Raw genomic sequence first — 123,623 nt, forward strand, 5'->3', positions numbered from 1 at the left:
TTTCAGCAAGAATCGTTCATCAAAATACTTTTGGAAAAATATGAAAAAAGACGAACACAAGAAATAAATAGGGTAAATGACGACTTATACTTATTGACGACATGACTGCCTGTCCATGGATTATTCTTCATAGTTAATTGTGTAAGGCTATGCTGTTTGACCTATGTGATTGTATAGATGAGTAGGGTTAAGGCCTCATTCAAGTGCTGGTCTATGTTAATCAATAATTTAGGAAAACAGTCTTCCTTTTCTCCTTCTGTCTCCCTTTTTTTTTAATGTATTTGTGCTGTTGCATTGGTGATTTCTCTTTTCATTATATCAGGCTGAAGACTATTTGCCAAAAAGCCTATAATTTTCAACAAGCAAAGTTATTGGTTACGAAAAAATGGCATTTAGACATTTGTGACATATACTTTTGTCTGCGTTTTCGACGCCAGTCACCTGAAAAAAAAACACAATTAAGATAGCGAAATCACTAAGCCGTTATCACAATTTGGTAGGCCTGCAGCAGTGAACAAAAAATTAATATCTATGGAAGAAGTAATAGAAGAAATATCTCATAAAAATGTCTGTAGTATTTAGTGCTCGAGAAGTCGATGAAATACGCCCTTTAATAGAAAAAATAGCTGACAGAATCCTTGGTCAATGTGACACTACAATATTATCAGCTATATCTTCATCCTTGAGAAGTGGCCATGACAAACATGGTCTTCAAGGTAGGTGCTACCTTCTTGTGAGACTTCGAAAGGATTATTTAGGCTAGAATATTGTATCAAATCCCAGTTTGAGGACATATTAAACAATTTAATAAATCATAGGAAAAATCATAAGAACCTTGAGATTTTGGGGTTGGACAGGCCTGATTGCCCCTCTGATTTTTGCCCTAAAGCAGGTCCAGTTTCTAACAAAGATTTCTACGAACCTTCAAACTTTTGTTTTTCTTTTTTAAGGTTTTTGAATTGTTGTAATCCCTTGTTAAGACATATACATTTTTTTTTGCAATTACCAGTTGTTTGCTCTTTATGCAGTTTAATGTCATTTCATACCTACGTCTTTTCAAAATTATATGATTATTGAAGCTAGTCCGATTTATAACAACAATAAACCTATATATTAATCTTGAAACTTTTGCTTTTCTTTTTTAAGGGTTTTGAATTGTTGTAATCCCTTCTCAAAATAGAGAATCATCATTTGTAATAATTGCAAAATTTTTGTTTCTTGGCCCTTGCTACTGAGTTTATGTCACCGGTTGCCAAAAAAACTATGTTTTATCAGTTTGTGAAGAAGTATTCATTGTGATACCAGGGATTGAACTGTGAAACCTCTGATCAAGAGGCACAACTTCATCCTCTACATTATCACAAGGTAAAAATCAGCAACAACAGTACTCAAACTCAAGTGATAACAACCAAAGGATCTTATAAACATTGTAAATCCACCTATTCAGGCTATAAAAAATTCTAAAAGATAAAGTTCTAGTTTAGCTACTTTTTGTTATATCAGAAAAGGATTAGGATAGGAAAACAAAACTTTTTCTAATGAACCAAGGGTCAAAAACATATTTTGGGAATGTATTACCAAGCTTCCATGTTAATCCTTGTCTGATTTCTAAATATTAAGAATTTGCCTACTTGACAGGTTTATACCTATTGATATTATGACAAAATTGTATTTTACCTTAATTTTCAGTTCAGTTTTGTTTTCTCTGGTTTTAATTTTGAAAAAGTAATTCTTGCTAGGGCCTATTTGAGGAGTATTTTTAACCATATCAATGGGCTTTATCTACATTTAGGAAATGTATTTGCAGATCTTTGTCTTGAGGGAGAAGGAGTAGAGGTGGGTACTCTAAAATACCTTCCTGGGATATACTTTAGTCTGTAGACCCATCCCTAAAAGCTTTGTTTTCCTAACCTAACCCCTTTCTCAGATAGCAAGAAGTCACTCAACTAGAATTTTACCAAATTTTAAGCCATATCAATGGTTATTTTTTCAAAATTTTGGAAATGTAGGCTATTTGCACATCTTTAAAACCTTATAAATTGGGATTAAGCAAAGCTACAAAGCTGAAAATAGTTATAAAGCAGCAGATCTATTTTGCAAGGTTTTACTTTTATAACTTAAGTATTTTTAAAGGTTTTTGAATTCCAGGGCCCTCTAGAGGGAGGAGTATAGGTAGGTATTTCACAATACCTTCCCATGACATACTTAAGTCTATAGACTACCCCTAAAAGTTTTAATTTCCCAACCTAAAATTTTTTCAAGATAATGTAAAGTAGCTAAACTAGAATTTTACCCCAAAGAAACTTAGTTATATGAAAGTAGCCTAATTAATTGTTTCCTTCTTTGCAGCCCCAAATAGGCCAATAGGCTACATTGATACCAAAAAGCAGTCCAGGCTACTAAATAGCTTATAAACACAATAAAAACAAAAGATGGTACTAATCTATTGTATAAAACACACTCAAGAAGTGAAGTTTGCTGACAATAAAATATGAGTAAAATAGAATACTTTATTAGCCAAATTGTGAAGGTCATTTGTGAATTATTAAATTGGAAGCTTTGACATTGGCTGACCATCTCAAAGACAAGAAAAGTTCATTATTAACACAATTCACAAAACAGTCTAGGCTACTGAATAGCTTATAATCACAATAAAAACAAAAGATGGTACTTGTCTATTGTATAAAACACACTCAAGAAGTGAAGCTTGCTGACAATAAAATATGAGTAAAATAGAATTCTTTATTAGCAAAATTGAGAAGGTCATTTATGAATTCTTAAATTGGAAGCTTTGACATTGGCTGACCACCTCAAAGACAAAGAAAAGTTCATTACTAACACATTTCTTGACCTAGTTCATTTTAGTTCATTAAAATACTGCAACAATGGACACACCATGACCTACCTGTACAAGAAGCAACATTTTTGGAAGTACAACACTAGACCATGTCTATGATTTGTGATTTGCCAAGGACTGAATAACAGGCAATCATATTTTTCAAGGATAAGGGATTGGTGCCCAAAACAGAACACTGCATCAATGGAGACACCAGACTTTGTACCCTTACAAGAAGCAACATTTTTGGAAGTGTAACACTAGGCTATGTTTGAAAACCATCAATTTGTGTGTCAATACATTTTTCTAAAAGTAAAATACCATTTGTTACTGTAGTTTGTTTCATTTATTTCTGGGTTAACAAATTGTCATCTTTTCCTGGTGTCAACAAGAGCTAGGCATTTCTAAACTAATTGTTGTCAATTGAAATAATTACCTCTGTGAAATGTGAGTGTTTTCTGTGCAACAGAAAAACCATTTGCAGAGTCAACAGAGGAATTTTGCTAATAAAGTGTTCTATATTTATGATATTTTTTTTCATTAGCATTGACCAAACTTATCTTCTTGATTGTTTTTATATAACAGACGAGTACCCAAAAGACATTACACTTACTAGATGCATATATTGATTGGCATACACATTGATTATCCTGTGTATATTAGAATTTTGTTCATAAGTAAGTCCTTTTAATCTTTCATTCTGTTTGATTATATATATTAGAACAATGATGAATAATCTAATAGTTATAGTCTCCATAAAGGAGCACTAGCACACTTTGCCTCACTCTACCTCCACACCCCCTCACAACAGCCAAATATAGCTTACAGCCCTAATTAGACATATTCATTGAACTTTCAGTAACAAAACCCCTTTTCTTCTTACTTCCTTGTTTTACTATTGCTGTTAAATTAATAAAAAGAAAGTAGGGTTAAGTTGTAGAAGAGCAGATCTCAAAAGCAGACATGCTAGAACAAAAAGGGAACAGAACAGACTTTTAGATTGATAATTTTATTTACATTCTCATGATTTTGATCATGTTTTTAAGATTTCACACCCAGCCCATGTTCCCTGATCAGTGTTATATAGGACATAATAATTGTTGAAAGCTGATTCAAAAACAGATAATGATAGAGACAAAACAAGGAAATTTTGATGTTTATTACAAAAGCACAAATTCCATCACTTTCTTGTTGGCTTTATTATATAGACTACCTTAAATTACAGCTTGCAACAATGTGAGGATTTTTCCTTTTGAAACTCCATAGTTGATGTTTGAAGTTGTTTTCATTGTAGTTTAGTGACCAGGTGCAGTTATGTCATCTATAGCTTCCTAGTTGAGATTACACTCCCTCAAGGACCACTCAGTATCCAGCCTTTGTTTGAAAATGTCATCAGATTCTTTAGTAACTGTATCTTCAGATAGATTATTCTAACTCTTGATAATTTTTGAGGTAAAGAATTGAGTATGGAGTCTGGATAGGGTGGACTGTTTAACAAGTTTCAGCTAATGACATCTGTCTCTTTACTTAGGACAAACAATAGGAGATAATGCCTGGCAGAGTGTCAGCCCTCATTCACTTACACGTTAGAATGGCATCACTCTATTTCTCCTCTATACAAGTGTTGGTAGTTTCAGCTTAGCTAGTCTTGCAGGGTATGAAAGCTATTGCATGCTGGATATCACTTTGGTGGCATGTCTCTACACATCTTCCAAAACTTTTATGTCTTTTTTAAGACATGGGGGGCTAGAGACATTCCAATTCCATGCTTGGAGCAAACAAGTCCCTTTTACAGAAGAGTAATGACTTCAGGGGAATGAATGGAAATGGTACACTTAATCAGCCCCTAAGTTGAACTAGCAGCAGACTTCTTAGCATGGGTACTGAATCTTAGTCCGTTTTCAATGGTGACTCCAAATTATTGCTTGTCATTTACTGAGGAGATTGGTTGGCCTGAGAGAAAAACAATAGCAAAAAGGATTCACTTTGCTGGAGTGAAAGAAATTACACTTTGAAGCATTAAATTCAAGAAGACAAGCCACATCACATTAACCAAGCAATCTAAGTTATTTTGTAGTGGGCATAATCTTCACATGACAATTTTGGTTTGAGAAGCTTTGTGTTATCAGCATAAAGTGTTAATTTACTTTTTGATAGTAGAAGGAGCATCATTGATAAAAATATTAAATAGTGTAGGACCCAAAACACTTCCTTGAATAACTCCTCTCAAAAATTGCATAGAAGAAAGAATATGGTTGCCAGAGCAATTAGATAGCTGAACATACTGAATTTGCAGGTGAAGAAAGTCAAGGATCCAGAGCAGGGATTTCTCTTCAAGCTTGATTGCAAGTTGCTTGTGAAAAACTTTATCAAAGGCTTTAAAAAAGTCAAGTAGAGTCATGTAAACATGCACCCTAAGATCAAGTAACCTAGTGATGTGATCACATGATTCAAGGAGATTGGTATCAATAGATCTTCCTGAACAACAGCCATGCTATGAGCTGTGCAAGAAACTGTTTGCTTCAAGATGTCTAATAACTGCAGAATTGACTATTCTTTCAATAGCATTAACAACTACTGATGTAATGCTTATAGATTAATATTTTTTTTAACTGCATCTACACCTTGATAGCTAAAGATTATTTCAACTGATGAATAAACAGTTTTGAGGGAATTTGGATTTTTGTGTGAAATTGGAATACAAATATTCACTCTCAGTAGAATTTAAGTGGAATAAGTAAAAACTTGTTCACAAGGATAAAGGATAACAATGACTTAAAAGTAAATTTTTAGATAGTAACTTAGAAAGCTTTTAATTTGATCAAAGTTCAAAATCCAGCAATGTGAGAACAGATACATCTCTTTTTGCAGAAGAGAAGATGCAAAAATCACCTAGTAAATTTTTTTTTATCAAAAACGAAAACAGCTCTGTTTTGTTTTGTAGTAACTCTTTTTAGAGTTTTGGTTACTGTTGGGTCAAATTATTTACCGTTCTTTACCATGAATTGTATGATTGATTGTCAAACAAGGATATCAGGTAGTATAGTAAGAAATAAAGATCAACAATTTATAAAAAAAAGTGAATATATAATATAAAAACAATCTGGAAATATTAACTGAATTTTTACTTTCAGCTATAATATAAATTTTTTTATGGATCATGTTTTGGTATTGCTTCCATTTTAATCAGCTGTTGCCTGAATTACTTTCAGCTATTACTTTCAGTTATTGCCTGAATATAGTCTATAGCTTAATTAATAGCTTTAAATAGCTTAATGAGAAAGGCAGAGGGGAGGGGCTGCAATTTTTATGGTAAGAAGATTATATTTAGGCAATATTTGAATGGCAAATTCAATTACACCATTTTTTTCCGTTGTTTTTATTGCAGGGTTAGCCTTCATGCAGGGTTAATTATTGCTCAAGCATTAGAAGTTGTGGAGGTAGGCCTAGGTATTTAAAAAAAATTTCCAATGTCCTAATTTGAGCAGAATATCTATTCTATAAAATTTCATTCACTTACTACAACTTTCCACGACTGCAAAAAGTCCTAGACTGCAGTTGAACCACTCAAACAAGCATGGACGCCCACCAAACATATTGCAGGGAGGAGGGCACTAGAGTAGCAATGGTGAGGATAGGAGCGAAATACATTTGAAGATAAAAGGTGATATGCAAAATAAAATTCTCAAGGAAAAAAGAAAAGTACTTCATTTTTATGTACCAAATGAAGCAATATACAACAAATTTTTCAATAGTGGTGGTGTATTATACCACCAACACTCAAGAAATGAAGTTAGGTTAATCCTAATGAAAAGAACAAAACATGATGAAAATATATCAGTTTAGAAACGAATTTGGGCTACATATTTGCACATTAGAGGGGTGGGGTTTACTTGACCTAAACTAACCTTATCCTCACCCTCAAAAGGTCTCAAGTAGTATATTCATCTAATTTATACCTCTATAATGAAAATACATCCAAATTTATTACAAAATCCTGTCTCTGCATAGGTACCATGCTTTCCCTTCTTCATTTTAGAATAATTTTTCCATCTAAGTCTCTTATATCTTCAGACCTTTGAAAATTAAACAGCATAGCAAAAGAAAACAAAATTTAAACTCATGGCCTATCTGTCTAAAATAACCCTCTTTGCATTGATGCTCATAATTACATTGAATGTAAACATGTTCAAATGAAATTCTTTACCAGGAGTCACAAGAAAATCATTGATGAAATGATATGATCTCGCAAACATTGTGATTTTACTAGCATAGGAAGAAAAGTCCTTAATTCGATTATTATGTCTGGTTTTTGATGTGTAGTTAATATTTGAGACAAAAACTTCAAAAAATAGTGAAAAAATTATGTCAAGTTAAGTGAAGGGATAGTTACTAGGGATGGATTGTCACTAGTGATAGATCACTAGGGGTGGCAACCCTGAACAAAAAGGGATTTTTGAGGAACTTATTTTTTTGTGAAGGCAGATTTTTGGGGAAATCCCCCAAATTTGGGGATAGTGGAAGCACTGGTATTTTCAGACAGTATCTGCCAACAAATTTTACTAGGCCATGAAAACTGCCAAGTGATATTGTTACTATTCTACCCCAATTTTTGCATGGCAGAGCACAACTTGTGTTTTGACAGATTTTCTTTGAGCAAAAATTATTTTTATATGTAAAAAGGTATCAAACAGTTTGTGATAACAAACTGTAAATAATGAGCGACCAGACTCAGTAGTAACCAAAACTCTAAAAAACGGAATTTTAATACCAATAGATAGGCTACATCAAAAGAATCAGTATGCTGATTTTAAATGTATAAGTTTTATCAAGTTTAGTCTTACCCATCAAAAGTTATGAGATTGAGAAATTTGCTTTATTTTCTAAAAGAGGGACAAACACCCGCTAAAAGTCATTGAATCTTAATGAAAATCATAGCATCAGGCTCAGTGTTTCAGAGAACCTGATCTTTCCAGAGAGAAATTTTTCATGGGGGAAGAGAATTTTTCATGAAGTGGAGCCAGTTTTCCCAGCATTATTCATAAAATGATCAGAAATTAAATAAAAAACAAGTTTTTTCTACTGAAAGTAAGGAGCAACATTATAACTTAAAATGGCGTTGGCAGTATAATACATAACTAACCTTTAATCTATCACGCACTTAATTATTATGCATTTAATATTAATGTATTATGCCCAAAACTTAGAGTAATTGAAAATAAAACTCAAACTTAATTGCAGAAAATAAGAGTAAAGGGTATCACCTTAAAGGGTCCATTTAGTTTCTGAGTGAAACAACGGTTATATTTTAAAAGAGCATAAAAAAGGTCTCGAGTGGTATGTCCACAAATTTATAGCTCGATAATGAAAATATCTCCCAATTTATCTCGAAATCCTTCCCCCCCTCCTCTCTACATACTTTTCCTTTTTCATTTCGAATTCATTCTTAATCTAACTTTCTTATATTTGCAGACCTTTGAATATTAAACTGAATAGCAAAAGAAAACAGAATTTAAACTCACGGTCTAGCTGCCTAAAATAACCCTCTTTGTATAGATGCTCAGAATCCAGTTCCAGTTCCAAAAATTGTAGGGAGGTATATGGACTAACAACAAGTCCTTTCACCTCTTTGACATCTTCTTCAGAAAAACTAGCTACTGGAAGCGCTATTCTCCTCCAGTCTGCGAACAATGGATATATACGATTATGAACAATAATACACTATTATTGATTGTGGGAAGTGCGAGTACCTGAGCTACCTGTCCCCAGCAGTTTAAGGCACAAGGCCGGCCGGTACCAATACGGCTCTTCCTACTCATTCCAGCTCTCTTCTGCACAATCAAAAACTATGGATAAAACGCTTCCCATTAAAAATTGACTTCTTCAAGCTTTAATCCTTATTAAACAATATTTCTCTTCTTTAAGGTATCAATTGCTGCCTTAAATATCTTACGATCAATTTCCCATGGCAGGTTAGAATCCAGGATAGCTGTATAAGTATTTGGAATCTTAGCCAAGGAGCAGAAATGCTTAAGAGCAACAGTCTCCTCACTCTGAGCCTGGCAATCAAATAAAATATGCTGGATTGTTTCCTCTGTTGAAAAGCAGATTCGGCATAAAGGGGAATGATGTAGCTTCCAATTAAATAACAAGCTATTTAGAAGTAGGGCACCTGATTTCAGTCGGTAATATAGCACTGTATTTAATCTTGTATGAAATGGAGATAACATTAATGTACTGTGATTAACTTTGGATCTTTGCCTGATAATATCTCGTGAATTGAGGTCAGAGGAAGGACTAGGAGATAACATGGAAGCCTTTGCTGCTAGAGAATCAGCCATATCATTATATTTTATACCTTTATGACTAGGAACATGTTGAAAATAAACTTCATTTTCCTTGATCTTAAGATTAAGAAGCTGTCTTCTAATATTATATAAATCTTTGTCATTAGCAATTCTATTAATATTTTGGATCAGTAGTAATGCTGATTTAGAGTCGGAGAGACAGAGTATATTTTCAGATTCAATGTTATAATTTATAAGAGCATCCAAGGCCAGGCGGATGGCACATAATTCAGCAGACAGGATAGAAGATCCCAATGGGAGAGGAGAATAAATATTCAAATTCAGGGATGGGATACATGCTCCTGCTCCAGCTCTTTCCCTCTGGACAGATCCATCAGTATATATTTTTCTATAGTTGGGGTAAGCCTTTGAGATGTGTTCAGCCAAAATAGTCTGGATCTCATAATTAGGAATCAAATCTTTACTAATAGAAATAAGTTCTACTTGACAGCTTGGAGGACTCATTTCCCATGGGGGGGACTCAGTAAAGGGATATGCATGAAGCGAATGTTGATTCCAGTTTGGGACCTCCAGTTGAAACTGATTCCATGATGAATGGGCATTGGGACAGGCTGACTTCTCAGCAAAGGTATGTGCATATACAGCATGCTTGGCTCCATAAGCCTGGATTTGCGAGAAATACTTTATCCTTAGACTAGATGCTCTTTCACTTAGGGACACCAATCCCGACAGTGTTCTTAACTTTGACAGAGGAGTATGCTTATGCACACCCAAAGCTATTCCAATAGCAGAATTTTGTAAAGATTCAAGGATTTTGAATGAGGATGGGAGACGAGCTGAAAATATTTGAATCCCATATTCTATATTTGAACGAATATATAATTTGTAAAAATCCAAAATAATCTTTGGGTGACATCCCCACTTACTTCCAGCAAGTCTTTTTAGAATACAAAGTCTCTGAATAATCAGAGATTTCAAAGAATTAATATGTTCATGCCACTGCATTTTAGAATCCATTAATAAACCAAGTAACTTCACTGAATTGCAATATGGGATCTCCCTTGAGAAAATTGTCAGTGGATTAGGAGGATCTAGAGTACCATTAGTAAATATAATGGCTTTAGTTTTACTGATTGATATTGGGAAGCCAAATGCTAAAGAGAATCTCTGGACTAGACTTATATCCTGTTGAATAAGGCTTTGAAGAAGGCTAATATCCCTTCCTGACTTCCAAATGATCAAATCATCTGCATAAAGGCCAAATGATGCATGAGATACTTGAAATTCAGAAACATACAAGTTGAATAGAAGAGGACTCAATATTGCACCTTGAGGAAGTCCTCTCGTAATGGGGCATTGCTCACTTCTAGACTGATTTACTTGAACGTAAAAATATCTATCAGTTAGAAAAGACTTTATAAAACTTATAAAAGGATACGGGAAGTCAAGATTTATTAGGATTTCCAATAATTTATTGTGGACTACATTTCCATAGGCATTCGACCAGTCAAACAGAACAGCCATTGTGACATGTCTTTTTTTCAGGGAGTTACAAACATCAATTTATAGCCGGGTAATGTTATCTAAAGAGCTATGTCCTTTTCTGAAACCTGTTTGTTCACTAGGAAAGAGATTGTTGACTTCAGAAAACCACTCAATTCTTGATAAGACAAGCCTTTCCAGAACTTTACTAAAGGAAGGTAATACTGATATAGGACGGTAAGACTTGAGATCATTAGATGAATAAGAAGGTTTTAAAGCTGGGAATACCTGAGCAATCTTCCAGGCATCTGGGAACTTTTGACTTGACCAAATAAGATTATAAAGACTTAAGAGGGCTGTATGAAACACCTTTGGGGACTCAAGAATCCACTTCATATAAATACCATCATAACCTGGGGAAGACTTGATGTTAAGAGAATTAAGTGCTACACAAAATTCATCTTGGGAAAAAGGTTTCATCAGAGTACCCTTATAAGAACAGGTAAGAGGGAGATTACAAAAAGGAGGTCGGCTGGGATGAAAATCTGAGCAATCGTTTTTAAAAACATTGGTAAACAGATCTGCCTTCTTTTTATCTGATACAATTGGATATCCATCCTGAATGATATCATATCTACGGTCATCATTAGGCTGCTTTCCACTATTTAGTTGGCTAATGAAATTATGGACCTTTGAAATTGGGGTTCTAAAACTGATACTTGAGCTGAAATTCAGCCATGTACTCTGTTTAGCTCTCCTACAAATTAGTTTCACCTTAGCACATGACTGCTTATAAAAGATTGCTGTTGACTGAGATGGGTGCTTTTGAAACATTTTACGAGCCTTTCTTTTTGCCAGAACTGCAACCCTACACTCATCATTCCACCAATTCTTGGGTCTTTTGGAGCCATTGTAAAAACGTACCCTAGTCATTGGAATTGCCGATTTAGCTGACTCCAGCAGGATTGATCTCAAATTAGACTCAATGGCATTAATATCATAATTAGGAGAAACAAAGGAAAAATCTACTTCATTTAATATCTCACGAAAAAGGGACCAATTACCTTTGGAGTTGATAAATGTAGGGACGTATGGTTTGGGAGTGTAGCATAAATCTTGAAATGATGTAAGAATTGCACATTGATCAGATTGGAGGGACGACACCTTTACCATCTGAACTAAATCATAATATGAAGAAGGACCTAGAAGCAAATCTATAGTTGAGAAAGAGTTAGAAGAAATATTATACCTGGTCTGAAAGTCAAATGGAGTGAAAATCAAGGTGTCAGGAAAATTGGACAATATGTACTCTATTCCTCTTCCTGCTTTGTTGCTACCAGCTGATTGTTCCCAGAGAGGACTGTGGGCATTAAAATCACCAAAAATAAAGGTATTATTACCTGATAATTCTGTTTCCAAGATACTTTGGATGTCCTTACTCCCACATGGATTATAAAAGGATTTTATGGCAAGATGGTTACCATTAGCTAAGGTAATTAATATGCCTACAACATCTATTTCATCCCTGTAGATAGTTAAGGGTTGAGGGGAGTGTTGGATTGAATCATGAACAAAAATTGCCACACCCCCTCCCTTTCTGTTAGTTGATCTATCCTTCCTGTAGCACTTGTACCCAGGCATTTTGATTTTCTTGTACTGATAAAGATTAGTCTCTTGTAGACAAATAATTCCAATTCTCTTATCATTTGCACATTGGATAAGGTCAGCAAGTTTATTTGAATTTAAAGAGACGCAATTCCATTGTAGGATCTGCAGCTTAGTTAACATAGGAAGGGTTGAATAGGTGACATGCATGATATTTTGAGAGAATGGATGATAATTCTGTTCCTATTTCATTGAAAATAGAATTGGAAAAGTAGTATTCTGCAATTTCTTTTGTTATACTGGCTTTTTTATCTTTAGCCATATTTGATTGTAATATTAGGTCCACTGATGCAACATATTTAATTAAATTAGTAATATGAGGTCCAACTCTATCTTGCATAGTTATGGCTTGAGTAGAAATATTAGGAAAAGCTGCCACTCTTTCAGACCAAGATTTAGGCTTAGTTTTAGGATTGTTGCGGGATGGACTAGCTTCAGCCATCTTGGGATGCTCCTTAGCCAATGGAGAGTAAGAAGTCTCAGTAGGAGGTATGAGTGCCTGATTTGGGTGGTTCTTGTGGACCTGTAGCCAGGGTTTTTGAGGAAGGGCTAAATTCCCTTCTTTGGCCTCATTAACTCTTGGACCTGATGGTACTTTGGACCGCTTGGCCAGCTCCATTGCAGCTATTGGGAAAGGAACATTTTCTTGAAGAGCAATCTTTAAAACTTTAGCTCGTTGAACATATTTAGGACATGAATTGTGATCTGTTGATTGATGTCTACCATCACAGTTTGTACATTTAGGCACTTCAGTGCATCTACTTTCTGTAGACAAGGAGTGATTACCAAGGCAATTAGGGCACCCTGGCACAGAAGAAGAACAATACTTAGATGAGTGACCAAGCTTAAAACATTTTGAGCATTGAAGAGGTTTTTCTTGGTATATTTTATGAGCTTTTTGCTGACCAAAAAGGAATACTGAGTCAAATTGGGAACTAGCAGGTAAGATAAAGAGGACACTCTTACTACTTCTTGTTCCCTTAGAATCTAGTTTGCCCATACGATGAACATCCAGAACCTCCAGCATTTCCCCCTTATTGTTCATAAGGCCATCTTTCAAGTCGTCATTTGACAGTTCCAATGGTATGTTGTACAGTACTATTTTCTGAGAATTTTTCAGGGTTGGTTTCCACCATTCAGGTGTAACAGGGATATTGCCAATTTTATTTAGGCTAAGGGCTTTGTAGGCTTCATTTCTGTCTAGAAACATAACCATTAGTGAACCATCTCTGTTCACATTCACAGTGAAGCTGCATCTAAAAGTTTTGAAAAGATTCATTCTAATGTTAGTAATATTTTTGATAGAGAAGGATTGATCTTTTACTGTTGGAGTAAAAAGGATAATGGATTTGTCCTTTATCTCCACAGCTGGATTTGGGTTTGAGAGTCCCATTATTTCAGGAGGACTCATAGAAGGTTTTTTTCGTTTCTGTTTTCTGCCTACTGTCTGAAAATCCTCATTTAGCAGGTTGTCAGTTTCAGAGATTGGTGGCTCAGAGACAGTAATCATGGTTTCATTCAGGCTATCATCATTGGATATTGGAGATACAACAATAGGAATATCAGCTTCTGATAACCAATTAGATGCTTGGCCCCCTTCCCTGAGGGGGCTAGAAGTGTTAGGAAACATTGGGTTCAGGAAAGGGAAATTCCAGAAACTCTAACCACGCAATAGATTTATATGAAAAGGCAAAATAATACTTCTCAAACAAAAGGAGTAGCAAGAGCTTTAGTTCCTTTCACTCAGAAAAATAAATGAAATCAATAATATAAATTTTACATCAATTGATTTCTTCTTTTCTTTTCCGTTCTTCATTAAGCCCTGAATTACACTGAACGTAATTGTGTTCAAATGAAATTCTTTACCATGAGTCACAAGAGAATCTTTGATGAAATGGTATAATCGTATAAACATTATTCTTTTACTAGCATTGGAAGAAAGGTCAGTAATTCAATGATCTATGTCTGGTTTTTGATGTGTAATAAAGAATTGAGACAAAAATTTCGGAAAGTAGTGAAAAATTATATCAAGTTAAGTGAAAGTTATAGTCACTGGGAGGTGGGCTTGCACTAGTAATGAATCATTAGGTGTGGTAAGCCTGAACAAAAGGGATTTTTGGGAATCAATTTTTTTTCGAGGACAGATTTTTGGGGAAATCCCCAAAAATTTGGGGATAGTTGAAGCACTGGTATTTTCAGACAAAATCTGCCAACAAATTTTACTAGGCCACAAAAACTGCCAAGTAGTATTGCTACTATGCTACCCTACTTTTTGCACAGTGGAGCGCAACTTGTTTTTTTGACAGCTTTTCTTTGAGCATAAATTATCTTTATATTCAAAAATGGTATGTGAGACAAAATCTGCCAACCAATTTAAAAACTGCCAAGCAGCATTGCTGCTTTGCTACCCCACCTTTTGCACAGTGGGTAGTTGGGTTAAGTGAATAAAACTTTCAAGAATGTTGCCAGAGCCTAACCTAACTAAGCCATGGGAAGGTCTTTTAAAGTATTCAACTTCACCCCTTCATCCTCCAAAGGGCACATATTTTTGATGAACTTGCGAAAATCTTCTGTTATCAAAATGAAACTTGTAAAAATGAAAGAAGGGGTAAATTGGCACCCCCTACTGTGGCTATCTAAATTCTTGCATTGTTACTGATACCATAAAAATACGAAGTGATAAGTCTTTGTAGAATAGGAATTATGAACTGAGACAGGCAAGTGGAATCGAGATTAGAATCAGAGTAGGGAAAACTGTGGCGTAATCTCATCACTAGCTTACAACTTGTTTTTCCTTGAAAGTAGCCCTTGCCAAGGTGGCTTCAAGGACTTAGAGTAGGATCTAAGTGAAACTAAAAGTTCTTTCTTTGTCAAAATTTAGAGACTATATACCTATTTTTGGTCATATCATGCCTTGTAAGTAAAGGGTAGAAGCAGGAGCTTGGAAATTCATAGTGAGGCATCATTAGTGCCATCCCTTAAAGTTTCAACACATTCTGTCCATAGAAAATGAAACTACAAAGGAAAATTAGGATCAAATTTTCCATATTTGTATTTGGAGATGCAATTCTTTTGACTGCAGTAAGGGATTTTCCCCTGTTTCCTCATATTTGCATGTATAGTTCAAAAAGTTCAGTTCTCTGTTTGGTTTAGGCCTTGTTTTGCTTGTGTTCTTGTCAACCCGTGTTTACTTAAGCCTTCAAAAAAAGGGGAAAATTAATCAATATATGAAATTGAAGGAAACTGCAAGGTACTCTTCTTGCACGGTACCTTGCTGCAACAAGCCCTTAGTTTTTTTCATTATAATTTCACTTCGATTTTAGGCAAACTGGAGCAATATCTAGATAAATCAGATGCAAAGAAGTTGTCTGAAAGAATGTTTGAGATGATTCGTGATTTAAATTTAAACAGTAGAAAACGACCAAAAGATGATTCAGACAATTTAACAAGTAAGAAAAGGAGGGAAGATGCTATTCCAGAACCTGGAAAACCAAGCCCTGGTCAACTTACTGCAATTCAGGTTAGTATTTGTTGCTCCTTCAGCTTTATTTATTAAATTTCTTACTTAAAAATTTTCAATCTTAACTTATTGTTCAGTGTTTTCACCAAAGCACATACTCAATTACAGTAGACATGGAATCTTAAAGGGGTCAAATCCTAGTCTTTATTTCCAAAAATTTCTGTGCATGTTGAGTTCGGATTTTGTTCTTGCTTCTCTAAAAATCATGTGATTTTTAAAATATCAAATAAGCAGGTTAGAGTAGATTTTAAATTGGATTGTAAATGAATATGTGTACAAATAAGTGCACCCAATCAGTAATATATGATTATCAGGCTTATCTTTGTATTTTGTAGGGAAGAACTAGATGGATTGTCAAATTTTGTATCGCCCATGCATGGATTCAAGTAAAATTATTTTCTTTCAACAAATTAGTTTTGCAGACAGATTGAAATACTTATCAATTCTTCCCCGTGTTTTTTATGTTACGTATAGAGCTATAGAGCTTACTGATTTTTTTTCAAATAAAAATATGTAGCAGCATTAAAATTTAAGACGAATATAAGTTATTTTGTATTTGAGGGGGCTTCTCTAATCTTATCCCTGCTGATAAGGCATCTTTTTAGTCGCCCGTCTCTATATCCTCTTGGTTCGTTGCTTACCTGTAATATAAGATGAAAATCATGTTCAAGAGTTACAGTCTTCAATAGATTTATAAGTTTCAGGGAAGTGAACATTAAACCTACTAAATCCACTTTTTCATGTTGGAGGACTAAAATTGGTGTTTTCACGACTTCATTTGATAAATGTATTTTTCTCAAAGCACATAACCCAAATTTTGAAAAAAATGTAAGAGATTTTCTTGGGAGGTGGGGGGAATAGGGCTCTGACAACGCCACAGGCACTGTTCTTTCAATAAGTCTTGGCATATTTCCCCATGCCCATCCTACATGCGGGCTTTTTCCAAGTATGTAATAGTAGGTACAACAAATAGTATTGTTTTTATTAATTCTGTGTTTTTGTATTTTCATGCTTGCACAGTGCTTAATGCTGCATTGCTCTTTTTATTTATTTTTTTTTTTCATTGTAGATCAAAGAAATGATGGCAAGTGCACAGCGTATGATTGAAGAGAGAAAGAAAGCTCTTCAGGCTTCTGGTATACATATTGGAGCTCCTGCAGCAAATGCTTCTGCTGAAGATAAGGCAAGAAAAATCCAAGAGCTTCAGGTAATTAATATTATTTACATATTAAAAGTTAGAAATCCAAAATATGGCATTCGGCTTACTGATTTTATCTTAGATTAAAATCTCCCATTTGTTTTTTCTCAATGCAATAGTGTGTTCCAGTGTCATCGTTCCTCAGATCATCCTCGTTCCTCATTGGGAATGATTCCTCATGAGGAATGATGTCAGTGTCATCAATCCTATTGTTTTGTAGCTATGTGGTGATTTGGAGGATTTCATATGCTATACAGAAAACCCTATATTTAAAGAAAAATGTAAGCCTTGAAGCACTGTAAGGAGCTCAACTATCACTGGAATATGTGAGCCCAGATGCGACTTAATTAAGCTCGACGATTAGGCAAGGACGGTATATTGAGCATGCAGAAAGACTATCTCCCAAGGTGCTCCATAGATATCAGGCGTGAAAAATTGCTTCAACGGGATCAATAACAAATACAAGTTTTTTTTCAAACCATTTTAAAAACCAGTTAGTTCAAAGGTCATATAGTGGGTGTCTAGTTTTATTTATTTTAACTAGTTTTGTCTAGTTTTGCCTTTTTGTCGCCTTCCTTCGCTTGGTGGATCTGGCTCTACCACCCTCCTGCCTTTCCCCTTTTGTGCATCTATAATAAATTTCTTGTTTGAAGCTATAAAGATTGCCTTACTTCGGTTGACATAGCTGGGTAAGTGATTTCGAAACTAGAAATGAACTGGTTTAAGATTTTAAATGTAAGCCATGTAAGAATTTCAGACTTTAAATGTCGTTCCAAATTCCCCCCCCCCCACCACCAACATTTTCCAAATCAGTTATTACATTTGCCTGTAGGATTGAGCAAAAAGAGGAAGAAGACGAGGAAGGTGCGTAAAATAGCGTGAAGAAATAAGGATTTTTATGCCTAAGATAAGTAAAGGATTTTAATCTAAGATAAAAATGAGCAAATATAGTTTGTCTAAGTAAAGGTAAAGGATACGGCATTAGACTTTACAGTCCGCACCGGCGGTCCTGATCTCCGTTTCTTGGCCCTTCAGCCAGGAAGTGCAATGGGGGGTTGGGGGTCAGCCATCCTGTGCTTTCGCACGCCCTTCCTGTTTACCTTCTCCAGATTTCTCCAAGTACCCATTTAGAGCTGGGTCGACTCTGGCTAAGCTTACAGAGTCACGCCACTGACCCCCGTCCCAAACTGAAGAATTGGGTACACCGGGATTCGAACCCGCGTCCTCTCAGACAAGGCATCCCGAATCCAGCGCACAAACCCGCTCGGCCAGGACGGCTTTTTATTAAAAAATAAATGAGCTGTTTGTCTAAGTAAAGGATATCAATCTAAGGTAAAATCAGTAATTTTAGTTTTATGTCACTAAAATATTCAAACCGATTCCGTGCGTATCAAGAAAGTTCCTAATGTAATGTATTTAAAAAAAAAAATAATTGAAGGTGTATTTATCAGAAACAGCTATATATTAATGCAAATAAATGGGCAACCTTGTGCTTTGAACTTTGATGTTAGTCAACGATTGTTCTCTTTGCGAATTTTGTGTGTGAAAAAAGGTGAAAAAAGCCTCATCTTCAGGTCAACAGTGCAGGGTCCTTTTAACTTATTTAAGGATGGTATTCCTTGTGAGCATCGACAGCGACCACAATAAGTATGCAAATTAAGAAGACTAGAGTTATTTGTCCCCTGTTCATTCTGTCCTACAAACTTAGATTTTAAAAAATCCCCTTGAAAGAAACACGGTCGCAAGTAAGTTTATGTGTCTCAATAAATTTTCTACCTTAAATTAACACCTTAAATTTTCCAACTATTTGTAAGCTATAACCATAATTCAAAAATTCCATCTTAAAACACAATTTTCCTCATCCAATCCAGATATTCTCTCTCTCTCTCTCTCTCTCTATATATATATATCTCTCTCTCTCTCTCTCTCTCTCTCTCTCTTCTCTCTCTCTCTCCTCTCTCTCTCTCTCTCTCTCTCTCTCTCTCTCTCTCTCTCTCTCTCTCTCTCTCTCTCTCTCTCTCTCTCTCTCTCTCTCTCTCTTCAAATTCAGCTCTGTTACAAATATTCTGCATAACTTCCAATTCAAGAGTTCTTCAAATGAATCTTGATTCGTTTTTGTCGTTTTCACATTTTCCACACATACGTGCAACACTTGTCATTAATAAACACAACATGATATTTTTCGCTTGATCTTCTACACAGAAACATAGCTTTCTTCTTTTCTTCTGCTTACGTCGCTTTTAATTCCTCATTTTAGGTAGTTCCGTGAATCGTGTAGGATTCTGTGGATCATCTATAATGCCATGAGCTATGGAATTTAGGGGATACTCTTGTCAGAATTAAAAAGTGTTAAAGCAGAATACAATGAAGCCAGGTAAAGGTAAATTATATAAGCTGGAAACTGGATACAGTTTCCGTCAGATCAAAAACCTGTGCGTGGTAAAGTTTTACACAATTAAATTTGTTCCCCCCCCCCCATGGGGGGGAGTGTGCAACTTTGCCAAATGTTTGCCAAATGTTTTTTTCTATATTTTGTAGAATGGGTCCGGTTTAAGCATCGGATTAAAATTAAAGTAGTGTTCAAAATACTTTTCAGAGAACTTTACCTCTTTTTGATTGTAGGCTCAAAAAGTGTATAATTTGAGATTTTCAGTGAGATTCCAAATATGTGTGGATTTTATCCCACCCTGAGGGTGTGTCTGCCACCTACAAATAAAAGAATATATAAAGTATTGCCAGGGGCTTTTTTTCAGGGAAAACGGGTGTATCCCAATGTTGCCCTGTCCAAAGAAATAAAATCGAGTTTAACCTCTTGATTCAACTCTGTAAAGTTACAAGAATCTTTTGTCATGAAATTCGAAAATCTCTAAAATAAAGAGTAATTCCTTAAATAATTAAAATGTTTTTGCCATCAGATGTTCAAAACTAGCTCATATTAATGATGAAATAAATGTAGTAGAGTGAAGAATCAAACTGATATTTCTGTTCATAAAGAAAAAAAAAATATTGGCAAATTCAAGAGACACTTAAACAAATTCTGAGACACTTTTGACTCAGAAAACATATCTCTCATCAGTTTTTTATTATTATTTTTGTTTTAACTGAATTTGGGTCGTTTTATTTCAGTCTGGAATTCAATCAAAATTAGCTTTGTCCGCTGTGAAAGCCAAATTGGATCAAATTGTTCAGATGCAGCAGGTAGGAAAGCCGGCTGCTGTGAAAATTGATGAATCAGGGAAAATAACAGATGTTGCTGGGAACGAGATTAAAATTCCTATTCATGCACCTACTCTAAAGGTAATTTCTTTTAATATTCACTGTACTTCTGCATTTAATTACTGATGTCTGTTGATACCATATATATATATCTATATATATAAAAATAAGTTGTCTGTCTGTGGATGTGTGGATGGATGTGTGGATGGATGTGTCAGGTGACGTCACCTGAAAAAACTGGATTAGGTGACGTCAAAACTGAAAAAACTAAAAAAAGGCAAAAACTACAAAAAAAAACTAAAAACTAATAAAAAAAATAAAAAAGCTAAAAAACTAAAAAAACTATAAAGGTAAAAACCAATAAAAAACTAAAAAAAAACTGAAAAAACTAAAAAAAGGCAAAAACTACAAAAAAAAACTAAAAACTAATAAAAGAAGTAAAAAAGCTAAAAAACTAAAAAACTAAAAAAACTAAAAAAAGGTAAAAAACTAAAAAAAATAAAAAATAAAAAAAAACTAAAAAAAAGGAAAAAACTGAAAAATAAGCTAAAATAAAGGTAAAAACCAATAAAAAACTAAAAAAAAAAGGAAAAAACTAATAAATGACGACACTCAAAGAGAAAGCGACCAGGACAAAAAACTAAAAAAAAAGGCAAAAACTACAAAAAAACTAAAAACTAATAAAAAAAATAAAAAAGCTAAAAAACTAAAAAAACTAAAAAAAGGTAAAAAACTAAAAAAAACTAAAAACTAAAAAAAAACTAAAAAGGTAAAAACTAAAAGAACTAAAAAAGAAAAAAATAAATGACGACACTCAAAGAGAAAGCGACCAGGACAAAAGGAATGTTCGATTAGCAATCAACAAAGCACCGGGACACAGGGAGTATAAATGACGACCAGGACACAAGTAAAAAAAAAAATTAACAAAACTAAAAACAAGGTAAAAACTACAAAAAAACTAAAAAGAAAAAAAAACTAAAAACTAATAAAAAAACTAAAAAATCTAAAAATCTAAATAAACTAAAAAAGAAAAAAAAAGGAAAAAAATAAAGGAGAAAAACAAAACTAAAAAACGAATGTATATACAGACCGGTACACCGGGATACAAATGACGACCGGGACACAGGGAATATAAATAACGACCGGGACACAGGGACACAACTACAACGGGGACACCGGGGGAAACAGGGGGATATAAATGACGACCGGGACAAAAAACTAAAAAGAAATAAAAACTAAAAACTAATAAAAAAAACTAAAAAATCTAAAAATCTAAATAAGCTAAAAAAGAAAAAAAAAGGAAAAAAATAAAGGAGAAAAACAAAACTAAAAAACGAATGTATATACAGACCGGGACACCGGGATACAAATGATGACCGGGACCCGGGACACAGGGAATATAAATGACGACCGGGACACAGGGACACAACTACAACGGGGACACCGGGGGAAACAGGGGGATAACCTGACAATCTATTTATATGCAAAGACAATGGGACAGCAAAGAATGTTGTATATTCGCAAGTTTTACGTAGTTAAAACCATATATATATATATATATATCTATATTCACAGGTGGGACATAGGGACACAACTACAATGGCGCGTAACTATTATGGCGCGTAACGACTTACGCGCGCGGGGGGGCTTGGGGGGGGCGCGAAGCGCCCCCACCAACTAGGTGTTGGGGTGGCGCGAAGCGCCACCCCAACAGCTAGTATATATATATATATATATATATATATATATATATATATATATATATATATATATATATATATATATATATATATATATATATATATATATATATATATATATATATATATATATATATATATATCTTATGTGCCAGAAGTAGCTTTAGAAAATGTAATTTAGTATTACTAGATTACATGGAGATAATTAAATTAGTTTTAAATCGAATTTGTAGGTCTCGTACAGTTCAAGGTTTACAGGTAGAAGGATGGGTATCTGATGGCTGCATTTAATTTAAACACATTTTGCATAATGTGTGGTTTTCTTGAAGCGTAAGGTTAGGCAATAGTTTCGCCTGAATGGATGTCTCAATAGTCGTGTTTAAAGTAGTGATATCCAACATAGCTGAATGTCGGATCTGTTCAGTTGAGCTAGGTTTTATTTTTGGTATTGCCTAATATATCTAAATTGTTTTATACCATCGCCTTCTCTTTACGAGGTTTGACAAAAATAAAGAACAGAAAATCTATTCTTAACTTGCAGCACGTGACAATAGAAATTGTTCGAAATGCTCTTTTTCTCATTCTAGACATTTTTCCAAATACCTTTGACACAGATTGCAATTCTTTTTTACAGATACTGTCTTAGAGCACACTGACGTTTCAGTCACAAATAAAATGAAAGTTATAAATATCAATTAAAATTCACAAGTTTAGACAGTGAAAAACACTACCTTACATGTATTTCTTATCCGATATTTATATATTATTGTTTCATTTTTTAATTTGTTTTTCATGTACTCCCTATCTCTATCTCTTCCCTTTGAACAGTATCGATGATTGTCCATGTAAACACTGTATAAGGAAGTAGAATTACAAGAAATTAATTTCACCGTGTTTAAATTGTCAAATTGATACAAGTTTACTACTACAGTTGACAAATTAATAAACAAAATTTTATTCTTTGAACATTCCTTTGAAGTTTATTTGTGTATCTCAATTAAGTGGTACTTCTAGTCTAAACTACTGTTGGGGCTTTAGAGGAGCTGTTTCTGGCTTGGTGTTCGGTTTAGGAGTATGGTTATATATATGAGATTGAAGAATTCCAACCTTTGATTAAAGCAAGTAGCCAAGGACTCCATAGGAACACAAGTACGTAAATACTATTTTGATCAGTCGTAGTCCGATCAGTACAGTCGTAGGTTATAGATGCATTTTTCTTGAGTTTTAAATGTACAATAAATTGCAGTATTTACTGTACAAACAATAAACAAACTAATTTGTAGGGGGTTATATTCAGAAATTCTGGTGTGTTAGGCACTGTTCAGTTAAAATGGTATTCCCATTTTCTTTCATTTAATATGACTTTTTCCTGTGTTCTTAATTTCCATATTCCATTCCAGGCGAACTTACGGGCAAAGCGACGCGAAGAATTTAAACAGCAATTGCAAGAGAAGCCAGTGATCGAGGATACTTCTGAGGCGTTTTTTGATCCACGAGTAAAACAGAAACCACAGTTTCGTCTGAAAAGGGGTTTCAACTTCCACGAAAAGGGAAAGTTTATCAAAGAAGCTCAAAGCTTGAGGACAAAGGTATTATAATTTTCCCAAAAACGAAATAAAGTTCAGAGAATAAGGGCTTTTTGGAGGCACCGACTGGCTATAATATGCCAAGAGTTACTCTTTGACATGCTACAGATAGTAAGGACAGGTATTTTGTTTGTGCTGCTTTACAACAAGAGAAAGGAAAAAAGTGTTCATTTCGAATTCAACTTCACTCGCAAGTAATGAAAGAAAGTAATTTATTTGCTTTATTAATTGAAATTAGTTGTGGATTTCTTTGTTGTTTAATAGGTTTGATTTCCATCTTTCTGCCTAGTATCATTTTCTGCTTATTAGTTTCAGTCGTCCCTGTTTGAAATTTGCGAGTTCTGTTACAATCTTAAAGCACCTAGGGCATTAAAACAAGATATTTTTTGTCCCTCGGCTTTGTCTGAAGTCGGTTCATATCTGAAAACCGGGATTGTCTGCAATTTTTATGTCTTATACAAATATTGAGATTTTTCCTTTGCGTAATTTAACTCCTTTGTAGCTACACTGAATCTTGAAAAGAAGCAAGCAGAGACTTTTATTGTTTACAAACCAGCCAAACAAACGGTTGTAAGACTAAAAATAAAAGAATAGAATAGCATAATTGACCTTTCTAAAAAGGTGTTTCTTTAAGTAGGTCAGTTAAAGTTTGAAGTGTTTAATTTATGTTGAATAATGTTAATAATATCCATATTAATGCGTAACTTAGATTTATTGCAGTGTTTGTCCTTTGCTACAGCAAATAGGGAAGTTAAAGTTTCTGGGTCTCCATGATGTTTTTTTTTTTTAAGTTTTTGCTGATTTCTCTCACATGTTCCTTATTTTTAAATTTGGCACCCGCTAATGCGGGGCTCCCACGACATCATTATAGTTAATAAAGTTTTTCATGAAAGTGGAAATCATAAGGTTTGTCCCACTCACATAAGGATTTTCCCTTTTTGACTTAACAGCAATTTTTCATAGAAAGTCACTGGAATAATCATACGTGGAACTGAGAAACCATCTTTAAAGTTTTTTTCGTTTTAATTATAAATGAAAATATTTTTTCGTGTAACTCTTTTTCTTTTAACTAAGTGCAGTATTTATTTATACACTATTATTTATGTATATACTAATTTGTGTATGGTTTACTTGAAATTTTCCTCAATTCTTCATCTATTGGTTGAAATTTCTCTCTAGAAGATTTTTATGTCTTGTATTCGCAGTTGTGTGCTATCCTGAAACTGCTAAGAACAGGAAAGACCTGATACATTATGTACAAACGTTTATTGACAATATGTGCCGTCATTACGCTTCTCCTGCGTTCGTAGTTACCAGCGATTTCAAGCAAACTCTGAAACAATGGGTGCCCAGTATGCTCGACTTGCAGCAAATTGTTGAAATTCCCACCCACGAGAGTGGTAGTACACTGGATCTCATACTTACCAACCTTTTTGACTATTACCTCCTTCCCCGATCCCTCGGTCCACTAAAAAGCTCTGATGACTTCATCATTCTGTGGCAAGCTTAGAATACTTTCCCAGACCAAAGAAGAAGAAGTTTACAACTCGACCCGTGACTAAGGAGTCTTATCTGTTCTTTCTGGAGATTGATAGGAAACTTTTACTTTGACGAAATTTGTTCATTTACAGATATCAATCTCAAAGTTGAGTCACTAGCTTTTCTACTCCTGCAGAAATATCATGAACATTTCCCCACTAGAACAGTTGTGGTAAGCAACAGCGACAAGCCTTGGATAACAAAGGAACTTAAACCCTAATTATGGCACTCTGCAAACTGCACGCCGGTGTTCAAACATTGCTGCGAAGAAACATCGTAGCCACATTATGAAAGTTAATAGGACGGCTCAGAAAGCATGCGTTCGCGATAAAGTGTCGCCACTTCTGACGGCTGACCACCGACAATGGCACTCTCAGGTGAAGCGGCTATCTGGTGAGAGTGTTAGCAGTTACCTGAAGGTACAAAAGGACGATGGAACTTTTCTATCGTCAGCTGAAGTGAACACATTCTTTGCAAATACATGTTCGACTTACTCACCACTCACTGAAACGGATGTCGAATATCTCACAGCGGACCTTTTGGACTACCAGCTTGCTGAGATACCTGAATATGCAGTTTGTAGGGAACTGCAGAAGTTAAAAAAGAACTGTGCTTCATATCCAGGAGAACTGCCAATTAAACTTATAATTCAATATGCACCATTCCTAGCTAAACCTTTGCCGTTTGTAATAAATCAGTGCTTCAGAGATCAAATCATCCTTCAAGCATGGAAGAGAGCATATGTCCGAGTTATACCTAAAGTAAAGTACCCGAAATCATATGAACAAGTTTGTCCAATTTCAACAACTCCGAATCTCGCCAAGGTCACTGAATCTTTTATATATCGTGTACTCCTGATGCAAATCGACCCTTCCCTAGACCCTTTCCAGTATGGCTGTTTGAAAGGAAGCAGCCGTACCCATTACCTTGTGCCTCTCTATCACCTGATACCTGAATGGCTTGACAGGGAAACACCATAGTAGACCTTCTGCTCGCTGATTACCGTAAATTCGTCTTAATTCGCCATATCACTGACTTATAAAACCTGAAACAAATGGGGGCTAGAAAACAGACTCTGCTGTTGATCGTCAATTTCCTCAGAAGCCGTTACTAGTGTCTATTTACGCTTTTTGCTGGAGTTCACAACTCTGAATGGCTGAGATAAAGTGTGGTGCTCCCCAAGGTACCAAGCTGGCTGCCTTACTGTTCTTGGCTGTGATCAATTATGTTTTCGTTGACTTTGATGAACGCTTTAAATACATCGATGATCTGTCCCCCTTGCTCAAATTTCTCGTGGATAAATCCCAAGCAATACTCCAGTTCTAAGGTAAATTGAGAGACAGTTTCACTGATCAGTGCAAAAACAATGGACTTCAAATTAACGTCATTAAAACAATAGTGATGTGTTTTAATTCGCTTCAAAGGGGCGTAGTTTGCCCTGAACCAGGGTTCCCTATCACTTCAAATGTAGTGATTCTTGGAGTGACGTTCAGTAATAATTGTTCTTTCAGTTATCATGTTTCTAACCTAGCGAAAAAAGGCAACCACGCTTTACGATCACTGACTCTGACGCTGAACTCCGACGACTAGATTTTCCAGTGAATCAGTTGCGACTAGCGTATATCTACTATTTGCGTCCCTTGTTAGAATACACGTGCCTTGTTTTGGGACCACTGGTGCACAACATTGACTACTTAAGTGGCGATCTTGAGGCTGCTCAAAAAACCATACTGAGTCCCAATATAACACGTATGTAACTGCAGCTGCAACGCTGAAAATACTAACGCTGAGAGAGCGGAGATTCCATCTCATGTGCAAATTTTGACAGTCGCTCCTCGCTAGTGCAAAAGACAGTACGTTGTTGCCTCCTCCTATTGCCCCCTCCTATTGCCCCCAAAGCCAATACTCGACACACGAACAAATAAGAAATAAGAACAAATAAGTTCGAGCCAATAAAATGCGGAACAAATCTAATCAGCGATCCTTTTATTTTATTTCATACAAATGTAATTAATCATGCTTAGTTTTGTCCTTTTTTGTTGTAAGAGATAGCGTTATTTGCTGAGGCTCTTGCTAATACTATGAAAGCTGTATTGAAATAAATGAATCTTGAGCTTTATGGATTTTCTTGAAAAAGTGAAGTAAAGTTCAACGTTTTTCTGATAGCAATAAAGTCAATAAAGTTCTGCGAGGAAAACTGTTAATTAACTTTGTGGACAGCTTTATTAACTTTATTGACCCATGGGAGCCCCACATAAGTGCTCTGAATGCATGATGCTATATGGAGATCTTTTTTCAATAAAAATTAAGTTTCTGGGTTTTCTGATTTAAGATTCACAGGGTTGTATAAGTTTATATTTGACCAATTTGAAAATTCATTCCTAGTGTCTTTGGTACTTTAATGGAAATGACAAAGAAATTTAGAATTTTACCAGTCGTATTTGCAGGATTCACAGACAAGAATCTAAAGAATTTGGTTCTCGAAGCCCCCCCGTTCTCTTTTTGTCTCTTTCTCTCACTCTAACGCTCTTTCTCTCTCTTTAAAACAAGAATTGCGAACTTGTCTATGAATTTAAGTAATATATCCGCTTTTATTCAGTTGTATAGTAACACCCTTTTATCATGAGACTGATTCTACTGATAACACCCTTTTATCATAAGACTGATTCTACTCTTTACCTTTCCTTTTGACTGTTTTTTTTCATTCGATTTGACTTTTTTTTAGTTAATTTCTTCAGTTTTTTTCTTCGCTGCCCAGTTAGTATCTATTAAATGTGTTCATCAGAAGTGCTTTTTACGATGAATAGTAAAAAAAAAAAACCTTAGAGATTACTAAAAAATAAACATCTTAAGGGATTTTGTTTCCTTAAACAATGGCATCCATGGCAAAGGAAGATTCCCAGAAGTAGTATTAGTATTGTCTGGCTAATTTTGTCCTGTCTCTTTTCACTTTGCTGTGCTATGGCTAATGTCTTTGCGAGGATATTATATCAATGGACATAGCTCTGGACCCAATGTAAGAACCCATTTAAACCACCCTCCAAAGTTTTCAGGGACACAAAATCAAGAATGGTATTACGCTTTTTGTTTTACAGTCAGTTTTAATTTGAATATACTTCTAGCTCTCTTTTTGTTAAAATCTATACAGCGTTGTCATATATTGAAGGTTTGGCTTAAGAATTATGATAAAAAAAGAAGGGAGGGCATTCATCGATTAGAAAAAGCTATCGGTTTGAGGAAAATGGAGTCATAAACTTTGCGGACTGTATCACTATTTGGAAAACTCCAAATTAACTTATTTTCTCTATTTCAGTTTATGCCCTGTTGTTTTTCAGGCAAAATTGGAAAAACTGCAATCAGAAATCTCCCAAATTGCAAAGAAAACTGGTATTACATCTGCAACAACACTAGCGATGACTGCTGCCAAACGTCCTGATCGAGTAAAAGAGCAAGAGGTCATCCCAGATGTAGAATGGTGGGACTCGGTCATCCTGAATTCCCCAACCTATGAAAGCGCAGAAAGTAATTTAAACAAAGAATCTATCACTCAGTTGATCGAACATCCTATACAGATGAATCCACCCAGTAAGTAAATAAATTTCAGAAACGCTAGAGCTCTCTTGGGTATAAATTTGCCGTTTAGCGGACCAATTTCATGTTTGAAGAATAAGCACATGGAATTTTGTGTTTACTGATGCACGTGAGTGTTAAAAATTCTGATAAATATCTTTCCATATAAAAAGAGATGTACAGACAAAACTAAACAAAGAAAATAAACGGATAAATATTTTCCATAACAAAACTACTAAAGTAGATGTGTCGAAACAATTGGTCAAGATGATAAAAGGACCTAACCACCAATAAACCTCTTCTTTTAACCTCGCTTTCGATTCTTTATAAGAGATGAAAAAGTCAGCAGGAGAAAACTTATGAACAATCCGTAGGTTTGTGTGCCGCCTTAGCAAAAACAGTGCTAATAACAGTGACGAAAGAATAGAATTCATATCTCACATATCTTGAATATTAAACAATGGGCACTGACCTGACAGAAAAAGATTCGAACGGCCGCAATAAGCTGAAATATTCTTTCCAAAGGTTAACATGGTTTATCTTTAATATCAACAAATGCAGAATCACGAGGAAATGATTTTAAATCGAACTTTGGTGATTAGCTTGTAAAAAAGATTCATCTGTATTTAGTTGAAAACCTTACCCTAGAACTTAGTTTTTCCTGTGTCTCAAGGGTGCAGAGGGTGTCAGTGAGTAGCCTCCACTCTTCCCCTAAGTGGACTGCTGTGTAAGTGTCTTCCCACTCGGGGATGAAACTTGTCTGAAGGGCATTTAGTGGCAAGAGTGTATCTTTTTAAATGTTGGTAGTTCATATACCACTAATACTAACAACTTGCTGCAGCACCAAGCCGCCTGAGGCCAACACAGCTACGCACGTTTCTCCTCCATCCCTATCTATTTAAAGTCTACCTCTTTACCAAATCCCAAGAGGTTCCAATTTCTGTTAATGTTTTCCTTACAAAATCCACCATTCTATTTGGTGACAACCTGCTCTTCGTTTGGCCCTAGGTGGTTGGCCGACAAGGACGATTTTTGGTAATCTGTTCTCCTTCATCCGTGGAACTTCTCCTTGCCGTCTCAACCTTTCTCTCATTATAGCCCCAGAAAGCGAGATTGAATAAAAATTTTCGTACAGCTTACTGTTTGAGATACAGTCAGTCAGTTGGGTACCCTAAACAGTCCCTAGGCAATTTCTCTGGAAAATATCTAGCAAATCCTCCTCCGTCTTTCGGAGTGCCCACGCTTCAGAACCATACAAGACCACTGTCATCACTGTAGCTTCTAATATTCTAATCTTGGTTCCCAGATTTATCTTCTTACTCTTCCAAACTTCTTTCAATTGTGAAAAAAATACCTTGGCTTCGACTACTCCACTTTTAACATTTTCGCTACACCCATCGTCATCGTCTTTGCTAATAATACTTCCTAGGCATGTGAATCTGTCCTCTTGATCGATCTTCTCGCTACCCAACATCATCTCTTCACCTTCATTTATTCCTAGTCTTAGTGACTCGTATTATCTTGCCCGTGTCAGAAGATAATAATGGATTACAGGATTTCTTTTTTATGAATATCGTCTTTTTCTTCTTTTCAATGGGTTATCGATAAATAAAAATATCTTTTTGCCCTTGAAGGACGATTTCCCATGCTTTGTGTCGATGAGACCCCAATTCTTTGCCATAGTTGAATTTTGAAATTTGTTTTACATTTGATATTTGTAGACTTGAACTCATTTCAGCTTTTGAGTTTTTCTGAACAACTTTGATCCTTCCAAAGGCCAAATTACCTTGAGTAGTGAAAAGCAAAAAAGGATATCCTTGGAGCAATGTGACTTGCTTGGTCAAGTCAACCTTGACCAACTTCAATTCAAGAGAGTAGGTCAGATTATTGGTAATTGACAATGGGAAGGAGGTTGGGTGTTCTGAAATTGGTCCTTCTGGATAATCATGGGAGTGAGTCTTTCCTCTTTGCGCAGGTATGTTTATAAGTGCTACTGCAAAAATACCCTAAGAGCTTTTGGTTACGTGTACCTTACAATAAGTGAGTTCAGTTTCTGTCTTACTTGATCATTTTTACAAAGGCAGGGATTTTGAAATGCTGACATAGGTAAGTAAGAATAAGCCTAGTGTGTATCTTTTAGTTTCTCTTTTTTTTTCTTTTTTTTTGTTCAGTTCAAAACCAAAGTGTTTAATTCATGTTTTTAAGTATTTTATTCAAAGTTTAGTGCAAAATGACAAAATAATTTTTGCTATTTAGTGATTAATAATTGCGTTTTAGAAGCCGTTTTGTCAAAATGCATGCTGTGACACATGCTATTGCAGTAATGTGTTCTAAACATATTTGCGAACATACGCGAAAAGAATTGGTTTATCATTTCATAATTTATATAAGGGCTCGTGATTTATAAGGGCTATGATGTTGATTTCTAAAACGGTGACTGTAAGGATGATGTATAAAGACTCATTTGATGTAATTGGTTTTCTATTTTGTTTAGTCAACTTCGAGGCAATTATAGTTGTTCTAAGAAGTCTTTTTCCAAATGAATTTACACCAGGAAGAAAAAACCCTGCATGCTCATTCCACCGATATTTAAACTTCTGAAATGTCATAAATTTCTTTTTCTTCTTTTCAACCTTTCACTGAATGACGCGTTTTGGTTTTCACTTTGGACGAGTTCATGTTAGACCTTTTAAGCTATTATATTGTTTTTCTGGCATTTCAGTAAATCAATGGATTTAATCTAAACAATCATGGCCTCTAATTTGCAATCATAAAGCGTACTTAATTATATGCGTCATCGGATTATTCATTTTAACTTGAATTTTTTTGTTCTGGAAGTTATTTCTGTACACATGATGATTAATTTAAATTTAATATTTACTTTCCAGTGGCAAATTTGCTGCCAGGTTTCTTACCTGTTTTCTTAACGAAGAAGGAGCGGAAGAAACTACGAAGAACTACTCGCCGAGAAGCATGGAAGGATAAACAGGAAAAAATCCGGCTGGGACTTGAACTACCTCCTGAACCAAAGGTTCGCATGCTCTTTCAAATACTTATTCACCTTAGTTTATCTCTTTGTAAAAGCTGTCCGATTTGTTTTAAGACTTCTAAATAATTAAAAACAAAGCTTTTTATTAAGATTTTTCTTCTGCAGTTACTCATTAGCCCCCTAAAATGAGGAAGTCTAGTGACAAGAATTCTAGAGGGTCTTGGTTACCCATGCAAGGAGGCACAGAGTGAAAACTCAAAAATCATAATAGTAACCACTCTTCCTCTGTTTTGACAATTTAAAAAAAATCCCAAAAAAGTGTTTCAAAGAAAAGTAAAGAGTGATATTAAACTTCAGACCAGCAAAAATAAATTATCTATAATAATTCAAACTAAAAACGACCAGAAATTACTGTTAAAGAACAATTGAAACCCAAAACGAACATAAATTAAATAAACAATCATAGCAAACAAACGTAAAACAGGTACTAATATAAACTAGATCTAAGTTGTATGGGCAACGTCAGGTATTGCGGCAACCTTTGTTTGGCTTCGCCGAGTAAAGTGTTGCGAGAGCAACACTTTGATTTTGTTCCCTCGATCCGATTAAACGCTGAAGTTGTTAATCTGTAAGGATCTTAAAATAAATACTAGGTACATCAACTCGCAAAAGTTGCAAACCCCTCATCGCTGAAGATGATTGTAGTCTAACAGCCGATTATTCCTTACAAGTCCCCTACATGTCTTACCTCTGGAACCAGATTGGTCTTACCATCAAATACACCAGAAACAAATAATAGGTACACCAACTAGCAAAAGTTGCGAACCCCTCATTGGCGAATATGATTATGAGCTGACAGCCAACTGTTGCTTAAAACTCGCCTATATGTCTCACAATTGGTATCGGCCTGTTTTTAGTTTCAGTGGGTACCTTACTACTAAAGCTTGTCAAGCCCTTTAATTTTTCAAACTGGGATATCTTATGAAGGAATTTTTCTACCAAAAAATGGATGACATATACTTTGATCATCTCATCAAGAGCTATCGACTGCCATCGAAAAAAAAAGTCTATCTGTCTTAGTTCAGAAGTTGAGTTTTTTTGTCGGAAGCCATGTTTCTAACGTCATCACATAGAAAGGAGCAAAGGATAAACTCCAATTTCCTTAGCAATGAGAGAGCTTTTAAAGTTTAAGAGGCGCATCTGATACCATTTCTGCATCGGCCTATTTTTGCGTTTCAATGTGTACCTTACTACTAAAGTTGTCAGCCCCTTGATCAGCTCATCAAGAGCTATCGACTGCCTTCAAAAAAAAAAAAAATCTATCTGTCTTAGTTTAAAAGTTGACTTTTTTGCCGTAGGCCATGTTTCTAACGTCATTACTTAGAAAGTAGCAAAGGATAAACTCTTATTTCTTTAGCAATGTGAGGACTTCTAAAGTTTCAGAGGCACGTCTGATACCATTTCTCTACTGCTATCCCATGTGCGAAAAAACTGAATAATAAACTCAGTTGAAATCACGAACAGAAATGGGTAGAAACAATAGATTTTTGGCCCCAGGCAAGAGTTCTACGAAGCTTTCCAAAATGCAAAGTCATATTCATCAATCCGGCCTAGGGTCCACACTTTCCGTAAAAACTGCAGAGGTTAGACCCTTACCACTTTCTAGGAATAAGCTGAATCAGGGTGATAGGAAAAAAAAACGTGACAAAACCAACGTGTCGCTCTCGCAACACAATGAATGAATAAATCTTAAAACGAGTAAAACTTAAATTGAATATTTAAATCAAACTTCAAACGTACAAAATCACTACTAAAAAGAGAGGCCAATTCGGAAAGATGCAAATTTAAAAAAGTAGTGAATAAAATCCAGGATATCATCGTCGTTTTTGCTAAAAGTCGTAATTGGAATTCTCATGAAATTATCTTTAGTAGTTCCACTCTTACGGTTCGATGTAAACAATTCTTATCTACCTTATGTTAGATAATTTTTTTTTAGATTTTTCTGGATTTTATAGAAAAATAGATTTTTTATTATTATTATTATACTAGTAAAGCAAGTTAAGAATTCCCGTGTGAAGGGAAAGTCATACAGTTTGAAAAAGTGATGGTTAAATAATTTATTTGGAACAGCTACTATATGCAATAATCTTTTTTCTTCAAGTTTGCTATACTCTTTAGACTGAGTGATAATGCAGACCAAGTTATAAGAGAAGAACAGTGTGGATTTAGAAAGGGTAGAGGATGTGTCGACCAAATTTTCACTCTTAGATTAATAATTGAGAAGTACCTAAGTTATCAAACACCTTTAGTCCTCAGTTTTATAGATTATTAGCAAGCGCTCGATTCTGTTGATAGAAGAGCTTTAGCGGAGGACTTACCCTTGTTTGGTTTACCAGACAAATACATCAGAGTGATTAGTACCGTGTACGAGAATAACACTGCTGCGGTTAAGGCGGGAAATGAGGTTGGCTGCTGGTTTCGTATTAAATCAGGAATTAAGCAGGGTTGTGATATATCCCCCCTTATAAGCATTATTTGATGGACTTTAAGGAACACAGGAAATACAATGAGAGAACACGAAATCAAATGGAGTGGAAAATTTTTCCTGGGCTTATATTATGCTGATGATTTAAGCTTTCTAGATGAAAGTGTGAGCAAAATGAATGAACTTTTAGAGGTTTTGCGAGTGCTGGGTGCTAGAATAGATCTGAAAATTAATGTTAAGAAGACTAAGTCACTAGGGCTAGGAATAAGTGAAGCTGAAAAATGTGACGAACAAATAAACATTCAAATGGGGATAATTCCATTTATTTAGACAGTGCAAAAGGTACAAAAGTCTAAATATTTCGGTCACACATACAGCGACCGTCATCAGTAGAAATACTGAAGTATTAAAATTAAAACTAACATATTTATATAAAACAAAAAGAAAGAAACTTTCGGGTAATTCACAAAATAATGAATTTCCGGGTTATTCACCAGATATTTTTCAGAGAGAGTTCAATGACAAAGTTCACGCTATGTCTTGATGTAAAAACATCTAGCGAGTCACCCGGAAGTTCATTATTTTGTGAATGACCCGAAAGTTATTTATTTTGTTTTGCATCAAACAGTTCGTGGTAACGAACTGTAGTAAGGAGCGACCCGGTTCAATAGTAACCGAAGCTCTAAAATACGGAATTTTCATACCAATAGTTTAGTCTTACCCATCAAAAGTTACGAGCCTGAGAAAATTTGCCTTATTTAAGAAAATAGGGGGAAACAGCCCCTAAAAGTCATAGAATCTTAACGAAAATCGCACCATTAGATTCAGCGTATCAGAGAACCCTACTGTAGAAGTTTCAAGCTCCTATTTACAAAAATGTGGAAATTTTTTTTGCCAGAAGACAGATCACGGATGCGTGTTTATTTGTTTGTTTTTTTTTGTTGTTTTTTTCCTCAGGGGTGATTGTATCGACCCAGTGGTCCTAGAATGTTGCAAGAAGACTCGTTCTAATGGAAATTAGAAGTTCTAGTGCTCTTTTTAAGTGACCAGAAAAATTGGAGGGCACCTAGGCCCCCTCCCACGCACATTTTTTCCCCAAAGTAGCCGGATCAAAATTTCGAGAATGCCAATCTGCTTAGCTTAGTCGAAAACATAATAACTATGTCTTTGGGGACAACTTAATCCCCCACAGTCCCCAGGGGAGGGGCTGCAAGTTACAAATTTTGGCCATTGTTTAGATATAGTTATGGTTATTATGAAGTGTACAGAAGTTTTCAGAAGGACTTTTCGGCGTTGGAGTGGGAGTGGGTCGGGAGATGAGGTTACGTGGGAGGATCTTTCCATGGAGGAACTTATCATGGGGGAAAAGAATTTCCATGAAGAGTGCGCAGGGTTTTCTAGTATTATTTAAAAAGAAACAATGAGTAAATAAATAAAAACTTTTTTTCACCTGGAAGGAATGAGTAACATAAAAGCTTAAAACGAACATAAAATATTACGTATATAAGAAGGTTTTCTCCTTCACAATACCTTGCTCTTTACGCTAAAGTATTTTTAGTTATTTCAACTATTTATTCCGCGGCCTTTGTGATTCAGGGGTCATTCTTTAAGATTTGGGATAAAAATCAAGCCTTAGTGTAAAGAGCGAGGTATTGACGAAGGGGCAAATCCCCTCATATACATAATAAAAATACACAACTATAGAAGTTCGTTACGTAAGTTAATTCGCAAGGTACGTATGTTTATTACTAACAAAAATGTTCGCACAAAAAAAAATCAAAAAATCTAATTGTATTTTTAAGTAACGGAAAATTGGAGGGCAACTAGGCCTCCTCCCCCGCCCTTTTTTTATCAAAATCATCCTATCAAAACTGAGAAAGCCATTTAGCAATAAAAAACATTAGTATACAAATTTTGTTTTAATTATTCATGTGCGGTGAGCCAAAATCAAAACATGCATTAATTCAAAAACGTTTCGAAATTAAATTAAAAAAAACATGTTTTTAACTGCAAGTAAGGAGCGACATTAAAATTTAAAACGAACAGAAATTATTCCGTATATGAAAGAGGTTGTCCCCTCCACAATGCCTCGCTCTTTACGCTAGAGTTTTTTATTGTTTTAAAAAGTAGAGTTGTGAGAAAGAGTAAAACTTTAGCGTAAAGAGCGAGGCGTTGCGGAGGGGACAACCTCTTTCATATAAGGAATAATTTCTGTTCGTTTTAAATTTTTATGTCGCTCCTTACTTGCAGTTAAAAAAAACATGTTCTTTTTTATTTAATAAATATGTTAGTTTCAATTTTAGTACTTTAGTATATCCACTGATGTCGGGCGTTGTATATGAGACCGAAATATCCAGACTTTTGTATCTGTTTCACTGTCTACAAAATAGATTTTTGTCCTAAAACGGCAATGTGGTCCGAGAAAAGGATACCTAATTTAAGGTGTTTCGTCGAAGATACGTCGTATATATGGGGAAATGAGAACAACCAAGTATACAACTCTAAACTTAACATTTCGTTTACAATTAGAAGACATAAATGGCCTTGTCATCTTTATTGGAAATTTATTTTACAGTTAGGAAAGATTAAAGACAAAAAATTTACATCAAGACTTTGAATGAACTTTGTCATTGAACTCTCTCTGAAAAACATCGAGTGAATAACCCGTAAGTTCATCATTTTGTTAATTACCCGACAGTTATTTATTTTGTTTTGTGTAAATATGTTAGTTTCAGTTTTAATATTTTAATATTTCTACTGATGACGATTGCTGTATTTTTGACCGAAATATTCAGCTTTTGTATCTGATTTCATTGTCTAAATGAATGGATTTATCCCCATTTGAATGTTTATTTGTTCGTCATAGAACTGTCTGAGAAAAAGATACGTAACTTAAGGTGCTACGTCGAAAAGGTGACGCTGGGTAACGAAAATATTGATCAGGTGGACAACTTCACTAACCTCAGTAGTATTATTAGTAAAGACGGTGGAAGCAGTGAAGATGTTAAAAGCAGAATATCCAAGGTTGAGGGTGTTTTTTTTTTCGCGGTTGAAAAAGTTTGGAAGGGAATGAAGATAGGTCTCTAAACCAAGATTAGCATAATAGAAGCTACAGTGATGATAGTGGTCAAATATGGCTCTGAAGCATGGATGCTCCGAAAAACGGATGAAGGTTTGCTAGATGTTGTCTAGAGAAAATGCTTACAGATTGTTCTGGGTACCCGGCTGACTGACCATACTTCAAACAGTAGGCTGTGCGAAAAATGTGGTTAATCCGGCGTTCTAGGGCTGTAATGAGAGAACGTTTGAGATGACTTGGGTACATTCTGCGGATGAAGGATGACAGATTGCCAAAGATTGACCTTTTCGGCCGACCGTCTAGGGCTAAACGCAAAGCAGGTCGTCCTTGGTCGGGGTGTGAGGATGGCATAAAGAAAGATTTAAGGGAAATGGGAACTTTCTGCGTGTAAAGAGAATATTTTGGGATGGAATAGGATCGTGCTGGCCTCAGATGGCTTGGTGCTGCGGTGAGTTGTTGGTAGTGGTAGTAGTAGTACTACAATTGTCAGGAGTAGAACCTTGAAAGGAAAATTGCATAGTTTAAGAAAACTTGAGCTACAAAGATGGTGGCGCAGATACAGTATGCAATAATCTTTTTTCGTCAAGTTTGCTTTCTGTTTGTATTAAATTTTTTCTGCTACAGGAATTCTCTTATCTCTCTTTTTTTATTGCACTACAATTTTTAGTTAGGAGTAGAACTTCAAAAAGAAAATTTCACAATTTAAGGAAACGTGAGCCACAAAATTAGATGGAACAGCTACAGTATGCAATCATCTTTTTTCTTCTTTTTCATTGTATTTTTTATTACTAATATTCAATGTTTCCAGTTGAGGATATCCAACTTCATGCGTGCTCTCACGACTGAAGCAACGATGGACCCGACGAAGATAGAAGCTCACGTTAGAGCTCAGATGGCTAAAAGACAAGCTAAGCATCAAGCTGCTAACCAAGAGCGGGCACTTTCTATTGAACAGAAGAAGGAGAAGAAACTTAAAAAGTATACAGAAGATACATCAATTGTTGTTCATGTTGCTGTTTATAGGTAGTTTTTTTTTCTTATTTACATTGTTAGAACTTGAGCCAGAAACAATTGAGCTAATGGTGATAAGAGCAATTGACCATATTTTAGCCCAGCACCGTCATGTAGATTAGTTCCGGTTAGTCCTCCTTTTCCTCACCACCCTCAGAGGTCCCGTACCATTCAGGCTTAATGCATAAGACAAGAGACCGTGTACAAAGTTTAAAAAGTGGTATTTTTAAGGGGAAATGAACTTCCTTCTCTTTTTTTGTATAGAATGCGACATTTTTCTCTAAAATTTTGCCATTATAGATGACAGTAAGGAAATAGTAAGGTAAGGGGACTCACATAAAGTGATGTACAGTGAAGTTAATTTCGTTTTGAGTCAATAAGGAGACAAGATGAGAAACCTCTAAGGTACTTTTTGTGTGTAGACATGTTCTTGACTGAAATGTAGAAGTGTGTTTATAAACAGCTGTTTTACTGTATAATATTTAATATATTTCCTTGATTAATTTCCCTCAGAAATGAAAAGCTAATTCAGAAATTTAAGGACTGCAAGGTAGGAAAAAGGTATTATTGTAAGAAAAATGTTTTTTTTACCTCGAATATAAATAAATACTTATAGTCAAGTTAGGATTTTCGTTCTGCAGGATTTTTTTTTTTTTTTATTCGGTTAACTAGTAGACGAACCAAAATAGTGTTTTATAGAAATTAGAGTTGTTTTTGTTTTTTGAGGGAAACTGTCACCTCTTTGCCAATGACTAAATACCGAAGAAGAGAATACGCATGGGCACTATGAATTTTCCCTTAACATTGAAATAGACGCCAGTTAGTGATTATTTACAAAGTAATGCCCTAGGAAACCATTCCACCTTTTCCGGTATAAATTAGAAATGATGTTGTTGAATATAAAATACAATGTAAAATAAAATATTTCAAGAATATGCACACTAGTTTGGTTCTTTTTAAAACGAGAAATTCTAAATTACAGCTACAAACCAAACTAACCTCTTTTTATTTCTTTATACTAACTAAAAGGTCTTTTCTGACCAGCTTTTAATGACGTGCTGTAAATTCAAGGCAGTTCTCAACTTAAAAAAAAAAGTTCCAAGCTTTAAAATAGATGTCGCAATGCTAGTGATTTGAAGTGAATATCCTGAACAAACTAGTAGTTTGATATAATATCATATGCGGGAGTTCTTGTAGTTTATGATATATAGAAACTAAAACAAAAAAGGAAATGGAATTTCTTGAATCTGTACTTTTAGCTTGATGTTTACAATGTAAGAGACATTAAATTTGGCGTAATTTTTTTCAGTTGCGGGAATGCTTTCGTGGTTTACTTCAAAGCTTGTAATAAAAATTGTTTCTCTTCTTCATCATTTTTTATAAGTCTTTTAAACTCTTGAAACCACTTTTCTCCTCTTTTAGCTGCGTCGTTTGTAGCTGCAGGCCTATGTACCAGCATTTTTGCCTTGTAAGGTAGGGGGTAGAATTATTGCCGGTGCTGAAATCTGCTAATTCCAATTTTTTACTAAGTTTTCATTCTTTCAAATCATCCGATCGGGATTGATCAAGGGACATACGCTCAACAATGCTTGATTTTATTGTCATGGGACACTTCGTCTGAAAGTAAACTTAGACCAATGAGTTCCTTTTAGTGTACTTTTTCGGTGGTTGGCGTATCTCAAGGTCTAACTGCTGGTAATTTTTCACTATCAGTGTCATTTCTATTAAGTCTATGGACTCAGCCCTTGCATGGTTCTTGATGTTGTCAAAAGTTATCACTATCGATTGGCTTTTGAAATATTTATATTCGGAACAATTCATAATTTTCAATGATAATATGTTTCCAAATCGTCTTCAATCTCATGAATAATAATATCTTAGGAGAATTAGAACGTTCAAAACATAGGGTCAAAGTATTACTCAATTAATTTTTTTATTTATTTATTGGAACTTTGCTTTAGAACAGCACTAAGAAAAGGCGAAGCTCTAGAAGAAGAAATAAACCCAAAATAACTTACGAATACAATATTTACGATTGTATTATAAGAGGTCAAAATTAATCTCGCTCAGACCTCAAGAAGAATCCACTTTGTTGTTACAGTAGAAATAACTCAGCTCTTGTCCACAAACTGTCCACATTTTTGACCCAGCCAAAAGTCTCATGTATTTGTACGTACCTGAACGAACAGTAAGCTTTTCCGTATTTGTAAGCCAGTATCATGCACTAAAAGTGCTGTAGACAATTGGGGTTACAACTCTCGAGAACGGACGAGCCAAAATATGCTTGTTGAACTTTGATTTAATTGCTACCATTTTTTGAGCAACTCATACGAAGGATGGAAATAAATTGCATAGCGACGAGTAGTCTTGAGATTGTCAAGTCACCGGTGTAATGCGAATAATACAGTGCATGTGATGGCAGCTGTAAAATCTCTTTCCTGCGGCTTGTTTTGAGTAGACTACTAGCTCCTTTTGTATTTCCTGTGTTCTCAGGTGTTGTATTTAAGAACCGAGAACTCAACTGGTGTACTGGTTATCAGGATTGTCCCATCCCAATGAGAAATAATAGATCGATTTGCGCTCAATGAGCTTTCAACTGGCTCAGAAAATGGTAGCCTTGTGGCTTGTCTATGCCTGTAAATTGTGCTTCAGTAAACAGGAAATTCATTTGGGTCGTGTCCAAGGACAACATGTTATTACAGTCATTAGTTGACATTTTCACCATAGGTTAGGATGCTTTTTTCTTTAGTCTCAGGTGACTAAAGACCTTATTTTGTCTCAGGTCGTCAAGTTTCCTTATCCAAGTAGTTCAGAGGTCTTTTCATCCATGAGGCAGGCGGAAAATCATTATCGGAATCTTCCGCTTAAAGAAATCGAATCAGACATATAGAATTGCAAAGGTCAGATTTTACGCGGAGTTGAGGATTGTCGAACTATGGTTTTAAGCCCCATTCACAGTGAGATTTCGCCAATACTAAAATTCAAACTGAGGCACTAACTACCAAATTTTGTCGAATAGCGTAATAGGTTTATAAAAAAAAAGAAGTTTCTTGAAGACTGTAATGTCAAATCACTCAAGCTTAAAAGGAAAACGCGCTTATGAATTATAGGCTGATTAATGTTTTTCACTAGACCTATAGTTTTATTTGACCTTTTTTTAAGCCTTAAGTCTAAAATAATATGATGTCGCTTAATAAAGTGTGTATTTTTATTTTTGCTTGCCATTCTTTTTATTGTTTCTACCAATGATTACGTCATTATGTTGTTTATGTTTGTGCGTTTTTATTATTTTATTCCCTTGTAATGTCATTGTACTTGTGGCTTGTTCTATGCTGTAGAAAATAGAATTAGATGTCAAATCAATTAAATCTGATTAAGTTTTCTTTTAATGCTAGCCTGATTTAGTCGTTTTGCATTTTTTCATATTTTATCATAACAATACTTAGTAATTTTGAACTTTTCGATTAAAAAAAAAACATTCCTTTAAGATAAGGATCATAATATTTTTAATCCATATAAAATAAAAAAGGAAATTTTTCTATGTATCTTAAACTTTCTTCCTTTTTATGAAGTATTGCCTAATCATGTAAATACGATAACACATAAATTAACGTCAATCAATCAATCAATTTATTCAAAAGAGACAGAAAAAAATTACAGAACTTTAGACCCCCGCAAAGGCTGTTTGGCCTGTTAGAGTGGGAGACTAAACTTAACATTAAATAATAACCCTAAACTCAAACAGAAAGGACAAGAAGAAAAAAAAAATAAATTAAACAACACTAAAAACTACCATGCTAATAAAAATAAATTAATTAAAAAACATTAAAAAAGGAAAGATAGAGGGGGAAAAAGAAGGGAGGATAGAACTGACTATCTTGGCATAAGAGGTGGTTGGTTAGCCGTTTTTTAAATTGTACGTAAGAATGACATAGCTGAATTTTAACTGATAGTGAGTTCTATATGGTGGCACAACTGAAAACTGGATTGAAATCTGATCTTATGGTTTTGCTTTATGAATGAAAACGTCCATGTCATTTCTGAGAGAAAAAGAAACACAAGATTCTTTTTGTAGTTCAGAATTTAAAAGATGTAATTGTTTGAAGAAATTAGGGAAGAGTCCATGAAAATACTTCAAAATGAAACAAGAGGAAAGAAAGATATATGTGGGTTGACCATCCGATAAATTCATGCTGAGCTGGTCTGTTACCTCAGATGCTAATTTAATTGCTCCGTTATATATTTTGAAAACAGGAAAGGTAAAAGAAGAGAATGTTGATAGCCATACTGTTGTACAGTAGTACATATAAGGTTGAATGAGAGAGTGTAAGAGGATCTTTATTATTGAACCAGGGAAACAATGACGAAGCTTCCGAATAACTCTTAGGTTTTTGAAGAGCTAAATTTTCACGAGAAAACAGTAATGTTTGAAAGAAAGATTTTTGTCCAATAAAATACCCAGGAATCGAACATGTCTATCAGGGGACGAGTTATATCACCATGAGTGGTCGAAATAGTTTGAACCAAAGGACAAGAAGTATCTGATCTGCAAAAATTAAGTAGACTAGATTTAGGGCAAGGCAATTTGCATCGAACCAAGCAAAGGTTCTTTGTAGACCGGAATACACTTTCTTGATAAGCCGAGGAATCTTTAACTTCTGAACACCCAAGGGTACTATCATCTGCAAATGCAAATAGTACTGGTTCTTGAGCTGCGTCACTATGTGGAACAAAATTGTAATCACAAACACTACAGCAACTTCGTTTAGTTTGTTCAGATACAGCAATAAAAAGATCATTGATGAATATATGGAATAAAACAGGTCATAGGACAGACCCTTGAGGGACACCAAAACCAACATGGAATTGATCTTGAAGATTAGCGTCAACACTGATCTTTCAGATAAATAAGTTTCAAACCAATGATAACTCTTTCCCCGTATCCCGATGTGTCCCATTTTGGAGAGTAGGAAAGTATGTGATATCCTGTCAAATGCTTTTCTGACATCAAGGAAAATCGCGGCTTGAATTTGACCCTCATCAAGTACCTTGTGAATGAACTTCAGCAAGGTCATGCAAGCATATTCTGCTGTGTTTAGGGCGAAAACCAAACTGATTGTAATGGAAAAATTATTTTTTATCAAGAAATGACAAAAGTCTAGAGTACATAAATTTTTCAAAAATTTTACTAAAGGCTGATAAAAAAGAAATTGTTTGACAGTTAGAAGAATCAGCTCTAGAACCCTCATTATCAATAACAACTAATCTGGCAGATTATAGGGCACTATTAAAAGTTCCATTCAAAAATGATAAGTTAACGAGAAGGGTGAGGGGAGATAGAGTTAGAGGGTAAAATGAACTTTAAAGCCTTGGCAGGAATTTGGTCAGGTCCACAAGAGGAAGATCCTATTAGCTCAGAGACGATTCTTTGGACTTCAATCTCGGAAACCGGATCCAAAGCCATCGAATTTTGCCAAGTAGGACCGAGGTACTTTTTAAAGTCACTGGTAGAAACAGCACCAACCAAAATATCTTCGGAAATTAATTTTCTTATGGATGCAAAGTAAGGGCAAAATTAATGCACTATGACCTTACTGTTAGTTATTACTAGCCCATTATAAATTAATTTATTTGGCCCATTAGAATTAAGTTAATTTCTTTCAGAATTGGGATGAAGAACTGTGTTTATAAGTTGCCAGGTTTTTCTCATATTCTTGCCGAATTTGGAGAACATCTGGGAGCCATAAATATACTTGGTTTTACGAATTAAGGAATTCAATAAATTTCTATATTTTTTATACTTTTCAAGATGTTGATGAGAGTTAAAGGACTTGAATGCTTGTCACAAATAAGTCTTTCTTTTTGTACTCTTAAGAAGAGCCGAAGTCATCCAAGAGGCACGTGGAATTGAATACTTGGAAATTTTAGCAGCTGAGGCTACACATCAACTATCGACGAAGGCCTCTTTGACCAGATCATAGAATTGATGCAAAAGACTATCAATAGACCGACTTGAATCGGTGAGAAACTCCCAGGAGGTATCAGACAATCGAAATTTAAACTGTTTAAGTTGATGCTGTTGGTAACAGACTGGTAAATTATAAGGAGTTGAAGGAACTGAAGGTAGACCAGAGACTGAATAATTTGTAATGCATAGAAAGTAGTCAAAGATGCCAGACGTTATAACAAAGCTCGAATTGGGCATTAAAGTAGAAAAAATAATGTCGATTAATGTCGCAGATGTGTCAGTAACTCTAGTGGGAAAGTCATACAAGGAAATATATTGAATGATAAAGCAGAGGACAAAAAATCATAAGAAGTTGTAAATGAAGTTTTTAAAAGGTCAATATTGAAGTCTCCTGAAAGGATAATTTCGTAATTACTTCTCCATATTTCAGACATAACCTTGTCAAAATTCCTAGGAAAGAAGGTATCGACCCAATTGATGAGCGGTATATTTCTCCAATGATAGTTTTCTTGTTGTCAATCAAAATTTCAATGAAAACAGACTCAAAAACTTCATTCAAATGCTTACACAGATCACTACGCAAAGTATAATCTGGTTAATCAGCAATATAAAATGCTAAGTCACCTTTTTTTCTCTCCAATCTATTTACAAACTCAAAGTTATATCTCTGAAATATCTGAAAGCATATTATTGCCCTTGTGGCGAAATGTTTCACAGAGTCCAATAATCTGAGGAGGAGAGACTTCAAATTATATAGAGAAGGAGAGAGTGCTTGAATGTTTCAATGAATAACTGATAAATTAATACCAAAATTTATATTTTTGGTCATGTCATATCTATAGACACAATTTGCAGTAGAGTTACTAGTCAAAGAAGAGATGTTAGGTGGGGTCCCAGGTTAATCATCACTTAAATTTAAAACATTTAGAGGAGTCTTCTCAGGCAATTTAAATTGAATAGGAATATAATTATCAAAACTAGAGCGATCGTCATCAACAGCTGTCATTTATAAGAAGTGGATGTAACAAAAATCTGGATATAGTTAAAGAAGAATGTGCAGAAAAAGGAAGAATGAACAGATAATTAATAGAAAAATTATTTGTGCATTGATCAAAGAGTAGAATTATGGTATGAAAAGAGAAACAAAAAATCATTAGTAATTTAAAAAACAGCGAGGTAGCACATAGCTATCAAGCCAAGAAGTTTGGAAGAGAAACTTAGAAACTGAAAAGATAAAAAGAAAGAGAGAGAATTTAGTAGCCTATAGTTGATCTATTGTATACAGAAAAAGAATCCAAAGAGAATATAGAAAAAAACTCATTGGAAGACAGGCAGAAGGGAAAATAATGAAATTTCGGGGAAAACCCTGAATAGAAAAAGGCAATGAAGTAAAAGCAAGACTAAACATATAAGGAGCGTACAGCAAACATGGAAAGACCATACAGAGAACACAAAGAAAGCTTTTATTATAAGAAGTTTGTAAGTTTATAAGAAGTTAATAACAAAAGCTATATTTTTTTTTGTTAGATTTTTATTACATTGAATTAAATACCTCGTTGTGATTCTCTCGAGTTTTCAAGAGTTTAACAAACAAACACCACGTTTTCAGTTGTTCGAAAACTAGAATAGAAAGGGCTTTTGTGATTTTATTTGAAGCTTCACTGTTTCTTAAGTTTGCAATTAAAATTGTAGTTCTATTTCTAGGTTACGAGATTTGAATAATCCAGCTAGAAAGTTCAAAGTAGAAACGAATGCAAAGCAGCTTAATATGACGGGGATAGCCCTCTTGTTCAAACGTGTCAATCTTGTTGTTGTCGAAGGAGGACCTAAGCAGCAGAAAAAATACAAAAGGTAATATCAGCTTACATTGGCAAAATAGCCGTTATGTAAACATCATCGAACCAGACTGAATTCTGATGTGAAAATTGTGCGGTAAATCAGTTTTATGGCACTTGGTATTAACCAAGTGACATATAGCAATTGCGTATTCTGTCGGTCTGTCTGTTGGTCTGTCGGTCCCTGTTTTGCTACTTTAGGCACTTCCAGGTAAGGAAGTGCCTACTTTGCTGCTACTTTTGGCAGACGTATCAGGGACCGGACCAGATTAAATTAGAAATAGTCGTTTTCCTGATTTGACCATCTGGGGGGGGGGGGAGTGGGGGCCGGTTAATTCGGAAAAAATAGAAAAAATTAAGTATTTTTAACTTACGAACGGTTGATCAGATCTTAATGAAATTTGATGTTTGGAAGGATATCGTGTCTCAGAGCTAATATTTTAAATACCGACCGGATCTGGTGACACTAAAATCTTGGAAAACACTTAGAGTGAAGGGATCGGGATGAAACTTGGTGGGAAAAATAGGCAAAAGTCCTAGATACATGATTGACCTAACCAGAACCACTCTCTTTGGGGTAGTTGGGGGTGGGGGTTAATTCTGAAAATTAGAAAAAGTGAGGTATTTTTGACTTGTGAACGGGTGATCGGATCTCAGAGAAATTTGATCTTTAGAAGGATCTTGTGTCGAAAATCTCTCATTTTAAATCCTGACCGGATCCGTGACATTGGGGGAGTTTGGGGGGGGGGTCTAAAATCATGGAAAACGCTTAGATTGGAGGGATCGGGGTGAAACTTGGTGGGCAAAATAAGCAGAAGTCTTAGATACGTGATTGACATAATTGGAACGGATCCGCTCGGAAAACGTGAAAATTGGGGTATTTTTATCATACGAATAGGTGATCGGATCTTAATAAAACTTGATATATATAGAAGGATATTATGTCTCAGATGCTCGATTTTCGACTCGAATTGGATCCGGGGACATAGGGGGTCGGAGGAGGGAAGCAGAAATCTTGGAAAACGCTTAGAGTGGAGAGATCGGGGTGAAACTTGACGGAAGAATAAGCACAAGTTCTAGATACGGGATTGACATAGGTGGAACGGATCCATTCTCTTTGGAGGAGCTGGGGGTGTTAATTTGGAAAAATTTGAAAAACTGAGGTATTTTTAACTTAAGAACGGGTGACCGGATTTTAATGAAATTTGATGTTTAGAAGGAATTCATTTCTCAGAGCTCTTATTTCAAATCCCGACCAGATCTGTCGACATTGGCGGGAGTTGGAGGGGGAAATCTTGGAAAACGCTTGGAGTGGAGGAATCGGGATGAACCTTGGTGGATAGAATAAGCAAACGTCCTTGGTACTTGATTGACGTAACCGTACTGGATTTGCTCTCTTTGAAGGGAGTTGGGGGAGGAGTTCAGTGATTTGGCGAGTTTGGTGCTTCTGGACGTGCTAGGACGATGAAAATTGGTAGGCGTGTCAGGGAGCTGCACAAATTGACTTGATAAAGTCGTTTTCCCAAATTCGACCATCTGGGGGGCTAAAGAGAAAGGAAAAATTAGGAAAAATGAGGTATTTATTACTGACGAGTGGGTGATCGGATCTTAATGAATTTTGATATTTAGAAGGACATTGTGACTCAGTGCTCTTATTTTAAATCCTGATCGGCATAAAGCCTCTGATTTTCCTTTTAAATCAATATATTGATTCTTAGAATTTTTCAGAGCTCATACCATATGAGCTTTTGACTCTTAGCTCTTCTTGTCTCGTCACAAGTGCCATATGAGCTCTTAGCTCTTGTTGTTTTTGTAAATCCTTCTAAATTTAAAAATAGCAAGATCTCATATTATCCCCCATTGAACACAAACTTCTTAGACATTCCGACTCTTAGCTATTTAGAATGCTAATGGTTGACTATCCATAACCCAACTTCTGTGTGAAGTCTAACTTAAAAGAAAACCCATTGTTTTTATTAGTCTAAATTTGACTCTGTATTAATTTGATTTCAATTGCATTGTAAGCTATTTCATTGAGTTTATATTTGTTTTTTTCCAAATTCAGAGTTTGAAAGGTGGATTACGTCCACGATTTATGACTATTCTCGTGAATTGGCCTAAATGTTTGCTAAAATGAGATATTGTCTCGGAATCAGAATAGTGTATTTTAAAATAGCTTTCGTAATCTTATGAAGAATATCGCAAACTAAGTGGCGCTGTCTCTTACAATCCTAGTCCTTGGAATTTTATTCAGGGCACTCGCACAAAAGTTACGAATGAATTTTTGAACCGGATAGTTCTACAAGGTACTTTCATCCTTGTAAGACAAATAAGATGGAAACAGGGGGTATAAGATACCAATTCTTATGACTAGTAATGAGAAATTGGCCAAAACGTATTATTATGGAAATGTAGCGATTTCTAATGGATTCGAAGATTCATGAGCAGGTTTGTAAAGAACCACTTTTTCTCCAAGGATGATTTTAGCTGCTCTTTTCTAAACTCTTGCACATTCTCACTTAGATATCAGTATTATGTATTTGAGGATATGCAAACTCAAATATGCATTTACACTAACATACTAAATTCCTCGGATTTAATTGTGACAGACATTAACAAATTATTAATGTACCTTTTTGTTCTCTGCATATAATTTCGTAAATTACCCCCCCCTCCTCCATTTTTAAAGAATTAGTTTTTTGGTTTACAGATGACGCCACTCATCCTCACTTCTCCTGCATTTTCTGGGTTTAAATGATGCAACTTATCCGACAACTATTCTAGGCCGTTTCAACTAGCGTCAGACAGCATTTGTTGGATGATCGGGTTTTCGGATAGTTGATTGTGGAATGCTCGATCGTGCTTCTTTTTTCAACGATTTTCATTTATTTAAATAGTTGTACAGTATGTAAAACATGAGCTTTGATACTTAAGAATATGTAAAGAAATTTACTTAAGAGAGAGGAGAGAAGTTCGCATACGCCAAAAAGGTTAAATTATATGAAAATTTCAGGATATTACCAAGAAAGTCACAACTTCTCGTCGCAAGTCTGTATCTTGGAGGTTTCTTTTATTATGTTGATAGGATCTACTTCAATTATATAAATTAAATAATTTTTTTCGTTTTGGACGAAAAATTAAGTTTAACGTCAATGTTTTCCACCGAGTAGAATTTTTCTTCGAATTTTGTTACTACGAATGATGATGGGGAAGCGAGATTCTTCTAAATTAATCCGTAAGTGGTGTTGATCAGGTATAGGACCAAATGTAAATTTATTGTAGGTTACACATGTTGAGACCTATGCAATATAAAAAAAGTTTTTAGGGGAATTCATCATTGACATTAAATTTGACGGAATAGAATGTTCTATGGTCGATCAGCGAAATAATTTATAGTTTATTGCACTCTCAAAGTTATTATGAATGCTAGATAGGCAATAGTTGGATTTCTCTGGGACTTGAGTTCGTTTTTTAAGCTTCCTGGTACGGATTGTTAGTTGCTATTACCCGTAGATTTCAATTTTCTATTCGGCATCTAGGACCCCATGCATGGAATTGTTTACCTACGACTTTAAGAAACATGAATAATTTTCGTGAATTCCAGTGGGATTGAAGCTATTTTGCCCTAATATTTATGGTTTTGATAATTGAGTGGACCTCAAGTGGAGCCAAGATGTTGGTTTTGTTTTCGTGATACCGGTCAAGGGGTTTTAGTTTCTTTTTCTTTTGTCTTTTTTGAAGTCGAGTCCCGTATCGATCGAAATGCAGGGTAATTGAATACTTTTCATTTTCCTCTCCTTTTTCGTATTGTTTTTATTTGTATGTGTGCTGGGGTTGTAAGCCCAAACAAGCTTTGCTTCCAGCCATTTGCTTGTTTTGTTTTGTTTATTTATATTAATAAACCCATCTTTCTCTCTAGTTAATGTCAGTGCGAATTTGAGGTAAAAATCTTTCTGCTTTTAATTATTTATAAGAATGGAACTCCTATTTTAATGAGTTGGGCTTTTGTTATATTTTTTTTTCAGTTATCATTTGTATTTTTTAGGTTGATGCTTGACCGCATCAAGTGGACAGAGGATGCAGTTAAGGACCGAGCAGGGAATCATTTTGGTCAAAACTCATGTAATTTGGTTTGGGAGGTTAGTAAAAGTTTCATATTACTTTTGAAAGAAAAAATAATTGGTATTATAAGCTTAAGTAAAGATCATAAGATTCGGAAGAAGATGTAACCACATGAAAATCCACAATGAAGAAGAGTGGCACGAAAAGGGGTGAAGCGGACACATTAATTTTAGTTCACTGGTATTCATTGGTCAATGGAATAAAAATTACATATCAATCACAACTTAGACTTTTTATTTGTTTAAGCATATTTTTTTAAGTTGGGATTTTTATTTTTATTTCAAAGTCAACATAATTCACAGCTTAAAATTAGTTTTCTTTTTAACACATTTTTAAAGATCTTAAATCATTAAACGTCCTTTTACCCTGCAGCATAGCCTGTAAGCTGTGGAACATCTTTAAACTCCAACCATTTGTGTACATAGGCTTAAATTTGTGTGTATTTGCGAGGGGGGGGCGGAGGTCAGAGGAATTTCCCTGGCGAACTATCTTAAGTGACTTTGACTATCTTATGTTTTATCTATGCTTGTATTCTTGCTGGCATATACGCAGGGAGGCCCGAAGTCTGAAGTTTTTTTCAAATTTTTTTTCTTATAAGCTCGTTTCCGTGTGTCTCTCGTCCCTAAAAAAAAAAAGAAAAAATCCGATTTTATGTCTGTTCTGTTTATCCTAGTTAATTATCAATTTATATCATAAATTAGATTTCTTCAAATATACCCTGGTTTTACACTGAAATACCCAGTCTTGGTCGGATATATTATGAAGAGAAGGGAGTGGGACTTATTTGCCAAGTTATTTTTGAAATTCTAAAATGAATATGATTCACCTTCCTAGTTAATTTCATCCGTCAGTGTATTACTGGCAGCAAAGCCTGTCGGATAAGAATATACTAAAATTTTGTTATTGGTGCTAAAATAACGAGTATGATGATAACATCAATTCTAGAAATGAATAGGGAATCTTAAAATAATAGAAAAGATATTAATAGAAAATAATAGAATAATAATTGAAAATAATCGACTTAATAATAGAAAATAATAATAATAATAATAATAAAATAATATAAAAGAATTGAAAAGAAAGAAATAATAGAACCAAGAACTATCCAAGGGAAGAAAGGGTAATGATGATTAGATATTATTCACACTTTCTAAAAAGTCTGGCACGTTTAAATCTTACATTGCCTTGGTGCCTTAGTGTTACCTCAGGTAGTGATTGTACTTTGACCTTGGAAAGTCTTTCCAAATTATAAGGAGTAAAGTAGAGCATCACTCTACGGGGTTATTTCAAAAAAGAAAGGTGGCATATGCTATACCGCCTTTCCTTAAAGAAAGCAACATTCACCTTTTGGGTGCTTTCATATAACCTGGTTTACCATAATGATTATATTTCGGGCTTTCATTTGTATGAACACAGTCCTACCATTAAGCTTTCCATTGATTCTGCAGGGTAAGTGTGCTCTGATATATGGTGTCTGAAGGAAATTTAAACTCGTAAGATGGGAGATTTTTTGTATTTAAGGGCAGCCGTTGACCTAAGCAGTGATGGTAATGTTTAGCTTGCTTGGCTGTGCTACTAAAAATACCTAATTTAAATTGAGACAAAAGTATTATACCCAGGATCTGAGTATTTGGGATAGAAATTGACAAAGGGATAACAACAAACACCAGGAAAAGAATAAGGTTACAAAAGATGAGCTACTATAACTTGAAAAAATGAGGTATTTTTAACTTCCGAACGGGTAATCGTATCTTAATGAAATGTGATGTTTGGAAGGATATCATGTCTCAGAGCTCTTATTTTAAATCCCGGCAGGATCTGGTGACATTGGGGGGAGTTGGTGGGGGGGGGGGGCTAAAATCTTGGAAAACACTTAGTGTAGAGGGATCGGGATGAAACTTGGTGGGAAAAATAAGCACAAGTCCTAGATACGTGATTGACATAACCGGAACGGATCCGCTCTCTTTGGGGGAGTTGGGGGGGGGGGGGTTAGTTCTGAAAAATTAGAAAAAATGAGGTATTTTTAACTTCTGAAGAAGTGGTCGGATCTTAATGAAATTTGATGTTTATACATTGTATACTTATTTACCTATGCTTTTTTTCTCGAAAACGGCTCCATACTTTTTCGGGAAAATCGGCATCATGGGATATTCTGGCCTAAAAAAACGATCTAAATTGGTCAGAAGTTTGAGAAAATTCGTTCAGAGCCATAGTTTTAGAAGAAAAGAAAATTATATGAGTGACGTCGTTTTTATATGCATCAGTATCGCAATGACGTTGTCACACAAACGTCACACTTATTTGGAGAAATTGAAGATTTTCATACATGGAGAAGCTTATACTAAGTTATCTAAAGAGCAAAAAACCGATAATTGCAAAAATATTTACATATATTTTGACAAGGGATTACAAAATTCAGAAAAATTGGAAAAAAAAACAACAAAAAGTTAGAAGCTTAGTAAACATCGTTGTTAAAGAAATCGGACTTTTGGTAATAATAAAAACATCTTTGAATAGAATCAGATGAAAATACATTAAATTGCGTATAGAGCAAAAGTTAGAAGCTTAGTAGACATCGTTGTTAGAAAAGAAATCGGACTTTTGGTAATAATAAAAACATCTTTGAATAGAATCAGATGAAAATACATTAAATTGCGTATAGAGCAAAAAACTGGTGATTGCAAAATATTTGTATATATTTTAACAAGGGGTTACAACAATTCAAAAACCTTAGAAAAGAAAACCAAAAGTTTGAAACAAATTCGTTCTGTCTGTTTCAAACTACGGAGTTCTTGAGATATGTGATAAGATAGATGTGTTAGAAGGCAGATTCAGACAGCGATCTGAAACACACGTAGGTTTTCAGTTTGTGAGTCGTTGTTAGTGTACTTTTTAGTGTTTGCGATGATAAGTGTTTTTATTATAACGAAAGCTTGTTTAGTAGATATCGTTGTTAGAAATTGGACTTGAAATTGAAGCTAGATGATTTGATTCTTTTAGGGAACAGTCAAGGATAGAGCCTTTGGTCCGATGCAATTCAAGCTGTGTCCTTCGGAAGCTTTTGCACGCGAGTTTATGCGGAATCACGGAGTTGAACATTATTGGGATGTAGCTTACAGTCAAGCTTTGCTTGAAGACACGCAGGAAGAATAATCCATATATAAATTTTGTATATAAATGTGTTTTTATAAACTGTCAAGTGATTCAAGTATAGTCTTTTTAGTCATTATGCTCTTTTTTTGTATTTCTGTCAAAAAGATATAAATTACAGGATGTTCCCTATTTTGAAAAGGAAATTGCACATGAATGTAGTATGGAGACTCTACATCCTCGTAATAGTGCTAGGAAAATACACAGGAAGTTTTTTTCTCCCTCCCCCTGAAGGCACCTTTGAGCTTACCACTACTGTACGTTATATGAACATATACAGCAGACTTGGAGATACGGCCTCTGAGTCTTATTATCATAATCTTTGGTGTCACTGGTTAACGGGAAGTTTTTGAAGAAGCAGTCTGACTGTTTAGCATAAGTGCTACTTTGCTGGTCTCAACCATCAATTGAACTGGAGTCGTTGAACTGGAATTGCTTGATTTTTGAAACAGTTAGCCTTTGGACAGAACAAACTTTGGTGTTGTTTCTGACAGATAGCAAATGCTAATCCTGTATTTGTGGATCTCGCCTGGAATCCAAATTTTTCTTTATAAAAAAAGAAAAAAATCAAACAAAATCGGCACCACGAAAATTTCTAGTTCCGCATTTATTAAAAGGTTCTGATCCACTAATCACTTGACCATAGGTGATTGCTTTAGAGGCTGGAAAATATAGAAGTAAAAAAGAAAATTTCACCATTGGAAATGAGAATTTTAAATAAGCTTCTAAAAATCTACACAGCGTTCCTCTTAAACAGTGATTTCGCTCATAGGAGCAACTGTTGCTTTGAAACATTAAATAAAAAAGTTTTTTTAACTGAAAGTAAGGAGCGACATTAAAACTTAAAACGAACAGAAATTACTTCGTATATGAAAGGGGCTGCTTCCTCGTCAACGCCCCGCTCTTTACGCTAAAGCTTGACTCTTTCTACTAACTCTTCTTTTTAAAACAGTAAAAAACTTTAGCGTAAAGAGCGGGGCGCTGATGAGGAAGATATACGAAGTAATTTCTGTTCGTTTTAAGTTTTAATATCGCTCCTTACTTTCAGTTAAAAAATCTTGTTTTTTTATTTAATTTCTGAACGTTTTTGAATCAATGCATGTTTTGATTTTGGCTCTCCGCAGAGGAATAATTAAAACGAAATTTGTATATTTTTTTGGCTAAATGGCTTTGGCTTTCTCATAGTTTTGATCGAATTATTCTGAGAAAAAAGAGAGGGGGAGGAAGCCTAGTTGCCCTCCGATTTTTTGGTTACTTAAAAAGGCAACTAGAACTTTTATTTTTTTACGAAAGTTTTTATTAGTAAAAGATATACGTAACTTATAAATTAGCTTATGTAACGAACTTCTGTATTCTCATGTTTTTATTACATATATGAGGGGATTCACCCCCTCGTCAGTACCTCGCTCTTTACACTAAAGCTTAAATTTTGTCCCAATTCATTAAGACTGACCGCTGAATCACAAAAGCCGTAAAATAAATAGTTGAAATGACTAAAAATACTTTAGCGTAAAGAGCGAGGTATTAGGAGGAGGCGAGCCCCTTATATGCATAATAATTTCTTTTCGTTTTAAGTTTTAATGCAGCTCCTTACTTCCAGCTGAAAAAACTTTTTCATATTTATTTTTTTCATTGTTTTTTTTTTTAATAATGCTAGAAAATCCTGCGCTCCCTTCATGGAAATTTCCTCCCCCATGACAAATTCCTCGATGGAAAGTTCCCCCAGCATATCCCCCTATTTTCAACCCCCTCCCCCCAACCAAAAATCCTCCTGAAAACGTCTGTACATTTCCCAATAACCATTACTGTATGTAAGCACTGGTCAAAGTTTGTAACTTGTAGCCCCTCCCACGGGGACTATGGGGGAGTAAGTTGTCCCCAAAGACATAGTTATAAGGTTTTTTGACTACGCTGAATAAAATGGATATCTCAGAATTTTGATCCGTTGACTTTGGGAAAGTAATTAGCGTGGGAGGGGGCCTAGGTGCCTTCCAATTTTGTTGGTCACTTAAAAAGGGCACTAGAACTTTTCATTCCCGTTAGAATGAGCCCTCTCGCATCATTCTAGGACCACTGGGTCGATACGATCACCCCTGGGAAAAAAACAACAAATAAACACGCATTCGTGATCTGCCTTCTGGGAAAAAAATTTACAAAATTCCAGATTTTTGTAGATAGGAGCTTGAAACTTCTACAATACGGTTCTCTGATCTGCTGTATCTGATGGTGTGATGGTTTAAAATAAGGCAAATTTTCTGAGGATCGTAACTTTTGATGGGTAAGACTAAACTTGGTGAAACTTATATATTTGAAATCAGCATTAAAATGCAATTATTTTGATGCAGCTATTGGTATCAAAATTCCATTTTTTAGAGTTTCGGTTACTATTGAGCCGGGTCGCTCCTTACTACAGTTCGTTACTACGAACTGTTTGATAATGAGCCGTTGAAACATAATCAACCTATTTAGAAAAGCCTCTATTTAAGGTCAGTTCGGATGTTTTTTCAATCACATGACGGGTTAAGTAATATCATACGCAGAATAATATCGCTGCCTGTAAAGAGGCAATGTATTATTATAATTTTTACCAAGGCACTCCGCATAGAAGGAATTGCCGTAGAAATTTAGAATGAGGCTCATTTGATTGGAAATTTAAAGTTCTTGTGCCCTTTTCAACAGTCAAATTGTAATCAGAGGGCAACTAGTCTCCCCCCCACGACCTCTTCTCCATATGTATCTGATAGAAATTTTTAGATAGATCTAAAGATCATATAAAAAGGCCTGGGTTGACACAACCCCCCAGACCCTGAGGCCAAGTTTTGTATGCCGTGGCCCGGCAGGTATGTAAGGTTGCTATGGAAGGGCGGTCGTATAAACTTTAGAGAAGGATTATTTGATTTTGTATTGTGTTTTTTTCTGATCAAGTCACTTCGTATAGAAGCAGTTGTCGCAGAAACCTCAAACGAAGCTCATTCGATTGGAAATTGAAGGTTCTAGCGAGTTTAGAATGATTTTAGGCAACCAGTCCCCCCTTCACGCTCATTATTTTCCAAGCACATCTGATCGAAATTTCGACAGCCCTTAGGGCAAGGGCCATTAGTTACACACTAATTGTTCAGTGTCAACGTATTAAGTTTTCATGCGAGGGGTAGTCGTATAAACTTCGGAGGATACTCATTCGATTGAAAATCAGAAACTATAGTGCCCTTTTAAGAATTAGAAGTAATCGAAAGACAACTACCCCCACGTCCTCTTTTCCTCAAATGTATCTAATATAATTTTTGAGATAGCCATTTTGTTCAAAATAGTCTAAAGATCATATAAAAAGCCCTTCAGCGTTGACACAACCCCGCGGAACCTGGGGATAAGGATTGTAAGTTATGCTCCTGAGAATGAGGTTTCTATGGTTGTATAAACTTCGGATTAGGCTAATTTGATTGAAAATAAGGAATTCTAGTGCCCTTTTTAAGAGTCAAAAGTGATTGGAGGGCAACCAGTCCGTCCCCCATTCATCCCCATCATTTCCCGAAGAAAACAAATCCAACCAAAATTTTGAGGCAGCTACTTTGTTCAACATTGTTGAAAAGCTCAGTAATTATGTCTTTGGGGATGTCAAGCCCCCACAGCCCTCAGGGCAATGGCCGTCCATTGTTTACATATAATGTATGCTATTGAGGAAGGTGGGAATGTTTGAAGTTTACTTAAGAAAAAGACGAAGGGTATTCAGATGAGCTTTAAGAGAATGTTGATGGGAGTGTTGAACTAAATAAAAATACGAACATCTGAAGAACGCTGAGAGGAAATTTAAAATAAATCAAAACATACTATGTGCATACAGACTGCTGATACAGGCGTATCAGCAATATTTTTAGAACGCCTTAGCATACCCAATATGAAAATTCTGGGGCATCATGAGAAGGATGTTCTACCCACCAAAAGACAATATGCACCTGCTGCTATGGCATTAATGCTGCTGCTACTACTGTTACTACTAGTAGTAATGCAACGCAACTACTGTTCCCACTACTACCATTACTACTATGTTCCTAATAATATTAAGGGTACACGTATGAAGGTAAAAAATTCACAGAATACTGAGGGGGAATTCGAACTAAATCAAAACAAACTATATGTATGCAGATTATCAAAAGAGCGTACCTAAAGAATGGATTTGGGTGTAAAGTTGGTAAATTTCAAAGAATGCTCAGAGGAAAAGATCAAATGTTAATATGGGCATGCTACTACTAACACTACTACCTACTTTCATTACTAATTCTACTGCTACTGCTACTGCTACTGCTACTAAGTTATTCCAACTTTTACTTCAGTTGCAGCTACTTATAAGGTTAAGAATATTAAGACTTATATGTTTTATAAACTTATATGTTTTAATCGGGTTATATGTTTATATGTTTATATGTTATATGTTTTATAACATTTAATCTTATATGTTATAAACTTATATGTTTTACTTATATGTTAATTAAACTTATATGTTTAATATTAAGAATTATATGTTTTACCTTTTTTTGCTGGGAATTCTTTGGATCAATCATGGAGGAGAAAGGATCTCTCCTGGTCTATATTCCGCAGATTTTTGACGAAGTAGGGAAAGGTCGTGTCGACTTTTAGTAAATCTAGAGATCTGGATTTAATTAATATTTGAATTGAAGAAAGAATGTGTGAATAATTTATATATTGTAATTTACCCCCCCCCCCCCACCCTTTGATATATCAATCGCCTACTAAATAACTCTCTGGATAACGATGTTCTTTATTTGTAGATTTTTGTCATGCTTTATATATATGTTTTGTTTCAAAATGACCAATATTTTAAATTGTATAAACCCATATGGCACTTCTATGTTTAATAATTGAAATTCTATAGCATCATTTTATCTTAATCATTACCGGAATCTTGCGTAAAATTGAAGCAATTTGTGCGAGAAGATTTTTATTTTTTATTGACCTTGACAGTGTTCGTATTTTCTATATTTGGTTTTCTTTCCAGGTCAATTTTTTTTGCTTTATGATTCTTCCTTTCTTTTTAGCAGACAAAACACTATCAGTGCGGGAAGGACGTACAAAATGAAGCAGCATGCTAATAATGAAGGAATACGGCTTAAAAACTGGTCCACTGGTGAAGTCCTTTATGATACACTGCATTCGACAAGTAACGTCAAGGTAAGCTTTTTATTTTAACTTGTGTCATAAGCAGTGTGTACACTCTTTAGGTTTCTGACCCAGGTGTTGTTTTTTCTTCTTTTTGGTATACCTTGGCTTAAGACTCCTCCCTCCCCCCTAGGGATTGACAATAATTTTGCAAAAATCTTCCCGATTCTACTTACAGAACAGAGAAAAATAAGAAATTCTTTTTTAAAAGAACATAAGCAGTGATTACTAATCCACGCGATTGTTATTATTTAGCCTCATTTAAAGGCCTTAATAAGTAATAAAATTATTCTGACCTTCCTGCTTTCTACTCATTTCTTGGTATGTGTTGCAGTGACAACATTGTTCTTGATCTGTAATGAAACTGTTTTTCTATGTCCACTCGGAGATGATCAGCTTAGCATGAGCGAGATAAATGGTATCTATGCAGGTATATTTTGTATAAATATTTGATGTGTTGAGGTGATTAGGCTAGGTATTTGATATAATGGGTCCTGGATGGCATCCTTTCCATAATTCTCCGTTGCTGTTTCCATAATTTTGTTACTAAAATACTATATTTTCATCATATTTTAGCAGATATAAAGTAGCACTTTTTTTTTATTTTGTAATGCAAAAAGCAAGTATATCGGAAAATACAGATTAGCTTTGATCTGTAGCATTGTAGCGGATGGAGGGAAGAAGACTGAAGCCTCAAAAGTACGTTTTAGGCTCAGGTTATGTTCATAGCGATTTAGAACCAGTGATTGATCTATTATATCCCACTGAAAGGGAAATTTTAGGGCTAACAGTGCAATATGGGTGCTGTGGGGGGGGGGTAGTTCTTCTATTGCAAAAACGTAGATTTTAATGAAAAATGATAGTTTCCGAAATTGATTCATTAAAAGCTGTACTTTATCCTGAAAAAGGGGGATAAAACGCCCTAATATCAAGGATAATTCTATTTTGCTGTGGAAAGCAAACTCTCTTTACAAAAAAATAACAGTACAATCGCTAATTACTTCAAAGAGGGGAAAAAGTTAGACAGTAAATGGATTAATAATTGGGCAGTGACTTGACCGGATAATTGCATGCTGTAAAATCCCCCAAAAAAGGCTTCACTCATGTATCTAGATTATTAATCAATGTCCCATTTTTGCTAGGAATCCCAAGAAACCATGGGGAAATTATACATTTCACAAAATTTCAGGGGGGGGGGGTGGGCCCGAAGCCCCCCTGCGTATGTGCCAGTATTTTAGTATGTACATAAAATATATATCTTGGATGTACATAAATAACATTATCCCTATCGAAGATTTTCTAGGTTTATTTATTACTGAATCATCAATATTTAAAAACTGTTCAAATTTTACATTATATGTTGAAGACATTGGAAAAATTTTGGACCCTCAATTGGCGCTTGCCAACGCAGTCATGATGAAAAAGCGTTCTGCACAAGGGTCATTCCATAAGTAACGAGACAATTCGCTGTAACTCGTAGACGATTTATTTAATCAGTTCAAAACTTTCGAAACCTTTCAACATTGTCTCCGGCAACATTTATGTACCCGTTCCATCGCTATTCTAATTTATGCATCTTTCTTGCATGAAATTCTTTGTATTGATCTTGAAGCCACTTATGCATCTGATTTAACTTTTCAATTGGATCGGAAATGTTTTTTGTGATCAAAGCCTCTTTATGGGGTATATACAAATGAATGTTTGAAAGGCAAGGTTAGAATAGTATGGGTATTTGGAGCGACCTTCCTCCCCAGTTTTAAATAATTTCTTGGTTTATTAGTACCACATGTGGAGACATATTGCTATGAAGAAAAAATTACACTTTCAGTCAAGAATCCACGACGTATGTTTAAATGACAGGTTTTATGTCATGCTTACAGTATTCCGGAGTTCACAGGAACCTACCTTTTGTGACTGTCCTGAAAATAAACGAGTCAGTAATAATTAGTGTTACAGCTATATGCTCACAAAAAGTAAGCCTTTATATTCGAACGAAACGTCGTGGACTCTTGACTAGAGGTGTGACCATTCTCCATGAAAATGTTTTCCCACATGTGTCACACACTAAATCCAAAAACAGTTCAAAACTGGGATTAGAGACCCTTCCAAATCATCCATACTGCCCTGACTTTGCCAACACATGCTTCCAACACAATAAAGTTCTGAATATTTTGTTTTAGAAAAAGAAAACTTTGTATCAATTTTGAGCGGATTGTATCAATTGACGAATGATAGATGGACTTATCTGTCAATAAATGATCTGAAATAATTTTTATATAAATCTAAAAAGGGCTTATGCCAGATTTGCCTCTCACTCTCTCGGACTATCTCTCTTGGCTTTTTCTACAATTAGCCATGACTTGATACGCACAACTACTTAATTTTGATTTAAATCTGGCCCTGAAATGTTTGTCTGACTCGTAAAACCGAAACAAAAATAGATATAAACAGATTTTTATGCGTTTTTTGATGTTTTTTTGTGCATACATCCGAATGTGGATTTTTTCTTTTTTATTAGTTAATTATATTCTTTATTTATTCAATATTTATTTCTTTTATAGGCTTTGAATTGCCGTTCAACAATATGTACTGCAAATCATATGAACACCATTAAAGAAGTGAAGCCCATTAGGACTGGAGACGCAGTTTTGGACGATGCTAAAAAGTTTATTGACGAGTTTTATGCTTCCATTGAAAAGTGAGTTTCTTTTTCTTTTTCGCAATGTAAATCATGTGTCATCTTTATACATGAAGATGACACATCTTTATAACTGAAAATATGCACAGGCTCAACCTTAGAAGGGACTAGATTCTTGGAAAGGATGAAGTTGAAAGTGTAAGCACTTTCTCCCTATTTTGTAGATATTCTAAGGGGGATCTGCCTTCTTTTTGCAGGTATGGCATATGAAATTCAGTTCCTGCCATAAGCTAGTTCAGGGTATTATTATTTTGTATCACTTCAAACTTGATTTCGCTGGTGATGGTGAAAAAGATTGTATTTTTGCTAGGTGCATAGCCTTACCTCGTGAGTTACACTTGATATTTCCGACCTTCGGCCCTTGTTGATGTAACTTTAACTTCATGCATGAATTTTGACACTACTTTATAATATCCTGCGTTTGCTTACGTATTCATAGACTAAATGAGCCAATTATATAATAGATTAATCTTCATTTTTGCTAATGCATAAATTACTATTTTATAATTCCATATGCATCGTTTTCTGCATAAGTAAATTTTTAATGTTTTTGGTGTTGGAAGAATCTGTATAATATATATAGTAGGAATAATAATTATACATGGTAAATTTTATTTTTTCATTTTGCCATATACCATCTTTCCATTTATATTCTTAAACCTTGTACATAATTTTGACGTCACGTTATAACGTCGTACATTCACTTAATTACAGACAAAATAAGCCAATTATAAAATAGGATCCTTGTTTTTCTTAATGCTAAAATTAATCTTTTATAATCTAATTTACATCGGCTTCTATATGCGTAAATAATGTTTTCAGTGTACGAAAATCTACAACTAGTAGTTGAACCTGGCAAACTTTTTTTTATGTTGTTGTATGTCATTTTGTCATGCGTAATCTTAGATATAGTACCTTATGCCTAGCACGAGTTCTTCAATGAAACTGTTGAGCATTTATAAGATCATTTTGAGCATTGGGGCTCTGTATGAGGGATTGGCTGTTTTTCTAATACAAGCCACACATCATCACGAACCATAAAAAACCATCGGAAACAGAGCAATATCAATCATGAATATGACATTTTCTCTGCTATAAAACTTGGAACTATCGGTGGCTTGGAGAATTTGTCTGTGATTTGGTAACTTGATAAACTATAACTCTGATTTTAACTTCCGAGGTCTATAGTTTCCACAGACTTCGAGTTTGCATGTGAGAGTGTACGCATGTCCACGCTCGTCCAACTCTCAGGTTGTAGTAGATTAAAAAGAATTTTCCAGAGAGGTAGGGGGGTCAAAATGCGAAAAAGAGTATTTTCAGGCTACTATATTGTGACATTCAGGGTGTGGGGGAAGCAGAGGTTTTGAGACTTCGAACCATTGTTACGGGGAGGCACCCTGCCCCCCTTTTTTTCTATTTAATGCTTTTTTTCTGGTCCAAAAATTAGAGAAAGTAACTTTAGGAGAAACTTTAAGATATGGATCTGAACTGTCTAATTGACTTGTATTACATGTGCTGTAGGACATTTTATTAGTTATTAATCAAGCGTTGTTGATTGCAAACTATCTTTTGCTAGGCTGTAAACGCTCGGAGTTGTGCTTCCAACTTGGTGGTTTCTTTCACAAACATTTGTGAGCTGTGGAATGTAGATGTTAATGATGTGCATAGTTTTTTTTCTCACCCTCATATTCTCTATTTCCTATTACCTTAGCTTAGCGGGTTGTTCTTCTTCATCATGTGGCATATAAGCCAAACAAAACACTACACGTCTATAACCAATTAGTCTATAACCCTCATATTCTCTATTTCCTATTACCTTAGCTTAGCGGGTTGTTCTTCTTCATCATGTGGCATATAAGCCAAACAAAACACTACACGTCTATAACCAATTAGGTTTTTCAGAATTATTGTGACTACATCTATTGAACTTTACTTGGATAGTTTCCAATTATTAGTCTGGGCACCAGGAAAATGTAAAATATACCTTGACGGGATGGGACAAGTATGATAATTAGACCTCCCCCCCTCCTGCTAAGCCGACCATGCTGATTCGAAAATTATCAAGGGCACTTGCTTGCAATGGGTGAAACACTCCAAAACTTGATATTTTATTATACTTTTGTTGTTTCATGCAAGAAAATGCATTTTCCGCAAAGTGTGAGGTGCAGTTTTCCGCTCAAGTACGAGATAGAAATGCCTAGAGGCCATAAAATGTCTTCATAGCAAACTAACACGATTAGTTAAAAAAATGGCAGCAATAACGCAGGTAAAGAAACTAAACAAAGTCAGAATTAACACTATTTATTTATTTTTCACATTCCCAAATTCATAATGTTTTTTTCTTAGTATCCCTCCATTTCAAGTCGCGCACAGTTATTCCTCGTCTGAATCAGCCTCGGCCTCGCAGCACTTCCCACAACAAGAGCACAAAATATCGCAACTTCTGTCTGCGCATAGACATTTTTGTCCACAAGATTTACACTTGGAATATGGCGAAGTTTTCTGAATAGTGGATGGCCAAGCCGGAAGGGTTGATTTAATGTGTACTATGCATCTGTTCTTCATCTCCCGTCCAAAACTAAGCGAAGAAAGATACGAGGGGCGAGGCATAAGGACCTGCAGCATAATGGGACATTGGTAAATGCACCGTTTCGCATGTAAGGCAAAGAAGCCGTCGGTTTGAGGCAGGTTCTTCAGCGTTTTCCGGCGAAGGGAACAAGTGAAAGGAGGTCATTCAAACCCGAAAATTCCTGTAGGTTTCTGTGTGAAGCGATCAAAATCTCACAATGCAGCTTCATAATATCTTCTTCAAGCTCAACTACTCGGTCGATTTCTTCCAAAATCATTTGAGCAAGAGCAGATATTCGAGGTAACCACGGCACGACTGCTCTAAGGATCGTCTTCTTTTCTTTGAAGAAAATGAAGCTCAAAATATCACAACCCTTGAAACAGTGCAAAAACGCAATTGAATTCACCGTAGACGGTGGGAGTCTATCTGGAAGTTTAGTGATTGAAATGACTTTGTCCTGCAAACAAACCAACCCATTAGGAGTGGTCTTGTAAGACCCCGTCCTGGTACAGAACCCCGTGTGCAAACACATTAGGAGTGCAAAAACGCAATTGAATTCACTAGAGACGACGGGAGTCTATTTGCAAGTTTAGTGATTGAAATGACTTTGTCGTGCAAGCAAACCAACACATTAGGAGTGGTCTTATAAGACCCCGTCCTGGTACAGAACCCCGTGTGAAGAGTGACACGGATATCTGCTTCTTCATGTATGCTCCTCAGTTCAATGGCAAATCTCTCGCAGTTGACAGTCTGGATACCTGGAAGCAGGTCAACTACTTCAGTTCCATCTGCAAATCCTCCTCTTTGGTACTCTGGAAAACATGCATTCGATAAGCTTTACTTTACTTTGATTAATTTTACTTTAATTTCAACTTTAGTTTTAATTTTGTTTTTCAATTTAAATTTTAATATAGTTTTAACTTTGTTTACTTGAATTTTTACTTTCTTAACTCACTTTAATTGCTTTACTTTAAAGCTTTGCTTTAATTACCCACAATTGTATTTGTCAATAATATGTCTGCTCACAATTTGGTTAATTTGGAATTTAGGACCTTCATGAGATAGCTAAGAAATAAAAATACCATTCAATTCAGAGTTCAATACTATATCTAAATATTAACGATCATTTCCTCTTGAAATTCCTTGAAGAAATTTAGTATAAAGTTGGAGATTGTTAGTTGACCCTGTAGTGAAGGATACAGAGGCCCTGCTAATAGAACCCGAATATACAGTAAAAAGTTATTTGTTTGTATCCTATTTCTACTAGACAGTATCTGATTATTGACTGAATGATCATTGCCCAATTAAGCGAATAATATTCAATAAAAAAACAAGTTGTTTTTATCAGGGGAACCTAAACTGTACCTATACCAAATTTAGAAGATATATCTCTGATGGGACTCCGTACATCCTCTAGATTCTATTAATCAGTCTTTCGGGGGAGACGAAGGGATTTGGGACCAGGCTATAGGGTTGTGGGTGGGGTGGCCTAGACCCCAAATTCCCAGAAAGCTGAAGATTAAAACGAAATCAGGCTTTCCAAATTCTGGTAACTGAAAATTTCAGAATTTTCTAAATTATGTGAAATGATTATTGTATTCAGATAAAGGATTAAATTATGAATCACATGGTCTGTTTATTTATATCTATCTCATTTAGGCCTGACTGGATGTAATCCATTTAGTGGATAGGAAAATCCTTTCCACTGAGTTTCATGACCAACTTTGTGTCAGTTCTGATTCCTGGTGAGCAAGTGCCAAAAATACAGCTATTGGTTTGCCAGTCAAAATGGTTTGGACATGGATCAAGAGAGCAAAAGAAAACTGACATTATATGGGCCTTAAGCATAGAGAATTGTAATTTCAGCTTCAGAGGAATGCCCTTTCACTCAAGACTTTTTGAATAATGGAAAAATTACTCAATGAGACCAAGTGATGACATGCAAAAAAGGCCTTACTCACAAGTAACATCATATGCTATGCAACCTCCACTTAATTAACCAAAAACTATCGCCAGGAACTTCTTTCTCCACTTCTGTTGTCTTTATTCGGTCTTGATACTAAAGCAACAGCAGTCAAAACAAAACCAATCTTGCTTTTTTCTTCTTAAGAACACCGGAAAATGACGTGTGAAACCGGCGTTTGCGGCTTTTGCTCGCTAGATAACGATTTTTGGGAAATCTGAAGTTCAGATCCAAATTTAAAAGACTTCCCCCCTTGTTTTAAAGGGCAGTTTTTGTTTTCGGTATCAGCATTTTTTTAGGTTATGTTTTGGTATGTGTTTCATAATAACCCCATTCCGTCGTGCACCCTTCTTGAAATAAGCGTGATAGCCAAGCGTGGCGTCCTGACTATATCTTCATTTTTGGAATAATAAATGCATGCTCTTGGAGTGGTAATTAGCCCATAATGGAGATGGAGTTCTGCCTCTCTGATATTCTGTATAATTTTTCTGGTGATGGTACATGGCTCCTATACCGTTGCTATACATGTCCGCGTCTCTCCCAGCAACTTTCTAAGATTATAGGCGGCTTCTTGAAAATGATGCAGATTAGCCTCCAAAATTCTAGTCCTTTGGCATATATGCTGGCATCAATATAAAATATGTTTTGAAGCTCCCTCAAAAAGATGTTTTAACAGGGTTAAAACTTCATTCCAAATGGGAGACGGTAGTCCCGCTCCTGTATTTTCCCAGTCAGATCTTCATCAGTTGCCAAATGTTGTTCGATTTGTTTTCCTTCTTTAATGTGAGTCTTTCTTAGGCCAATCTCTCCTTGAGAAATGAAACTGATTTCATGCCACCAACAGCCTCGACAGCTTCTCCAGTTATCCCACTTTTGCATAGTAGATGGAGAAATTTCTTATCAGGGTTATGTATCCTAGGGCTAAGGCTAAGCATCTCTCCTGAGTTATTCACCTCCTCCTTGACCGACGATGTCATCTTTGCATCTTTCCTTTGTTATGCTGCCCTCTAATTTCACCAAGACAATATCAGGAGAAAAGTTCAGATTGTCTTATATAATATTTGGTTCCATAAGAAGGACAACATCTTCATCCTTGAGGGTTTTTCAACCACCTTTGCTGACCCATACGATGATCAGCTTTACGAAATCAGTAAAATCTCTCTTTCTTTTTGGTGCTCCAGGAGCCTTTTTTTCTCTTTACTATAGGTCGCTGGTTTGCTGAAGCATTCTTAGGGGTTGCTTTTCGTATATGGTTAGCATTATCTCTTTTTTAACTTTTGGTTATAGCCCTTATAAAAGGGTCACAAGTTTTTTGGAATTATAAATGCATGCTCTTGGAGTGGTAATTAGCCCATAATGGAGATGGAGTTCTGCCTCTCTGATCTTTTGTATAATTTTTCTGGTGATGGTACATGGCTCCTATGCCGTTGCTATACTTGTCCGCGTCTCTCCCAGCAACTTTCCAAGATTTTTGGCGTCTTCTTGAAAATGATGCAGATTAGCCTCCACAATTCTAGTCCTTTGGCATATATGCTGGCATCATTATAAAATATGTTTCGAAGCTCCCTCAAAAAGATGTTTTAACAGTGTCAAAACCTCATTCCAAATGGGAGACGGTAGTCCCGCTCCTGTATTTTCCCAGTCAGATCTTCATCAGTTGCCAAATGTTGTTCGATTTGTTTTCCTTCTTTAATGTGAGTCTTTCTTAGGCCAATCTCTCCTTGAGAAATGAAACTGATTTCATGCCACCAACAGCCTCGAAAGCTTCTCCAGTTATCCCACTTTTGCATAGTCGATGGACAAATTTCTTATCAGGGTTATTTATCCTAGGGCTAGGGCTAATCATCTCTCTCCTGAGTTATTCACCTCCTCCTTGACCGACGATGCCATCTTTGCATCTTTCCTTTGTTATGCTGCCCTCTAATTTCACCAAGACAATATCAGGAGAACAGTTCAGATTGTCTTCCATAATCTTTGGTTCCATAAGAAGGACAACATCTTCATCCTTGAGGGTTTTTCAACCACCTTTGCTGACCCATACGATGATCAGTTTTACGAAATCAGCAAAATCCCTCTTTCTTTTTGGTGCTCCAGGAGCCTTTTTTTTCTCTTTTTCTATAGGTCGCTCGTTTGCTGAAGCATTCTTTACGGTTACTTTTCATATATGGTTAGCATTATCTCTTTTTTCCCTTTTGGTTGAGTCAGGTTGTCAGCTACTGATCCTTTCCTGTAACTCGCCCCTGGGATCCAAGAAGACGCCCAAAGAAAGATACAAAAAAGCACTTGCGACTGGGCGGGTACATAAAACTCGTTTATAGAAAAAAGCTAATATTGCAGCCATGACAACTGAAGATTTTATATCGAAGGTTAACTTGGGCGTCTGTTCATTCGCGTTATTATTATTTGGTATTATTTGTCTCTTATTTATAGTTTGTCCTAGATGAGACACATTAACACTGACAATGTAATGTTTTATCAAACAAATCCTAATTCGTAAAATACCAATGAACAATAGTTGGGGTGGGATAACATACACGTTGCTTTAAGATTTTTTTTCACCCTCCTTGGAGGGGAGAGTGCTGTGTCAAAAAGGAATTTCGGTCTCTCCCAAACGCAAAGTTTTCAGTCATCTGTATTCAAACATATCATATACCGAAAAAAAGATCCAATACTAAATCATTCCTAATAAATTTTATCTTTGCAATTTTTACGATATATCAAAAATCTTTGCAATATTTGTGTTTTTTTTTTACCAATAAAACTGATTTGTTTAATCTTGAAGAAATTTTCATGTCGCCCCAGAAATGACTTAATATATCCAAGGGACTAAGATCAAACAATTCTTGGAAGCAAACTGTAGTTAAGGAGTGACGCGGGTCAATAATAACAGAAAGTCTAAAAAACGGAATTTTGATACCGATAGATACATCAAAAGAATTAAATTTGTATGCTCATTTCAAATATGTAAGTTTCATCAAGTTTGATCTTACCCATAAAAAGTTACGAGCCTTAGAAAATTTACTTCATTTTGGAAAAAAGGAGAAACACCCCCTTTAAAAGCCATAGAATCTTAATACAAATCACACCGTCAGATTCACCGTATCAGACACCCCTGCTAAAGTATTTTTCTTTTTACTTTCAAAAGATCTATTTATTCTAATTAAACGGCCTTTGTGATTCAGGGGTCATTCTTTAACAGTTGGAACAAAATTCCAATTTTATTGTAAAGAACGAGGTATTAACGAGGGTGAACCTTTTCATATGCGTAATCATTTTTGTTCGTTTTAAGTTTTAATGTTGCTACTTACTTTCAGTTGAAGAAACTTGTTTTTTTATGTAATGATAACCTGGGACCATTGGTTCGAGATGATTACCAATGGGAAGACAAAAAAAAAAAAACATATAAAAACACTTCTGTGTTCATTTACACAAAACGTAATTTTGTATTTTACACATTAGAACTTGAAGTATCTACTGGGGCTGCAGGGTTCTCAGATATGTTGATTTGGCTTTATTATTTTCATCAAGACCACTTGCCCTTTTGTTGGTGTTTTTCGCTTTTTCTGAAGATCAGGTAAATTTTTTCAGGCTCTTGAGTTTTTTGGGTAACCTGAAACTTGATGAATATTGCATATTTAGGATCACTAAAAAAATCAAAATTTTTCTACGTATGTACCACTGTCAAAACTACTATTTTCGAGTCTCGGTTACTATTAGCATGCGCTCCATATTCACTTACTGTTCGTTGCCACGAACTTTTTGAAATCAGCACCTTTTTTTTTACAATATTTGCATTCTCCAGTGAATGATTGACCACACGAATGAACAAAGTGCATTCCAATAAAATACATAAGAAAAGGATTTCTTAGGATTTTATAAACATGAAAGAATGAAAGTCCTAAAAAAACCTAATGTAAACTTTTCTAAGGAAAATTGTTTTGGCCCTATTATGGTTTCGGTACTGCTATTATCATGGACACATATTCTACTGTTGGGTTTTTAATTTTCAAATTATTTTTTCTTACGTCCAATAGTCTGACGCCCAGCTGTGTCAAACATTCCACCAATATGCAATCTGTTATGCAGTAAAAACCAGTCACATCTATCTCGCTAAATTTTTGCCTATTATTTTAATTTGATACTTACCACTCTACCAGAAGTGGTTTTAGCGGGACAGATGAGGGACTTGCCCCGGGCGAAAAAATTTTGGGGGGTATAAACTTTCAAATGAATGACATAAGAGTTACAAAGATTTTGCGATTTTTAAAATTTCATTTTAATTGAAATAAAGTAAAGGGCGCGGTTGGCAGTGGACATAAAGAAATTGAATCCGAGATTTTTAATTGCCCATGTAAAGTAAGAAAAGTCAGAATTAAATAAATAAAAATTTCGTTGATCAGTTTTGTTGCTAATAAGTAGCAATTTTGTTAGAAATTGTGCTGCAAGGTTTTGGAGAAAGGGAGAATTCTAATCAGGGTTTTTCCCTAGGTGCAAGAGGGGCCAGGACTGCCACTACAATTATTGACTGCGTTCGAATATATTAGAGTGAACAAAGACGTTCAGAATTATCTTTTATTTATGTTATTGCAAAGAATGCAATTTTGATGAAAAATAGGGTGTGATTTTCGTAACTTTAATAAATAAAATTTACATTTTTTTTTTGGCAAGTTTTAATTCACAAAAAGATACATAGTAGTAAATCTAAATATGTGTAAACAGTGGGCAAGTTGCTTAACTTGTGACCCTTTTATAAGAGCTATGTGGGGTCTTGTTATCCCCAAAGGTATATCTATAGGGGACTAAGGTATAGAAATGATTTCATTGTTAGAAAACAAAACTTTTTTGAATTTTACACCCATCTAGGATTTATTTTTATCTTAAAAGGATAGGATGAAGGGCTGGCTGGCGTCATTACTGATCTGCTATGTGGGTGTCTATGCGTGAGTTGGCTGTTTGTTGAGGATTTTAAACATACTTTTTTACATTTAGGTATTTCAGCTAGCTTCCAGGTCCCCCTCACTTACTTTGAAGCGAGTATTATCTGCTCAGCCGATAGGGGTGTCATGAAGGGGCTACCTTCACTCATTGTCGCCAGGCTTTGCTAAAACTACCATTATCAGCTAAAATTGTTCATAGCATGTAAATTCACGTCTCTTTTACAGGAATTCAAATCGATGAAAATGAAGGGGGGGGATTGTAAAGTTTTTTTTTTCTATTTTGTTAGAATATACAGAAAAATTGTATCTATCAAAGTCTAGGGTGGAGGTAAGACGCTATTGTTTTATTAATTTCTTGCTTAAAATAACAAAAACTGTGTTTTCAGAATCTATTGGGTAATCGCCTCTCCCATTTTATTGACTCCACTGGCTTCATCTTGTCCTTCTCTTTGAACAAATTCTAATGGTGCTATATCTAATAATTCCAGTATGATAATATGCAAGTTGTAAGTTAATCTCTTCAGAAGACATAACTCCTTTTGGTTTAACTTTTTGTCCCTTCAAATGATCAACATCTTCTCCTTTCATAGACTTGTTAACAAACACAAATTATTTTAAAACCGTTTTCAAGTAGTTGATAAATTAAGCGACTAAGCTACAATACATTAAGCTAATTTCCTTTTTTCAAGACGTTTTGGTGGAGCTCAAGACCCTAAAAAGAAAAAAAAAAAAAATGTCTTCTTTCACATCTGATTGCGATTAAAACACAAATGAACATAGGATTTGTGACATTCAAAGAAAAAAATTAATTTATGGTCTTAAATAGAAACTTTCTGGAGATTGGGTGAAATAGAGGAAGCGCATTGGAGCCGGTAAGACTTTCGCCTGAAATTACGCTGTAAAAATGTTGAAGTTGTGCCCTTTGGTTGTTATTCTTTACAGCACATATTTTGTCTGAACAAAATGTGTAAGGGAAATCATTACCGCCGTTTTGGTACAAGGAGGATCAGAGATCCTGACTATCTCTGTGGAATTCCATAAATGAATAAAAACCGAAATGAGAAATGAAAAAAGGGTTTGAGACTTGGAACCATTGTTTCAGGGAGTCACCCCTGCTCTTCTTTCCTGTCCAATGTTCGCAAGTATATCGATGAATTACCCTAATTTCAAATCTTCTTTGTGTTGAAAAGTTGTCATTAGCAGATCGTTATTCAAATAATATATGGCTGTTTTGTGTACCTGACTGCTGCATGCACACCTCATACAAGCGATTGTTACCAAAAAGGATTGCAACAATTGCTATTCTCCTTCCACTGATTGCAATGAAACACTTCCATTGTAAATGCCTCCATGTCTAAATGAAATAAAAAGTTTAGAAGTAATTTAGTTTCTAGTTCTGTGAAAAATTGGGGTTTCGCCCTATAGGCGATTTGCACCCACCCTATAGCTGGGAAGTCTTTAAGTATAGTGTTGTTAATTGAACTATTTTTGTGTAAGTTCTTGGCACCCTTTTTTACAAATCTGGTTTAATATTGAAGCTCCCAGGTTCTTATTTTGCACACTAGTACAAAATAAGGTGAATACATCATAGATGACTAAATTCCAATCTAAGCCTATGCCTCCTTTGTAATTTAATTTAATTTAAAACGTGATACTTTGAATTTGTACTCGAATCTTTTCAAATGGTAAATTTTAAAAGTTTGCAAAGTAGCTGTTTGGGCCATTTTTGGTTATTTTTGCCTCTATTGACAACAGGAATTCTTGATAAGTATTGATGAATCTTAAAAAGAGGATAGTTTCAGGCTATATTGAAAAATATTTTTTTTTTTTATAAGAGTCATGCTCTCTGAGCATTTACTTGTCGCTTATGGTAAAAAAAAATATATTAATAGATTTGGAAATAACCGATAACTGATTTTTTTTTATTCCCTGTTTTTCACGTCATTAACGTCAAATTACATACTTGTGATTTTTCCCATAAGAAAAAAAGAAGATACCATTTAAAAGTACTGAAACTGTAATCATAATGAATATTGACTTATCTTCCTTGTCTACAATTTACTTATCTGTGGTGGCATTTCTACTCTTTGTGGGGGCTACTAAAATTCTTTGGTCTCATCATGCTAGATTTGGATCTGCTGAGCATCTAAACCGTTGGAGCGAAATTAAAACGCAGATCGAAGAATCAGATGGTTACATCATGAAAACTGAAGAATTGAAATATGGTGCTACAGTTGCCTGGAGGAATTCCCCACGTTGTCCTGGACGTATCCAATGGAAAAAGCTACAGGTACAATTCACAGTTTTAAACTTATTAATTTAAGATAAATAGACTTGCTTTGTGGAAGAACAGTTTAGTTTGTCCACATAGCTAGTCTTAAAGCCCAATTTAAAGCGTTTAATAGTTTTTTTTGTAACGTCCATAAAATATGCATGATTGGCTATTGTGTAGCATTGATTAACTCCCCGTCCTTTTCTTTCAAATGCAGTATCCTCCAAATTCTTCTTCCTCTGACTAAAATAACATCGAAAAATTTCATAGAAGCCCTAGAAAATCTAGTTACCGCTAATTTTTTATATTAAACTTTTATTGATGTTAAATAAGTAACCGCTTAAATAAACTACCTAGTGCAATTGAATAAGCTGGAAGGAAGAGTCAAGACTGAAAAAGAATAAGAATAATGTTTCAAAAATAAAAGTTGTGTGTCCAAAACTGGTGGGGTACGCTAGATTTGGAAGCATGCACAAAATTCTGGTTTAGTCCAAAAAAAAGGAAAAACCAACAAAAAAAAGAATGTTTTATAATTTTGTCTCAGTTAATCATAAATAAGAGATGACTCGTTTATTTTCCTTTCGACCAGCAGCTTCTACAGATTTCTGTCCAAGGAAAAGCTCATCTGCCACCTAGTCTTCACACACCTAATTACTGCTTTGCCATCTGTAAATGTCATTGTTGAAATTTTACCAGATCAAACTCTTTTAAAATAAATATCAATGGAAACCATTTCTTTCATTTATTTTTAACATATGATATTAGTAAAATAGTTTAAATATTTTTTTCTAAAATTATTCTTTCTTAATTTATCTGAGTACGATGAAATCCTTTGGCAAAGTATTATACCTAAAATACTCCCCCGTCCCTATAATATCCATTGCAATAGCTTTCTTCTATTACTGGACAAACCAAAATGTTGATGCAAAACGCAAATTTCTCCAGCAGTTGCAGACCAGCGCTGATTTTGTTGTCTCTAAGTACCCAAGCGCAGGACTTTTTCTGGTTTGTAATCCCAATGAACTTACGATGAATTCAATATGCTCCTCTCTAAAAGTTAGGCAAATAGTTAAAATACCAACAACTAGGGGAAATTCCTCTCTAGATGTCATGCTAACTATCTGAATAATTCCTACAGTCCCCCCTCAGCTTTGCCTCCATTGGGTAAGAGTTATCATTTTCCCCTCCTCCTGTCCCCCTTTTTAATTTCAAATATACATTCTCAGTAACTTATGGCTCTTTCCACCCTCTTCAAAATGCTGGCCTTTTTTCTTTCGAAACGTGGTTGAATACCGAGGATTGGTCTGATATTTATAATTTTGCATGGTCTTCGTGAAAAAGCTAAAGCAAAAATATATAATTTCTTTCCCAGAAAAAAGATTTAAAAAGTCCTCCTGAACAAGTGACAAACGTAATACAACGTAAATACGTAAAATTTGCCTGATCCTACTTCAAGAACAAGGTCAAAGAATTGTTTACCAAAAAACTAAGAATTTGGTACTCCGAGGTAAAAAAAAGTTATGTGGTAGGAGTCTATACCAACTTGATTTCAAATTACCTGAATCCCCAGAAGTTACTGGTAATAATCTTAACAAGTTCCTGTCTTATCAATTACCCATTAATATTCTCCCACCTGCTTTCCCCTCCATATCTCCGTCTCATATCAAAAGAAAAATTGGGAAACTACAAAAAACAAGTGTTGCCCTTTAGATATCCCTTTTCTTCCTATTAGTGCTTTCAGTGACTTAGACTTAAAGCCCTTGTCTGTTATTTTCAGGGAGATTACTGAGTTTGGCCAGTATCTGCAAATTTGGAAACAGGGACTCATAACCCCCTTGAATAAGAAAGGCGGAAAACCTAGTGTTGAAGGTGTTCATCCTATTTCACTTACTCCTATGTTCTCTAAACTATATGAAGATTCCTTGGAGATTGGGTAAAGGAGAAAATCCTACCTTTTACTGTCCAGAGACAATGCGGGAATATCACATCCGCTTCTACTTCCCATTACTTTTTTTTCTTATTGACTCAATTGGAAAAATTCTCGAAAAACCTAATTGCTGGCTAAATTTAATTTCCATTGACCTTCAATAAGCATTTGACCTTGTTAACCACAATATTTTGGTTGAGAAATTTGTAACTGATTTCAATATTGATCCTTTCCTGGTTAAATTGGTTGCCTCCTTTTTATCAAATAGAACACAGGAAGGCAAATATCAGAATCGTTATTCCAGTCCTCGCCACGTTCACAATGGATTACCCCAAGGTACTCTCCTAGGTCCCTCCTTTTTTCTGTTACTAACGGTTGTTGGAACCTGCTTCCGAAACTTTGTAAGCAACCCTATGAGTATCCTCAATGATATTGCAGATGACGCTGCGGTCTTAGACATGAGAGTAAACCCCTCTAAATCTATTATAATGCCAATACGTTTCCTTAAAACCTCACACCTTTTCCTCAACCTTATTCCTCCATATATTTCTGTGTCTTCCTTTAAATTACTTGGGATTGCAATTTCATCTAATTTAAAGTGGGATATCCACGCTAAAAATATTTCCATAAAGCTAATGCGTCAATTTAACGTCCCCCCCCCATTCCATTCTTTACCGATCTGTATTTCCTTTGTCCGTCCGCATCTTGAATATGCATGACCAGTTGAGCATCCTGGCATGTCTCGTGATGAATCAGAAAAAATTGAATCTATTCAAAAAAGAGCCCTGAGAATAATTTTTAAAGAAGCCAAGGTACCATCCGCTCCTTCTAAAAAAGACCAAGCTGGGAACTCTTGAGCACAACAGAGGAATGTTTCGCCTCCGTTATGCAAAAAGAAAAATGCAATAATAAACCTTCTTAAGGAAAATATTTTCCCCAAGAGACACTCCCTATCCAGACACCACCTGCCATGCACTGTGTCTGAATCCGTTCGTATCTTGTCCTCCATTCGCTGCTTAACATCTAGGTATGAAAAAACCTTTTCCCCATTCATTACTTATAAAATAAACCGCTAGTTTTCCCTTTTTTTCTTTGGTACTTGTGATACCAAAGTTTTGTGTTCGTTTGATTCTTTCGTTCCCTCTCATTTGTTTATATGTTCTCTTTTAAACCTTTCCAACGCTAGTTTTATCTCGCTCTTTTTTAGTTCTCTTTTAGTTCTTATCTTTTTAACTTTCTTCCATTTTAAAGCTTAATTTTTCTTGTCTTTCTTTTTTTTTTACTAATGAATGGCTTTGACTTTCTGATTTTGTTGTTTATGTCATTGTTTAGCCAGTTTTTTAGTTGTTGTGCTACTTTTTTTTTTTTTTTTTTTTTTTTTTTTTTATGGTTTTATGACTCTGAAATGCGAATTCGGTCCTTCAGAGCTTGTGATAGACGTTTTTTGAAATTAAATATCTTTATCTTATCGTTTTTTTTTGTTTTTTTTAGTTGGTTAGTTAGTTAAGTCTGACATTTATGTCATTAATCTAAATGAATATTGTTATTATTACTTGTTTGAGTTGTCTGTGCCTTTTTCTAGAATTACTTACATGATAAGGTGATTACAAATTTTACCTTTAAAAAACGAACATGTATATCAAAGTCAGACTTAAAGAAGAAACTTGAATTCGTTACTAAAAGTTAGGAAAGCCTCTACTTTGTTATAATTTGAGCTAACAGATATCACAATTTTTGGATTTAAGCTTTTCTGAGACGCTATCCCTGCATTTGGAAAAAATACAGTGATTAGAAAATTTTGAAAATCTTGCAGAAATATTTTCTTTTTTTATAATTCATGAGAAACTGTTATTGAAATGACGGGCCTTCTGTTGGTAAGAAACCATACACACGTCTTGTAAGATATTTTACCGTGACATTTATGAAGATTCACGTCTTGCAATACATTTTCTTGTAGCGGCTGCAATATCTTTTTTACGCCTTAACTTCAGTATAATTTCGTAATTTTATTTAGATATCAAGATTTTATAAAGTGTTCAACTTGAGTATTAAGCGCTGAAAAAGCTTCAAATAAGATTAGTACTAGTATGGTACATATTTTATGGTGCTTTGTCGTCAACACGGACTGCAAAGTTCAGTTCACAAACAATCTTGCTTTGTGTGTTGACGGAGTGAAAGTTAAGGGTGAACGGTAAACATTTAAGGACTTGTGTGTAGTATGTTGTTTTTTTCCCTATTTCGTTCTGATGAGTTTGAAGGTTTGCATTTGGCAATTTCGGTTACAAATCAGCTTAAGGAAAAAAGGTACAAGAGATTGCTTCAGAGTAGTTTTGCAGCAAAGTTTATAAAAATGAATTAGTTGTTAGTTGTATTTGCTCCTCTGGTTGGTTTTTACATCAAATCTCATCCCTCTTTTAGGTATTTGATAGTCGTCATGTTGGTACAGCACAGGGAATGTTTGAAGCCATGTGTACCCACCTACAATACGCCACAAATGGTGGAATTCTACGGTAAGATTTTCTCCCTTTTATAAGTGTTTCTTCTCAAATTATGGTATTATCGTATTGTTAACTGTACTTTCGGAGGCTCTATCAAATTTTAAAGCTAGTTAAGCTGGGTAGTGTATTTGAAAATATAATCTGTGACGATCTGCTATTGAATTTCACCATTGGAAATTGAACTTTTTTACACTATGATTGTAATTTGAAAAAAAAAAAACTGTTTAGACTGTTTAGGACATTGACTAAGACATGACTAAGGAACACGAGGGAAATTTTTCGTACGAGACATAGAGGTTTTTCTATTGAAAAAAAAACCTGAATCCCTTAAGCTTCCAACTTGTGTACACGGGAAACAAGTAAAATTTACTCTTTTTTCGTCGCGATACCTGGACATGACGGTGCCTGATATTTCACTTGTCTCTTACTAAACGAATCTCACAACTAGATTTTATCCTTCTGCTGAATGCTCGTTTACAGGATTCAGCAAACAATATAAAGTAATGTCCAGATGTAACGTCAAACACGACCAAAATGGTTGTTATTTTTTCTTCTCACTCTGGTTGTAAAGAGACCAGTTGTAAGGCAACGTTTCGTAGGTTGCTATCGTGCGAAAATTGGAGTGTATTTTTAGGTTTGTCTTTGTAGTGGTTGCTTTTGATTAGCCAAAAGTCTTGACTACTTTGACTTGGCTAAGGACAAACTGCTTGGGAATTGTGGAATTACTCATGCGCATCACGTATCCAAAGTAACTCCATCGTCGCCTTCATTTGTTCCTAATGAGAGATGACTGACCCTTTTATATTCATTGCGTTCCTGTTCATTATCTTGTGAGTCGAGGGGACGCAAGCAGTCGACGGGGGCACTCGTTTTCAAAACTAGATTCTTCTCTCTTCCTTTTGGTTGAGATGATATATTTCTGACGCGTAGAGTCGAGGAGGGGGAGAACACTTCTATCAACATGAGAAGCTTAAGCCGTTGGGATTAAGTGCTTGATCTCCAAAGTCTTTTTTAGCTTTCTGACGGCACTGCTAGTCTGTGCATTTCTGGTGATAGCTTCTTTGGATATAGATCCCTTTTTCTCAATGTGTCAATGTGTACCAACAACCCAAACAAGGTTGTGAGTATCTGTGAAGATCGTTTTCATAATCTACTCTCGGAAATAATCTGTATGAGTATGGAGAATTGAAACTTTCGTTCTTTCACAGAACACACAAGAACACATTGTGTATCTCCTTGAGATTTTGTAAAGCAGAAGATGAATAGGAAATTGTGTGTTTGTAATTTAGGAGTGACAGTTCGTAACCCTACCAGAAGGGCTCTAAATTTGAAAAGAGAAGGATTATGATTTACAAGACCAAAATAGTGCACTTTAGGCCCACTATTTTAAGACATTCCTGAAGATTTCAGCCTGCATCGGGGAATATGGGTTGTAGGTAAATTCAGGCTCTTGACCCTAGTGTTTGTCAAACTATTGATTTTGAAAAACACCTTTTTTGGTATTCCCCCCCCCCAAAAAAAAGAAAATTGGAATAAAAAAAAGTGAGCCACTTCTTACATTTTGAAATATATTGCCCCCTCCCTATTTTTTTCGTGAAATAGTACGACTGGTCTCATTTTACTTTTAAGAATGTGTTTTTGGGCTAACATTCCATGTATTTCCATCTTGAAAAGACCTGATATATTTTTTGCGTTCTTGTTCGGTGTCTTTTGTGTTTGATGCCAAGTATTGACACTTGTGAAACAGAAAACATCAGAAAAAACACGGATGAAAAAAATAAATGTAAAACAATACCAAGTTTAATAAAGCGGAATCAAAATAGCGGCAGAAAAAAAATATTAAATAGAAGGAAGAATTAAAAACCGATAAAGAAAAATGAGACTCTCCCTTGTCACTACAATAGTGAGCAGGTGTATTGTCTTTATTTTCATTGTTTCTGTTTTACAGCTTTTGAGGCTGGATTTTGGAATTATTACTTGCCTTTCATGTTTTATTGTTCTCTTATTAAATTTATGCTAAATAGTTTTTAATCATGGCTTTTACTCTTTAAGATCAGCAACAACGGTGTTTCCACCCCGTCAAAAAGGAAGATGTGACTTTCGTGTGTGGAATTCTACTATGATTGGATATGCATGCTATAAACAACCTGATGGTACCCTTCTTGGAGATCCTTTTAACTTGGAGCTGACTCAGGTCTGTAAAATTTAAGTAAAAAAAAAAAAAAAAAAAAAAAAAAAAAAAAAAAAAAAAAATCATAAAAAACAAAGTGACGCGTGTTTTGTCCCTTTCAATTTGATTTTCGCTGCTGATATTTTTTTTCCTGTATTTTTAATGTTTATAATTGGTTCAGCTACTAGTATGCAGTGTGAAGCAGCTGATTATGGATAGAAAAGCAAGTTACGAGCCTGAACAGTCAAATGAATGTTGCCCATTTTCTGCTCTGACATTGCTATATTGCTAGTTTATTATAGCATATATGGTTATTGAATTATTAACTGCCAGATATTAACAGCAAAAAAAGATTTATAGTAGTTTTTGCAATACTATTGAGTGGAATACAATTCTCTAGCAGAAGTTGGTAACTTTAGCTCTTCAGATTAAAACAAAAATATTAAAAATATTTTATAATATAATTTTTGTATCTCTAAATTCACTCTAAACTAATTTTTGTGTCTTGCTACCAAGAAAGATTAAAACTCTAAAGACAAAAAATAAAACCATGACGTAAAAGTTGTGTTTGAGTAGTTATGAAATCTCATGAGCGGCCAAACTTTTTTGTTTTTAGTGAACTTGCTATTAATTATTTAATTAGGAACAAAGGTGTTCATTGGTAAAGTATGCTAATTATTAACAGTTTTCAACACAAGTTGAAATTTGGGAAAAGTTGAGAATGAGGCAAGTTCTTTAGCGTAAGATTGTCCCAGCTGATATTGAATCTGGTTTTTGATTCTAGTGTAGCACTGTAGCATTGTCGTGTAACAGTATCTTGTCAACTACTGTCTGCATACGGTGCTTTGATTTAAAAGACTAAACACGTGCAATCTACTAAGCTGACTGTAGATTAGCAGTGCTTGCCGACTATAATTATTATTGGATTTTGTTTGGGGGGGGGGGAGATATAGGCTAGAAGAGTATTAATAAGCGCTGTCGATTCACTGATAACATCATAAATGCCAATTTAGAAAAAAAATGCTGCTTCACAGAGGTGTAGAATCGAAGTTTTTTAGTATTGCCATATATTGAACTATTCCTTTGCTTCTTGGCAATCCCGTTCGTTTGCAATTCTGTACAAGTCACTTTTTTTGCAACCTCGAGCTTTTGTCTCTGTAAATTCATCTATTTTGTTCAGTTTTCTGAAAAAAGTTGGTGCTTTGTCACATTTTGCTTTTATAATTATTTAGCCTTAATAATTCGTTTTTGATTTTTAGGCTGCTCAAAAGCTTGGTTGGGCTGGAAAAGGGACGAGACAAGATATATTACCCCTCATAGTTCAGGCTGGTGACGGAGAAGCGCATTTTTTCGATATTCCAGAAGATTTGGTTCTTCAAGTACCGCTTCGTCACCCCAAGTAAGTAAAAAGATCGTTATACTCGTTGCCTTCTAACCTTCATAAGATTTAAACTGGACGAAAAGAAATGGGAAACAAGGCAAAACTAAATTTTTAGCAATTTTACATCGCTGTAATAGGACTGCTACAAGCCAATACTCCTATTATGGCTTGAATTTAAAAGCCTTACAGGGATACAGATCTTTCCATTTAGTTTGTAATAAGATTGTCGCTAGAGTTCAGTATTCGACATTTTATTTCGGATTAGTTGTATCCAATTTTATCAAACAGTTCGGTGTAACGAACTGTAAGTAAGGAACGACCCTGCTCAATAGTAATTGAAACTCTATAAAAGGGATTTTGATACCAATAGATACACAAAAAGAATCAGATTTTTATGTTGATTTTAAATATATAAGTTTCAACAAGTTTAGTCCTTCTCACCAAAAGTTACGAGCCTGAGAAGATTTGCCTTATTTCCGAAAAAAGGAGGAAATACCCCCTAAAAGTCATATAATCTTAATGAAAATCACACCATAAGATTCAATGTATCAGACAACCGTATTATAGAGGTTTCAAGCTTCCATCTGCAAAAATGTGGAATTTTTTTTGACATCAAGAAAAAAAAAAAGAGTTTTTTTTTTTTAACTGAAAGTAAGGTGCAACATTAAAACTTAAAACGACCAGAAATTATTACCTATATGAGGGGTTTGCTCCCTCGTCAATGCCTTGCTCCTTGCGCTAAAGTTTTCTTAGCACTTTCAAAAGAGCAATTTATTCTAATTAAACGGCCTTTGTGATTCAAGGGCTATTCTTAAGGAATTGGAACAAAATTCGAACTCTAGCGCAGAGAGCAGGGTATTGACGAGAGGGCGAACCCCTTCTTTACGTAATTATTTCTGTACCTTTTAGGTTTTAATATTGCTCCTTACTTTCAGTAAAAAAAACTTGTTTTTTTTTATTTAATTAATTAGAAATCAAATTGATTGGGGATAATTAAGACTTGACTAATCGAATCTAATTTTAGTACGTGCGAAATTGTGTCCAATTTTAGTGTGTTTGATTCAGTTATAATTGTGCCCAAAGGAGCAATTGTTTTTAGTATGAAGTATGACGGCACTAGACCCTTAAGGTCCAAACCGGCGGTGCTGATCTCTGTTTCGTAGCCTTTCAGCCAGGAATTACAATGGGGAGTTGGGGACACCCTTCCTGCTTTCCTTCCCTAGATTTCTTCATATACCCGTTTAGAGCTGGGTCGACTCGAGGAGAACTTTTAACATATTGAATTTAGAAGATGAAGAAGATGCTTCATTTTAAAGGAAAATTGAAAGAAAATTTCTTAAATCAGTATGCATTTTAGTTTTGTTGCTTTTGGAGGAGATTTGGTTCTAGTTAAATTCAGTTTTGATTTCTAGTTGGTTTTTGAGTGTAATCCTACAGTATCACATGGTGTGTGGTTGCTGCCCCCTTTGTATTATTATTATTTTATATTTTTTCTTATTTTTTATTTTGTATTCTTTTTTCTTTCTTTCTTTCGTTCTTTCTTATTATAGTGAACTTTAATGACGTAGGGTATTCATCCCACGTCAAACGTTTGGTTTTGGGTTAATCATATTTATTTTTGTTCTAAATTGTTGTTAAAATTATATAAATATATCAATATATATAAAAAATAACTATCTTAACCTTGAGTCCATTTTCCTTTCTATGAATTCCTTATAATTTGTTTTTTAATTTCTTGATCAGATCTCGAGATTTATTTATATTTGGTTAGTTAAGTAGCCGTTTCTTGATTAATTCCTGACCATTTACTGGGTCAGGTGATAGAATATATATATATATATATATATATATATATATATATATATATATATATATATATATATATATATATATATATATATATATATATATATATATATATATATATATATATATATATATATGAAATCTTGTATTTGTGCGTGATCAGATGTGTGATCACATAGAGCATTTGACCCGTGCATTTTTTTTTTCGTCCGACTTTAAAACATTAAAACCATTTTCTATATATTCTTTGATTTGAATACATATTTAATTTATTGCATTACAATATGTCAGCTGTGTCCGAAAAGGCTTTTGATGATTCCTGACCATTTCATATAGTGTTTTGTGGTCCAGACTGACAAGTTAATACGTTTTCGATGTACCTATTCCAGAAGGATTGTATTTACGTTTTAATTTACTTCATGTAATGTAGAAGCACTTCGATTCTAACTATGAAAAAAATACAATTTAAAAAAAATTAATAGGGCTTAACAAAATTCCTTTCTGTTACTAGGAGGCGCGGAGCTTTTTTACTGATGTTTACAAAGTATTTTAAACTCCTTCACTTTTTGGATTTTGTAGATTCTCATAGATTAGTCGACTTGACGTTTTAGTTTATTTATATTCAATTTGAATATAAAAACGGAACTTTAACGCTTCTATTGGCGACATTCCCAGAATCTTTTGGAAAACCGTTACAACGAAGAGAGGTGCTTAAATGTTCAGATTCGCCAGAAGGTAATGGGCATGTGACAGTTGAAGAGCACATACGATAAAATCTTTCCACCCTGCAAGTTCTAGTAGAGTAATTTCTCTCCGTGCTTTTGATCTTCAGAAGTCTTTAGCTCTTGCTTTTAATTGTCTAGGTCTACCGCTAGATCTTCTAGATTCAGTATTGTTACCGTTATCTCTTGTATTTTATCGTGTTTTAACTTTCAGAATTTTTTTCTGCTTCGTCAATCAAAGAAAAGTATGCCATGAAATATCTTATTGTGATGATCAATAACAAACAACACAAGTTTAGTTTGGTTGGGCTGTTGATTTCTCATAAGTAACTCTAGATTTTTTTTTAAATTTATACATTATTGAGATTCGAATGACTTTTTTCTCAAGTTTTTTTTTCTTAGGTGGTAAATTTATCCAACTTTAAGGTTTCCCAATTTGAGATACATTGAGTAATTTATTAGAGATTTTTTTAAAATGCATTTTGCTTATTTGTTAAAATTTATGATGACATTGAAGAAATGTAATAAAGAATTCTATTGTTATTTTGCGATGCATTGTGTATGGCCAGTTTTGATGATTTTGTTTCACTCTACACTCTCGAATTTTAAAGCTTAAGAAAATGTATTCATTTGAATTTTTGTATGGCATTCTTTTCAACGTTCTCTTTATTTCAGATATGAAAAATTCACCGATCTTGGCTACAAGTGGTTTGCCCTCCCGGGAGTGTCATGCTTGAAATTAGACTGTGGTGGTTTAGAATTCAGTGCGATACCCTTCAGTGGCTGGTACTCGGATTCAGAAATAGGATCACGTGATCTAGGAGATAAACATAGATTCAATCTCGCACCTGTAGGTAAATCAAATATTTTGGGTTAGAAATTCGATTTATCGCTTCCTGGGGGATTCAAGTGACCAAATTAATATTTTTTAATCACCTTGATATTCGATACGTTTTTTTTATCCCCCTCCCTCCCTATACGACAACCTGCAACCACAAAATTATAAGCCCCTCTACCCGCCGAGTTCTGCGTTCTTGTTACTTCGTCTTTTTGGACGTAATACCTTATATTAGGTATTGTTTTTGTTTTTTAAGACCACACTGCCTTTCAATGACGAACAAATAAAAGTTCAAATAGGGCTAAGTCTTTTTATTAGACAGTGAAAACACATATAACAAATCGGGATATTTTGACCTCCTACATCAATGGTCGACCACCAGTGGTCGTATACAATCAAGTATATAACTTTAAATTCAACAACATTTCTCTTGCAATTGGAAGAAAAAGAAGTTTGTGCCACCTTCATTAGAAATTCAACTTGCATGTTGGCAATTTTAAAGAAGAAAATTTGCCACTCAAGACTGAATGAACCCTGTTAATAAACTCTCTCTGACAAATCTAGTGAACAACCCGAAAAATGTTTCTGACCCGAAAGTATTTATTTTGTTCTGTATAAGTACGTTTGTTTTAATTTTAAGGCCTTAGTTTTTCTGCTGAATGACGACCACTGGTGTTTGTGGTCGAAATATCCAGATTTTTTATATCTGTTTTCACTGTCTTTTAAAAGAACTTATTACCATTTCAACTTATATTTGTTCGTTAGTTTGTCGTGCAACTCGGATGTGCTTACGGATAATAATAAACTGATTTATAGTATAAAATCTGATCTCTTGGGTAGTAAAATTCTGCTACTCAAGATCAGGATAATTTTACATCTCTATCTTTGTGAATTATACTCTTTATATTAGTATGTTACTTTGTACGTTTTATTCTTTGATGTTACATATTTAAGGGGTTAGGCTGCTGAAACAGTCTCATTGTGTCAACAAGTGTTAGAAAAGAAAACAAAAAATAAAAATATGACTTTTAGTTAAGTAAGCTTAATTGGTGGTGTAAGGTAGTAAAAAAACAAATATATTTGTAAAAGCAAAAAAAAAAAAAAAAAAAAAAAAAAAAAAAAAAAAAAAAAAAAATAAAAGGAAAAGTAAGAGTCATATTTTCGGTTTCTCTTGGCCAAAATAACCACTAAAACAGTTCTGCACAAAAGTATTATTTTCCCCCCTATTTTCTGTTTGCATATAATGTCGTTTCACGGTAAAAGCTGTTATTGTTCAGTTAGAAGGGACAGTGGTCTTTGGAACGAGTTCATAGTATCTATGTGGAATCTAGATAGGATTAGTCTTATAGAATCTAGATAGTAAATATTATTTCTTGTGGTTTGCTAATAGTTTTTGCAATATCTAGGTGATGGCTGGTATCATGGGCCTGAACACAGAAACAAACGAGAGTAATTGGCGAGACTTGGCCGTCAGCGAGCTGGTTGTCGCTGTAGCGCACAGTTTTCGGGTAAGTTTCTCTGCTTTTCTCTTGGCAATTATCAATGACATTTTATGCTCTTTAGTCAATTCACTCTCATACTTAGCTTGAAATTGATGTCACATTTTGTCTTCTTGTTGTTAGTTTCCATATTTGCCTGCGTCATACCAGTCGTTTTATCTAACTAATTAAGATTAATTTATGCTATCCCGCCGTATTAGCTACAATAAGTGGTTGAAAGTTAAAAATAATTTTCCTGTGGATATGTTTGTATCTTTTCTAGAAAACAAAAAGCTTGCTTGCAGCTCCTGATTTTTAATTTTCCGCAGGCTAGGGAAGCGATATTACCATGCTACTTCCCCTAAAAATTAATTGTGTATAATTTTCTTTTCTTTATGTGAAGATACTTGTAATTGTGTTGCGGAGCAACACTACTGCTTTCGTGGTTTCTTTTTTTTTTTCACCGTGATCAGCGACCTGTAGCTCCGAAGTGGTAAGAGTTAAAAATTTGAGATTTTTCAGAGGGAAGGGAAACGTGAAACAGAGTAAAAAAATTCCAGAGAAGTTCCTAAAATTTCTAACAGTTTTCCATAAAAAAAAATAAAACCGTTTTTTTCTTAGAAACTGTGCGTTCGATGTTTGGCGTCAAGTTAAGACGACCCTAGCTTCGGAAATAAACTTGTTAGAAATACAGTTATGCTGAACTCATTTAGAACTTTCATTTGTCTCTTCGAGAACCGGAGCACAAAATTCCGTAGCTCTTACAGATTTCCCGGAAATAATTCCGGAAGAGACCATCTCGTTCCGATTTTTTTTTGGAATTTTCTCAAATTTTCGATTTTGATGTTTCTTAAATTTTTATCGAGTAGTGCTATGAAAAGTATGCAAGAAGAAGTGAAGTGCTCTATATACCAAGTTGCTTCGTTCTCTAAGAAATAATTTCCGAAGTTTCGACGTTCTAGAGGTAACTTCGGTTCTGGGCCAGCTAGAATTTTTTTTTTCTCGTTTATTTCTGGACTAGCTAAACATTTTACCAAACTCAGTTTAGTAGGAGCTCGAAATAAAACCGTATCAAAGATGCTTCAAGATAACAATCGAAGCCGCATTAGAAAAATGTCCTCTGAAGGTCATAATGGAGACTGTTGCTCCGCAACTGTGTCCCGTAGGGCACAGTTGCACGTGTTGCTCCGCAACTGTGCCCTAAGGAACAGGGCACAGTTACTGCAACACTTCCCGTTGCACAGGCAACGGAGGTCTAGTTTTTGAGCCAAACTGACTGTTCGGTGTGTGAGTTGTACCTTAATTGTGTCTTGGAGGTACTGGGGTGAATGATACAATTCATTGGGCTCGAAGAGAGATTCCTTGAGGAATTGAGTTTTGTCAGTACAAGGAATAATGGGATGAAATTACTAAGCTATTGAATTTAACAGGTCATAAAAAATTTAACCATTGAGCTTGTTGTTGCTAGCCTTTTTTTTAAACTTGGATTTAATGGATTTAGACTTAAACTTGGCAAGGCGATTGATTCAATTTATAAATTTAGACATTTGCACTAATTAAAACTCAATTCAACGTTAGTTGACCAACAATTTGCCTAGAATTACAAGGGAAATAAGTGTCCAAAAATTGGCGAATAAGAATAAAAAACGGGAGGTTTTTGTGTCGAACCTTGTCCATGTATTGTTATAGATTTCAACATGTAGGCACTGGTGTTCAAGTTGTCTCTTTGAAACAGTAAACGTTTTGTTGTAATATTTAATCAGACCTTTGCTATTAGGAAGCAAAAATCACCATAGTCGACCATCAGACAGCTTGCGAGACTTTTATTGAACATTTCAAGAGCGAGCATGAAGAGAGAGGTGGATGTCCCACAGATTGGGTTTGGGTCAACCCGCCTGGATCATTTACAACTCCAGTTTACCACCAAGAGGTTTTATTCTACTGGATCAAACCCTTGTACGGCTATCAGGTATGTGTAGAAAATTGGTCAATCAAACGGCTATATAAGGAGGGAATGAGGTAAAGGTTAGAATAAAAAATATGCATTTTCAGTGTAAAAGTTCTGGATTTTAGGTTTTTTTTTCCTGTGAAAAAAGATGAGGGGGGGGGGTCCTGAGACACATCATACCCAAATGGCCCCTTGTACCTTTCTAATCTAATAACTCCCTTTTCTAATCAATTAGCTAATCTAATTATAAGCTATAATATAATCATCACCCATTCCGTATTTATTTTGTATGTCGTATTTGTTTTGAGCAAATTTACAACTCTATATGAAAATTTATTGAAGCTCAGTAATTTTTAGGTTAACAAAGTGTTTTGGACCGTCAGAGTGTGTATGGGGCAACCATAAACTGAGTGAATTCACATCAAAGGAGACAATGTTTGGTTAAAATCTGCTGAACTTAGCTGTGTAGTGGGGATTGAAACTTGCAGCCAAGCCTACACAGACTATCAGTGTATGTCTTATCTGTTGCACATCGCTCCTTCCTTGGTTTATTCTTAATAAAGATCTATCATCATAAAATAGAAACGATCTAGAACTTCAGAAATAGACTAAAATACTAACCTAATAGGAACTCAAATTATCTTATTAATTTGCAAAGGTTTTTTAATATATAAACTCCTTGCAAAAAATTACAGTAATGTTAATGCACTATACAATCTGGTACACATCTAGGATTTTTGTTCGAAGGGGGTGGGAAGGGGGCTAAAAAGATTATTGTTCGGGAACGGGAGTTTCAGTTTTTTGAGAGGGAGAAGGATTTTTGTTTAGAGTCTTTAGACAGAAGTTTACCACAGAAAAGCGGTTCGAGAGGGTGTGGGTTACCAAACGAGCTTTTGTTCAGGTTGGAGAGCTTACTTCCATTTTTAAGTCTAGTTTTCGAGTCATAGGAAGAGTTGCAGTTTTTTTGTATGCGTTTTTATGACCAATTTACGAGTTAGAAAAATACTTGGGAGGGGTGGGATTCAACCCCGGTTCCCCCTCCTGCTGCTTCTGGACTCAGCCCTGTATACAAATATGATACAATCTAGACATACGAAAAGTTATGACAATGCGATAGGAGGGAGGAAGGGGGGCACATACCCCTTGACTGGGTATTAGATATAAGCTATTTATTTTGATTATTATATATATACTAGCTGTTGGGGTGGCGCTTCGCGCCACCCCAACACCTAGTTGGTGGGGCGCTTCGCGCCCCCCCAAGCCCCCCCGCGCGCGTAAGTCGTTACGCGCCATATTAGTTATGCGCCATTGTAGTTGTGTCCCTGTGTCCCACCTGTGAATATAGATAGATTTATATATGTGTTTCAAACTACGCAAAAATTGCGAATAAACAACATTCTTGGCTTTCCCATTGTCTGTGCATATGCAAAGCCGTATGTACTAATAATGACGTCATATACAAACGCTCTTTTTACAAACAAACAAACATGCATCCACATTACTCGTTTTTATATAGATAGATACAATACAAATTAACTGCGTAAAACTTGCGAATAAACAACATTCTTTACTGTCCAATTGTCGCTGCATATAAATACATTGTCAGGTTTACCGACCCTCGAACATGCAACGTACAATTGTCCATGGGAAAAACAATCAGGATTAAGATCTATACCACATTTTTCTAATGATTGACCTTGAGCTTTGTTAATGGTGATTGCAAATACTAATCGAATTGGGAATTGCAATCTTTTAAATTGAAAAAGCAGATCCGTTGGAATCATGGGAATGCGATGAATAAGAACAGACTCACCCTCATAAGGCCCTGTCAAGATTGTGGCCTCTATTAGGTTTTCCATTGTTTTTTTTTTTACGGCAAGTCGCGTGCCATTGCAAAGCTTTGGTGGGTTGATATTTCTTAAAAGTATTATTGGTACGCCTATTTTTAGTTGTAGCACGTGTGGTGGAAACCCTGAAGGATCTATGGAATTTAAAAATTCAGATGGATAATTAACCGCTTCATTTGGTTCCAGAACTGTGTCGACTGACTTGTAAAGGACTGCCTGGTCTCGAATCTTGTTCAAAACAATATTGTTGATTTCGTGGACGTCTATATTTTTGGGTGCGAGAATCGCTCTTTCACTTAGCCATTTATTATTTTTATAATTTTTTAGAATATTCGGAAATACTTTTTCAATCAATTCATTTTTGGACGTCACTAAATTACAGAAATCAGCAGGTAGTTGTATACGTCCTGAAATTGAGTCTACTGTTTGACCAGAGTCATCGTTTTGCAATCGGACACGCATATTTGTAGTTAATTTTAATATTTTTACGTGTGCCTATAAATTAGAATTTTTTAGGCAAGCATTCATTTCGTCTGCAGGAGTTAAACTACGTAAAAATTGCGAATATACAACATTCTTGGCTTTCCCATTGTCTCTGCATATACAAAGCCGTATGTACTTATAATGACATCATATGCAAACGCTCTTTTTACAAACAAACAAACATGCATACATACAACTCGTTTTTATATAGATAGATAGATAGATAGATAGATAAAATACAAATTAACTGCGTAAAACTTGCGAATATACAACATTCTTCGCTGTCCAATTGTCGCTGCATATAAATAGATTGTCAGGTTTACCGACCCTCGAACATGCAACGTACAATTGTCAATGGGAAAAACAATCAGTATTAAGATCTATACCACATTTTTCTAATGATTGACCTTGAGCTTTGTTAATGGTGATTGCAAATCCTAATCGAATTGGGAATTGCAATCTTTTAAATTGAAAAGGCAGATCCGTTGGAATTTTGGGAATGCGAGGAATAAGAACAGCCTCACCCTCAAAAGGCCCTGTCAAGATTGTGGCCTCTATTAGGTTTTCCATTGTTTTTTTTACGGCAGGTCGAGTGCCATAGCAAAGCTTTGGTGGGTTTATATTTCTTAAAAGTATTATTGGTAGGCCTATTTTTAGTTGTAGCACGTGTGGTGGAAACCCTGAGAATAATATCTCGAGGTAAAAACTGATCACCGACCATAACGATGGCCACTTCGTCGATAGTTGGAGTATTGTATCTACGCACATGTTGGCCAGGAGGCGTTTTGTCAGCGGAAATAACAATTTTATGCGTATAAGTAGGCATCAAATTGATGGCTGTTTAGAACAGACGCACTAAATTATTATTTTCGTGGAAAAGATGTTGTAATTGGGAAACGATTGTCCTTTCAATGTTGGGAGAAATTTCGCAACGTGCATTCAATTCAGAATTTCTATCACTGATGAAGTACAATTGTAAAAATTTATGATTCTCGCCTGAGAATGGTAGAAGAGACCCTGCTCTATGATAAATTTGCCCTTTTAATTTGAAAGTAGACATAAATTGATCTGGATTTTCAATTTGGGCTCCAAACGACGTCATTTGGAAACATGAGTTGTATTTTCTGATTCATTTATATTCCTTATGTCCCGGTGTCCCGGTCGTCATTTATATCCCCCTGTTTTATATCCCGCTTATTTTTCAGTTTTTTCCTTTTTTTAGTTTTTTTTTTACTTTTTTAGTTCTTTTAGTTTTTATTGCCAGATTTTTTAACTACTTCATTGTCTGTCTTTATAACTCTTTAAAAATGTTCCATGAGGTTTTTGTCAGCTTTAATGATTTGAGATCAACAAATCGTCAGATATAAAGCGAAAAGTCTTTTATATAATTTGCTCAGTTTCTTTCCGACGATTTATTTATTTTCTAATTTTGTTTGCTTAATAAACAGGAACTTTGCTTTGTGGGTGTGTTTTGTTGACATCCACTACAAAATTGTTGAAATATAATCATAGAATTCTTATATAATGTAATTGTTCGCCCTGTTCTTCTTCAATTTCTTTTTAAAAATTTCCTGTTGCTTATTTTCCATATTTCTTGGATTTGGGCTATCTACTACACATAGCCTTACCGACATGGTTTTTGTTAAGGATGCAGCTGTTTACCATGTTATCTTTTGTGCCTACTTATTGTTTTCACGCCCCTCCCCCTCATAGAAAATCCATTTAACTAGGTAGGGTTATATTTAGCCCATCTATATTATTTCACTTTTTAGGGGTGAAGGGTTGTCTGCGGAAGAATAGCAGTTCATATTTCTTTGCTTTGCATGTCAGTGTTAATTTGATCAAATAATTTTCTAGAGTGAATATTTTGTGAAAAATGTACGCGTTTTTTCTCAGTTTGGTTGAGTAATCATCTGTGCCTTTGACAGGACTGCAGTCTATGAATAAAACTGAGAGGTCCAAAACTATCCCATCTCCAAAAAATGAAATAAACGTTTATTGGTATTATTTTGTGATTGTCATTTAAAATGTATTTCTCTCACGGCTACCATCTAGATAAAATGCCGTTTTGTTGGAAAGGAACATAAATGGGTATTTTCTCCTACTCGTTCACAAATCGTATTATTAATTGAAGTAAATATATAGACCGGTCCCAACTTTTGAAGAACCGCCATGGAAAGTCCAGAGCTGTTGAATTTGAATGGGAGTCGTTTTTGGAGATTTTAAGACTTTAGCGTAACCAGCGACTGATTAAGGAAGGGACAGGTCTCCTCCTATACAGAATAATTTTTCTTGGTTTAAAGTCTTAATTAGCCTCCTCTCCTCCAGTCACAAAACTTTAATTTTATTCAATTTATTTTATTTAAAGCATTCTTATGAAATAACACAAGCAAGCTAAAATGAATGAATAACTGAAAAGGCCGAGTGATTGAATTGACGGTGTTATGAAAATAAAATAAATAAAATGAAAGGAAAATTAATGAAAATCCAAAACATCATATACTAAAAATAATTTATAAATCAATTGAGTCAGTTCCAATATGTTTTTTTTATTTGGTTGGATATCGAGAAAAGCTCTATTAAGGCAGTACTATTTCCGATTATCAAGGGTCTATATTAAAACTGATGTAATCCATCGCTGCCAAAAAATGTACAAACTGTTGCCACAGTAACAAGACTTCAAGGGATTGGTCCAAAGTGCTTCCAAGGTTTAAAGTCATTTTTGACGTGTAGATTCAATTTTCAGAGATTATAACAGAAGTATTTATTTTTCAACGTCTGGGAAAATGCCTAATTTATGCAATTACACGAAAGAATTCATGCAAAGCGACAATAGCTATTTTCTTGCCTTTCAACCAATATAGATAAAATATTTGGTGCTAATTAACTATGCTAAGAGCCGGGAGAATGCCTCAAGAAGAAAATAAAGAAGTAATTGAAAAATCACCCCACTTGAACAGGAAAGTATTGCTAAAACTGTACTTTTAATATTCCTTAAAACTATTTGAAAACGCTATGTTTTCTGTCTCGACTCCCCCTCTGAGGATAAATATGCTTTTATAAATTTTAGTTTTTAGATCTGCCTTTTCTCTTTTCTAAACCGTTCAAAAAGGTTTTCTTAGGTCAAAATTCCTTAGTTCTTATAAAGTTATTCTGATTAAGTATTGTTGGTTACATAGAAATATTTCAAAAATCCATTTTAATGCTATATAATACATTGTCTCATCTTGTTTTTTTTTCTAATGTATCTTATATTTTCTTATAATTTACTATATCATACAGTATATGCATAATATGTTTTACTTTTGTCTGGTCAAATTTGAATACCTCTTGAGTTTTACTTGAACTACCGAGTGGGTAAGGACGATTATTATTGATAAATTAGGCACTTTTGTCGTCGCATATTAGATGTAACATCTGAGTAGACACTGATAAGAAGCAGAAGAGGGCAAGAATGCAGTCCCTTGTATTTGAGTTAAAGCGAGAATAAATTAAATTTGTGATCACCTGTAGTTTAAAAAACGAAACTAATAGATATAAATATAATACATGAAAATTGGTTTTTTGAGCACATCTCGAGTTTCTTGAGTATATTCCAAATTTTTTTTTTCACTTTTTTTGTCAAATATGGGTTACTATTTCTGAACAACAGGAGTTAAATCCTTTACCCTTTATCAGTTATTGTATTGCAACAAGATGTTCAATAATTTCTTAGACCTTATTAATGATTAAAGTAAATAAAAATACATAGGCAGTAACAAATCAATTAAGTCAGTGCACGCTGACAAAAAAGGGTGAGGTTAATGAATAAAAAATAGTAAAATTTCTGCGTCTGCTTCGGGAAGTTAATTACAAGAGGAAGAAGGATAAGAGAAAGTAAAAAATAATATGATAAACGGAAAACGTGGAAAAAATCAGGACCAGTCAAAGGTAATTTGATACTATTAAGTACGAAAAGTTTGATGAATGACTGCTTAATGTATGAATAAGATTCTTAATTTCGAATTCGCGTCTGGAAGCACTTACTAACGGCCGAAAAAGTGAAAAAGGAAAATGACTAAACAGAGAAAATAACAAAGAAAATGAGAACATTTGAGATTAAATACTTTTCAATATTATTAAGTTTAAAAAGTTGAATGAGCTGGGTTTTTTTTTATATTCTTCCAGAAATGCGTTGATTTCTCAAATCAGTATTGATATCCTCGACCATAGCTCAATGCTGATTTAAAAGCCTAATTTAACCCAAAATTCAAAAACTTCTGTTATCTATCTATCTATGGCCACAGGAACCACAGATCTTCCTTGAATGGGATGGCAAAGGTAAAAAGTAAAGATGTAAAGGAAGCTGGAACTTAATGGGTGAGGTTAAACAGTGCCAATATGAATTGATTGGAGTGGAGGGAATGTTGTGCGACTATGTTGGCCTCATACACCCTCGTGCTGAAGTAATTTGATTGATATCCTCCACAAGAAAGTACTTTCCAGGAGCTAATTATAAGGAGACTTGTGAAATAGGACATTAAATTGAACGTATGATACGATTCATCTGTAATGCAATAGAGCTAAAGCTGAAATTTCTATTGAAGTAATTATTGATTAGTATTTCCTATTTCCAAAATGTTTAAAGTTTGAAGACAGTGTGAAGACAGTTTAAAGTTTGAATACCAGCTGCAAAGGGTTACATAATGGTGCAAAAAAAAAAACTCGGAAAGTTACGACCTATTGCTCTTAAACATTGGGGCTGGATTGTAATAACGACATTAGACGTAGTCATTGAGCTCACTTTTTAAAGAAAAATTACATTTTGAAAAATCAGATCAGTGATAAAAACTATTGGTGGTGGCAATCCTGCTGAGGACCTCTCCTATTCTAAGGCTTCTTCCTTATGTCTACTGCTGCTACTACTATTAACTACTCATTGCAGCACCAAGCCACCAGATTCTAACACAACTGCGCCCGCTCCTCCATCCTAATCTATTCAAAGTCTAATTCTTTGCACCCTTCCGAAAAGTTCCCATTTCCAGTAAATCTGTACGACGTCCTCCCACCCCAACTGCGGACAGATTCCTTTAAATGGACAATCTTCAGGGATCTGTCATCTTTCATTCGCAGAACGTGCCCCAGCCATCTACACCTTTCTCTCACTATAGCCCTAGAAGGCGAGACTAAACCGTATTTTTCTACTTTAAGTAAACCCTCGAAACTACTATAGCAACCTATACTGGTCAACCTAGAATATATATAATACCAACTTGCTAATGCCTCAAACCAAGGTAAATATCATTGATTTTTTTTTTATTCGGCAATTCACTGGCTAGGGGAATATTCCATAGGATAAATTTGGTCCTGGTTCCATAAACTGTATAACAATTGTTTGCTTCATTTTAATTTCGTTTATAGTTGCGGTTTCCCTAGTGAAAGACGATGGACATATACTGCCACGTACATTAATAAACTGTTCACACTAGTAAACATTAATAAACTGAAATAGACATTAGTAAAGGCAGTGGTCCCTTATTTCATTACAAGTTCATTGTTAAATTCCTCTTAAAACAATTTTCCCTTTAAATTCTTTCGACACGCCGTTATGAATCGTGTTTCCGTGTTGGTGTTGGTATTTTGGCAATTCCGTGGCTTCGTGAAAACCTCACCCCAAGGCATCTCCCTCCTCGCGAATGGCTCTCGCGACAAGTAGTTCAACCGGTGCCAAGAACTCAACCGACACCAGCACTACTTACGTAAGTATTTTTGTTGTCTTGTTTGTTAATATTTTTAATTATTTCTACATTTGTCAGCAATTGTATGTATCTATTTGCTTTACTTCATTATTCTGTTTGTTTGTTTTGCTTTTTAAAGTTTTTTCCTTTAATTTGAACTTAAAGTTTTTTTTAAATCTTTTAATTTGACTGTGAAATTTCGAGCAGTATATTAGTTTGCATGACTGTGATTTTTATATATTTAGTGCCTTATATTTTATGATGACAAGAACTACCGCTGTTCGGCATGACCCTGTAAGGCCTTTGATAATGAAATATATTATTGTTTATCGTTGTATCCTTTTTTAGATTCAAACAGGAAGTCAAGATTCCGACAACCATCTTGATCTTGGTTGGCTTGCTTATGCTGAATGTCGTCTGTCCAATTCGTGTAGAGAAGGGAAAGATGGTTTGGCCAAAATTAAACCCCCCAACATTTAGAGGTCTCTGGCTGGAACCCAATAAATATCTTTATCCTGGTAAGTAAGCAAGCTATAATATACAGATAATTAACACTATATGTGTAAAACACATATGCAATTGCATTTAAATAATTTTTCGCATCATGTACTTTATGTGCAACAAATTGGATTTTCCAATGCTTCAAATTCAAAATTCTGTCAAGTTTATAGTGGCATTTGGAAGTTAGGCAATTTATATGTTTTAACGGCTCCTAATGAGTAATTTTAAAATTAGTACGTTTTATATATTCAAAATAAGGATCAATAACAAATCTTGTAGCTGTGTTTGCTGCAACTGAAACCTTTTAGGGTTTTGTATTCTATAGTAATTTCTATTTTGGGGGATCTTTTGACTCGTTAAGTACACCTAATAAAGGGGATGACCAAGGATGATCCCAGGAACAGGAGGGATCAGTTTTAGTACTTGAATTTATGAATAATTCCATTTTTACGCTAAAATATCTGAGGTTTATTGGACTTAATGTAATGGATCAATTTTAGAACTCTATTGAATGTACACCTTAGACTTTAAATAAGTTGGTATTGGAGGTATACTATTTTGAGATCTTGCTCATTATTTTATGTATCTTTCGGCTAATTCTTTTGCAATCAATAATTCTTCTTTTCAATGTTTTTTAACCTTCTAAGAACAATAGTGAATCTTCAAATAAATCAATTTGTAATTTTTCCATAAATGAAATATGTTGCATATGTGATAACAATTAAAAAACATTAACGCTCGAATTATAGGATAGGAAATTACTGGTGAATTGAAAATTAATTCTTTATCAGTATCTTAAGTTTTTCAAACTATAATTAGGCCTATTTGTTCTGACAGGATATTGTGGAACTTTCCATTAGGAGATCAACACCTCCTTTGTTTTCTATGCATTGAAATTGACTATCCATGTATAAGACGGTTTTCATTGCAGAGAATGGAAAGTATAGGTCCCTACATACTACTCAGAATAAACCTGCTTTTATTGGTATTTCGGGGGAAGTGAAACCGTCAAGATCGGCCACAGTGAATGATCAGAAAAAGAGCTTCTGATCACTTTCAATATAGGTCCGCAAACACTATACAAGTAAAGTTTCTTTTTGACCATGATGCCATGCTCCGATCAGTGACCCACGATGCCATAGTTTAATCCATTCCTCGTGCTCAGCCAATAGGTAGTCAGGTGTCAAAAAGTCATGGCGCAATCCATATTAGCGGTCTTATAAAAGGACATTTGACTTGAGGTACTAATAAAGTGTATGATTGGAAACATTTTCTTAAAGTTTCCCAGTGTATCTGTCTGCTTCAGGATCTGTAATGGAGTTTCTCAAATCAAAATAGGGTTGGGGTCTGTCCTTTTGTTGCACGTCTTCTTAAACTTTAGACAGAGTTCGGCTACCATGAAGCTATGATCTAATCCGTTAGCTCCATTATGGGCCCAAATATCTTGTAGACTCGATCAATATTCTTTGCATATGAGGCAATGATCAATCTGCAACGTCCACAAGTACTTACACAAGTCTCCACGAAGAAACATAGATCTACCAACTACAAGGTCATTCATTAGGGCAAAAGCAACCAGATGTTCCCCAATTTCGTTTCTTTGATCCAAACCATGTTGGCCAAGAACTTGGTTTATTTCAATAGAGAGAAGGTTACTATCGATTAATGACCTGGTTTTGTAACTTAATCTAGTTCTGGGTAAAGCTGTACATGATAGGTTTTTCTTGTTTTGTTCATTCATTAGTTTCAGAACTAAGACTCAGTCACAATTATGGCATTGGAATCCTTGATCTTTGGTTAAATTTCTTAGCGAAACTTTGAGCTTATGTTACATTTAGGCTGAAAAGAGCAAAGTTAAATATGAATTAATTCTAAATGACAGGTTTTACTATCTCTAGCTAAAAAAGATTTTTGGTGCTCGTCAACTGAAAAGAAATTTAAACTCTACCTTGAAATAATTACCATGATTACTTGAAATATACTTTATTCCACACTTAAATGCTTAAAATGCAGCCCAAAACTTGTAAGTCTTACTAATCCATTAAATGACTCCATTTAATCCATTAAGCCACTTAATGCCTTTACTTTGAAATACAGTCTGGGCTACAGCGGTAGCTAGCAGCCTAGCAAGAGACGAATATGTTCGATACTAAGAAATATAACAGCTCATAGGTCCTAATAATAGTGTCTGATCAAAACAAGAAATTCCCTATTAGAGCCACCTTATCCGAGACCCTATATAGGAAACTTATCGTCCCTTGGTTCAAATAGCGAGGAAAATCTAATGGCTTGAACAAGAAAAAGTGGTTGCAACCCTATATTGTGGATCGATAATATTTTTTTCTTATTTTTTTTTCTTATCCTCTGCCACAGCTAACGGGATCCTGGAATATCAAAGTAAGCTGTTTAACGGCTCATTTTAAATGAAATTAATGTATTTAAAACCTATCGTAGTCAACAAATATTTTAAAATAAAATCAAATTTTAATAAAAACTACATTTTATATAGCACTGGAGTAACAAGTGTTATTAACATCATCTTGCATACATAGATAAAAATAAATTGTTTTACAATATAAAAAAACCTGTAGACATAGTTATGCAATTACAATAAAGGGAAAAATTCCAGTTAATTGACTTCTTGCTATCTCAGAAAGGGTTTAGGCTAGGAAAATGAAACTTTCAGGGATGAATCTACAGACTAAAGTATGTCCTGGGAAGGTATTTTGAAGTAACTACCTCTACTCCTCCCTCTAGAAGGCCCTGACCTTTGATGACTTTTAAAAATATGTGTGCTATAAAAGTGAAACCTGGTAAAATAGATCTTCTGCTTAATTGAAATGCAACACAATTGTTCATAACTTTGCTTAATTCCATTTATAAGGTTTCAAAGATATGCAAATACTTTTCCTACATTTTGAAAAAAAAACAACATTGATATGGCTCGAAATTCTACCCAAATAACAGGAATTGCATTTTCAGAACTAAAGCCAAAGAAAAAGCAACTAGTAACTGAAAGTTAAGGTAAAATGTTGTTTTGTCAATATTTCAGTAGATATAGACCTGTCATGTTGGCAAATTTCAGGGCCCTCTAGAGGGAGAAGGAGTGGAGGTGAGTCCTTTAAAATACCTTCCCGGGATATACTTTAGCCTGTAGACCCATCCCTGAAAGTTTCATTTTCCTAAAGTAAACCCTTTCTGGGATAGCAAGAATTCAATTAACTAGAATTTTACCAAAATATGTGTGTTATAAAAGTGAAACCTGGCAAAATAGATCTTCTGCTTAATTGAAATACAACACAATTGTTTTCAGCTTCATAGCCTTGCTTAATTCCATTTTATAAGGTTTTAAAGATATGCAAATACGCTTCCTACATTTTGAAAAAAAAAAAACAACATTGATATGGCTTGAAATTCTACTCAAATAACAGGAATTGTAGTTTCAGAACTAAAGGCAGAGAAAAAGCAACTAGTAACTGAAAGTTAAGGTAAAATGTTGTTTTGTCAATATTTCAATAGGTATAGACCTGTCATGTTGGCAAATTTCAAGGCCCTCTAGAGGGAGAAGGAGTGGAGGTGAGTCCTTTAAAATACCTTCCCGGGATATACTTTAGCCTGTAGACCCATCCCTGAAAGTTTCATTTTTCCTAAAATAAACCCTTTCTGGGATAGCAAGAAGTCAATTAACTAGAATTTTACCCATATTTTTAAAGGTCATCAAAGGTCAGAGCCTTCTAGAGGGAGAAGGAGTAGAGGTAGTTACTTTAAAATACCTTCCCAGAACATACTTTAGTCAAATTTTGTGTTCATTTTCCATATTGTTGTTCGTTTAAATCTATCAACCTTGCCTAATCGCTCGCAACTACTTTGCAATGCTGTCAAATTAGACAGTTAGCTAATTCTGTATCACTGTCTTAAATTAAACTAGAGAGCATAGACAGAAAGTATGTAATACAATGTATTAAATGCAGACGTCCAACTGAAATAATTGATGGTACTAGTCAATTTGGTGCTTTTCCTCGTCCATTCCTTGTATCTCAAGATTATAGAACTATCCTCAGTTCTATAATTTTGTTTTTCAAGTGCTAACAAACTTTTGTTGGGTCGAGATTTTCTCTAACAAATCGTTTTATTGTGAAGAAAAAATCGCTGACCCATTTAAAGCACTAATGGAAAATACATGACAGCTAGTATTTCTTCAGTTAACAAACATTTTGTCTATTTTCTTGCAGATCTTATAGGGAGAAAAACTAGCTTAGCTAGCTATGTTGGATTTTTTCCAAGCGGACATCTTTTTATTTGCACCTATTTTATGCTTTTCTGAACATTGTTTGCAAACTGTTTTTGTTTGCTAACTTTTGTTTTCCTTGGCTAATTCAAAATTTTTATTTAATATTAATAAACAACATCGGAAACAGCATTGAATTGTACGTAATGAACCTTCAAGAATAAACAAAAGAAAGGCTAGAGGCAGACTTAAATCAAAAATGGGTCTACAGGTCTACCCCATTGTTCATAAGGGGTTTTGTGGGTAAGCCTGCGTTTCATCTGCAGCATCGTCATTGGCCAAATCTGTTTCGAATGGGAGGTAATGAATTTTCTCAATTCACTGGTAATTCCTACTCACTTCATTTGTTTCAAAAATAAGTAGCAGAATGTGCACTCATTTTATACTTCTTGTGTTCGCAGCATTTATACAAGTAATTCGAGCATTTATACCACTTATTTAAGAAGTATTTTTTAACTAATGTAGGAAACATTTATAGAATTAATTAGTCACCCAGCAAGGGTGTGTTCAATAGTATTGGATAGTTTTTTTCACCTGAGCGGTATTGGATAATACACTTTTGGTTTTTTCAAAAAACCACCTAAATTTGACTAGTTGTTCCATTTCAACTACTAAGCTCAGTAATCAACGATACCAGACTGTTTCAATATTTTCGTTTTATAAGTGCAAATTGAGATCAAATAAAGACTCTGGATCTAAGATTTTAGAGCTTGTAAATGTTTAGAAAATGTCTAGAATTTTGCTACAAAATAAATCCAACCTTATAGGAAACCAAAACAGAGTGACCCTTTCCTCTTTTAAATATAAAAACTCAGCCTTTATTCTCAGCCTCTTATGGCGGAAGTACATTCTTTTTCGACATCCAGGAGGTATAAACACACACATTCAGAAACAAAGACTCTGAAGAAACTTTCAAGGAAAGACACAACTTCGATCAAATAAGTCACACTATCATGCTATTATGGATAAACGTCGTCTAGTATAAAAAATGTGCTCTTTAATAGTTCCAATTGAATCTATACACTACTTCCAGATAATAGAGACAATCTCTGGAGTGTCCATGGGAAACACAAAGTTGGGATTTAGAAACTTCCGATAAACTCATCCCCACAAATTGATTCCATTTTGATGAAACATTGGCAGCATTGTTTTGAAATAGGACCAAAAAATATTCAATCGACGGACGTTACGCAAGTCAGGCCGTTCAAATTAACGAATGTTGCACAGAGTGGGCACAGCAACTAAATAACAGAATTTGGGGGGGGGGGGTATCTTTCATACCATGTTGAACGCTAGGGTTTAGTCCGGGTGAATGAAGACAATTAAGCCAACAGTTGGATCTAAAACAAAGCTAACCGTTGCTGCCGATTTAGCCAACAGTTGAAGGCAAAACTAATACATTTTCGGCGGTTACAACTACACCCAAAGCTGCATACAATTAAGCCAACAGTTGGATCTAAAACAAAGCTAACAGTTGCTGCCGATTAAGCCAACAGTTGAAAGCAAATCTAATACATTTTGGGCGGGTACACCGAAACCCAAAGCTGCAGACAATTAAGCCAACAGTTGGATCTAAAACAAAGCTAACAGTTGCTGCCGATTAAGCCAACAGTTGAAAGCAAAACTAATTCGGTGGGTACACCGAAACCCAAAGCTGCAGACAATTAAGCCAACAGTTGGATCTAAAACAAAGCTAACCGTTGCTGCCGATTAAGCCAACAGTTGAAGGCAAAACTAATACATTTTCGGCGAATACAACTACACCCAAAGCTGCAGACAATTAAGCCAACAGTTGGATCTAAAACAAAGCTAACAGTTGCTGCCGATTAAGCCAACAGTTGAAGGCAAAACTAATACATTTTCGGCGGTTACACCGAAACCCAAAGCTGCAGACAATTAAGCCAACAGTTGGATGCAAAACAAAGCTAACAGTTACTGCATAATAAGCCAACAGTTGAAAGCAAAACTAATACATTTTCGGCGGGTACACCGAAACCCAAAGCTGCAGACAATTAAGCCAACAGTTAGATCTAAAACAAATCTAACCGTTGCTGCCGATTAAGCCAACACTTGAAGGCAAAACTAATACATTTTCGGCGGGTACAACTACACCCAAAGCTGCAGACAATTAAGCCAACAGTTGGATCTAAAACAAAGCTAACAGTTGCTGCCGATTAAGCCAACAGTTGAAAGCAAAACTAATATATTTTGGGCGGGTACACCGAAACCCAAAGCTGCAGACAATTAAGCCAACAGTTGGATCTAAAACAAAGCTAACAGTTGCTGCCGATTAAGCCAACAGTTGAAAGCAAAACTAATACATTTTCGGCGGGTACAGCTAAACCCAAAGCTGCAGAGAATTAAGCCAACAGTTGAATCTAAAACAATGCTAACAGTTGCTGCCGAATAAGCCAACAGTTGAAAGCATAACTAATACATTTCCGGCGCGTACAACTAAACCCAAAGCTGCCGACATTTAACTCAACAGTTGGATCTAAAACAAAGCTAACAGTTGCTGCCGATTAAGCCAACAGTTGAAAGCAAAACTAATACATTTTTGGCGGGTACACCGAAACCCAAAGCTGAAGACAATTAAGCCAACAGTTGGATCTAAAACAAAGCTAACAGTTGCTGCCGATTAAGCCAACAGTTGAAGGCAAAACTAATACATTTTCGGCGGTTATACCGAAACCCAAAGCTGCAGACAATTAAGCCAACAGTTGGATGTAAAACAAAGCTAACAGTTACTGCATAATAAGCCAAAAGTTGAAAGCAAAACTAATACATTTTCGGCGGGTACACCGAAACCCAAAGCTGCAGACAATTAAGCCAACAGTTAGATCTAGAACAAATCTAACCGTTGCTGCCGATTAAGCCAACACTTGAAGGCAAAACTAATACATTTTCGGCGGGTACAATTACACCCAAAGCTGCAGACAATTAAGCCAACAGTTGGATCTAAAACAAAGCTAACAGTTGCTGCCGATTAAGCCAACAGTTGAAAGGAAAACTAATACATTTTCGGCGGGTACACCGAAACCCAAAGCTGCAGACAATTAAGCCAACAGTTGGATCTAAAACAAAGCTAACCGTTGCTGCCGATTAAGCCAACAGTTGTAGGCAAAACTAATACATTTTCGGCGAATACAACTACACCCAAAGCTGCAGACAATTAAGCCAACAGTTGGATCTAAAACAAAGCTAACAGTTGCTGCCGATTAAGCCAACAGTTGAAGGCAAAACTAATACATTTTCGGCGGTTACACCGAAACCCAAAGCTGCAGACAATTAAGCCAACAGTTGGATCTAAAACAAAGCTAACCGTTGCTGCCGATTAAGCCAACAGTTGAAGGCAAAACTAATACATTTTCGGCGGCTACAACTACACCCAAAGCTGCAGACAATTAAGCCAACAGTTGGATCTAAAACAAAGCTAACAGTTGCTGCCGATTAAGCCAACAGTTGAAAGCAAAACTAATACATTTTGGGCGGGTACACCGAAACCCAAAGCTGCAGACAATTAAGCCAACAGTTGGATCTAAAACAAAGCTAACAGTTGCTGCCGATTAAGCCAACAGTTGAAAGCAAAACTAATTCGGTGGGTACACCGAAACCCAAAGCTGCAGACAATTAAGCCAACAGTTGGATCTAAAACAAAGCTAACCGTTGCTGCCGATTAAGCCAATGTTGAAGGCAAAACTAAATTATTTTCAGCGGGTACAACTACACCCACAGCTGCAGACAATTAAGCCAAAATTTGCAAGTAAAACAAAAATGCAGATATAGCAGCTATGCTAAGTCTGTTTTGGCCAAAATAAAGACATCTAGGGTTTGATCTATCTCTTGAGCTATGAATCTTACAAAAGGGTTGATATCACCAAGTACACCATCTCTTATGGCTTGAAAATATTCATCCTTCTTTTCTTTTTGTATTATTACGAGCGGATATTTGGCCTTCATTAAAAGGAAGTTCATGAGTAGCCTGGATACTCTTCCGTTGCCATCCACGAAAGGGTGGATGAATACCAACTTAAAATGAGCCAGTGCAGCGTACTTTATGGGATGTAGTCTTCTGGCTTCATCTGAGTTGAGCCACTTGATAAATTCCTGCATTCGGTTAGGAACTTCTTGGTAAGATGGACACTTACGACCACCAACATAGACCTGCCCACGTCGATAAACTCCACTCTCCTTCGGATTTACTAATCCCAAAACATGGTCGTGCAATTTTAAAATTACAGCTTCGGAAATTTGTTCTTGTTTTTTGAGTAGACTACTTCGTAGATAATTTACAGCAGTTTGGAGTCCAATGATTTCATTAACTTCCAAAACATTTTTATCGGATACGTCCTGACCTTCAAGCACCATACGTGTTTGTGCTAAATTCAAGGTATTTCCCTCAATAGACGCTGTGTTGTGGATATATTTTTATTCATTTTCAATTGATACTTCTCTCATCTTCTTTGATAATTCAATTGTAAGTTCATCTGGAACTATTAAAATCTTATCTTTTTTATTAGCAATTTGATGGAACAGACACTCGTCTAGTTTTTCTACTCTAGCCTTTGTGTTTTCGTAGTTTTCTAAAGCTTTGGGATGGCGAGGATTTTCGTTTAGTGCTTTTAAGTAACAGGAGTTGGCTAACATAAAGTCATTTTTTGCACCCTCTAGATATTCACCGTAATCGTTCAAAATATCTGGATGACCAGGTGCCAAAAATAAAGCTTGCTGGAATAAGTACTCGGCCCTTTCCTGTCGGCCGTTTTTTGCCATTTTGACTGCATGGTTTCTTGCAGCTATTGCCTTTGTAGTATTCTCCTCTTTTTTGACTTCTTTCACATTTTCTTCTTTTGTTTTGACTTCCTCATCGAGTGTTTGGGCTCTTTTTTCTGCGTCTTTTTGAGCATCTATAGCGGCTTCCTCCGTTTGAATTTGGTCCTTCGAGACTGGGGAATAACTGGTCTTATCTTCATTACATGGCTTGAGTTCATTCTCCTGATTAGTAGATGAGCTCATATCTTCTCTTGGGTCTGATTTTGATTTTACATATTTTCCTAATGTCCAGCAAATTGCGCCACCAGCAAATACGGTTGAAGCGCAAATAGCGATACTTTTAATACTTATCATATCTTCTTGTATATTTTTGAAGTAATTGATGAGGAATCGCAAGTTATATATAAAAAATGACGTCATAATTGTTATCCAACTATGATGTTTACGTGGGAATTGATGTTACTGCTTTATAACTAAAATGACGTCAAACTAACAATTATACCATGATGCATTCAAGAAAGAATATACAGTGAAAATGTCAAAATACACCGGAGATATATGAACCTCAATTGATCTTTAATGAACGTTTTTCAAAGAAAAGGATATTTAAAAAAATAAGCCATTTTAAAACCGATAATATTTTCGATGAATTTTATAGTTTACTAGCTGTTGGGGTGGCGCTTCGCGCCACCCCAACACCTAGTTGGTGGGGGCGCTTCGCGCCCCCCCCAAGCCCCCCCGCGCGCGTAAGTCGTTACGCGCCATAATAGTTACGCGCCAATGTAGTTGTGTCCCTATGTCCCACCTGTGAATATAGATAGATATATATATATATATATATATATATATATATATATGGTTTTAACTACGTAAAACTTGCGAATATACAACATTCTTTGCTGTCCCATTGTCTTTGCATATAAATAGATTGTCAGGTTTACCGACTCTTGAACATGCAACATATAATGGTCCATGGGAAAACAATCTGTATTCAGATCTATACCTCATGATTCTAATGATTGCCCTTGAGCTTTGTTGATGGTGATTGCTAATCGACCATTCCCTGTCCCGGTGTCCCGGTCGTCATTTACATCCCCCTGTTTCCCCCGGTGTCCCCGTTGTAGTTGTGTCCCTGTGTCCCGGTCGTCATTTATATTCCCTGTGTCCCGGTCGTCATTTGTATCCCGGTGTCCCGGTCTGTATATACATTCGTTTTTTAGTTTTGTTTTTCTCCTTTATTTTTTTCCTTTTTTTTCTTTTTTAGCTTATTTATATTTTTAGATTTTTTAGTTTTTTTATTAGTTTTTAGTTTTTTTTTCTTTTTAGTTTTTTTGTCCCGGTCGTCATTTATATCCCCCTGTTTCCCCCGGTGTCCCCGTTGTAGTTGTGTCCCTGTGTCAAATTTTTTTAGTTTTTTCCTTTTTTTCTTTTTAGTTTTTTATTGGTTTTTAGCTTTATGTTAGCTTATTTTTCAGTTTTTTCCTTTTTTTTTAGTTTTTTTTATTTTTTATTTTTTTTAGTTTTTTACTTTTTTTTAGTTTTTTTAGTTTTTTTAGTTTTTTTTTAGTTTTTTAGCTTTTTTACTTTTTTTATTAGTTTTTAGTTTTTTTGTAGTTTTTGCCTTTTTTTAGTTTTTTCAGTTTTTTTTTAGTTTTTTATTGGTTTTTACCTTTATTTTAGCTTATTTTTTCAGTTTTTTCCTTTTTTTTAGTTTTTTTTAGTTTTTAGTTTTTTTAGTTTTTTTAGTTTTTTTAGTTTTTTAGCTTTTTTATTTTTTTGATTAGTTTTTAGTTTTTTTTGTAGTTTTTGCCTTTTTTTAGTTTTTTTAGTTTTTTAGCTTTTTTATTTTTTTTTATTAGTTTTTAGTTTTTTTTGTAGTTTTTGCCTTTTTTAGTTTTTTCAGTTTTGACGTCACCTGATCCAGTTTTTTCAGGTGACGTCACCTGATCCACGATCCACAGATCCACAGACAACTTATTTTTATATATATAGATAGTTTTTTTTTTTTACTTATGTCCTGGTCGTCATTTATACTCCCTGTGTCCCGGTGCTTTGTTGATTGCTAATCGAACATTCCTTTTGTCCTGGTCGCTTTCTCTTTGAGTTTCGTCATTTATTTTTTTCTTTTTTAGTTCTTTTAGTTTTTACCTTTTTTAGTTTTTTTTAGTTTTTTAGATGAAAATTTTTTTTAGTTTTTTCCTTTTTTTCTTTTTAGTTTTTTATTGGTTTTTACCTTTATTTTAGCTTATTTTTCAGTTTTTTCCTTTTTTTTAGTTTTTTTTTATTTTTTTTTTTTTAGTTTTTTACCTTTTTTTAGTTTTTTTAGTTTTTTTAGTTTTTTAGCTTTTTTACTTTTTTTTATTAGTTTTTAGTTTTTTTTTGTAGTTTTTGCCTTTTTTTAGTTTTTTCAGTTTTTTTTTTAGTTTTTTATTGGTTTTTACCTTTATTTTAGCTTATTTTTCAGTTTTTTCCTTTTTTTTTAGTTTTTAGTTTTTTTCGTTTTTTACCTTTTTTTTAGTTTTTTTAGTTTTTTTAGTTTTTTAGCTTTTTTATTTTTTTTTATTAGTTTTTAGTTTTTTTTGTAGTTTTTGCCTTTTTTTAGTTTTTTTAGTTTTTTAGCTTTTTTATTAGTTTTTAGTTTTTTTTGTAGTTTTTGCCTTTTTTTAGTTTTTTTAGTTTTTTAGCTTTTTTATTTTTTTATTAGTTTTTAGTTTTTTTTGTAGTTTTTGCCTTTTTTAGTTTTTTCAGTTTTGACGTCACCTGATCCAGTTTTTTCAGGTGACGTCACCTGATCCACACATCCACAGACAGACAACTTATTTTTATATATATAGATTTAGAGTCAGAAAGACAAACATATCCATTAAGTTAATTTGCGTTAAGGTAGGCGGGTAAAAATACTCCCCCTCCCCTGATAAACTATGAATATTTTTTTCCGCTAATAAATTATTAGGGTTTTGTCTCGCACTATGACAGCTGCTACAGCAAGACCGAGGTAATACCCAGTACTCAAACGGTATCTAATATTACATTAATTTCTGAGTAAAATGCATGCTTCATAGTCATAAAGACTAGTTTCTTGACCCTTGACATGATGGAGATAGTTAGAATTGGCTTAAAATTAACACTAGGGTAGTTGAAATTGACTGACTAAAATATTGGAATACTTTTTTATAACATTCTAACTCGAACAAAAGTCACCTTTAAATCATAGCCAGGGGTGACTTGAAGCACCCAGCCCAGAAGAGAGGACATCCCTTCATTTACATGATTCCTAAGTCGCATGATACAACTCATTAGGATTTATACATTAATCCCTTATTATTCATATTTATGAATGGAAACAAGCAAGAAGCTAAAACAAAATACCTCATGCTTAAATGCGTAACTATGAACTGCTATATTTGTACGGGTATATTGAAAGATCTCTTCTTGAAAGTGGACAGCCGCTGGACAATCTTATTTAAGTCAATAGTAGTGTGTGAAATAAAATAAAAATATGAAAAATATGACAGGGCTCTAACCTATCCAAGAAATCATTACAAAAATCTTCAGCAGGATTTTCTTTTCGCTAGCAAAATACGCTAGCAACACTTTTAGCAAAAGGTCGCTAGATAAAGTAAATTTGCTGGACTATAAACACTTAAGTCTTGTTAAAAATTTGACGAATCAAGACAGATCTGACCAAAAAGTCCAGATTTTTGTCAGATTTTTTTTTTAATTTGAGCCTTAAAATGCATCATGTGCCCTTAAAAACCTCCTCTCATATCCCTCAAACTATTAGTTATGTAAACCGAATCTTAAACAGAACTCCTTCAGCGCGTCATCAGGATTCTTCGAGATCAGGTTGGCAGTTTCATTTCAACCCTTCTGCCTTTTCGAAGACAATATGGATTTCTCAATGGGAGGCTAGGAGACAAATGTCACTCACGTTTTACTCCTGAGATCCTCATTTATCTTTTAGGCAAGATACCTCACTTCCCGGCCCCATCTCAGTGAGCTAAGAGAAGACTACCACTTTCAATAACATGCTAATGTTTTAATTTACATTTTTTTGCACGTATTTTAGCCTATGTTGGAACTTGGCTTCTTTTTTTAAACGTAAATGTCCCTTATTTCATTCGGATGGGTCCGAAGGAGTATTTGCCCTAACTCGTCAAATTAAAAGCAATATTTATTTACTGTTTACAAAAAAAGGTTCGTTGGAATTTGGCTTCTTCCTCTAATCACTTCGCTTGGATGGGAAATCTTACAGTTGCCACAACATCTTGTGTGCCACCGTTACTTCACTCTCTATAGTAAGTCAGTTTGATTCAAAAGGTTTCAGTTTCATCCAACAGGTGTCAGTGTCTTTTCTAAAGCTTCGGTGAAATTAAAATAGAAATATGGATAATAGCCATTGACGATGAAAAAAATGCCAAAAAAATTGAAAATAAAAACAATAAAAAAAACATTGCCAATAAGAAAGGCTCCTTGAATTACGAAGAGTAGGAATAATAGAACAAAAACTCTTAAATAAACTTCATTCCCCCGGAAATTGGAAAGCTAAAAAGGGTACAGTTGATTTCTCTTAAAAAAAGAAAAAAATCAGGTCAATTCTTATTAAAAAGCTGTTTAAAATTAAGACCATATTCTATCATATATATGTATATATACATATACATATATATATATATATATATATATATATATATATATATATATATATATATATATATATATATATATATATATATATATATATATATATATATATATATATTATATATATATATATATATATATATATATATATATATATATATATATATATATATATATATATATAAAATATATATATATATATATATATATATATATATATATATATATATATATATATATATATATATATATATATATATACACACATATATATATATATATATATATATATATATATATATATATATATATATATATATATATATATATATATATATATATATATATATAATCATATATATATATAATCAGCATACGAGGGGAGCCTCCTATTCAATCCCTTAGTTTTTATGCAAAAGTTTTTAGTGCTTTAAAAAAGCTTTACAATTCCAATTAAACCCCCCTTGTGTTTCACGAGTCGCTCTTAGAGAATTGTGACAAAAAGTGAAATCTTAGCGTAAAGGGCGAAGAATTATAGAGGGGACTACCCCCTCATATATGGAACAATTTTTGTTCGTTTTAAGTTCAAATGTTACTACTGACTTTCCGTTGACAAAAACTTGAATAATTTCTATTTGTTTTAAGTTTCAATCTTGCTCCTTATTTTCAGTTGAAAAAAATTGCTTTGAATCTTAAACAGAACCACTTCAGCACGTCGTCAGGATTCTTCGATATTAGGTTGACTGTGTCATTTCAACCCTTCCACCTTTTCGAACACAATCAATTGGATTGTGGCACCCTTGAATAAAAGTATTTTTTTTTTCTTTTGAGTACATACTGTTTTGTTCGGTTCTGTTTCAGCTGTTTGTGCGTTTCAATAAATACCTGTCCGGGTCATTTAATAAAGCAGCTTTGTTTTGTCAGGAAATTAAATTGGTTTTATTGTCGTAATAAAATAAATTTTAAGAAAAATATTCCCTAAAAAGATAAAATTCCTAAAAAGACAGAATTCTTAAAATTCCTTAAAAAAATATTTTGAAACGGTCTCTTGTCCACTTTGGGCATCTAATAATAAAATAATTAAAAAGCTTCCCAACATTTTACCTCAGCCAATTCCATCAAGACCTTTTTAATTAGAACTTTTTTTTTTAAGAAAAATCAACTGCACACTTTTTACCCGACCAGGCCCGGGGGAATGAAGTTTATTTAAGAGTTTTTGTTCTATTATTTCTACTCTTCGTAATTCAAGGAGCTTTTTTTATTGGCAATGTTTTTTTTTCATTGGCAATTTTTTTTGCACTTTCTTTCATCGTCAATGGTTATTATCCGTATTTCTGTTTTAATGTCACCAAAGGCTTAGAAAAGACAATGACACTTGTTGAATCAAACTGAAACCTTTTGAATAAAAAAATCAAACTGACTCACTATAGAGAGTGAAGTACCGGTGGCACAAAAGATATTGCGACAACTATTACATTTCCCATCCAAGCAAAGTGGATTTGGTGACATTTGGGGGGAGTTGGGAGGGGAAACCTAAAACTTGGAAAACACTTAGAGTGGAGGGATCGGGATAAAACTTGGTGGGAAAAATAAGCACAAGTCCTAGATACATGATTGACATAACCAGAACGGATCAGAAAAAATGAGGTATTTTTAACATACGAGCGGGTGATCGGTTCTCAATGAACTTTAATATTTAGAAGGATATCGTGTCTCAAAGCTCTTATCTGGACAGACCAGATCAGGTGACATTGGGGGGAGTTAGGGGTATGGGAACCTAAAATCATGGAAAACGCTTAGATTGGAGGGATCGGGATGAAACTTGGTGTGAAAAATAAGCAGAAGTCTTAGATACGTGATTTACATAACTGGAACGGATCCGCTCTATTGGGGGGGGGGGTTATTTCTGAAAATTTAGAAAAAATGACGTATTTTTACTTACGAAGGAGTGATCGGATCTTCATGAAACTTCATACTTAGAAGGTCCTCGTATCTCAGATCTCTTATTTTAAATCTCAACCGGATCTAGCGTAATTGGGGGGGGGGGCAGTTAGGGGGACCGGAAATCTTAGAAGATACCTCAAACTGGATTGGAAGAATAAAAACCTCTCTAAGATACGTGACTGACATAACCGGACCGGGTCTGCTCTCTTTGGTGGAGTTGGGGGGGGGGGTAATTTTGAAATTTGAGGTATTTGTAACTTACGAAAGGGTGACCAGATCTTAATGAAATTTTACATTTAGAAGGATCTTGTGCTTCAAAGCTCTAATTTTAAATTCCGACCAGATCCTGTGACATTGGGGGGAGTTGGAGGGGGAAACCGGAATTCTTGGAAAACGTGAAAATTGGGGTATTTTTATCTTACGACTAGGTGATGGGATCTTAATGAAATTTGATATTTAGAAGGAATTCATGTCTCAGAGCTCTTATTTCAAATCCCGACCAGATCTTTGACATTGGGGGGAGTTGGAGGGGGAAATCTTGGAAAACACTTGGAGTGGAGGAGTCGGGATTAAGCTTGGTGGATAGAATAAGCAAATGTCCTTGATACGTGATTAACGGAACCATACTGGATCCGCTCCCTTTGGGGGAGTTGGGGGGAGGGGTTCAGTGATTTGGCGAGTCAGGTGCTTCTGGACGTGCTAGGACGATGAAAATCGGTAGGCGTGTCAGGGACCTGCACAAATTGACTTGATAAATTCGTTCTCCCAGATTCGACCATCTGGGGGCTAAAGGGAGAGGAAAAATTAGAAAAAAATTGGGTATTTACAACTTACGAGTGGGTGGTCGGATCTTAATGAATTTTGATATTTAGAAGGACATCGTGACTCAGAGCTCTTGTTTTAAATCCGGACCGGCATTAAGCCTCTTATTTTCCTTTTAAATCAATCTATTGATTCATAGGATTTTGTTAGAGCTCATACCATATGATCTCTTGGCTCTTAGCTCTTCTTGCCTCGTCACAAGTACCATATGAGCTCTTAGCACTTGTTCTAATACATGACAGAAGATCCTTTGCTTCTAATACATGTTGTTCGTATTGTTGCTATTTACCGTTATCCAGTGTTATTATTTAGCCCTGTATTAGATGATTCGAGTACGTGTTTGTTAGGTACGGGTTCTAGAGGCCGTAGACTATTTGTAGTTGGGCTTCTAACTACCCACAGATTAACAATGATATGCATAAAACACAGTCATCTAGGCCGTCTTTTAAATCCGAGTTTTTGAATATTACTTACTCAATTCAGGCAATGCAACTTTTCATAGCAAATTTAATAAGAAAAAGTCCCTAAAGGATATACAAAGTATTTTCCAGTTTTGTTCAATGGTTTATTTTTTAATGATTTATTCAGCATTGAGAAAAGCAGTCCCGCTTATTACCAACAAGCTAGTGTGAAGTAAGGATTAGTAGAGTATAATCACCGGAACGCACATTACCAGTAAATTAAGAATCATCTAGTGTCAATGAATATTCCCAGGAAATTACAAGTGGGTGAAACATCTGCCCGACAAGGACATTCTTTAGCAGTTTGTTCCAATGCAAATATCCCAAAGCTAAAGCCAATTGTTGGTTAAAAAAAAAAAAAAAAAAAAAAAAAACGAATTGCGCTTCCAAAATATATTTTTGATGTAATTCCAGTTAGAAATACATTCTTGAGCCACTGGGTTAATGCTAAATGAAGAGTTATTATTGTCACATAAAGGCTATAAATACAGAACCCCTACTTCTAGAAGCATTTGGCGATTCACTAGAGTTAGGGCTACAGCATCAGCAGCAAAATATCAGAAAAATGTTGCAGGTAAATCAATAAGAAAAACCGAAGTCTTCAGCTTCCTCCTCTACTTTTCTTGATCCTGAAAGAAGTAGCCATGTCCTTGATATATCGAGGGCTAAGATATAAGAAGATATTTGCATCTGTTTCCGGCTATCCAATTTTAGGAGCAAATTCTCTAATTTCAGATCGACTGTGACTATATTAATTGATTTTGATGATGCTGCATTCGACAAACATCAAATCGACGAGGTCCTCATTCACCCAAAGGCAAGTAAAACTCCGCACACTGACGGATTTTATGGCTTTTATAGTTAAGGGTCTGGCCTCTCTTTTGACGCAGCCTCTGGTTTTGATTTTTAATCAATGTTTTTTGACAGGTGAGCCATTTGCACCGAAAAAGTAAACCTATAGCCCCTCCACGAAAGTGGGTCAAAAGATTACATCGATATGCTTATAAACACGTCGGAGTCTAATGTAATATATTTAACTTCCACGAATGCAATCCAACTTACTTATATATAGTGTTGTACGATATTAGAAATTAATATCGATATATCGCATTAAATATCGATATCAACAATGATATTATTTCGTTTTTTCTTGTATCTACCGGTGGAGGTCGATCGGAAAAGATCCAACATAGAAAATTCTTTCATAAATGGCCGAGAAGAAGAATAATGTATTCAAACCACTGACTCATATATGCTGATACACAGCATGCAAGCTATATCCTTAAGTTGGCATATCCAGTTCTGAAACTACGTTTAGTGAGTGTGGACTCCCAAATGTAGGAAGGAACCTCCGAAAGGCTTGGCTAGATAAAATATCTTCTAAGCTTATAGGCCTTGCTCAGATCACACTCGTCCCGAATGTCACATACTTCAATCCGGATTTCTAGAAATTGTATATTACCCCTGGAAATCATCTCCAAGTTGAGAGTAAAATAGCAAGAGCTATGGATTGGTCCTTACTCCTTACTGGAATCTATATCGCAGATGCAAGTACCGTCACAGCCCCAATTATTCAGCCGCTACACAATCAAGCCAGTTTGTAGGGATCATATGACAGAGTTACAAGGCAAGCTTCGTCAGCAACTGTATCTGTCACGGCTTTCCAGATTTTCACTAAGGAATCTTTAGTTCCAAGAAAAACTTATCGACTCAAATTGTGGAAATCTTGTAGGTACTTGTGCATTATATGGTACACACTCGAGAATTTGGATGTACAGATCAGACAATAATTGGTTTATACCTGTCAGTATTTGAAGAAAATTAGCTTAGGATTAGTTGAAATCTATGTTGTAGGTATATTTTCATTAAATATTTAATACATAGAGATGGTATTTTGATTGGCTAAGGTTAAGTTAGGTATTTAATATAATACGGTTTGTGCGGCCCCTGCCATAATTCTTTGTTGTTTTTTCATAATTTTGTTACTAAAGTATTGCATTTCCATCATATTTTCGTAAACTGCATTACAATTAACCTAACTTCACTTCTCGAGTGTGTCCCACATACTAACACAAGTCCATCATACCTTCCTGTGGGAATTTTGATAACACGGAATTTCGGTAACAATAGATACATCAAATGAGTTGGTTTTTTTATACAAACTCCAGATATACAAAATTCATCAAGTTTCATGTACCAATCAAAGGCTATAAGCTTGAGAAAATTTGTATAGAATTTTTTTTAGAAAGGGTGGGAACACACCTAAAAGGTCAAAGTATCATAATAAAAATCGCACCATCAGATTAAGCATATCAGAAAACCATTCTATAAGGGTTTCTCATTCTTCACAGATGTGTGTTTATTAGTTCTGTTTTGTTTTTTGTTTTTTCTCCCTTTTTGCCAGGGTGATCGGATCGAACCAATGGTCACTGAATATCGAGAGAGGGCTTGCTGGAACGGGAATTACAGTTCTTGTTCCCCGTTTTGTGACCAAAACGATTGGAGGGCAAATAGATTCCCCCTCCCTCCCATGCTCCTTTTTTTAAAATTTATCGAATCATATTTTGAGATACCCATTTTGATCATCAAAGTTGAAACATCAAGTAATCATGCCTCTAGGGATGACACAACCCTGCAAGTCCCGGTGGAAAAAGTTGTAAATTATGAATTTTGGCCAGTGTTTACATATAGTATTAGTTATTGGGAAGTTAACAGACATTTTTGGGGGAGCGTTTTTTTTCTGTGGGTGGAACTTTCTGTGGGGAGGGGGGTATTTTCCAAGGGGAGAATTTTCCGTGGAAAAGGAAGTTTCCAAAATGAACTTTCAAAAGGAACTACACACGGAGGACTTTATCAGAATTCTTATGCAACATTTTATTTGACCTATTTTCACTTTGCCAATTCAATTTTACATTTGAAGATATTCCGGGGAAATAGCCCACGTAAAATTTTCAACTGATTTGAAGTTGTCTGGGGGATATTTCCGCGAGGGATATGATTTTCCACAGTAGAGATTCTCCATGGGAGAATTTTACGCAGGATAAACCTTTCACTGAGATATTGGGAGGGGAAAATTTCAGGAAAAAATTTTACGAGGAGGGAGGATTTCCGGTATGAATTGAAAAATGATCTGAAATTAAAAGAAAAAACAAGTCTTTTTTCAAACGAAAGTAGACTAAAAATAATTTCCAGGCAGAATTGCCCACAGGAAGTTTATTTATGGAGAATTTTCAGCAGGATGGAATTGTCTGGGGGAAGGGGGATAATACCTGGGAGAAACTATCCAAGGAAGAATTTTCCTGGGAGGATTTTCCATGAAGAGAAAAGGTGGATTCTCGGGGATTATTTGAAAAACGATAATAAATTAAATAAAAAAAAACCAATTTTTGCAGCTAAAAGTAAGAAGTAACATTATAACTAACAAAAATTATACTGTATATGAGCGTGGATCCCCCTCCTCATTACTTAGCTCTTTACGCTAATTTTTACTTTGTATCCCAATTATTTAAGAACAACTTCTGAAACACAAGTGCCGTTTAATTAGAGTCAGTAGAGTTTTAAATTAACTAAAAGAGTTTTATTTAGAGTTTTAAATAAACTAGTAGAGTTTTAAATTAACTATATATATATATATATATATATATATATATATATATATATATATATATATATATATATATATATATATATATATATATATATATATATATATATAATGATAAATAAAATGATATGTAGAGCCCAATTTGTTCTTTGCTTAGGCAGCGTTATTGCCCCGACTACGACTAGTTGCGAGAATTTATTAGCAGCGATGGTAAATAAGTTGCAATGTGATTTTCTGTGACAAGCCATGGGACTTATTGCATTTTCATCTAAAAATCAATAAATATACCCACAAAACCAATCAATCAATATCCAAGAAACCAAGTTGACAACGGTCAATCTTTCCTTGTCGTTTGATGTAGTAAACATTTAGATACTTTACCGCAGCCTAATAGGTAAAATAACGTAATAACTTCTTCTTATCACATTGCGTTTCAAGAATGACAATCATCCACCCTGTTAGAGGGTTTCTTCATTCAATTTTGAATAATTTACGGGCGAAATTTTATTTTAACTTTTTTCGAAATAATTATTAATTAAAACAATATAGATGATGCACTAAAAAGAATACATAAAGATAGAGATTTAGCAAATCATATTTTTATTTATTACTATGCAATTTTTGAATCCATTAATATTCCGTATCTCCCTATATTTTCTCTAGCTTTTCCAACACTTCCCCTTTCTCTTTCTATCTTCCATTAACTTTACATTACTCCTAGCCTATTTATTATTTAAATATTTTTCTCCAAAACAACCTAAATATTCTGATAGGATTAGAGTATTTGAAAGGCATTCTGCTTTCCGATTCTAATACGGTTGCATTAACACTTAGAAGATAATTCCATCAAAGATAGATTACAAATACAGGCCTTATTTTAATAGACAGCAAATAGGGAAAAAAAGGGGGGAAAGGTCCAATATAAGATACCCGTAAGCTATTCAATCCTTGAACGATAACTGGAGATTCTTTTCGAATGTCACAAACAACTTGAAACTCCAGTTCAATTTCACCGTCACTACAAAAGCGTTTTCGAATAGCTTCTATTGTGTCAATGGTGCTGGTACCTCTGGGAATCTGGAATAAGGAGAATTAATCAACAAAACAAATATGTGTGGGGATTTTCCTAATACAAACCCGACTTCTGGATATTATTGATTTAGCCGGTTCGTTTTAACTTGTACCTGAAATACGAGTATTTTCAAATTTTATTGTTTAACTTTTGTTTCTTGAATAGCCTCCAATCCTTAAAATGTATGCTTGTAACACCTAAAAATAAAAATTCAAGCAACATTTATTTAGCAAGTTGATTGACGCTGCTGACACTTTGTTCTTAAAGTAACTTAATTATTTAAACATTTAAACCTAAGCAATTGGTTAAACCAGTACAAAAAATTTCAAAATCCATAAGTGCCTTTTCAAAGAGCTGCAACTTCAATTTTTCCCAACTTTGAATTTGGTTTCCCAACTTTGTATTTGGTTATTCAAAAAAAAAACAATAATAAAAATATTTCAGATTAAAGTAAGCAGCAATTTGAAAATTATTAATGATGATAATTTAGCCTAGACAAAAAGACTGCCAGTTCCTCAATCTGTAGTCTTAATACTAACCTTAAAAACTTGATGCTTATGTAAGCATATTGGCTTTTGATAATGGAAAAATAAAAAAAACAAGTTTTTTAAATGAAAGTAAGGAGCGACATTAAAACTTGAAACGAACAGAAATTACTCCGTATATGAAAGGGGCTTTTCCTTCTCAACGCCCCACTCTTTACGCTAAAGTTTGACTCTTTCTCTTAACTCTACATTTTAAAACATTGAAAAACTTTAGCGTAAAGAGCGGGGCGTTGAGAAGGAAAAGCCCCTTTCATATACATAGTAATTTCTGTTCGTTTTAAGTTTTAATGTCGCTCTTTACTTTCATTTAAAAAACTTGTTTTTTTAATTTAATTTCTGAACGTTTTTGAATCAATGCATGTTTTAATTTTGGCTCTCCGCAGAGGAATAATTAAAACAAAATTTGTCTATTTATTTATTTTTTTGGCTAAATGGCTTTCTCATAATTTTGATCGAATGATTTTGAGAAGAAAAGAGCGGGGGAGGAAGCCTAGTTGCCCTCCGATTTTCGGCTAGTTAAAAAGGCAACAAGAACTTTTAATTTTTTCCGAATCTTTTCATAAGTAAAAGATATACGTAACTTATAAATTAGCTTACGTAAAGAACTTTTGTATTCTCATTTTTTATTACATATATGAGGGGGTTCGCCCCCTCGTCAGTACCTCGCTCTTTACACTAAAGCTTAAATTTTGTCCCAATTCATTAAGAATAACCCCTGAATCACAAAAGCCGCAGAATAAATAGTTGAAATTACTAAAAATACTTTAGCGTAAAGAGCGAGGTATTAGGAGGAGGTGAGCTAAATTTTTGCTAAATTTTTGCTTTTTTTGCTAAATGGTTCTCTCAAAGTTTTGATCGGACGATTTTGAGAAAAAATGGCGAAGTGGCCCTCCAATTTTTGTGTTACTTAAAAAAGCCACTAGACCTTTTAGTTTTATTTACGAACGTTTTTATTAGTAATAAATATACATAACTTACAAATTAACTTACGTAACGAACTTCTATATTCGTATATTCTTATTACGTATATGAGGGGGCTCGCCTCCTCGTCTATACCTCGCTCTTTACACTAAAGTTCGAATTTTGGTCCAATTCTTTAAGAATGACCTCTGAATCACAAAGGTCATTTAATTGGAATAAAAGTTCTTTTGGAATTACTAAAAATGCTTTAGCGTTAAAGAGCGATGTGTTGAGTAGAGAACGAACCCCTCATATACGTAATAATTTCTGTTCGTTTTAAGTTTTAATGTTCCTCCTTACTTTCAGGTGGAAAAACTTTTTTTTTTTTACTTTAATATCTGAATGTTTTTGAACTAATGCAGGTTTTTATTTTGGCTCACCGTACATGAATAATTAAAACGAAATATGCATATTAATTTTACTTTTTTGGCTAAATGGCTTTCTCAGATTTTTGATTAGACGATTTTGTAAAAAGGGTTGGGGAGGGGGCCAAGTTACCCTCCAATTTTTTTGTTACTTAAAAAGGCCTAGATGAGATTTAGTTCATCACTATTTAAAAATTCAAAATTTGAAATCAAGCAACATACAGATCCTGACTTTGCAGATGATATGGTACTGATAGAAGACGCCAAAGATTGATTACAGTTGCTATTTGATGAAATCTCATAAAAAGCCCGAGAGGTCAGATTGTCGATCAATGTCGACAAATCAAAAAGCATTTCCACATCTGGCTCTCCCTAGCTCTTCAATGCTCCGATAAAACTGTTGAACAGGTCCGAGAATTTAAATTCTTAGGAAGCTGGATAGAAAATACTGGCGATGTAACACTTGAAATCAAGAGAATGATTGGACAAGTATCAGGCGTCTTCAACAGACTAATAGCAATTTGGAGAAGTAACAAGTACTCACTTCGTTTAAAATTGCGCCTGTTCAACAGCAATGTGCTGTCTATATTGATGTACGCCAGTGGATGTTGGAAACTCAACCAACAACTTGAGAAACGTATTGTTGGATTCGAAATCATTTGCCTTCAATCAAAATCAGTGAAGGATCCTCAAAATCAGTTGACATCAGAGAATTACCAGTAGAGAAATCCGACTGAAAATAAACCAGCCCATAGTGACCGAAATTATGAAGAAACGAAGATTGACCTATTTGGGTCATGTTCTATGCATGCCCGAAGAAAGACTGCCCTCAAGAGTGTATCATTGGCAGCCTGAAGGAAACGAAGACGAGGCCGACCAAAACACACACTGCGGAGGCAGTATGATCGGGACCTGAAAGAGGCCAACATTTCCCTCACTCCACAATGGAAAGATATCACTGCAGCCATACGGCTTCGGGATGAATGGAGAGGCTTTGTCGACGCCCTATGCGCCACTGATGACTCAGGAGAGTCTAATGTAAGGTAACTGTATAAATGATTGGAATTAACTATCGTATGCTGTAGGATGTTAGGTAAGTGAGAAGTGATTCAAACACCCTCTCTAAGTCAGGAGAAACAAGTATGAATTTATTATGTTACGAGTTACGTAAATTTTTAAACCGTGGTAATTAGTGTTAATAATTGTAATTTTCGTAAGTGTGCTGCCGTCACTAGAACTCTAACAAACAGAGACATGGTCTTACCATTTCCGACCATGCCATGATCAATAGTCCAAAAAGTGTTGACTCCAAAACATTGTAATTTTAGTGCATTTTAGAGTTCCTTTTTTGTAAACCATGTCGGGCTTCAAAAGTAGAAACATAAATAGAGAAGTATGAACTTTAAGTGAATATTTTGGGGAAGGTATGGAATTCTTTGAATCTAATTAAAGTTTGAGGGTTTCATAATAAGGGGATAAGTCAAATTTGGGAAATTTAACTCAAAACAGGGGGAGGGGGAATTTTTAAAGTATTTGGAATATAAATTCGAGAAGCCTCTTCCTGGTGTCTCATTACTAACAGAGTTGGCCATGCATATGGCAACGAGAGCTTCTCTAGGGAGGATTCAGGGAGAAGCACAGCTTATTGTGTGAACGATTTATTCCAACACCGGTGAATAATCAACTGCTGGGACTTCGATTCCTTAAGAGTTTGGGGCCAAGTGGATACTTTTAAAGTCAGTTCATCTCTCACCTTCATCTCAGTTGTATGCTTTTCTACCACCTTCTCTTCACTGTGCGTGTATTCATAAGTTATTAAATAGAGACCATATACCAAAGTTAATGCTATTGACTGTCTTTGAGAACTCACGTAAACTGTTACATCAGCCAATATAATAGGCATATAAAAAAGATGGTTACAATAGCATCGCGTCAACAAGTGGAAACTCCACTGCAAGAAGTTTGCCTTTAAGGTATTAGTACAAAAAAAACATGAAAAAACAACATTATTCTTGGTTAATGGAGTTAAACATTGGCAATGAATTGGTGATAGTAGGATTGCAGTACAGCATCCTAAGGTTATTTTAGATGAAATGTTTAATTCTTCTGTTTATTGACAGTTTATTTTAGATGAAGTGTTTAATTTTTCTGTTTATTGGAACCTTTCCTCTATAAATATAACGACTATTTCTTTGCAATAAAAATCGGAGATTGTGTGCTCTTCAATGTTTACCTGCCATGTGACCAAAAACGGATCGCTTCCCTTGCTCAATTTTCCAGCGCGTGCTCCTCTGTGAAGAATCTTGTCAAAGACATTGAAAAGCGTGGCTACAAATGGCTTTTTATTTTTGATTCCAACTGTGGTGTGCTTAACCAGTCCAAGCATGCTAACCTAGTCTTAGATTCCCTCCCAAATAATTATCAAATCATAGAAAAAGACCTTATTTACCGTTATATTAACAGTGGGACTTTAACTAATATTGATCATTGTATTTGCATTAATGCTATATCTTGTTCGATATTGCGCGTGGATAAAGATGAACACGATTATGATAACTTACCCCTAGCCATTACCCTATTTGTGAATCAAACTAGCCGTTATTTGGTAGGCACAAGTACCAAGAGTTGGTATTACTAAAGGGATTGGTCGATTATTAATAATGTTTTATATATTATTACTCTAGCTGGATTACTCGCTAGCGTCCAAGTCCCATTTTACCTGCTTTGTGCTGGTAATTTCTGATCTCTAGCTCGTATGGATTCGAATGTCTATTATTACCGTATCATAGAATATTTAAACGTGCTGAAGAAGTTGCTGTGCCTCTAATCCAAGCAAGTTCTAACACTCGTGGCTCTATCAGGGAGGAAGATCCTGAATTAAAATCCGTCAAGAACCGTGCTAAATTGTGGCTGAGGATTTGGATCGCCTGCGGCCGACCAAAGAGTGAACATTTATTTAATCTAAAACAAAGGTCTAAGTTACATTTTGTACGGTATTTACGAAGTGTCCGCTATAACGGCTCTGAGTTTACTAAAGATGCAGCTCAGTGAAAACGTGCAATCAGTTCAACCAAGATGAGTTGTTCTACTGACACTGGTGTTTGTATTTCTACTGACGCTTGGCTGAATCATTATAAAGCGATTTTTTGTGATTTGTATTTGTGTGAATCACTTGAATTTGAGTCATTTGCTTTGATTTCACATTTACAATTATTTCTCGAGATTTGTTTGTCATCTTCCGTTTTGATTCATGATTCATTTTTATGCGGAAGTGTCAATTCTACTCTGAAATGCGGAAAAAATCCCTTGAATTGCAATTCTTATAGACCAATTACAGTTGCCTGCAATCTAATTAAGACATTTGAATATGTTCTTCTGTCACATATCAATACAAACTGTGTGTTTTATGTGAATCAGTTCAGATTCAAATCAAGTGCTGGTTGTCAATACGCTCATCGCGGAATAGCTACTCTCTGAGAAGATGTTCAGACCAACAGTCATGAACATCACATTTGTACGCTTGACTTGACCAGCTTTGGCATTCTCTCGCCGTATCAGGAATTAATTCTTCAATTATTTTATTGCTGTGTTTTTGGTATGGTGATTCTTATGTTAGACTGTAAATGCAGTCACGTGTTTTTGGAAATATCCCTATCAAGTCAGGCGTTCGTCAAGGTGGAGTTTAATTCCCGTATTTATTCATATTTGCTTTAATATTGTGTTCACTAATATCAAATCTACCTGTTTTCAAGATTAAATAAAAAAAAAACTAGTTTTTTTAACTGAAAGTAAGGAGCGACATTAAAACTTAAAACGAACAGAAATTTCTCCGTATATGAAATGGGTTGTCCCCTCCGCGTCCCACGCTCTTTACGCTAAAGTTTGACTCTTTGCCACAATTCTACTTTTTAAAACAATTAAAAACTTTAGCGTAAAGAGCGTGGGACGTGGAGGGGACA

At 34.9% G+C, this 123,623-nt stretch overlaps 3 protein-coding genes across 3 annotated transcripts; 2 read left to right on the forward strand and 1 right to left on the reverse strand.

The window, feature by feature from the left end:
* The first annotated feature begins 523 nt into the window (after positions 1 to 523).
* On the forward strand, positions 524 to 53,335 carry LOC136033724 (U4/U6 small nuclear ribonucleoprotein Prp3-like). Its single transcript, XM_065714615.1, has 11 exons — positions 524 to 716; positions 15,615 to 15,811; positions 16,881 to 17,018; positions 20,136 to 20,306; positions 23,326 to 23,514; positions 28,386 to 28,635; positions 31,509 to 31,651; positions 37,982 to 38,196; positions 45,857 to 46,003; positions 50,033 to 50,126; positions 53,110 to 53,335. Exons 1-11 carry the CDS (start codon positions 566 to 568, stop codon positions 53,260 to 53,262), a joined length of 1,848 nt encoding a protein of 615 aa, XP_065570687.1. The 5' UTR covers positions 524 to 565; the 3' UTR covers positions 53,263 to 53,335.
* Positions 53,336 to 58,289: 4,954 nt separating this feature from the next.
* LOC136033441 (nitric oxide synthase-like) lies at positions 58,290 to 97,236 on the forward strand. The gene is made up of 11 exons (XM_065714190.1): positions 58,290 to 58,443; positions 60,993 to 61,129; positions 72,726 to 72,888; positions 77,216 to 77,307; positions 79,348 to 79,489; positions 80,725 to 80,864; positions 84,050 to 84,224; positions 85,619 to 85,720; positions 87,468 to 87,709; positions 96,034 to 96,203; positions 97,118 to 97,236. Exons 1-11 carry the CDS (start codon positions 58,348 to 58,350, stop codon positions 97,234 to 97,236), a joined length of 1,578 nt encoding a protein of 525 aa, XP_065570262.1. The 5' UTR covers positions 58,290 to 58,347.
* A 7,027-nt stretch (positions 97,237 to 104,263) lies between these two features.
* On the reverse strand, positions 104,264 to 104,842 carry LOC136033442 (protein adenylyltransferase FICD-like). The gene has a single exon (XM_065714192.1). The coding sequence runs from the start codon at positions 104,840 to 104,842 to the stop codon at positions 104,264 to 104,266; it is 579 nt and encodes a 192-aa protein (XP_065570264.1).
* Positions 104,843 to 123,623: the final 18,781 nt, after the last annotated feature.

Source organism: Artemia franciscana, chromosome 12 (assembly GCF_032884065.1).
Source record: "Artemia franciscana chromosome 12, ASM3288406v1, whole genome shotgun sequence".
NCBI classification, from domain to species: domain Eukaryota; kingdom Metazoa; phylum Arthropoda; class Branchiopoda; order Anostraca; family Artemiidae; genus Artemia; species Artemia franciscana.

What these genes read in the sequence shown, in the direction of transcription:
- LOC136033724 (XM_065714615.1), top strand. Translation starts at nt 566, where the DNA reads ATGTCTGTAGTATTTAGTGCTCGAGAAGTCGATGAAATACGCCCTTTA. An exon ending in TGACAAACATGGTCTTCAAG is followed by an intron (nt 717 to 15,614) that starts GTAGGTGCTACC and finishes CTTCGATTTTAG; the next exon opens with GCAAACTGGAGCAATATCTA. An exon ending in CATGTAATTTGGTTTGGGAG is followed by an intron (nt 50,127 to 53,109) that starts GTTAGTAAAAGT and finishes TGATTCTTTTAG; the next exon opens with GGAACAGTCAAGGATAGAGC.
- LOC136033441 (XM_065714190.1), top strand. Translation starts at nt 58,348, where the DNA reads ATGAAGCAGCATGCTAATAATGAAGGAATACGGCTTAAAAACTGGTCC. An exon ending in ATAGATTCAATCTCGCACCT is followed by an intron (nt 84,225 to 85,618) that starts GTAGGTAAATCA and finishes TGCAATATCTAG; the next exon opens with GTGATGGCTGGTATCATGGG. An exon ending in CTATATAAGGAGGGAATGAG is followed by an intron (nt 87,710 to 96,033) that starts GTAAAGGTTAGA and finishes ATCCTTTTTTAG; the next exon opens with ATTCAAACAGGAAGTCAAGA.
- LOC136033442 (XM_065714192.1), bottom strand. Translation starts at nt 104,842, where the DNA reads ATGGTGCTTGAAGGTCAGGACGTATCCGATAAAAATGTTTTGGAAGTT.